The following is a 121,896-nucleotide window of genomic DNA, read 5'->3' as shown; positions in this document are numbered from 1 at the left end:
TAGACTGTTCTCTCTGCTACCGCATGGCAAGCGGTACCGGAACGCCAAGTGTAGGTCCAAGAGGCTTCTAAACAGCTACCCCCAAGCCATAAGACTCCTGAACGTCTAATAAAATGGCAACCCAGACTATTTGCATTCCCCCCTCTTTCACGCTGCTAGTACTCTCTGTTATTATCTATGCATAGTCACTTTAATAACTTTACCTACATGTACATATTACCTCAATTACTTCAACTAACCAATATTTTACTACTGCTTTTGAATTATTTGTTACTTTTCTTTCTTTTTTTGTGTTATTTTTTAAAACTCCATTAGCCTACGTTAGCTCAACTGTCCCGTGGATGGGACACTGATCCCGAAATGAAGGGATTGTAAGTAAGTATTTCACTGTAAGGTCTATCTATACTTGTTGTATTTGGCACATGTGACTAATATAATACTATTTGATTTGATTTGATACATGAGTAGGGACTATTGGACTGCTTGTCATTCCATTTTTGAGAGCGCTATCCACTAGATGGGGCTAATTTCACACACATAGCTCTGCATGACTCCACTTCCAAGGAATCCTCTGGAGCTAAAGAGGCTCATTTAAAATGCAAAGGATCACACCCATTATAATTGGTATCAGCTTTACAAGGGAGGAGTTCTTCCTTCCATCCCGCTATTTTCAAAGCGAATTTGATTATATCTAAGAAATTAAAAACCAATTATGATGTTAAAATGTTTGTTTTTTAAAACTAAAGTCTACTTAAAGTTTACAACAGTGCCCACAATAAATACCAATTAAACAGCACAGTAGTCGCATGACAGAAGCATCATCATTCATTCCAAGTGGCTAATGGTGGTCTGGTCTTATTTTGAGGGGTGCCATTTGCCTCGGAGAGTGGAGGGGTGAGCCCTGTTCTCATGAAGATGGATCGTTTGGACTGAAATCATTTTGGCATGATCCACTAGTAGTAATAGAGAGTGTGCACTGTAAGCAAATCCCTCACCCAGTCAATCCCATGACCTTGGACGGGACCACACAATTAGGAGGTAGGAGGCAGCGGTGCCATGCAATTCCTAACGGATGGTTACACTATGGAGCCATTAGTTAATGCCACCTCAATTCAAGTCATGACAGATTTGGACGCAGTCACAGGGAGAACTCTGTCCCAAAGCTGCCCATTCTTTTCTCTGCCATGATTTAACGCATTGCTTAGGCTTCAGAGGCTGCGTTTACACAGGCAGCCCAATTCTGATATTTGTTCACTAATTGGTCTTTTGACCAATCAGATCAGCACTGATAAAGAGCTGATGTGAAAAGATCTATGATTGGGCAAAAGACCAATTAGTGAAAAAAATTGCAGAATTTGGCTGCCTGTGGAAAGTGATGTGGAGCATGCAATCCATGTGTGACCTGTGACCTCATAACGTTTGAGGACTATAAAGATTATCGCATCGTAAAGTCATGTGTGTGCTACATTTTGGCATGGTAAATGCTGATATGGAATTAATTAAATTGTATAGTTTATTACACAATTAATTATGAAGGTGTTAACCCCCAAAATGTGTTTCAAAACTATTTCCACAGTCATATTTTGGGTTCTCTATAGCAGTGGTTCCCAAACTTTTTATATTCCCGTACCCCTTCAAACGTTCAACCTGCTGCGCACACCCTCTAGCACCAGGGTCAGCACACTCTCAAATGTTGTTTTGTTGCCATCATTATAAGCCTGCCACACACACTATGCATTTCTTAAACATAAGAATGAGTGTGGGTTTTTGTCCACAACCTGGCTCGTGGGAAGTGAGAAAGAGCTCTTATAGGACCAGGGCACAAATAATAATATAATTAGTAATCAATCATTTTGCTTTTTATTGAGCCATCTTTCATTTCCAACTTTATTTGCTCATCGAAAATTGTGAATAACTCACCACAGGTTAATGAGAAGGGTGTGCTTGAAATGATGCACATAACTCTGCAATGTTGGGTTGTGTTGGAGAGAGTCTCAGTCTTAAATCATTTTCCACACACAGTCTGTGCCTGTATTTAGTTTTCATGCTAGTGAAGGCCGAGAATCCACTCTCACATAGGTACAGTACATGGTTGCAAAGGGCATCAGTGTCTTAACAGTGCAATTTGCCAAGGCAGGATACTCTGAGCACAGCCTAATCCAGAAATATGGCAGTGGCTTCTGATTAAATAAAATTTTCATAGAAGCGCTTGTTGCAATTTCGATGAGACTCTCTTGTTCAGATGTTGGTAAGTAGACTGAAGGCAGGGCATGAAAGGGATAACGAATCCAGTTGTTTGTGTCATCTGTTTTGGGAAAGTACCTATGTAATTGCACACCCAACACACTCAGGTGCTTTGCTATATCACATTTGACATTGTCCGTAAACTTGAGTTCATTTGCACAATGCAGACAGAGAAGAGCTCCAACTTCTTAATCATAGCCTCAATTTTGCGGAGAGTCCCTGCAATCCTAGATTCAGATCATTCAGGCGAGAAAAAATATCACCCAGATAGGCCAGTCGTGTGAGAAACTCGTCATCATACAAGCGGTCAGACAAGTGAAAATGACGGTCAGTAAAGAAAACTTTAATCTCATCTCTCAATTAAAATAAACGTGTAAATACTCTGCCCCTTGATAACCAACGCAATTCTGTATGTTGTAAAAACGTTACATGGTCGCTGCCCATATCATTGCATAGTGCAGAAAATACATGAGAGTTCAGGGGCCTTGCTTTAACAAAGTTAACCATTTTCACTGTGGTGTCCAAAACATCTTTCAAGCTGTCAGGCATTCCTTTTTCAGAAAGAGCCTCTCGGTGGATGCTGTAGTATACCCAAGTGGCGTTGGGAGAAACTGCTTGCACGCACATTACCACTCAACTATGTCTCCCTGTCATGGCTTTTGTGCCATCAGATACCAACACATATTGACCACCAAAGTCCATTTGATGTCACAAAGCTGTCCAGTACTTAAAAGGATGTCTCCCTTAATTGACGCCCCTTAAAAGTAACTGGCATATACCTGGAGCTCTGCCAGGCCCGCCACGTCTGTTGACTCATCCAGCTGTAACGCATAGAATTCACTGGCTTGTATGCGAAACAGTAATTGTTTCAAAACATCTCCTGCCATGTCACAGATGTGTCGTGAAACAGTGTTGTTTGATGAAAGCATTGCCTGTATAGTTTTTTGGGCCTTTTCCGCCAGCATTGTCCCAGCCATATCCGCGGCAAAAGGAAGAATGAAGTCCTCCACAATAGTATGGGGCTTGCCTGTCCTTGCCACTCGGTAGCTCACCAAATAAAACGCTTCTAACCCCTTCTTATTAATGATATCTGTTGCTTTTATACATGTCTTACTACTCGAAAGTTGTCTTAATTTTTGATCCAAAAACTCCTGTGGCTTGCCAAGAGTGAAGGTTTCATCCAGTTGGTAAGTAGTACTTTTGAACATATAACACACTGTGGCTGAGGAAAGGCACTACTCTAATATAAGTGAACCCCAAATCAATGTAGTTCTCATCATATTTGCACCTCTTCGATGCGTTTGGCTACATACAGACCGTTAGAGGAATTCCCGCGAGAGAGTAACGGTTAAGGTGATTGGATGTTACTTGAATGAAATCTCCCCCAAATGTATAGCCCCGTTGGAAAATATAAATGGTTTGTTTGAAAGTGTGAAGAATGTCTTTATTTTGTAATAAAAAAAAAAAATGTGAATCACATTTTTATTTGGCGTACCCCCGACGGCATTCCGAACATATAGTTGCTGAAAATAAATACCTACGAATAAATCGCCTCATAAAAATCATAAGGCGAGGGTGAATAGGCAAGGCTACATTCCATATGATGAGGTGAGCTTTGCGAGACGCACGAGGAGGGAGTTCTGTACAGCGTAGCGCCAAGTATCTTAATTATAGTCCAGTCGAGATACCAGTGTGTGAAGTGTGGAGGTCTCTATTATTCTGCCGTCTGCTGATCTCGTGCAACAATGTAGCAGTGTTCTGTTTTGCTTCATGATACAATTGTATCCTCAGCAGCAACAATAATTTTGCCCGAACAGTATAGAAAATACGAGAATACTAATCGCACTTTTATTTGTATTATTTTGTTTTACGATCAATCTGCGCATCCTTCCCTCATCACTCCAGACAGTCCTTCTTGTGAGTCGGGGCAGGTGTATGGATGCGTCGTCCTGAGAAGCAAGTGATGCCGTGAACTGTCCTCTTCTCTTCAAATAGGCTACCTTACATTTTTTTAAACAGAACATGCTATTTACCTAAAAGCCCCGCGGCAAAGGTAGGTTATGATGGTGTCTGCTTGAATGCCTAGGCTACTTTCTATTCAGTGCATGCTTTCTATTTTGTCACTGGATTCTAAGCGGAATGCCACCCCCGTTTGCCTCTAAGTCAGCAATGCGATTTCTATGTACTTTAGCGTTCAAGTGGTTTTTAAATTTGTATTTAGATTCACTAGGGTGACCTTATCAAGGATACCAGAAAATGCATAAAAAAATCTAAATCTGATTTCTTTTTAACTTTGTTTATAGCTACCACTAGGATAACACGCAAATTAAAATAGTAAGTTTGCGTTACATTCCGTTATAATGGAGTGCAGTGTTTTTTGAGTGCCCATGCCACGCAGGCTGTGTCATACATAGGAATCATACATGCGACTTAACTTAAAGGGATAGTTCACCCAAATTACAAAATTACATATTGGTTTACTTACCCTGTCAGCAGTCTATGGACAAGGTATGACAGCAATCCATTATTTTGTTTTCCTGGCACTGTTAACACATGCTAACCTTTTAGCATTTGTGGCACAAATACCATTCAAATCATGGGACCGATATTAGCAATTTTGCACCCATGTCCAAATCATCTGAAGTATCTCAAATTGATTGTGAAGCTCAATAAAATCACTTGGACAATTTAAACATTATATCGGTGACTTGAATGGGCTTTGTGCCACAAATGCTAAAACATCGGGAAGTATTGTAGCATTAGCCACCCTAGCATGGTGTTGGAAAATTGTGTTTTATTAAACAGATTAAAGTTACATTTTCTGGAAGTAATTTAGCCAAATGTCTAATATATATTTATTGTATAGGTCTACAGTTTGGGGGACTTTATTGGAAAATTTGGAACAATACTTTTTTCCTGCCTTTAATTTATTACTATTATCTAGTGACTGCATTTGATTCTGGGGAGTGGACAGTGCATTTGGAAAAGTATTCAGACCCCTTGACTTGTTCTAAAATTGATGAAATATATATTTTTTCCTTTTCAATTTACACACAATACCCCACAATGACAAAGCAAAAACAGGTTTTTAGATAATAATATTTATAAAAAAGTTGAAATATCACACGTACATAAGTATTCAGACCCTTTACTCAGTACTTTCTCGAAGCAGCTTTGGCATCGCTTACAGCCTTCGTGTTCTTGGGTATGATGCTACAAGCTTGGCACACCTGTGTGTGTTTCTCCCATTCTTCCCTGCAGATTCTTTCAAGCTCTGTCAGGTTGGATGGGGAGCGTTGCTGCACAGCTATTTTCAGGTCTCTACAGAGATGTTCGATCGGGTTCAAGACTTGTCCCGAAGCCACTCCTGTGTTGTCTTTGCTGTGTGCTTAGGGTCATTGTCCTGTTGGATGGTGAATCTTTGTCCCAGTCTGAGGGCCTGAGCGCTCTGGAGCATGTTTTCATCAAGGACCTCAATGTACTTTTCTCCATTAATCTTTGCCTCGACCCTGACTAGTCTCCCAGTTGCTGCTGCTGAAAAACATCCTGTCAACATGATGCTACCAACACCATGCTTTACCGTATGAATGGTGTCAGGTTTCCTGCAGACATGACGCTTGGCATCCAGGCCAAAGAGTTCAATCTTGGTTTCATCAGACCAGAGAATCTTGTTTCTCATGGTCTGAGATTCTTTAGGTGCCTTTTGGCAAACTCCATACGGGCTGTCATGTGTATTTTACTGAGGAGTGGCTTCCGTCTGGCCACTCTACCATAAAGGCCTGATTGGTTTAGTGCTGCAGAAATGGTTGTCCTTCTGGAAGGTTTTCCCATCTCCACAGAGGAACTCTGAAGCTCTGTCAGAGTGACCATCGGGTTGTTGGTCACCTACCCTTCTACCCTTCTCCCCCTATTGCTCAGTTTGTCCGGGTGGCCAGCTCTAGGAAGAGTCTTCGTGGTTCCAAACATCTTCAATTTAAGAATGATAGAGGCCACTGTGTTCTTGTGGACCTTCAATGCTGCATAATTATTTAGGTACCCTTCCCCAGATCTGTGCCTTGACACAATCCTGCCTCTGGGCTCTACGGACAGTTCCTTTGACCTCATGGCTTGGTTTTTGCTCTGACATGCACTGTCAACTGTGGGACCTTATATAGACAAGTGTGTGCCTTTTCAAATCATGTCCAAACAATTGAATTTACCACAGGTGTACTCCAATCAACTTGTAGAAACATCTCAAGAATGATTAATGGAAAACAGTGCACCTGAGCTCAATTTACAGTCTCATATCGAAGGATCTGAATACTAAAACCTGTTTTTGCTATGTCGTTGTGGGGTATTGTGTGTAGATTTCTGTGGGGAAGAAATACATGTAATCCATTTTAGAATAAGGCTGTAACGTAAAAAAATGTGGAAAAAGTCAAGGGATCTGAATACTTTCCAAATGCACTGTATGTAACGGGGGTCAGTGTGCTGCTAACAGCTTTGCTTCCACCACTGTCCGACTGCCCCACACTGGGCTCACACCAGTGATCCTCTGCTTCGCAACACAGGTAACTGCCCTCCTTGACAACGTTCCAACGAGTTGAGCCACCAATTGGATGGCTCTACCATCGACATTTCAAGTTAGCGTGTGGAGTGAGTTTACGGCACGTTCTTATCTCCGTTGCACTCACCCCTTCGACACTCGCTACACAGCGAGCTACCCCGGCCGTTGAGTCCAACTGTCGATCTGGGTCACAGGCCCTCCTTGAAAACATTCCAATGGGTTGACCCACCTAAGAGCCATCCAATTAGTACCTTTATCTGCGACATTTTAAGATAGCTGTGGAGTGAGTTTATGGGCACGTTCTTTACGCCGTTACACCTATATGCAGATTACGCTGTTATGACTTAGAAAAGTATAATCATTTAGACATTTTGGAGTGAGTCAACAGTTTTCCAATAGTCACTCAAATAATCCTCACCAAATTACTGAGTAAACATGCAGGGCATGTGCTCAGGGGCCCTGACCATAATAGGGCCCCCATATTTTTTTTTTTGTCACTCTCACTCAGATAGTATATGAACATGGCAAAATGTGTAGAATTGCAGGATATTACCTTTGAGACTGCAAATGCTTCTCTCCGTCACATGGCAAAATTAGAAGAATTGCTTGAAATTATTTTCAACACTGAAAAAAAAAAAACCCTACTGAAACTATTCTATTTTATCCTCATACTCAAACAATAATCAGTGTACCACACCAATAATTAAGTATTTCAGAGAATGTATTTAGCTTGCCTGATTTGTCAGACAGTTTTCAGGTTATCAATTTCCTTAGGGTTAGTATGAAAGCAACCTAATGTAGCAGGTGTAAAATAAACTCCTGAAACTAGATTCCCTGCATACTAGTCTAGACAGGAAGAACAAAAACTGTTGGGAGAGGTTCTCTTCTGTACTGTTCAACTAATCCAGTAAAAATTGAGGAGGAGTTACGATGGATTGTCTGTCGCCTTGATTTGATTAATCTGGCCCGTGCTCCTGAGTAGGCGAAACACCAGGTGAACGTTGATTGCGTTCGTTTTAGAACTGGACTGCCTCCTGGCCATGAGCCAGCAGTTAAAAAGCTCACGGGATCAAGATTCTGTGTTTTCACATTCAAAAGTGATTACCTTTGATTACCTTTGATATAAATGCTGTATCTGCCTTCCAAATGAAAACTAGTTAGAAAATTCAAACATATATTTTATGGAAAAGAGATGTATGTTTCTGGATGATGCACCATGCTGCCTTATTGACAACATGACCGAGCGGTGCAGATTACTGTTCCTTTTGAGGAGGGTGCTCTTCCCTCACTGCTTCTGTCCATTCAAGTCACGCGCCATAGACCGGTGCCCCTCGGCTCAGCATAATCAAATCCACCCTGTTGTTGGGAACTCGGCAGAGGCTAGTATGAAAGTAGCCTGTCCAGCAAACCGGGAACATTCCCAGAACATTAGCTAAGATTCCTGTTAGGTTCTAGGGTTTTATCTAACATTGGGATGATAACATTCCAAAAACATTCAAAGAATGTGCAACAGAAGATGATGAGTACAGCCCAGTACATCACATGGGGCTGAGCTCCCTGCCGTCCAGGACCTCTATACCAGGCAGTATCAGGAAAAAAACAAAAAAATGTGTCAAAGAATTCAGCCACCCAAGCCATAGACGGTTCTCTCTGTTACCGCACGGCAAGCATTACCAGTGCACCAAGTCTGGAACCAACAGGACCCTGAACAGCTTCTACCCCCCAAGCCACGAGACTGCTCAACAAGACTGCTAAATAGCTCATCAAATGGTGACCCGGACTACCTGCATTGACCCTTTGTTGCACTAACTCTCTTGCGCTGAATCTATGCACACACACTCACACATACTTACACTGACACCCCAACACACATACACACATTACATACGCCCACACATAACATTAACACAAAACATGCGCACACATGCATACTGATGCCACACACACACTCACACACCTACACACACACTTTCACACTCACCATGTACGTCACATTACTCCTACTTACATGTTCATAGCGACCTCAATAACCTCGTACTCTTGCACAGTGACTCGGTACTGGTACTCCCTGTATGTTATAGCTATGCTATTTTTACTTCTTATTGTTACTCGTTATTGTCTGTGTATTTATTCCTCGTGTCACTATTTCATATTTTTCTTTTGTTTTTTTTCTTCATCTTTAACTCTGCATCGTTGGAAAAGGACCCACCCGTAAGTAAGCATTTCACTATCACATGTGACAAATAACATTTGATTTGATTTGTATGATTACATGCTGTTAAAATGTCCTATGACTGAAATAATGTGCAGATTGTCAACATAAGAAGTGTAAAAAAAATAGGGTTGTGTTTGTACTGTATGATTAAAGACTGTTAAAATGTCTTATGAATGAAAGTAAAATGCCATGTGTCTCTATATCACCTACTACTGTACAATATACACTAACATTCAAAGGTTTGGGGTCACTTAGAAATGTCCTTGTTTTTAAAAGAAAATCACATTTTTTGTCCATTAAAATAACATCAAATTGATCAGAAATATAGTGTAGAGTAAACATTGTTAATGTTGTAAATGACTATTGTAGCTGGAAACGGCAGATTTTTTTATGGATTATCTACATAGGCGTACAGAGGCCCATTACCAGCAACTATCACTCCTATGTTCCAATGGCATGTTGTGTTAGCTAATCCAAGTTTATACTTTTACATTTTTAAAAAGGCTAATTGATCATTAGAAAACCCTTTTGCAAATATGTTAGCACAGCTGAAAACTGTTGTCCTGATTAAAGAAGCAATTAAACTGGCCTTCTTTAGATTAGTTGAGTTTCTGGAGCATCAGTATTTGTGGGTTTGATTACAGGCTCAAAATGGCCAGAAACAAAGCACTTTCTTCTGAAACTCGTCAGTCTATTCTTGTTCTGAGAAATGAAGGCTATTCCTTGTGAGAAATTGCCAAGAAACTGAAGATCTCATACAACGCTGTGTACTACTCCCTTCACAGAACAGCGCAAACGGTCTCTAACAAGAATAGAAAGAAGAGTGGGAGGCCCCGGTGCACAACTAAGCAGGAGTACAAGTACATTAGATTGTCTAGTTTGAGAAACAGATGCCTCTGGGATGCTGGCCTTCTAGGCAAAGTTCCTCTGTCCAGTGTCTGTGTTCTTTTACCCATCTTAATCTTTTATGTTTATTGGCCAGTCAGTTCTTTGCAACTCTGCCTAAAAGGTCAGCATCCTGGAGTTAAAAGTTAATTTGTGGAATTTCTTTCCTTAATGTGTTTGAGCCAATCAGTTGTGTTGTGACATGGTAGGCGTGGTATACAGAAAATAACCCTATTTGGTATAAGACTATGGTAAGAACAGCTCAAATAAGCAAAGAGAAATGACAGTCCATCATTACTTTAAGACATAAAGGTCAGTCTATCCGGAAAATGTCAAGAACTTTGAAAGTTTCTTCAAGTGCAGTCGCAAGAACTTTCAAGCGCCATGATGAAACTGGCTCTAATGAGGACCGCCACATGAAAGGAAGACCCAGAAGTTCATTAAAGTTACCAGCCTCAGAAATTGCAGCTTAAATAAATGCTTCACACAGTTCAAGTAACAGACACATCTCAACATCAGCTGTTCAGAGGAGACTGTGTGAATCAAGCCTTCATGATCGAATTGCTGCAAACAAACCACTACTAAAGGACACCAATAATAAGAAGAGACATGCTTGGGCCAAGAAACATGAGCAATGGACATTAGACCGGTGGAAATTCTGTCCTTTTGGTCTGATGAGTCCAAATTTGAGATTTTGGTATCCAACCGCCATGTCTTTGTGATCTCAGCATGTGTGGTTCCCACCGTAAAGCATAATTCAAGGCACACTTAACCAGCATGGCTACCACAGCATTCTGTAGCAATACTCCATTCCATCTGGTTTGCGGTTATTGGGACTATCATTTGCTTTTCGACAGGACAATGACCCAACACACCTCCAGGCTGTGTAATGGCTATTTGACAAATAAGTAGTGTGATGGAGTGCTGCATCAGATGTCATGGCCTCCACAATCTCCCGACCTCAACCCAATTGAGATGGTTTGGGATGAGTTGGACCGCAGAGGGAATGAAAAGAAGCCAACAGGTGGTCAGCATATATGGGAACTCCTTCAAGGCTGTTGGAAAAGCTTTCCAGGTTAAGTTGGTTGAGAGAATGCCAAGAGTGTGCAAAGCTGTCATCTAGGCAAAGGGTGGCTACTTTGAAGAATCTAAAATATATTTTTATTTGTTTAACTCATTTTTGGTTACTACATGATTCTATATGTGTTATTTCATAGTTTTGATGTCATCACTATTATTTTCAATGTAGAAAATAGTAAAAATAAAGAAAAACTCTTGAAGGGGTAGGTGTGTTCAAACTTTTGACTGATACTGTACATTACAGAAGACTGAAATATAACAAAACTGTTTGACATAGAAACACCAGATTTTCAGCTGGTTTTTGAAGTTATGTTAATAATTTTTTAAATTATGAAAAATTGTAATAAGGCCACTAGGTAATTTGAGGCCACTGGGTAATTTGACTGCAGGAAAGGGCTTCTGAAATGTTTTGGGAACCAAAACTTGTGCCAACGTTCTTACAACATTATAGGAATGTCCTGTGCAACCTAACTTAAACATTGTATGAATGTCATCACAACTGAGTACATTTGTGGTTTTGGATCCTATCTCTTGTAATGTACCCACACTGTTCCCACAACCTAATTAAATGTTCTGGGATCCTTTAAAGATCTCAGAAAGGCTGTTCTGTCAACATTCTTGCAACATCAAAGGAATGGTTTGTGCACCCTGATACAAACATTATCTGAATGTCAGCACAGCTGGACAGTTTTTTTGTGTTTTGGGAACACACAAAATGTTTTCTGGGAATGTTTTTGTAACCTCAGGTAAATGTGTTTTGTGATATTTTTTTTTGCAGCCTAAAATAAACATTGTAGAATCATCTGCACAACTGGACATGTTTTTGTTGTTGTTGTGAATATATTTTGTTATGTCACCCCAATGTTCTCACCAGACTGTTCCCACAATATAATTAAACATTCTGGGGACTTTTAAAGAACAGATTAAATGTTTTCTAGGTACATTCTTGCAAAATCAGGCAAATGTTTTATACAAACATTCTATAATCATCATCACGACTGGACAGTTTTTGTGTTCGGAGAACATTTTTTGCAACCTAACGAATGTTCTGGGAACTTTCACAGAACCAATTTTGGTTTGCTGGGTTTAGTCCTTCGAAGAATTTGGCACGTTCACAATCGGAAAGAGCATCTCTCGACAATCTCCTACCAACACGAGTAGAGCATTACCGTGATGTGTTGGCTCAACCTCTCAGCCCCCTCCCTTCTTGATTTTGACACATTGTGTCATGTTTGTGTGTTCTTCTCTTATATAGTTTGGTTTCCTGTTAAGGGGGGTCAGAGATAGATCCACACCCCTGGGTGTGGAACCATAGAGTACAGAGAAGAGTACAGGCCAAGTTCCAATCAACCCAACTGGTGGATCTAGGGAGGTTGGTCCAGCCCAGGCTCCAGGCTATGTCTCCCTGGCTGTGGGACAGCTATTCCATACTGAGTTGAGAGGGACCTGCCTGGCTGGGGACTACAGGAACAGACATGGGGCTGGGACAATCCAACAAGGCTTCCGTCACCGATGACACAGAGGAGGGTGAGTAATGACCGAGCCTGTTATAAAGTGGGCAATGAGGACTATTAGACATTTCTCCTTTTGAATTTGTCTTCTCTGAGTGTACTCCAGTAGCCTCTGTATCAAAAATGAAGATGATAGATTGAACAAACAGATGAAGAAGATACAGTACATCGATAGAAATGTAAGCATCAGTAAAGCCACGGTTCCTAACAGATTTCTTAAAGTCTCATAAGATAGCTATGTGTTTCTGAAAAGTGTGATGGTAGTTATCATTCAGGTATGCAGACATTGTGTCATAGAGATCATATAATTCCTATGATATAGCGTTCTATATGTAATTATGCACTGTGCTGGGCTTACAGTATATACTAGCTAAGTGGAATTCAACATCTTTGAATGTGACAAATCCTCTAGGTTGAATTCACTCACTTTGGCAAAACGCCAACAAGTCGACAGAGTTAAGAGTACATCAGCAATTCAAGGGCTGTCACTTGGTTCCCTTTTAATTAAAGACACAATGTTTTTCTATATATTACATAATGAATCAGCTGTCATCTGAGGGTGTTTTACATTTTGGAAGCCAATAAGTGATGATCTAAGGTTTTCTACAGCTAACCTTCTTCACTCACTAGAATACAGTTACTGTAACAGCTTATAGAGCACATCAGTGGGAGTAGGCTAACGTGTTATGCAAATGTTTAGCTGTATCAAATTAATGAAGGTGACAAAGCATTTGCAAAGGATTATTTATTGGTAGGTCAGCTGTGACAGACAGAGTGAATGCTCTCCTTTTCAGAGAAAAACACACATGCATGAAAGCTGACATACCTGTACCTATGGATACATTTACAGTTTAAGCAGAAGTTTACATAACCTTAGGTTGGAGTCATTAAAACTTGTTTTTTAAACACTCCACACATTTTTTGTTAACAAACTATAGTTTTGGCAAGTCGGTTAGGACATCGACTTTGTGCATGACACAAGTAGTTTTTCCAACAATTGTTTACAGACTGATTATTTCACTTATAATTCACTGTATCACAATTCCAGTGGGTCAGAAGTTTACATACACTAAGTTGACTGTGCCTTTAAACAGCTTGGAAAATTCCAGAAAATGATGTCATGGCTTTAGAAGCTTCTGATACACCTGTGGATGTATTTCAAGGCCTACCTTCAAACTCAGTGCCTCTTTGCTTGACAACATGTGAAAATTAAAAGAAATCAGCCAAGACCTCAGAAAAAAAATTGTAGCCCTACACAAGTCTGGTTCATCCTTAGGAGCAATGTCCAAACACCTGAAGGTACCACGTTCATCTGTACAAACAATAGTACGCAAGTATAAACACCATGGGACCACGCAGCCGTCATACCGCTCAGGAAGGAGACCCGTTCTGTCTCCTAGAGATGAACGTACTTTGGTGCGAAAAGTGCAAATCAATCCCAGAACAATAGCAAAGGACCTTGTGAAGATGGTGGAGGAAACAGGTAAAAAAGTATCTATATTCACAGTAAAACGAGTCCTATATCGACATAACCTGAAAGGCCGCTCAGCAAAGAAGAAGCCACTGCTCTAAAACAGCCATAAAAAAGTCAGTCTACGGTTTTGAACTGCACATATGGACAAAGATCATACTTTTTAGAGAAATGTCCTCTGGTCTGATGAAACAAAAACAGAACTGTTTGGCCATGATTACCATCGTTATGTTTGGAGGAAAAAGGGGGAGGCTTGCAAGCCGAAGAACACCATCGCAACCGTGGAGCACGGGGGTGGCAGCATCATATTGTGGGGGTGCTTTGCTGCAGGAGGGACTGGTGCACTTCACAAAATAGATGGCATCATGAGGTAGGGAAATTATGTGGACATATTGAAACAACATCTCAAGACATCAGTCAGGAAGTTAAAGCTTGGTCGCAAATGGGTCTTCCAAATGGACATTGACCTCAAGCATACTTCCAAAGTTGTGGCAAAATGGCTTAAGGACAACAAAGTCAAGGTATTGGAGTGGCCATCACAAAGCCCTGACCTCAATCCTATAGAAAATTTGTGGGCAGAATTGAAAACGCGTGCGCGAACAAGAAGGTCTACAAACCTGACTCAGTTACACCAGCTCTGTCAAGAGGAATGGGCCAAAATTCACCCAACTTAGTGTGGAAAGCTTGTGGAAGTCTACCCGAAACGTTTGACTCAAGTTAAACAATTTAAAGGCAATGCCACCAAATACTAATTGAGTGAATGTAAACTCCTGACACACTGGGAATGTGATGACAGAAATAAAAGCTGAAATAAATCATTCTCACTACTATTATTCTGACATTTCACATTCTTAAAATAAAGTGGTGATCCTAATTGACCAAAAACAGGGAATTTTTACTAGGATTAAATGTCAGGAATTGTGAAAAACTGAGTTTAAATGTATTTGGCTAAGGTGTATGTAAACTTCTGACTTCAACTGTATATCTGTACAATTGTACAGTATCTTTTCTAGAGTGTACACTATGGACATTGTTTGCTGTGACTCCAGCCACGTGGTATTCTTATGCCGTTGCCAGAATAATCGTCATACATTTCTTTCAACATTTGTTATTTCCTTAAATTTTATACTTGGGAGTTCAAAATAACTGGAGTGCTCCTTGACATTGTTGTTGTGGCTTTGACATTGCAGCTGAGTATTCAATTTTCCAATGCCCTGAATTTACTGCCTGGGCACCTGGGATTAGTGTTGGCCAGAGAAATAACAGGACAAATGACAGATAGAGAACCATAGAGAGAGATTTAGTACATCAACAGGACTGAGTGCTTTATAAGTCTATTAAGAATGGGATTGGGAATTAAGTGTTATTTGTTCTATGACTTTGTTCTGTTGACAATCATGCCAAAGCTGTGACCTGTCCCCCTCCATGTCTGCCTGTCTGTCTGTCTGTCCCCTGGGGCTTTCACTTCTCTTAATGGGCACGCCTGTCTGGTGATCATGCTTTATTCACGCTCCGGCTGACTGGGACTTGTGGGTTCTGTTTCAGTCACCACAGCAACCGCATGACTTACTCAGTCATGGCTGCGTACTAGTGTATATGGGGCTCCGCTAGAGCTTCCTGCCTCTGTGATCATCACAGAGAGGGGGAGGGGAGACAGACAGAGACATAGAGAAAGAGTAACTAACCGGCACCCGCAGCCTCTGTCTCTGTGCACCCGCTGCTCTGCTCTCCTCGCAGTCAAACCACAGCTGTCCTTCCCTAAAACCCCATCAGAACCAGAGTTAGGCTCAGAGCCTGTAGTGAACAGTGAAACACAAGTAGCGGAGAGGGGAAGTGCCACTGATACAGGACTAACAGAGCATATCATTAACTGTCACATCCAATCCATCCACTCGGAGGGGATGTGAGGTGTCGCTGCTCGACGGGGGTACACCGGACAGGTCACATGACCGGGGCCAGAGCGAGAGAGAGAGTTGGTGGCAGCTGCACATCACCCTGGGAGATGGCAGATAGAAAGAGGGATAACCCTATGTTTCGATTGCCATGGCTGTGAAGACAGGCCACAACTGGTTCCAATTGAATTTAAATGTTTTTTGAGATTAGACTGATAACTGGTGCAGGTTCGGGTTAAATTGGGACTGGGAGCAGGGGCGTCCTGCACCCCAAAAATCATCAGTACATTTAGTTATTGCTTGCCAGCAGGCATGCCAGCTAAGATAGTTAGACAAGCTAGCTACTCTAACTTCATTAATAACCTTAAATGGCTTCATTGCAGATAGTTATGAGGTGTGAGATTGGGAACCTATCTGGGCCAACTTCATAAAATTGCTAGTTGACAAGCAGTATTACAGAAAAACAACAACACATTTAACAAAAAAATGCTCAATTAAAACTATATATATATACAGTATATTTTAAAACAGGATAAATCTGAGGGGGCACATGCCCCTGTGCCCCCAATGGGCATGACACTTTTGACTGGGAGTGTAGTCCCACTTACCCCGGCCAAAATGACTTCACATTTAGATCCTTTTCCATTTGAGATAATAACACTGCCTCACATAAGTTAAAAAGGACACTGAATGTCAATTGTTTCTAGTGCCATTTAGTGTTTTCTCGTGCATGCTCTATGTAATACAACAAGATTGTGATTGTATGAAATTGTATGCTGTTTGCCTGCGAATATGAAAATAAAGAGATGCTCCTCTTCTTTCCCCAGTCAATTTTGACCACTTCCAGATCCTAAGGGCTATCGGGAAAGGAAGTTTCGGGAAGGTAAGTCTGTTTTGGTAAATTGCTGAGTCCAACCTCCACTTGAAATAATCGGTTCTTAGTTGTCTTGACAATAGGAGCCACAGATGCAGTAGAACAGTACTTTCACATTCTATCAAAGAACTTTCTTACAGCTTGTGTTTACATCTAAGTAAAACCACAATGCAATGATCAGCAAGGAACCCATTCAGTAAACTCAGTTGATAGCAGGATGTATGCAGAGCTATTGTCTGTTTCTCTCTAGGTGTGCATTGTGCAGAAGAAGGACACAAAGAAAATGTACGCCATGAAGTATATGAACAAACTGAAGTGTGTGGAACGGAACGAGGTCCGCAATGTTTTCAAGGAGATGCAGATCATGCGGAACCTCGAGCATCCTTTCCTTGTCAACTTCTGGTAAGGCTCATTCTCTCTCTGTGTGTGTGTGTGTGTGTGTGTGTGTGTGTGTGTGTGTGGTGGGGGGGAGCATTCGTTAAAGAAAGAAAGGAACAAGAAAGAAAGAAACAACAGCAACTGTTAGGAACAATGGCTTTGAATACAGTGATAAAGCATCTGTAGCGAGAGGACTCTCACCTTGAAAGTGGCAGAAGCTTGAATGCCCTCTCCAATCTAACATTTATGTTTGCTCAGCCAAGGCTTTGACATATAGAATGGAGGAGGACAAACAACACAAAAAAAGTGGAACAAAACCTCAGACTTTTTGTCTTTGAAAATTCTGTGGGTAGTTACTTGTGAAGGATTATTGAAGTACAGTACCAGTCAAAAGTTTGGACACACCTACTCATTCAATGATTTTTCTTTATTTTTACAATTTTCTATATTGTAGAATAATAGTGATGACATCAAAACGATGAAATAACACATATGGAATCATGTAGCAACCAAAGAAGTGTTAAACAAATCAAAATAGGTTATACAGTGCCTTGCGAAAGTATTCGGCCCCCTTGAACTTTGCGACCTTTTGCCACATTTCAGGCTTCAAACATAAAGATATAAAACTGTATTTTTTTTGTGAAGAATCAACAACAAGTGGGACACAATCATGAAGTGGAACGACATTTATTGGATATTTCAAACTTTTTTAACAAATCAAAAACTGAAAAATTGGGCGTGCAAAATTATTCAGCCCCTTTACTTTCAGTGCAGCAAACTCTCTCCAGAAGTTCAGTGAGGATCTCTGAATGATCCAATGTTGACCTAAATGACTAATGATGATAAATACAATCCACCTGTGTGTAATCAAGTCTCCATATAAATGCACCTGCACTGTGATAGTCTCAGAGGTCCGTTAAAAGCGCAGAGAGCATCATGAAGAACAAGGAACACACCAGGCAGGTCCGAGATACTGTTGTGAAGAAGTTTAAAGCCGGATTTGGATACAAAAAGATTTCCCAAGCTTTAAACATCCCAAGGAGCACTGTGCAAGCGATAATATTGAAATGGAAGGAGTATCAGACCACTGCAAATCTACCAAGACCTGGCCTTCCCGCTAAACTTTCAGCTCATACAAGGAGAAGACTGATCAGAGATGCAGCCAAGAGGCCCATGATCACTCTGGATGAACTGCAGAGATCTACAGCTGAGGTGGGAGACTCTGTCCATAGGACAACAATCAGTCGTATATTGCACAAATCTGGCCTTTATGGAAGAGTGGCAAGAAGAAAGCCATTTCTTAAAGATATCCATAAAAAGTGTCGTTTAAAGTTTGCCACAAGCCACCTGGGAGACACACCAAACATGTGGAAGAAGGTGCTCTGGTCAGATGAAACCAAAATTGAACTTTTTGGCAACAATGCAAAACATTATGTTTGGCTTAAAGCAACACAGCTGAACACACCATCCCCACTGTCAAACATGGTGGTGGCAGCATCATGGTTTGGGCCTTCTTTTCTTCAGCAGGGACAGGGAAGATGGTTAAAATTGATGGGAAGATGGATGGAGCCAAATACAGGACCATTCTGGAAGAAAACCTGATGGAGTCTGCAAAAGACCTGAGACTGGGACGGAGATTTGTCTTCCAACAAGACAATGATCCAAAACATAAAGCAAAATCTACAATGGAATGGTTCAAAAATAAACATATCCAGGTGTTAGAATGGCCAAGTCAAAGTCCAGACCTGAATCCAATCGAGAATCTGTGGAAAGAACTGAAAACTGCTGTTCACAAATGCTCTCCATCCAACCTCACTGAGCTCGAGCTGTTTTGCAAGGAGGAATGGGAAAAAATTTCAGTCTCTCGATGTGCAAAACTGATAGAGACATACCCCAAGCGACATACAGCTGTAATCGCAGCAAAAGGTGGCGCTACAAAGTATTAACTTAAGGGGGCTGAATAATTTTGCACGCCCAATTTTTCAGTTTTTGATTTGTTAAAAAAGTTTGAAATATCCAATAAATGTCGTTCCACTTCATGATTGTGTCCCACTTGTTGTTGATTCTTCACAAAATAATACAGTTTTATATCTTTATGTTTGAAGCATGAAATGTGGCAAAAGGTCGCAAAGTTCAAGGGGGCCGAATACTTTCGCATGGCACTGTATATTTGAGATTCTTCAAAGTAGCCAACCTTTGCCTTGATGACAGCTTTGCACACTCTTGGCATTCTCTCAACCAGCTTCATGAGGTAGTATTTCAATTAACATGGGTGCCTTGTTAAAAGTTAATTTGTGGAATTTATTTTCTTCTTAATGCTTTTGAGCCAATCAGTTGTTACAAAGTAGTGGTGATAAACAGGAGATAGTCCTATTTGGCTAGTAAATATTATGGCATGAACAGAAAAACGACAGTCCATCATTACTTTAAAACATGAAGGTCATTCAATCCGGAAAATGTCAACTTTATAACAGAAAGTTTCTTCAAGTGCAGTCGCAAAAACCATCAAGCGCTATGACGAAACTGGCTCTCATGAGGACCACCAAAGGAAAGGAAGTCCCAGAGTTAACTGCTGCGGAGGATACGTTCATGACAGTTAACTGCACCTCAGATTGCAGCCCAAATAAATGCTTCACAGAGTTCAAGTAACAGACACATCTCAACATCAGCTGTTCAGAGGAGACTGCATGAATCAGGCCTTCATGGTCAAATTGCTGCAAAGAAACCACTACTAAAGGACACCAATATTAAGAAGAGACTTGCTTGGGCTCAGAACATGAGCAATGGACATTAGATTGGTGGAAATCTGTCCTTGGTCTGATGAGTCCAAATTTGAGATTTTTGGTTCCAACCGCCATGTCTTTGTGAGACGCAGAGTACGTGAATGGATGATCTCCGCATGTGTGGTTACCACTGTGAAGCATGGAGGAAGAGGTGTAATGGTGTGGGGGTGCTTTTCTGGTGACACTCAGTGATTTATTTAGAATTCAAAAACACATTTAACCAGCATGGCTAGCACAGCATCCTGCAGCGATAGCCATCCGATCTGGTTTGCACTTAGAGGGACTATCATTTGTTTTTCAACAGGACAATGACCCAAAACACACCTCAAGGCTGTGTAAGGGCTATTTGACCAAGAAGGAGAGGGATGGAGTGCTGCATCAGATGACCTGGCCTTCGCAATCACCCGACCCCAACCCAATTGAGATGGTTTGGGATGATTTGGACCACAGGGTGAATGAAAAGCAGCCAACAAGGGCTCAGCATATGTGGGAACTTCTTCAAGACGGTTGGAGAAGCATTCCTCAAGAATCTTTGTTGGGATTTGTTTAACACTTTTTTGGTTACTACGTGATGTCTTTTTTCATAGTTTTGATGTCTTCACTATTATTCTACAATGTAGAAAATAGTAAAATTAAGAAAAACCCTTGAATGAGTAGGTGTGTCCAAACTGTTGACTGGTACTGTAAGTACATTGTAAAGAGATACTGAACTTAGTCAGAGAGAGAGAGAGAGCGAGAGAGAGAGAGAGAGAGAGAGAGAGAGAGAGAGACACACACACACACACACTAGGCATCCGACCCAGAGCCCGACTCAGCTGCACATCACTCACTCTACCAAGGCAAGCATGTATTTTTACTATTGATGATGCAAAAGTGCCTACTCAGAGACAGACAGGGCCTTTATGGAAACTGGCTGGTGTGGGCGTCATCCTGAGCTGTTGCTGTCAGTGAAACTGGATGGAGCGGAGACAATGATGGAAGGGATTTTATTGAAGGTGAATTTTCTATCTCACTCCACATCCTGTGGCGAGCATCACAAGGCAGAAATAGCTTTACTGAATCGACAATGAAGAAGAACAAGGACTTGAAGTTAATGAAGTGCATGGACAAGAATGTTCATTGGCATCAGTGAGGTAGGGAAGTGTCTCATGTCTTTCATTCAACATGCTTATTTTGTAATGGTCTCAATGCGTCAAAAACAGTTCTTCACTATTTGTCCTTTATTTAACCAGGAAGGTTACCTGCATACAGTAAACACGCCTATTAGTCTTATTGCCATACAATCTGCAATACCTTGTGTACCGAACGACCCAGGGAGTGATCCACAATCCCCATAATGCACACGGGGGCCTCTCTACATAACGTCACTGTTCACTCAGTGTCTTGGTTTATTCAAACATCACGTTATGTTACAGGACACTAGTATGCCCTTCTTTTGGCAGGTTGTCAGGTCAGTTAGTGGAAGGTCACAGTGCTGGGATGGTCTCGCTGAGGGGGAGGCAGCTCAGTGGACTGCAGATCAAGCGCATTAAGGCAGAAGACAGTGGCGTGACCTTGATGCCTCATATTGTAGTTTGTGCCTCCTCAGCCGGGGCTGCTGGGATGGGGCGAAATTTCTCCCCACGGTCGACAGCAGCTGAAGGAGTATTAGCCTCTGGCTGATGGGAGCTGTCAGTCAACCGAGGGACCGGAATCAATGTAACACCGTCACATTGGGGGGACTCATCCAGGTCTGTTCTGCAGAGGCAGGCTTAAATCAGCTACTTCTGAGCTGGCCTCAGTTCTCTCTCTAAGTGAGTGTGTGTGTGTGTGTGTGTGTGTGTGTGTGTGTGTGTGTGTGTCAGTGATTGCTTTTTGTAGGCTACCTGATTGTGAAAGTTGTTACAGTATTTCTATCAGCACTGTGTTGACTTTGTCAATTAAATTGAGCTGAACTATAAGCTATTCATTAGACTTCTTGTTATTGATTCAAGGTGTGTTTGTTCTGTCTAAATATGCAAACTCCAACGTAAACCAGAGAGTAATGGCCTTGGAACATTTAATTGATTTGGAGGCAATTACAGATACAAAATGGGAGTCAATTAAACATACATTATAGTAAATGTGCTGTAAATGTGCTAGAATATACATTATGTTGTGCATTATAGGCCACTTTGCGAAACTAATATCTGGATTTACAGTGCCTTCAGAAAATATTCATACCCCTTGACTTATTCCACATTTAGTTGTTATAGCCTGAATTCAAAATTGTTTGTTTTTTCTCACCCATCTACGTCCAATACCCCGCAATGACAAAGTGAAAACCTGTTTCTAGATTTTATAGAAAATGAAATACAGAAATGTATTTTTTACATAAGTATTCACACCCCCAGGTCAATTCTTTGTGGAAGCACCTTTGGCAGCAATTACAGCTGTGAGTCTTTCTGGGTAAGTTTCTAAGAGCTTTCCACACCAGGATTGTGCAAATTGTTCCCATTACTCTTTTCAGAATTCTTCAAGCCCTGTCAAATTGGTTGTTGATCATTGCTAGACAACCATTTTCAGGTCTTGCCATAGATTTTCAAGTAGATTTAAGTCTAATCTGTAACTCGGCCACTCAGAAACATTCACTTTCTTCTTGGTAAGCAACTCATGCTGAAAGGTGATGTCATCTCCCAGTGTCTGGTGGAAAGCAGACTGAAACAGATTTTTATTGAGGAATTTGCCTGTGCTTAGCCCCATTCTGTTTCTTTTTTATCCTGAAAAACTCCCCAGTCCTTAATGATTACAAGCATACCCATAACATGATGCAGCCACCACTATGCTTGAAAATATGGAGAGTGGTACTCACTAATGTGTTGTATTGGATTTGCCTCAAACATAACGCTCCGTATTAAGGACAAAAATGTCATTTCTTTGCCTCAACTTTTGTTGTATTACTTTAGTGCCTTGTTGCAAACAGGATGCATGTTTTAGAATATTTGTATTCTGCACAGGCTTCGTTCTTTTCATTCCATCAATTAGGTTAGTATTGTGGAGTAACTACAATGTTGTTGATTCATCCTCAGTTTTCTCCTATCACAGCCATTAATTCAACTCTGTAACTGTTTTAAGGTCCCCATTGGCCTCATGGTGAAATCCCTGAAATTCATCATGCTCAAAGGGATATTCATGGTCTCAATTTTTTTTTACCCTTTTACTGTACCAGTAGGGGACCTTATTTGTGAAGCATTGGAAAACCTCCCTGGTCTTTGTGGTTAAATCTGTTTGAAATTCACTGCTCAACTGATGGACCTTACAGATAATTATATGCCTGTGGTACAGAGATGAGGTAGTTATTAAAAAAGAATGTTAAACAATATTACTGCACACAGAGGGAGTCCATGCAACTTATAATGTGACTTGTTACACATTTATTCTCCTGAACTTATTTAGGCTTGCCATAACAATTTGTTTAAAACAATTATGAAAAACAGAATTCCACTTAGACATTATGGGATATTGTGTTCAGGCCAGTGACAAACTATTTAAATTTAATGTATTTAAAATTCAGGCTGTAACACAATAAAATATGGAAAAGGTCAAGGGGTGTGAATATTTTTCAGGAAAAACATCCAAAAATCCATCCATCCCTTTGGTCCACAGTCCATTACTTTTCTTTGCACGGGATTCCACCTCTCAAGTAGCATACTGTGAGATATGCTGGTTCCTAATTGGCCTGAATGGTGTTTTCAAACTGCATGTGCGGTAGAACAAACTGACCTGGGTGGGAGACTCCATGCCAAGAAAACTAATCAGAATCCCAGGCTTGTTGAAAATAATGAACAGGTGGCAGTTTATGCCACCCTCACAACCTGCTGGGGATGCTCTTTCTCTCTCTCTTGCTCTCTACATAAGTTTGTACTGCCTCATATGTGGCTCATTAGGACAGTATAGTCTTAGTTCTACAGTAAGCTGTGGTGATTGCTTGTAATTTATCGAGGCCATTACGGCAGATGACCATTTCAGCTATGTATTCATACATATTCAAAGACACTTGAGTTCTGTAGCGTGCATGGTGTGAGTGTAGGGACAGAATTGCTGAAGGCCGCCATAGGTGGATGTGGTAGATTGAGATGCAGCCCATCTCTAGTTTAAACTGACAGATTTTGATGGGATTTTTTCATTATGTTACTTAGATTGTTGCACAGGTGCGTCAATTGACTCTAGTTTTTTTTTAAAGTATCTGTGACCAACAGATATGTGAAATCCATAGATTAGGGCCTAATTTATTTATTTAAATTGACACATTTCCTTATATGAACTGTAACTCAGTAAAATCTTTGAAGTTGTTGCATGTTTCATTTATATTTTTGTTCGGTGTAGGAATAAAGTGACGATGCAACATGATTGATAATAAACAGTAGCAGCAGCATACAGTATGTGATGAGTAAAAAAAAAGGATCATTTCAGATAGTCCGGGTAGCTTTTTGGTTAGCTATTTAACCAACTTTTTAGCAGTCTTACGGCTTCGAGGTTTAGTAAATATTTAGTTTTGTTTAGTAAAAGTATTTGGACTGTACGAACCAAGTCTTGGAACATTTTAAAGGCCCCTCTGTTTTGGCATCGGAGATACATTTTTGCCATTGTCAAGCTCCTGCATTCTCAAAATGTTGTCATTGGGCAGAGAGATTTCCTGTTGTTGCAGCTTTAAAGCTATTATCCTGCAATTCTACCATTTTGCCATAAGGCAGAGAGAAAGTTTAAAGCTTAAATTGCAGTGCATTTCTGTAAAAAAAAAAAAAAAACATTTTTGGGGAGCGCAATTGTATTGAATTGAACAATGTGTAATTGGTAGAAGAGTACTTTGGATACCAATATGAGCCTCCCAGGCCCATGTTGCCCAGGGTTAAGAACATAAATTATAGATTATTACATTTGGTGTTTCTCAAAATGCATACTACCGTGCTCCGAGCACACATATTGGAGCACTGGAGGGTCAGCCGCTGAGTCCAAATCCAAGTATGCGAAACGGAGCATGGAGGGCACTTCTCGATTGCGTACTCCATTTGTAAATATTTTGAAGCATGCATTGACGCAAGCTTCAATGGAAAGTATGCAAAGAAATATGACGCAACCAATTAAGAGCAATGCAAAAGTTCTTGAAATCAATGGCTGCCATTATTTGAGCTGAAGCGAGAGAAAATACACTCCGACTTCAGAATGAAATGTTGCCTATACATCTCATATGTTGCCTGACTAAAATATGTTATCTTGATACATTAATAAATACATGCTTTTTTAGTTTTTGGCATGTTTACTTGCCTACGTACCCTAGATTGCAAGCCCATAATATGTCAAAAGGGCTAACTGACTAGTTATCACTGTTAGCTAGCCAGATAGCCACGAAGAATTGACATCTATTTTGCATACAATTCGTTTTAGTTCACTTTGCCTGTTAAACTGTCTGGTTAACTAGATTATTACGATTCACATATCTAGCTGATAGTTATGAAATTAAACGTTTGCTTTGTGTATATTTTGTTTCGTCTATTGTTGCCGTTGACCTGGCTGGAAGAAAGTTCAGTGAATGGGAGGTGAAGCGTGAGGTAATATAGTAGGGGGAGTGCTTCTCAAATGTAATGTTTTATGCATTCTCAACACTCTCATCCTCACAAGAACGTACTCAAAAGAACATTGTCAGAGACTACACTCGGAACATGAGAGTGTGGAGCACGGTTGTTTGCATATTGAGAAACACCCATTGTATTGTATTACACCCTATAAATGTATTTCCCCCACCGCCGCATAAGATTCTATAATGGTTAGGTTTCACCAACTTCCCACTTTAGTAGAGTGTGCTGTGGGAACAAGAATAATAAACCACCAGTGAAACATAAGAATCTGATTTTCTACTAGATTAAGCTTTAGTAGGCTACGGACTCTTCGTGCACTATCGATTCCCGGTAGGAACTGCTATCCCCCCTTCTCCAGGCCACTCCAGCTAAACCAACACGTTCCTTCATGAATATTCCGACTGGCTTTAGGAGGGGAAGCTGGCTGGATCATGCCACTACATTACAGAAAAATAAATAACATTACTTTTCTCCCCCATAAGTGCCCACAATGTAAAGGAAAATAAACTGATATTTCTCCTGCAGGAAACAGGGCAATTCTTGTCCCTCTCCCTATGTAAGTGCTAGTGACAGCTCCCAGACGCTCTCACCTCGGCAGACTCCGCTGAGCCAGGAGTATTTTTCCAACATCAGAAGGAGCTCTGTAGAGAGAAATAGAGAGCACTGCCCTGCAGAGCACAGCACTACTGAGATGCTTAGATTCTCTTAGATCTGACTGGCAAGCCCTTCTAAACACATCTAACTCGCCAGACAAGGTTTTAGTCCTCAGAATGTGTGGCAATCACTTCTTTGGTTCCATTATAAACTAGGTTTCCATCCAATTGGTGACAGATTTTCATGCGAATATTCTAGAATCTGCACAAAGAAAATATGCACGTGTTCCCACCAGTGGTGTTTCCACCAAATTGACTTGTTGCGATAAAAATCAGTGTGACGACATAATGCACACAAAATGTACATTTTCGCTTAAGTTTTCGTGTACTGAATACAAATCTAAAGTTCAATGTGTTCCCAACGCATTTTCAACTCTACCGATAGTTTTGTCACAAAATCTGTTGCGTTAAATAGAAAATGTGCCTACTCTGGTCTTGGCACGTTCGCTCTAGCTAAGTAGCCAACAGCTCGAGGATACAGTGCCCGTAGGCTGTGCGGGTAGGATAGTCTACATGATGAGATATTATGGATAAGAGCAGAATTATTATTTTTTTCAATGCCACTCAAGCATCAATGATCATGTCACCGGAAAAGGACCCTCGATATTTATTGGAAAGGAGCGTCAAGATCACTGTGCACTTTCACCACCTTGTGAAGTTCATCATCATTTATTTGATCTGTATCCTAATAAACTCCATGCTTTCCCGAGTCATAGTGGGAGGACCACACACCATATAATCAATCGTATTACTCCAAGTTTACTTCAATATGATGGTTATTATATCAATATTTGCCCATAGAGGCTTTTCCAGTTTCCACTGCCATTTCTCACATACTTAATTAGTTGCAGACGCACAAATAGCATACCCCAAAGACACGCTGACCTCTCATAATTATTCACGATTTATTCAGTATTATTCGTAGTCATTGTAGCATCCACATTCATGTAGAAGTGTTTAGAAACATATTATATTCTTATTTACAATAAAAATGACTCAAATGACACAATACATTATTTACCATTCATTTCTATTTTGCACAAATAATCTGGAACACAAACAGCAAATGGATCCAACAAATTTGTAAAGTCACAAGCTTGATGTAATAATTGCATGCTATGCATATGGGACCAAATACTTCACTTTTTACTGCATTAACCTTTTACTGCATTGGGCTAATTTATGCTCGAACAGCGATATTCTTGGTAGTCTTTAACAAATCTACTCTGAAACGAAAGTATATACTGTATCTCACACACGTGGTAATGGGCTTAAAAAAAGAAGACACCTGTACCATGTCAGATATATACTGAACAAAAATATAGATGCAACATGTAAAGTGTTGGTCCCATGCTTCATGTGCTGAAATAAAAGATCTGATTAATTTTTACAAATATATTATTTTATCTCAAATATTGTGCACAAATGTGTTTACGACCCTGTTAGAGAGTGTTTCTCCTTTGCCAAGATAATCCATTCACCTGACAGGTGTGGCAACCGTAATTTTGTCGTAAAAAATGTATTATCTTTATTAATGATGAAATGATGACAAATTATTAACATTTCACCCATGAGTCTAAAGAGGGCACTTTTGGTCATTGACTGCAGGAAAGGGCTACTGCACACATACGTTCATTTGTGCCAGTACTTCTGGTCCCCTAAAAACGGGGGAACAATGTACAAAAAGTGCTGTAATTTCTAAACAGTTCAATTTCTTGTTTCTTTTTTCAGACTTTTGTCCAACACTTTAAACTAGTTCACTCTTACCTACAGTCACCCATGAGAAGACTGTCAGTGAGAGTATACAGTACAGCATCTGATGTTAATGTGATAGTTACATGTGTTTGATCTCAGGTGCTTTGACTTCCCTCCGTGGCTCTGTCAAACTATCCCCCAGCTCCCCAACATGTCAGACTGTCTCTTCAGAGGTACTTTAACATCTCACAACTGATTTCTTGACGTTTTAAAGGGGAAATCTGCAGTTCAAACAATAACACAGCGGACACTCCACCACTGTTTCGGTGAACAGCTGAGTAATGGGGCTAGAGAAATGTGACCGCTCTCAAATTCATAGACAGAGCTATGGTGCAAGGACTGACTATCCATAATCATAGATTTTATCATGTTTTGAGGCTATACAGGATTTGTTTACAATAACAAGTAAAACAAGCTTATTTTTAGGGTTCGCATGGAGTGTGACAGTTGAACTAAGCTCATGAGGCATTTATACTTTATATTCATCAAGAATCAACGGCTATATACCATGCATTTTAGCAATCGCAGATTGCTGCTTTAAAGACTGCAGAGCTGCAGAGGCTCCCAGGAGTGAGTTCCTCTCCTCCTTAACTTTGGGTTTACAATTTCCTTCAGCCCTTCTCGTGACGGAACACTGGGAAACTTTGGTGACATCATGACACCATCGTCTGTGGGCCTAAGTTATCATCCTCTGTCTGTCTGTGTGATTTATGGGGCGCAGGATGCTCCCGGCCATTCAGGAGCATCATACACTGGTTAGTGGGCGGCGCCATCTCTTCTCCACTTGTTTCTAAAAAATACTGTATGTTTATTAGAAAAGGCAGCCATTAATCTGCTCTGTTTTGCAGATGTCCCTCATACTCTTTGCCGAATTTACAACCCTGCGTTCCCCACGAGACACTGAGGCTTCGCAGGCTCACCACAGAGCCTTTTTTAAAATCTATGCATCTTAGAGGAGAAATACCCTACAGCAATGAACCTTTTAGGAGAAATACCCTATAGCAGTGAACCTTTTAGGAGAAATACCCTATAGCAGTGAACCTTTTAGGAGAAATACCCTATAGCAGTGAACCTTTTAGGAGAAATACCCTATAGCAGTGAACCTTAAGGCATTGTCCCCTGAGGGAATGATGTTAGACAGCCACTCTGCAGCTCTGTGACATCTATTCAGTAGGTAGTGTTCACTCTCTGTGTTATGCTTTCACTGTGTTGCACTTACAGTGAGATCTCACCAAACACCAGTTAAGCTCTATTCTGCAATGACTATGACAGACCATAGACCAACAAGCCATTCTACCTGAGCTGCTGAGAGGACAAAATGGTGAGTTTTCCCTGAAGGAAGCACGCCCCCCTCCATCCTACACTTAGGGTTGGCAAGCTCCCCTCCATCCTACACTTAGGGTTAGCAAGCTCCCCTCCATCCTACACTCTCTGGCCCTGAAGTCATTTACATGATGTCCTCCTAGTGCAACAAGCCCCCCTCCATCCTACACTTAGGGTTGGCAAGCCCCCCTCCATCCTTCACTCTCTGGCCCTGAAGTCATTGACATGATGTCCTCCTACTGCAGCAAGCTCCCCTCCATCCTACACTCTCTGGCCCTGAAGTCATTGACATGATGTCCTCCTACAGCAGCAAGCCCCCCTCCATCCTTAGTTGAATGCCAGCCAATGATTGGTATTATTTACGGAGGAAGTAAAGGCATGGAAGCACTAATAAACCTTTCACTTCCATTGACAGGTGACAAGATAGTGTATGGATGGATCGCTGACGTAAATGACTACACTGAACTTCGAACAAGTAGATAAGAAACTTCTGTGGAACCTAACAGAATGTTCAGAATGAAAGTGTAAAGTTGCCTTTGATCTGTGTTGATTATCTTGGAGATTCACTCTAGGCTAGTCAAGCAAGGAAGGTCTTGAGTGAAATACTTTTCGCACAAATTATTTTACAGTGCCATAGACTCATTATCCAGCCATTCAAAAGGAGAAAGTACAGATCACAGTGGGAATTCCGTCATGTGAAATCAATGGGGAGTAGTGGAACAGGCAAGGTCTGATCCGGCAGGCCTGCCGCTGCATGATTGCTAGATGGATGGAGCCCTTGATAGATGGATGTGCTCTGTCATACCACACCTGACATAAAGCTTCTTCTTTCGATGGAACAGTTCTATCAGTGTGTTGGAGTGGTGTTTCCATCACTAGCCACTAATGAATAGCCTTTTCTGGGAATTAGTTTGGGCTTAGAATACCTAGCGACATCTCTGGCTTGGCTTAGTCATTGTGAGAGCTCACCGACAACGCTGCTGGCTTTTGCATCATGTAGTCATGAAGATTGCAGCGCTGTCTTTTAGCCTTGATAATTTAACCCTCCACTTTCATTACATGCCTCACACTAAATTTGAATAGAACGTGTTCACATGTTGGATATTGGCAAACCAAGGTAATTGCTTTGAATAGATGTTGGTGTGTTGGTTTCTTCTATTTTGTGTTATTTATTTTAAAAAATGTACCTTTATTAACTAGGCAAGTCAGTTAAGAACAATTTCTTATTTTCAATGACAACCCAGAAATAGTGGGTTAACTGCCTTGTTCAGGGGCAGAACGACAGATTAGCTCGGGGATTCGATCTTTCAACCTTTCAGTTATAAGTCCTACGCTCTAACCACTAGGCTACCTGTCGCCCCAAGGCAAGTTGCATAAGAGTCACATTACAGCAATTTGGTTTCTGACTCCCAATACAATACAATAATATCAAACCTTGTAAGCTGTTAGGATATATAAGAAATGTAAGAAATATGGGACGTCATATTCTTCTTCTTCTCCTTCCTTTTTTCTCTTCCTCCTTTTCTTCTCCCTTCCCCTCCTCCTCATCTTCCTTCTCCATCTCCACAACCCCGTCCTCCACATCTTCCTCCTCCACCTCCTCTTTCACCTCTTCATCCTCCTCCTCCTCCACATCTTCCTCTTCTGCCTCCTCTTCCTCCACTTCTTTCACACCCTCCTCCTCCCTCTCCTCCTCCTCCTCCTCTTCCTTCTCCATTTCCACAAGCCCGTCCTCCACATCTTCCTCCTCTACCTCCTCTTTCACCTCTTCATCCTCCTCCTCCTCCACATCTTCCTCTTCCGCCTCCTCTTCCTCCATCTCTTCTTTCACACCCTCCTCCTCCTCCTCCTCCTCCCTCTCCTCCTCCTCCTCTCTCTCCTCCTCCTCCTCCTCCTCTCCTGTCCTGTAGGTACTCGTTCCAGGATGAGGAGGACATGTTTATGGTAGTGGATCTGTTGCTGGGAGGAGACCTGCGCTACCACCTCCAGCAGAACGTTCACTTCTCAGAGAGCACTGTCAAGCTGTACGTCTGTGAGAACGCCCTGGCGCTGGGCTACCTCCGCAGCAAACGCATCATCCACAGGTGAGTGGGAGAGACACCTTCATCATCCACATCGTCATCCACAGAGAAGTAATTTTTTTACACCCAAATCTTTTTTCTTTTTTTTTTACAACCAAACCTCTATTGTAAATGGCATGTTATAGAAGGGTCCAGACAATTTTTTTAAAGAAACATCCCAAAGAGCAAATCACTTCCTCATCCTCATTGTGTAGTATGGGGGCCCCAAAAAAACATGAACAAAGGCTCCAAAAACACACATATACGATCTTTTAGAAACGGCAAAGCTCTCAGAATAGTGATGCAGGTCTTCAGATGTTATACACATGAAATTGTGTTATTCCAAACTTTATCCACAATGTTATACATTCCCTTTTGCTCAACACGAGACGTTTCCCCTATCCAGCTATTGGATTTTCTGTGTAGCCTGCTGCTACAGGTAGCTGCTGTCGTAGCGCATGTGGAATCAGATTACATCAAAAAGGGTCAATCAGAGCTAATGAAACAGGATTTTATTGAGCTCATCAACACCCTGCTCTGGCCCCGTGCCGTCGCTGGGTCGCAGCTGCGAAAAGTTCAGCAGGCTCATAGCAGTTCATATCTGGTTTATAGACAGCTGCCACTCATAACTTCTTTTGACTATTCGGACACTTTTTGTAAACGAAGATGCTCTAAAGAGATGATGGACTCCACCCAAGCCATCTAGGATCCTGGACCCTCTTGTCACATTTCAAGGCTGCGTTAAGATTTTTACAGTCCAAGACAGTCCAAGCACCGCTCAGGTAATACCTCCCATCCTTTCTAAGCATTACTGTCGTACTGTTGTCGATACTGCCAGGGGTCAGTTGTAATATTGTACTCATTCAATTGAACTCCACTCTTAGATCTGCTATTTTTAGCTCAAAAGAGAAGCCCGCTGTGGTCTGCTCACCCAGTGTTATTAGTTTAAATGTACAATGTAATACCCACTCGGTTTTCAAATCACATAGAGGACTTGAGTTGATGCACGATAGCAACCAAAGCCCATGCAAGTCAGTTAATAACATTCCATCATTGGTTACTCTGGGAGTTCCTAATATTGACATTGGTTGCAGTCTTTCCTCTATAGAGTAGAGTAGACCAAATGGGGGAGTTCTATGCAACCTTATAGCCATATCAACTATATCAATATCAGCCATCAGAAAGAGCCTGCAACTTCCTATTGAACGTAGTTATGTGATTTTAAAATCCATAAAGGACTTGGATTGATCCATCTGAACATTAAGAGCTTACTTCCTAAACTGGATTACATCGAGATATGGGCTATGCAGACAAATCTGGACATTCTGGGACTCTGTTATTAATATTTAGGGTTATAATGTGTTTAGAACCGATAGGCAGGGTAGAGGTGGTGGCCATTCTTATTAAAAATCCTTTCGCTGTCTCTTTAACGAAATCCATTTCCCTTATCAAAACCTTTGAGCTATCTTTCAACCTTTGTTTGGGGAAAAATGTATCCATAACTGTCATAGGGGTCGAGGAGTTAACTAGTTTGTTGTTTTGTTATACTCAATCAGAAGTTATTATCCTGGGTGACCTAAATTATGATTGGGAAATGCAGGCTTCAGACAATCTAAAAGACATGTGTAATGATTTAAACTTAACCCAGCTGGTGACTAAGCCTACACGGCCCAACTCTAAAGAGCCTTAAAAGTCAACTCTGATTGATCTTATTTCAACGAATACACCAGAGGAAAATACTGGTGTCTTCACCCAAGATATTCATGAACATTGCCCAGTTCTTTGTGTTAGAGATGTAGGAATACCAAAAATCTAAGTCTAGTGACGTCACAAGGAGGAACTTTAAAAACTTCAGTGAACAGGCTTTTTTACATGATCTTTATTTTAGTGACCTTGATTATATTTCAGCTGTCCCTGAACCTGATGTAGCTTTCAGCCTTTTTACAGATGTCTTCAATACTATTGTGGATAATCATGCTCCCTTCAAAAAATGAAGGGTTAAAGGTAGATCGAATGCCTGGTACACTCTGGAATTATTATGCAACCGCTCTTTTGGATTGTAATTGAAACCTGGCTAAATTCTGGAAAAATGTAAAATCCCTGAAGGGTTCTACTTCCTTCTTTCTGCCACAACAAATTAATTCAGACATGGGCCTCGTTCCGGGAAAAAAAATGGCATCATTGATGCATTTAATCACCATTTTATTTCAGCGGGCTACCTCTTTGAAATAACTTCTAAGCCTATTCACAATGATATTGTGTCACGTTCTGACCGTAGATCTTTTATGTCGTTGTTTTAGTATGGTCAGGGCATGAGTTGGGTGGGTTGTCTATGTTCCTTTTTCTATGTGGTGTTTTTGTGTTTGGCCTGGTATGGTTCTCAATCAGAGGCAGGTGTCGCTAGTTGTCTCTGATTGAGAATCATACTTAGGTAACCTTTTCCCACCTGTGGTGATTATTTTATGTTCAGTGTTTTTCCAGCACCATACAGGACTGTTCGTTGGAGGTTTATTTGTTTTGTTCAGTGTTCATTACATTATTACAAATATGAACACTTACCACGTTGCGCATTGGTCCTCCTCTTCTTCCATCACAGACGAGCGTTATATATTGTGCTTCATGCTGATAGGGGAAACTTGCTGAATGATCAAATAAATGATAGTCCAAGATTTTCTTTAAGGTTACTAACATAAAAATAAGTCCTGGATTCATTGCTAGCAATAGACAACAAGAAATCCACAGCGGCCGACCAAGTGTGCAGCACCCCATCATTGTTGGCTCAATAACCCACATTTTTTATTTAACATTGTTATCAGGGAATATTCCAAAAGTATTGAAATTAGCTCTTGTGTTGCCACTCCATAAGGGTGGAGATAGTAGTGATCTTAAAGGAAATGTTAAAAAAAATGGGTTATATGATATTGTTTTTGTGCATCTCTGATTGATGTTCTATCGATTCCATGGGTCATTTCATGTTTTCATGTGTTTCTGAGTTATTGGCATTCAAGCAGGCAGAAATCCATCCGGTATGACGTAGCACTGTGATAAAGTGATAACTCGGGGGAATGTCTTCTCTCGAATGAGCCATTGATCATATTTTTGCGATATTCCTACCTTGAAAAGTGTGTTATTTAACGGAGGGTCTGGCACATTTTTCCTGTCTGCCTCTTTAGTCCAGGGTACATTGCATGGTGCCGTTGCCAGAGATATTATAGAAAGGAGAAACCTGTAAAATCACCTAAACAAACTACACTAGCTAGCTACTTTACATGCTGATATTGTCTTTGGTATTATTGTGTATAGCTACGTTTGCTTGCTACCTTGCTATCTAGCTAGCCAGCTGGCCCATAGAGACAGCATTGCATTGTGGATTTTGTAGTCGACTTGACCTGCAACATATTTCCACAACAAATGTCCATGTTGCTACAAGACTTATTATAACGCCAAAATGAAACATTTGTTCACACAAAATATTGTTCTCACATCTTAATGTTATTTAACACTGTAACATAAAGGAATGAGTGAGTTTGGCTGGGTTTTTCCTCTAATAATTATCAACCCATTTCCTTCGTAAATGTACAACTTTGATATTTTTTATCTGAGAAATGTATTTTGAATGTAAACCGGTCAGGGTTTAGGCCTGGGCATAGCACTATTACAGCAACCACTTTAGTTGTTAATGATCTTGTCAATGCTTTAGACACTAAAATGAAATGTGCTGCTTTGTTTGAGAACCTGTCAAAAGCTTTTGATACTGTTGATCATACTATTTTATTGAATAAGTTGTCCTCGATAGGCCTGAGCTCTGATGCCTGTTCGTGGTTTCATGATTATCTTAGTGACAGAACTCAGGTCATCGTGATTGATGAGGTTAAGTCCGAATTTCTTGAAGTACAGTGCCTTCAGACAGTATTCAGACCTCTTGACTTTTTCCACATTTTGTTACATTACAACCTTCTACTAAAATTGATTAAATTGTTTTCCCCCCCTCACCAGTCTACATACACAACCCCATAATGACAAAGCAAAAAACTGCTAATGTATTTTAAAACCCCAGAAATATCACATTTAGATAAGTATTCAGATCCTTTACTCAGTACTTTGTTGAAGCACCTTTGGCAGCGACTACAGCATCGAGTCTTCTTGGATATGACGCTACAAGCTTGGCACATTTGTATTTGGGGAGTTTCTCCCATTCTTCTCTGCAGATCCTCTCAAGCTCTGTCAGGTTGGATGGGGAGCATTGCTGCACAGCTATTTTCAGGTCTCTCCAGAGATGTTTGATCGGGTTCAAGTCTGGGCTCTGGCTGGGCCACTCAAGGACATTCAGAGACTTGTCCTGAATCCACTCCTGCATTGTCTTGGCTGTGTGCTTAGGGTCGTTGTCCTGTTGGAAGGTGAGCCCTACCCCAGTCTGAGGTCCTGAGCGCTCTGGAGCAGGTTTTCATCAAAGATCTCTCTGTACTTTGCTCCGATCATCTTTGCCTCGATCCTGACTAGTCTCTTAGATTGAGGATGAGGAAGTGATTTGCTGTTTGGGGTATATTTATCAAAAACATGTAAAAAAAAGTGTCTGGACACTTCTTTAATGTCATTTACAACATAAATTGAGATTTGGTTGTAAAAAATAAAACTTCTCCTTTAAGAGAGACCGATCAGAGCTGGGCTTAATTCATAATTTTCAAATTGATTTTCAAAACTCATGAGTTGAAATTTGAATTGATTTGACCACATCATTTTTATTTTTATTTTTATTTCACCTTTATTTAACCAGGTAGGCAAGTTGAGAACAAGTTCTCATTTACAATTGCGACCTGGCCAAGATAAAGCAAAGCAGTTCGACACATACAACGACACAGAGTTACACATGGAGTAAAACAAACATACAGTCAATAACACAGTATAAACAAGTCTATATACGATGTGAGCAAATGAGGTGAGATAAGGGAGGTAAAGGCAAAAAAGCCATGGTGGCAAAGTAAATACAATATAGCAAGTAAAACACTGGAATGGTAGATTTGCAATGGGAGAATGTGCAAAGTAGAAATAAAAATAATGGGGTGCAAGGAGCAAAATAAATAAATAAATGTAGAAATGTAGGATGTAGAAATAGAATTTGAGTTTGAGTGACAGTAGAATTTAATTTGGTGCAATTCAATGAAATTCCACAAAGTCATAGGCCTTTTCCCAATTGGATTTGCTCAACTTCTGCGTCCTCTCTCCTCCGTCCTCTCTGGCCTCCTTTTGAAAAAGGTCAAAGGTTATCGAGGAGAGGAGGCAAGGAGAAGGAAAGGGGACGAAAATGTGCTTGAAATGAGAAGCACCTTCTCAGTGGGGATTTTTGCATGTAAATCTTGCTAGGGCAAAAAAGAGGTGGGATGCATTCCCTGCAAAACCACTACACAACACAACACTAAACAATACATGAATTGCATTGCCTACATAAAGCTGTCCCAACAGCAGAGTCCCAAAAGCAGTCCCTACACCTTACCACTGCTATACCTGGCTGTCAGAGGATTCTAGTCTGGCAGCGAAACAGTTCATTCAGCCTCAATTACTGCCTTTCACATTTACTGCCTTTCAAAAAAGATAGCTGATAAAGCTGACTTGCTTAAAACTTCTTAAGGTATAGGGGGCAGCATTTTCACTTTTGGATAAATAGCGTGCCCAATTTCAACTTCCTGCTACTCATGCCAAGAATATGTGATATGCGTATTATTAGTAGATTTGGATAGAACACACACTGAAGTTTCTAAAACTGTTTGAATCATGTCTGTGAGTATAACAGAACTTATGTAGCAGGCAAAACCCCGAGGACTAACCGTTCAGATTTCTTTTTTTTAGGTCTCCGTCTGTTCAGTATTTCTCATTGGGAAACAATATTTCTTAGGAACTTGTTTTCAGTTCCTCCTTCTTCCACTGGATGTCACCAGTCTTTGGAATTTGGTTGAGGTTATTCCTTTGTGCAATGAAGAAGTACGGCCATCTAGGAACTGCGTAACACTGTTGAGAGTTGAAGACGCAAGACTTGAAAAGTAGCTTGGTTTGTTGTCTTCCTGTATTGAACACTCATTGAACACTCATTGAACACTCATAGACTCATCTTCAATTTGATCGATTACTAACGTTTAAAAATACCTACGGTTGTATTCTAAAAGTAGTTTGAAATGTTTTGGCAAAGTTTACAGGCAACTTTTGAAATACGTGACGTTGCGTGATTTGGTTTTTTTCTGGATCAAACGCGCCAAATAAATGGACATTTTGGATATATATGGACGGAATTAATCGAACAGAGGGACCAATTGTGATGTTTATGGGACATATTGGAGTGCCAACAAAAGAAGCTCGTCAAAGGTAAGACATGTTTTATATTTTATTTCTTCGTTTTGTGTAGTGCCTGCAGGGTTGAAATATGCTACCCTCTTTGTTTACTGTTGTGCTATCATCAGATAATAGCTTCTTATGCTTTCGCCGAAAAGCCTTTTTAAAGTCTGACATGTTGGCTGGATTCACAACGAGTGTAGCTTTAATTTAGTATCTTACATGTGTGATTTAATGAAAGTTTGATTTTTAAATCATTTTATTTGAATTTGCTGCGCTGCATTTTCCCTGGCTTTTGGCCAAGTGGGACGCAAGCGTCCCCTATACCATAACAAATTTGGTTTCTACAGACAATTGAGATGTACAAACTATGGCATAAGTGGATGACAAGTACATGAGGCAATCCGTAATTCCGATTAAGACATTAACGAGCGAGCAAGGATGGACATCGTCAATATAACTATTTGTTCAGCACTTTTGAAATGTACAGCAACAGAATTCAGAACATGGGCCGTTCTTACAGTGTTCTCCCTGTACACCAAGTCAGAATCATAGGGTAAATAAAGGGGACATATAAGCAGACAAAGAAAGCTCTTACACTATTCAATGACTACATTTCTCGAAAACACCACCAAGTCAGAACATTAGGTGAAATTAAGAGGTGAAAATAGACCAAATTATTAGGGTGAGGCAAATGGGCTACTAACAGCTTACTACACAACAAACAATTAGTATGACTTTCTTAGCTACAGTATACATATCTTCCTGGCATATTATATCATTTATGCAGCAGCATGCAAGACATTTTTGGACTCACCTTGTTGTGCTGTGCTCACTTGAACAGGAAGGTAGCGTGGCGGTCCTACTTGGGCAAATTTCGTCATCAAACTTTGTCATCAAAGTCTTGCGTTCTCTGGATTTATGGTGCTTTCAAGACAACTGGGAACAAAAAAAAAAGGTTGAATCTTGATGACGTCAGTGATCTTCAGGTCGTAGCTCTAGTAAGAGGCCGGAGTTCCCAATTTACAATTCCGAGTTGGATGATATTTCTAAACGTATTTTCCCAGTTGTAGCTCATTTTTTCCCAAGGTCCCAGTTGTCTTAAACTCACAGTTAGCCACTGATTCCTTCTAAACCACTCATTGTTGAATTTGAGATTTCCAACTTGTTGTGCAATGTTTATATCCAATGGCCAATGAGCACCGAAATGTTTTATCTATAATTTCTCTTCATTATTTATCTTCATATGACAAGGATTAAAAAGGATTTGCCAGTAGATTGTCAATTTTATTCATGATGATAACTGCTAGCTAAGATTTTGAAAGTATGATGTTGACAGTCCAATCAAAGCTACTGTAGATATACGTGATTTGTCATCATTTTCTCTGTGGCCAATGACCTTGAGCCTTGGATGGGCAAATATTTTCAAAGTCTACCCTTAGGTGACGTAGTGTCCCCATGAGTGACAGATCACTGAGCCAATCATGGCTCAACGCTCCGTGTTTTCTGCCCGCTTGCCCCACCACCACAGAAAGCACTGAGCTAGGCTGAAACACCTGCATTTTGGAGCTCCCTCACTCAGGGAAAAACAAAAAAAGAAAAGAAAGAATATATACATTTTCCCTGGAAATAATGTTCATATACTCTTTAACCCTTAGTACTTAGAATAGCCAATTATACAGAAAGTATTCGGCCCCCTTGAACTTTGCGACCTTTTGCCACATTTCAGGCTTCAAACATAAAGATATAAAACTGCATTTTTTTGTGAAGAATCAACAACAAGTGGGACACAATCATGAAGTGGAACGATATTTATTGGATATTTCAAACTTTTTTAACAAATCAAAAACTCAAAAATTGGGCGTGCAAAATTATTCAGCCCCCTTAAGTTAATACTTTGTAGCGCCACCTTTTGCTGCGATTACAGCTGTAAGTCGCTTGGGGAATGTCTCTATCAGTTTTGCACATCGAGAGACTGAATTTTTTTCCCATTCCTCCTTGCAAAACAGCTCGAGCTCAGTGAGGTTGGATGGAGAGCATTTGTGAACAGCAGTTTTCAGTTCTTTCCACAGATTCTTGATTGGATTCAGGTCTGGACTTTGACTTGGCCATTCTAACACCTGGATATGTTTATTTTTGAACCATTCCATTGTAGATTTTGCTTTATGTTTTGGATCATTGTCTTGTTGGAAGACAAATCTCCGTCCCAGTCTCAGGTCTTTTGCAGACTCCATCAGGTTTTCTTCCAGAATGGTCCTGTATTTGGCTCCATCCATCTTCCCATCAATTTTAACCATCTTCCCTGTCCCTGCTGAAGAAAAGCAGGCCCAAACCATGATGCTGCCACCACCATGTTTGACAGTGGGTATGGTGTGTTCAGTGTGATGAGCTGTGTTGCTTTTACGCCAAACATAACGTTTTGCATTGTTGCCAAAAAGTTCAATTTTGGTTTCATCTGACCAGAGCACCTTCTTCCACATGTTTGGTGTGTCTCCCAGGTGGCTTGTGGCAAACTTTAAACGGCACTTTTTATGGATATCTTTAAGAAATGGCTTTCTTCTTGCCACTCTTCCATAAAGGCCAGATTTGTGCAAAATACGACTGATTGTTGTCCTATGGACAGAGTCTCCCACCTCAGCTGTAGACCTCTGCAGTTCATCCAGAGTGATCATGGGCCTCTTGGCTGCATCTCTGATCAGTCTTCTCCTTGTATGAGCTGAAAGTTTAGAGGGACGGCCAGGTCTTGGTAGATTTGCAGTGGTCTGATACTCCTTCCATTTCAATATTATCGCTTGCACAGTGCTCCTTGGGATGTTTAAAGCTTGGGAAATATTTTTGTATCCAAATCCGGCTTTAAACTTCTTCACAACAGTATCTCGGACCTGCCTGGTGTGTTCCTTGTTCTTCATGATGCTCTCTGCGCTTTTAACGGACCTCTGAGACTATCACAGTGCAGGTGCATTTATACGGAGACTTGATTACACACAGGTGGATTGTATTTATCATCATTAGTCATTTAGGTCAACATTGGATCATTCAGAGATCCTCACTGAACATCTGGAGAGAGTTTGCTGCACTGAAAGTAAAGGGGCTGAATAATTTTGCACGGCCAATTTTTCAGTTTTTGATTTGTTAAAAAAGTTTGAAATATCCAATAAATGTCGTTCCACTTCATGATTGTGTCCCACTTGTTGTTGATTCTTCACAAAAAAATACAGTTTTATATCTTTATGTTTGAAGCCTGAAATGTGGCAAAAGGTCGCAAAGTTCAAGGGGGCCGAATACTTTCGCAAGGCACTGTACATATAATACATTTTTAAGTCCAAAAATTGATGTAGCTACTGTAGATTGTCCCTTTAAGGCCTACCACTAAATGGTGTAATTTGTTATCCTGCATGTGATTAATTAGCACTCTGGAACCCTGAAGCCTCCCATTTGTCCAGGTCTGATAAGGCCATTCGCCATCATTATTATCCCGTTCCCCTGCACACAGGTAGAGGGCTATCATACAACCTGAGGAAGGTCTATAGGGCCACCTCTGCCTGGAGTGTGTGTTGGCGTGTTCGTGTGTCTTGACTTATCATCAAGTCAACCCCTCACTTTCTCCAGGCTGACCTGACCTTCACAATTGAAGGTCTTTCAGGTCAATCCAATTTGTCACGATGAATGACAGGACAGTCAATTCATTCGTCAGTTACTTGAAGGAGCTTGAGGGATGCTGTTGGGTGGTAGCCATCTATGTATTTTGGCGGTCGGCCGTGGACGTCGGGGGCTTTGGCATGGCAGCATATACTTGTGCCTAAAAAGCACTTATGTGCATTCCAAGATTGAATAAGGAGTCTATGTTTTTGGGCCTAGACAGAGTTTGGACATATCATAAAGAAAATAGTCAGCCGTTCACTGTCAACTGTTGTGTCAGGTGTAACTACTTTCACGTCCCATTGCCCTTGATCAACACAGTATTCGGAGGTGCACTATCTGATGCAGCAGGAATCCAGGACTGGCAGCTCACAGTGTTGGGCTCAATTCATAATTGAATTGAGGGTGCCTCGTAAACGCCAATTCAATTCTTGACTTTCAATTAAGTTTGAATTTTATATAGTGAACAGCATACAGAATTGTAAGGAAATAGAATTCAGTGAAATTCTAAATGATGTGTAGTCTACAATTGATTATCAGGAAAAACTACAAAAAATGTATGATCAAGGAAAACTAAATCCTGTATGTGAATATTCTAAGTTATTATATTTCATTAATCACTTACGTGTTGTTCAATATGGGGACATTACTACATTTCTCAGAATGCATTAGTTCAACTCTCAAGTTAACCATGAGGGCTTGATAAATAAGGCAAACAAATTAAATGGTTGGTGGAAATACAGTGCCTTGCGAAAGTATTCGGCCCCCTTGAACTTTGCGACCTTTTGCCACATTTCAGGCTTCAAACATAAAGATATAAAACTGTATTTTTTTGTGAAGAATCAACAACAAGTGGGACACAATCATGAAGTGGAACGACATTTATTGGATATTTCAAACTTTTTTAACAAATCAAAAACTGAAAAATTGGCCGTGCAAAATTATTCAGCCCCTTTACTTTCAGTGCAGCAAACTCTCTCCAGATGTTCAGTGAGGATCTCTGAATGATCCAATGTTGACCTAAATGACTAATGATGATAAATACAATCCACCTGTGTGTAATCAAGTCTCCGTATAAATGCACCTGCACTGTGATAGTCTCAGAGGTCCGTTAAAAGCGCAGAGAGCATCATGAAGAACAAGGAACACACCAGGCAGGTCCGAGATACTGTTGTGAAGAAGTTTAAAGCCGGATTTGGATACAAAAATATTTCCCAAGCTTTAAACATCCCAAGGAGCACTGTGCAAGCGATAATATTGAAATGGAAGGAGTATCAGACCACTGCAAATCTACCAAGACCTGGCCGTCCCTCTAAACTTTCAGCTCATACAAGGAGAAGACTGATCAGAGATGCAGCCAAGAGGCCCATGATCACTCTGGATGAACTGCAGAGGTCTACAGCTGAGGTGGGAGACTCTGTCCATAGGACAACAATCAGTCGTATTTTGCACAAATCTGGCCTTTATGGAAGAGTGGCAAGAAGAAAGCCATTTCTTAAAGATATCCATAAAAAGTGCCGTTTAAAGTTTGCCACAAGCCACCTGGGAGACACACCAAACATGTGGAAGAAGGTGCTCTGGTCAGATGAAACCAAAATTGAACTTTTTGGCAACAATGCAAAACGTTATGTTTGGCGTAAAAGCAACACAGCTCATCACACTGAACACACCATACCCACTGTCAAACATGGTGGTGGCAGCATCATGGTTTGGGCCTGCTTTTCTTCAGCAGGGACAGGGAAGATGGTTAAAATTGATGGGAAGATGGATGGAGCCAAATACAGGACCATTCTGGAAGAAAACCTGATGGAGTCTGCAAAAGACCTGAGACTGGGACGGAGATTTGTCTTCCAACAAGACAATGATCCAAAACATAAAGCAAAATCTACAATGGAATGGTTCAAAAATAAACATATCCAGGTGTTAGAATGGCCAAGTCAAAGTCCAGACCTGAATCCAATCAAGAATCTGTGGAAAGAACTGAAAACTGCTGTTCACAAATGCTCTCCATCCAACCTCACTGAGCTCGAGCTGTTTTGCAAGGAGGAATGGGAAAAAAATTCAGTCTCTCGATGTGCAAAACTGATAGAGACATACCCCAAGCGACTTACAGCTGTAATCGCAGCAAAAGGTGGCGCTACAAAGTATTAACTTAAGGGGGCTGAATAATTTTGCACGCCCAATTTTTGAGTTTTTGATTTGTTAAAAAAGTTTGAAATATCCAATAAATATCGTTCCACTTCATGATTGTGTCCCACTTGTTGTTGATTCTTCACAAAAAAATGCAGTTTTATATCTTTATGTTTGAAGCCTGAAATGTGGCAAAAGGTCGCAAAGTTCAAGGGGGCCGAATACTTTCGCAAGGCACTGTAACCATTGATTCTTGAAGACTATAACTTAGAAATGCCTCATGAGCGCTGAAACCACTGCAGGGAAATAGACTGGGTTATCATTTCTCAATACATGACTCATGAATCGATTCAGTGGGATAGTTTCTGTTTCTGTCATTCCATTCCAACAAAGGATCCTAATAGCAGGTGTTTGGGAGATGCGTGTTTAGATCAAATCAACCGCATTCAATCTGCATTTATTTGTGAAGAAGGAAAAGATGGGTATTCAATTTTAATCTAATCTGTATAGAAATTGAATATTTTGAGAGGGCGGATGTGCACACTGTGAGTAGTTTTGTGTATTCAGTGTGTGTGTGTGTGTGTGTGTGTGTGTGTGTTTGTGTGTGTGTGTGTGTGTGTGTGTGTCTGCTGGTGATACCCTGGCCTTGAGCAGAATTTCTATCTAGTATACAGTATCCTATGACTCATGACGGATGATTCATGAGGATAATGTTGATAACGACATTGCATCAGTTCTGATGATCGATTTCTTTAAAAGAAAAATCATATATTCGTAAGTGCACTTCTCCATATTTACTCCAGCTTTAATTTTTCACAATAGATCTATGACCATCAGGGTAACAAATCATCAAGGCCTGTTTTGTCAGAACCTTCTCATAGGGTTTTCAATTATTAACACTAAGATGCATCTCAATTAGTGGTATCTTCAGAGACGATTCTCTCATACAAGACAAAGGGAAAGGAGGTGGTGGAGTTATTGACTCACTCCCCACAGCAGCTTGATTAGACAGTTGGAGGGGGAGACAGGCAAGTGGGAATGAGAATGGTGGAAGTGGGGAGCAGTATCCATGTAACTCAAGCCGGGAGCATTACCACTAGTCCACAGGTTAGGACTTGTCGAAAAGGAAGTGGTGGAGCTGTGGTGTTATTGACTCACTAGCTCGCCACAGTAGCTTCTGCACTTTGACCAAAGTGACCAAGTGATTTGAAATCCTCAACAGGTTTTAATATTTCATGCTGAAGGTACTTCCCGTTGGGCTGTTAGGTAAGGGTCAACAGCACATGATGACTGATGAAACCACATGATGACTGATGAAACCTCATGATGTCTAGATGCTTGGTCTGCACAGAGATTGTAGATGATGTCCTTAAGCGAGATAAGATTGCATTTGACAGATGATTTTAGAATATGAAACCTGTTTTCCATTGCTCCAGACCAAGACAGTGGTTCGTCTTATGGAGCTAAGTAAAATGATCTGTTTTGACATTGAGGCCCAAGGTTGTAAACTAAAAACAGAAGTGCCACAGAGACTGTAGCCCTCTCTACTGTTTTTATGGTCTCAGTTTGAATTATTGAATTAATTACAGGCTACAGCACTGTGAAAGTACAGCATGGCTCTGAACAACGCTGTGCAATGAGCTCTGAGAGAGAGAGAGAGCCGCCGCCTGCTTTACACCGAGGCAGACAAGAGCTTTAGACAAGAGCTTTAGACAAGAGCTTCAGACAAGAGCTTCAGACAAGAGCTTCAGGCAAGAGCTTCAGACAAGAGCTTTAGACAAGAGCTTTAGAAGCTACAGACACGCCCAGGCTTTTTTTAGAGGAAAGATACAGTCAGAGTGTCAAATGTGATTGCAAAGCCTCAATGCTGCACCCCCCAAATGGCAACAGCACTGAATGCATAATCACATTTGAGACTTTCTACCGCCTCAACTGAAACTCATTCCATGTTGAAAGTCTTTCAAGGTTGGCTCTGTCTTTGTTCAGATTGCTATCGAATGGAACATAGTAACCCACAGCTGTTCTCTCATGCTTATTTCCAACACCGCTGGGCTGGTTTCACCAGGGAGGTGTTCATATAGGGGAGTGTGCTTCTGTTCTCTAAATCTCTCCCAGACATTTTGTTGCATATCCTAATAAAAACATTTCTAAGCCTGTTGCATCATGGATGTCTGTTGTTTGATGCTCATGGAGAGCTCTCTCGTTTTCTCTCACCCTGGTTTGTTTTGTGTGTGTTTTCTTTTTACTCTCTGACGAGAGCTAGATTTTTGCAGCTGCTCAAGTCAGCCAAACTCAGCTCTGCTCAGCGCAGCACAGCCTCAAACTGGCACTGTGTATCCTTCTGGTTCCCTGTGCAAATGAATGTGGCACTGACCAGACATTGTTTCTCCAAATGTACTGTTTCATCATCTTTCTCCCCACAGCTCTGTCACGGCCCACTGTGTCCCTGACTTGGCTTGGCTTCAGCAACACCTAGTGCACAGACACATTATCTCGCTCAGCAAGTCTCTCTACCGCGGAAACTCATTTGTTAAAGGAAGAAAAATGGCACACATTTGTCAACACTTTCTCATCCCACAGTATTATGGCACCTGAGAGGGATGGTTCTGTGAGTAAAGGAAGCTTCCGTCTTCCCAATGAAAAGTTTTATGTTCTGTATCTATAGTCTGCATAATTATTTAATGACAGGAGGAGACATATGTGTTCATATTTCAGACTGTAAGTCAGGTAAAACAGAAGAAGGTCAATTAAACAACCTTTAAACTCACAACAGTGGATTTGTGAACGTTGGTTTACTGGGAGCATGACAACATATTTACCTTTTTAGTCTACCCTAAAATAATAGTTAACTACTTGTATATTACAGTCACGTACCTTACAAGACCTTCCACTTTTTGTGAACTTTCAGTGTTCTCCCTGAGTTTGAGTTAGTAAATAATTCATCTGTAATAATTGTGATTCAGTGAGCCGTGCCTCAGAATGCCTTGTTCAAACAGGCGCTCTCTAAAGACCAACCGACTCAAACCGGCCCAAATTAGATGGGAGCCAGATGAACGCTCGTCAGGCAGTGAAATACAAGCGCTGTGTCTACGAGTAAGAAATAGCATAACCATCCTCCACTCTGCCACTCCTTCTGTGAGAGCTGTTATTATTACTGTTATTATTTAACTGATCAAACTCAAGTGAATGGAAGCTCTGCTTTGGCTAACCCCTTAGCTCTTAATGGGGTTGAGGCTGTTCGTTTTAGATGTAAGTTGCCTGCTGTGGTTAGTTGAGGTTTCCCTCCACGTTCAAAGCGTGCTGCTCTCTGCTGATTCCTCTCATGGCTGGTGGGCGTGGGCGGCTGGCTTCTGCTGATGGATGACTGGCGCTCCCTCGCTGTGCTGCTCCAGCCTGCTTTGCTCTACTCTGGGACATCATGGGGCAGAACCTGCCCTAAGGCCTGGCGGCTGTATGCGCTGTCTGTGGTGCTATCTCTAACCACCCACAGTACTGAGGGAGTCATCAAAGCAGTCCTCGTTAGGAGTTGACTGCAGAGTGGGTCATGTACAAAGACGATGATACAGCCCAAATCCCCTCTTTCCGGTCTTCTGACCTGTGTGTGGCGGAGCACATTGAAGGACTTTTGGGTCTGTCCCAGACTGTCCTCTGTCTCCCTGTATCAGAGGGGTGTCAGGTGACCAGGTGCAGGTTTTGGTTACTCCTCTCATCCTGATAGCTGGTGTAATGAGATCATTAGATCCAGGTAATAGGTTGTTGGACTAGTCAAGCGAGAGAAAAGCCAGGCGGATCGGTTGCACTGCCCTTCAACCCCGCCCTTCCATTGCTGCCTCGGCAGAATCACCAATGAGCCTCACTCCGGACGGGGGATCCCAACAAGGACGCGTCCCTATATAGCCTAACACACTACGTTGGACCAGGGCCTATATGATTCTGGTCAAAACTAGTGCACTATATAGGGAATCAGATGGCCTATGCTGGAGATGAGTTTGTTTAATCTAACATCATAGAAGGGCATTGATCTTGAAGGACAAATATGCTCCTTTACTCAATATAGTGTTCATCAATGGGAATATACACCGTACAGCAATTTTTCTATTCACAACTCAGCCTTTGCAAACGCTGCTTGTGCAAGCTCTAGAAAAGATGAAAGAGAGCGGGAGAGAGTGATGAGAGAGAGAAATGGAGAGAAAGAGCAAGAGAGAGCAAGAGAGGAATTGAGAGAGGGAGACCAAAAACATGTTGATTCCACAAGTGTTTTTTTCTGTAAGGGGAGAAAAAGAGCAAGAGAGAGATGAAGAGCGAGTGAGAGAGATAATTTTTGGGGACCGATGAAGCCCTTGGTAGCACCTCCAAATATCCTTCTATTAAAAGTGGCAAAAAAAAAGTAGGCCTGTTGACGTGACACCTTTAATAGTCCCCCAGCCAGCTGGCTGTGGGCACATCAGGCCCGAGTCCATCTGTTGGCCATCTCTTATTGCTGGAATATAACGATTCCATTTCCTAATGAGTTTGTAGCGCGAGACGAGGGCCTAGCGCGGTGCTGTACCACTGAAAGGATGGAAAATGATAACGTGGGGCCCATGCTAATACTACGCCCAGGGAAGGTGGAGGTGATTTGGCCTCTAGCTACACCAGGAGTGACAGTCGGCCAGGAGGTAGAATGACTGGGAAATCTAGAGGTGAAAGAAACACTTGAAAAAGAAAAGGACACTCTAGGAGCTCAGATGCAATCATTTAATAATCTAATAACCAACGTTTCCACGGACAAGCTGTCTTCATCAGGGGGGACAGATTGTTTGTCGAAACGTTGGCTATTATTAATTGCATGTGAGCTCCTAGTGTGTGTGGCTCTCCTTTTCTTTTTCCAGAGCGACTGGGCAGACACAGGACAACAACAGTAAAGGAGAGGGAGACAACATGAGTCTGAACTTCTCTGGTCCCAAGATCTGTATGTGCTTTATTCATGGCAACTTATCTGGGACCAGGCTAAGTCTGAACACCAGCACATTCTATCAACACAAATAAGCTTTCCACCCCTTTGTCTTCTACTAATAAAAGTCCATGAACGAGGAGCGGGGCCAAGGTAATTGCCTGGGTAATTCTTATCAGACAGCGGTCGGGGCTCTCATCCTAGAATTACGCAGGCAGAGTGCATGTGATTCAGCTGAATAGAAAATGCCAAACAATAAACTGTGTTTTTTTTAGAGAACGGGTGATAAAGCCCCAATGTTTCCATATCTCAGCCAAGGTCATTGTCTGGGTGACAGCAGGGGTGGGTTGTGGATGGCTCCGGCTGGCTCCGGCTCTCACAGTCGCACCCATAACCATCGGCAGGCAGTTGAGTGGCGCAGCAGCTCCTGTCTGGTGTTCCACAATGGCTGCCATGGGTTTTAAATATAAAACACCTCTCCGTGCAACCGTTGAGGGAAATGTCAACTAATTAAGTGCAACACATTTGACCTTTTTAACCCGGGCCCTGGGCTAGGTACACTGACGCCTCAGGATACACAGACACCCCCGCCCCACCTGCTGCAGCAGGCACCCTTTTAATATGCTAATCAACCCTGTCCGCTGATGTGGCTGTCAGGACTAATGAGGCTGGGAAGCCGTGCTCCAAAGGCTCATGGTTAGTGGACATGATCTCCCGACAAGTGCTGCTGCTACTAGCCCGCTGAGTGATTGATCCAGTGTTATGATCCAGAACTCTACAGTATGTTGTCAGCTATCTCCAAAGCCCTGATCGACACATAGCCAGATGTGGTGATGTGTCATGTACTATATCTTACACAAGATCTTTTTATTCTGTCACTGAGGTGATTATCCAACGTTGTCCTCCATCATAGTCCTTTAAGGGACATTTAGAAAATGAAGTAGTGTCTGATCATTACAGAGAAGGACCATTTTGGGCAACTTTATGAAAATGAGAACGAATGCAAAGATAGGGTTTTCTGGGGAAATTAGGTTTTCTTCATCACATGTCATTTTCATACAATGGACAACAAAGACAGTAGGGTTGTTCTTTGGAGTGTCTCTCTCTGTTTCATCATTGATCTTTGATGCTCATGGTAAAGTCTGTGTGATCTGTCCCCTGTGCGGTTCTCACACAAAAAGGATGGTCTGGTCCACACATGTCCCTCTCCTCAGGTTGCTCTGGTTTTTCCATGGCCCTACCTGCTGGTTGAAACACACGCATCACAACTACACACACTAGGCTTGTGCGGTAAACCGTTGAAACTATTTCTTTGAAGTTTTTCAAAAAATGTGAACATTTATAGCTACTTTTTAAGTAAATACCTTCAGACAACTTGTACAATACATTAGGAGATAAAGCAGATCACATTCTTCATTTCACCTGTCACATTATTTTACATTATGAAGCTTACCGTAGTTCCCCAGAACAGTTGACAGAGTCACGTGTTTGTTTTTAACCAGCACAACAGAAAGAGTCCAGCTGTGTACTTGCTAGTTAGCTACAGTGGCAAGAAAAAGTGTCCACACCCTGACCTTAGTATTCTTTCTTTTCCTTGTTATTTTGGTTAGGTCAGGGTGTGACATGGGTGATGTATGTGTTTTTGTCTTGTCTAGGGGTTTTGTTTGTTTATGGGGCTGTTTCCTTTCTAGGTAAATTGTATGTCTATAGTTGCCTAGATTGGGTCTCAATTAGAGGCAGCTGTCTATCGTTGTCTCTGATTGGGAACCATATTTAGGCAGCCATATTCTGTGGGTACTTTGTGGGTGATTATCGATGTCTATGTTAGTTGTGTGTGTCAGCACAGTTATTATAGTTTCACTGTCGTTATTTGTCTATTGTTTTGGTTCAGATTACTTCATGTTCTTTCTTCAATAAAGAAGAATGTATACTAACCACGATGCGTTTTGGTCCTCACCTTCTACTCCATACGACGATCGTGACAAAAAGTATGTGAACCCTTTGGAAATACCTGGGTTTCTGCATAAATTTGTCATAAAATTTGATCTGATCTTTGTCTAGGTCACAACAATAGACAAACACAGTCTGCTTAAAATAATAACACACAAACAATTACAGGTTTTCATGTCTTTGAACACACTGTGTAAACATTCACAGTGCAGGCTGGAAAAAGTATGTGAACCCTTGGATTTAATAACTGGTTGACCCTCCTTTGGCAGCAATAACCTCTAACGCTTTCTGTAGTTGCGGATCAGACCTGCACAACGTTTTGGACCATCCCTCTTTACAAAACTGTTTTAGTTTAGCAATATTCTTGGGATGTCTGGTGTGAACTGCTCTCGAGGTCATGCCACAGCATCTCAATCGGGTTGAGGTCAGAACTCTGACTTGGCCACTCCAGAAGGCGTGTTTTCTTCTGTTGAAGCCATTCTGTTGATTTATTTCTGTGTTTTGGGTCGTTGTCCTGTTGCATCACCCAACTTCTGTTGAGTTTCAATTGGAGGACAGATAGTTAGGCTATCTCCTGCAAAATGTCTTGATAAACTTGGGAATTCATTTTTCCGTCGATGATAGCAAGCTATCCAGGCCCTGAGGCAGCAAAGCAGCCCCAAACCATGATGCTCCCTCCACCATACTTTACAGTTGAGTTGAGGTTTTGATGTTGGTGTGCTGTGCCTTTTTTCTCCGCACATGTTGTGTGTTCCTTCCAAACAACTCAACTGTAATTTCTTCTGTCCACAGAATATTTTGCCAGTAGCGCTGTGGAAGATGCAGGTGCACTTTTGCAAACTTCAGACATGAAGCAATGTTTCCTTCTGTGGTGTCCTCCCATTAACACCATTCTTGTTTAGTGTTTTAGGTATTGTAGACTTGTCAACAGAGATGTTCGCATGTTCCAGAGATTTCTATGTATTTAGCTGACACTCTAGGATTCTTCTTAACCTCATTAAGTATTCTGCACTGTGCTCTTGCAGTCATCTTTGCAGGACGGCCACTCCTAGGGAGAGTAGCAACAGTGCTGAACTTTCTCCATTTATAGACAATTTGTCTTCCCGTGGACTGATGAATATCAAGGCTTTTAGAGATACTTTTGTAACCCTTTACAGCTTTATGCAAGTCAACAATTCTTAATCTTCTGAGATCTCTTTTGTTTGAGGCATGGTTCATATCAGGCAATGCTTTGTGTGGATAGCAAGGCAACTAACCAACATCTCCAATCTCGTCTCATTGATTGGACTCCAGGTTAGCTGACTCCTGACATCAAATATCTTTTGGAGAAGTCATTAGCCTAGGGGTTCACATACTTTTTCCAACCTACACCTACAATGTTCAAATTATGTATTCAATATAGACAAGAAATATACAATAATTTGTGTGTTATTAGTTTAAGCACACTATGTTTGTCTATTGTTGTGACTTAGATGAAGATCAGATCAAAGTTTGTGACCAATTTATCCAGAAATCCAGGTAATTCCAAAGGGTTTACATACTTTTTCTTGCCGTAGGAAGTAAGTGGCTGAATTAATAAGGAGACGGGGCATCATATAGTGTAGCTTACCGCTGTGTTTGAGAAGTCAAAGCACATTGGATGAGTTATCTGTACAGCTGCCACTGCTATCTTGAGTTCCTTGCACTTTTCTCGGCCCCTCAGTCTGCTCCTCCCACTACTTATAATAGCAGAGCATACTAGCTAACGCTCAATCGCTGGAAAATAAATGGGACGAATTGAAAGCACGTATACCTTACCAATAGTACATTAAAAACTGTAATGTCATATGTTTCACCGAGTCGTGGCTGAACGACGACATTAAGAGTATACAGCTGGCGGGTTATACACTCTATCGGCAGGACAGAACAGCAGCCTCTGGTAAGAAATGGAGCAGGGGCCTATACATATTTGTACACAATAGCTGGTGCACGATATCTAAGGAAGTCTCAAGGTTTTGCTCGGCTGAGGTAGAGTATCTCATGATAAGCTGTAGACCACACAATCTACTTAGAGAGTTTTCATCTGTATTTTTTTGTAGCTTTCTACATACCAACACAGACCGAGGCTGGCACTAAAACCACACAGCTGTATTCCACCACACGCAAACAGGAAAACGTTCATCCAGAGGCGGCGCTCCTAGTGGCCGGGGACTTTAATGCAGGGAAACTTAAATCAGTTTTACCTCATTTCTATCAGCATGTTAAATCTGCAACCAGAGGGAAAACAATTCTAGACCACCTTTACTCCACACACAGAGACGCGTACAAAGCTCTCCCTCGCCTTCCATTTGGAAAATCTGACTATAACTCTATCCTCCTGATTTCTGCTTACAAGCAAACATTAAAGCAGGAAGCACCAGTGACTCATTCTATAAAAAAAGTGGCGGGATGAAGCAGATGCTAAACTACAGGACTGTTTTGCTAGCACAGACTGGAATATGTTCTGGGATTCTTCCGATGGCGTGAAGGAGTACATCACATCAGTCACTGGCTTTATCAGTAAGTGCATCGAGGACGTCATCCCCGCAGTGACTGTACGTACATACCCCAACCAGAAGCCATGGATTACAGGCAACATTCGCACTGAGCTAAAGGGTAGAGCTGCCGCTTTCAAGGAGCGGGACTCTAACCCAGAAGCTTATAAGAAATCCCTCTCTGCCCTCCAACAAACCATCAAACAGGCAAAGCATCAATGCAGGACTAAGGTCGAATTGTACTACACCGGCTCCGGGACTTGTTGGAAGTGGCAGAAATTCTAACTCTTAAACTTAACCTTAACCTTAACCCTAACCCCTAGCCTAGCTAACATTAGCGAGCTAGCTAATGTTAGCCACCTAGCAACAATATGTAACATATCATACGTTTTTTGCAAGTAATAACATATTGTATATTTTTTCAAATTTGTAACATATTGTACTTTTGCAAATTTGTAACATATTGTATGTTATGTAAATTTGTAACATATAATACAAATTGTAATTCATAACATTTACCAAATGGGTGATGGACATCCACAAATTAACACAGATTTTCCAACAGAGTAATGCAACATTTTCTGAGACCAGGTTGTCCTGACTAGGCTGGAGAATCAGGCCCTCGGAATTAGGATGTGTTCTAAATGGCACCCTATCTATCCAAATAGACTGCACTACTTTTGACGACAAGGCTCTGTGTGCAGTCTATTTGGATAGATAGGGTGCCATTTAGAACACAACCTGATTCCGAGGGCCTGATTCTCCAGCCCATTTGGGATGCATTGAGTGTTTGGCTGGAAAGCACAGTTCCTGTCAGTCCAATTTAAAGACATTGGGACATTATTGCTAGTGATATAACTGTGTTTGACATATTGTGCGTTTCTGTGTGTGTTGTTTTTGTTTATTTGTTCTAGGCCGATATTGTTTTAAGGATGTAACGTGACATGACACATTTTTTGTTGTTGATGTTTTGTTCTCTGTCCAACAACGATACAGTATTGTCATGGTGATGTTGATGGAGATGGTCAGTGACCTAATGCTGCTCTGTTTCTCTCTCTCTCTCTGTGTGTGTGTGTGTGTGTGTGTGTGTGTGTGTGTGTGTGTGTGTGTGTGCTTTTCCAGAGACATCAAACCTGACAACATTCTGTTGGACGAACACGGTAAGACGGCTCAGCCAATCATATCTGATTTATGTCGTAAATTATGTCTGTACACAAATTATGTGGTGTGGTTTTCCATCCATGCTGTGTAATGAACGACCTCCATTGAATGAATGATAGATAAGTTTAGATTTTATCAATGGCACTGACATCATGCAGCCACATACAGTCTGTGCATACACACACACAAACACACTTGCACACACAAACACATGCACACACATACATAAAAAGATTCTCACACACACACACACACGCACACACACATGAAGGCGTACACACATGTACACACACACTCAAGCACACACAGACACACCATTCCATACACATACTTGCTCGCACACACACACACATGCACAAACTCTCATTCGCCCACTCTCTGGTTTAACCTCCTATATATATATATATATATATATATATATATAGAGAGAGAGAGAGAGAGAGAGAGAGAGAGAGAGAGAGCCTGTCTCTTTTGCCCCCAGGCCTTGAGATGCTATTAACTTCAACGTTATTTCTTTCTCATGCTGTGCCTGTGCTCTTTATCCAGACATTACCTGCCTCATGTACACGTCCCCTGATCATAGCCTGTCAACCACAGTAGATGTCTGAATGCAGTAGCCTCGGGACTGAGCTGCTCTCCTGGAACACCATTTGTCATTACACAGGAGCCGAGTCCAGCTCAGCCTGGGTTTCTCTACCTTTTACCACTGAACTTTGAAAAACAACACGGGTCAAAAGTGCATCCCCATGAAGTGTTTTCAAAGAGCACAGAGTCCTGGAAGAGTTTACCTATCTTTACCTCGTGTGCCCTTTCTGATGAGAATAGCATTTGGTATCTCAGCAAAACAATTAAGTCATGTCCGGGTACAGGAGACGCACTAAATGTGATGTCCTCGGGGTGTGTCAGGGAGCTGAGGGATATAGTTTCCTTGGCTACTCAGCCGGAACTGTCCTCCCAGGTTAGTGTGATTGTGTGTGTCTTTCTCTCTCAGACAAAAACAGACAAAACACAGAAAGCGTGTGCGCCACGTGCGGTAGCATACACAAAGCACGTGTAGGCACACGCATTCAAAGCACACACACATATATACACACACACACACACACTATATATATGCGGACGATTCCACACTTTTACATGTCAGCGCCCAAAGCCAGTGAGCTCACTCAAATTTGAAATAAGGAGTTACAGTCAGTACCAGAATGTGTGATTACTAATAAACTGGTCTTATAATACATCTACAACTAAAATCACTGTATTTGGTTCAAAACATTCTCCAAGACCTAAACCTCAACTAGAGTTGTGCATAAAAGGTGTGTCTATTGAGCAAGTTGACGAAGCTAAACTCCGAGGTATAACATTGGATGGTCAATTATCATGGTCAAGTCATATTGAAACGTTGTTGTGAAAATAGGGAGGGGTATGTCTGTTATTAAAATATGTTTGACACAAAAATCAACTCTACTAGTTGATCAGGCTCCGGTCTTGTCCCATCTTGATTACTGTCCGGTAATATGGTCAAGTGCAGCAAAGAAAGGCCTGGCAAAACTGCAGCTGGCTCAAAACAGAGCATTATGCCTTGCCCTTAACTGCACATATAGATCTAACATGAACAACATGGATGCCAGTCTTTCCTGGTTAAGGGATGGCAAGAGATGAACTGCTTCTCTTCTAGTTTTCATGAGAAATATTACTGTGATGAAAATGCCCAGTTTGTCAGCACAATCAAATAGCCTTCAGCTCAGACACCCATACAGTACATACCCCACAAGACATGCCGCCAGGTCTCTTCACAGTCCCCAAGTCTAAAATGAAATTATGGCAACGCACAGTATTATACAGAGCCATGATAACATGAAACTCGCTTCCGTCTCCAATTACTCAAGCAAACAGCAAAATGACGTAAAAAAATGGATTAAACAACATCTCATGGAACGGCAGGGACTGTGGACACACACACACACATACACATGATTTTTTTTTTACTTGTGTTGTTTGTATACTTTTTTTGTTCGATTTTTTGTTGTTGTAGATCGTTGTTTTTTAAATGTGCGTGACTGTCCTTGTCTGTCAGAGTTTAGTTACTTGTCATGTTTTGTATTTTCTGTGGACCCCAGGAAGAGTAGCTGATGCTTCTGCGAAAGCCAATGGGGATCCAAGTCAACAAATAATAAACAAACGAACCCAGTGTCTATAGGGTGACAGAAGGCGTTAGGTCCTGCACTGCCCTCTGCAGGTTAGGTCCAGTGACACGGGTGTAGTTCATGGACTCAGCAGCACCATCAAATATATGGTTACCTCTTTCATGCCTAATGTTGCATAGGGTTCACAGCAGAGAGATAACGTGAGAGAGCCTGGTGAAACGCATTCTCATCACTGCCATACTTGGTCAATCTCCTGTGATTTTACAGACACACACATGAACACAAATGTGTGTGCACACACTAACCCTAACCCACAATCGAACCTTAACCTCTAACCCTATCCCTGATCCTAACCCCTAAGCCTAAAATAGAGGGGACCGTTGGGGACCGATGGGGACTGGCGAAATGTCCCCACAAGGATAGTAAACCAAAATGTTTTGTCTTGTCTTGAAATGTCCTTTGTATTTTTTTCACAGACTTTTATTTTACTGTGTCAGTATGTATTTGTTGCCGATGTTCTGGTATCAAACTGGTGGCCATTGTGAACACAGTCAATAGCTGAAATAGTTTCATGAGTTAATTGAAAATAAGGCCAATATTGATTCATGCTTTTTTCATTAATTAGGCGCTTTTCTCCTGAACCATGTGGCCTATCTACTAGAAAGTAATGGACATTATGGAAACAGACATAAACAATGTATACTTTGTCTGAGTCATTTTTTCAAGTTACTCAAGTATACGTTACCAAATGTACGATAGATTTCCAAAGATTTTCTGTTAATTACCAAAATTACTGAAGTTTCTGGTAGCTTTGCGATCCTAGATCTGTGGCATAAAACACACACACACACACACACACACACCGTCTTGTACAGCTAACCTTCTGAGGACACTCAATTCAGTCCCATTCAAAGTCCTATTTTCCATAACTCTAAACCTAAACCTAACCCTAACCGTAATCTTACCCTAACCCTAACCTTAACCCAAAAACCTAACCTTAACCCTAACAGTAAACATAACCGTAAACCTAACCCTAGCTCCTAACCCTAAAGCCAACCCTCGCTCCTAACCCTAACCCTAACCCTAACACTAATTCTAACCTTAAGCCTAAACCCCCTAGAAATAGCATTTGACCTTGTTGGGACCAACAAAATGTCCCCAGTTGGTCAAATTTGTGTTTGTTTCTACTGTTGTGGGGACTTCTGTTTAAACACACACACACATACACATACACACACACACACACACACACACACACACACACACACACACACACACACACACACACACACACACACACACACACACACACACACACACACACACACACATCAGCTTATAAACAAGGGTGTTCAGTGTGCATGGCTAAGGCTTCAGTCCACCCCACACACAGAAAGGTTAGCTGGTGACTTTGGCAGCAGGCACTGAGGCTGCTATTCCCTCTGTGACCTGCTCTAGGACGCTACACCATTTAACCCCCAACCAAATCATTCACTCACGGTGACCACATTTTGAATGCAGCCAGAGTGAACTGTGGGTTCAAACACAAAGAATGCCCTATTACTAACGACTGCATAAACTCATGCACACCACCCAGCACAGCACTGTGTAGGGCAAAGACAGTTTTATCTGCTTGATGCCTGAATGCTGCCTTAAGTAGACTGCCTATAAACCTTGTTTCAAATCAATTGTAACCAAGAATTTCAAATACGACTTTCTTTCCTGTTTCCGTTCTACAGGACATTGTCACCTGACAGACTTCAACATCGCTGCCATCGTCAAAGACGATCTAAGAGCCACGTCTCTCGCAGGGACCAAACCTTACATGGGTCAGTAACTACACAACACTTATACCACTGAGCTAATGTAAAGACGACACAGCGCAACGCTACAATACTGTGTCCTTCGAGTTTCAGAGTAAACATATCTCCCTTTCAATGTGGATGCTTATGCTCCTTACATTTCCCTTTCATAACGTATCATACAGTATCAGATCAATGTTGTTCCTTCTGCTCTGGGGGATCTGATGTAAATTAATAGAATTACAGACTGGTTCGAATGTGGAGTTCATTGACCCCGGGTCCTGGCCGACCGGTGTGTCTCGTCCAGCCTGATTAAGAGGCATGACGAATGGATCGGTTTAGTGGGACTGACACCGAGGAAGCAGCAGGGAACAGAAGAGGAGATGGAGGGGGTGGAGAGGATGGAGGGAGGGAGGAGGAGAGGATGGATTTAGATCCAGAATTAAGACTGCCGTAAAGGATAATGTATAATTTAATAGAAAAATGTACATTCATATTCCAAGTGTTCAGAGGGTGGGGATCTCCAGGAACATTCAGTTATTTATAAAAAGGACCAGAGTCCTTTTTGGTGAAGGGTTTTGAAGGGCTTGGTTCTAGCGTTTCTTTGTGAGTTTTCAGTAGCAGTTTTGATGGGTTCCTTTTTTGGTTCCATTTAAAAGTGTTGGTTTTCAGTACTAACTAGTACTACTGTCCAGTCTGGATGAGCAATGACAGCTGATTGTGTCCGTGCCTCCCTCCCCCCAGCCCCCGAGCTGTTCCAGCCACACGAGGGAATACACCCTGGCTACTCCTTCTCTGTGGACTGGTGGTCTCTGGGAGTCACTGCCTACGAGCTTCTGCGAGGACAGGTACAGAAACAAAGCCCATCCCCAGCCTGTAAATAATGCATGCTAAAACCTACAATACATGCTGTTACTGCTCCTAGAATAGCCATTTAAGATAGAGAAGAAGAGACAGTGACAACACCTTTCTCTCCAAGCCTGCCCTTGAGATGATCCCTTAATATAACCATGAAAATACCCCTTAATATTATCATGAAAATACCCATCTCAGCCAGCCTCACCATTCAGATGAACGTGTAATTACCCTAGCTTGGTCCTGTTTGTGCTGTTTTACCAACAGATCTGGGACCAGCCTGTGACTACCCTCATGGCATATCTTTAGTTAGGAGAGGAAAAGACAGGGAGGGCAGGGGCAGGACTCCCACTAAGCCCCTGCTGAGTACCTACTGTAGTATGACAGGGTCAAGCTGTACAGCAGCCCTCTGAGCCCCCTCTCCCCAGGCCCTAAACCCCCTCTCCCCAGGCCCTAAACCCCCTCACCCCAGGCCCGGCTGGATTGGACTATCAGTGGCAGCCAGCCCTGGCATCCTTAAAGCACCACACATCAATCACTGTCACAGCCCCAGCCATAATCTATCCCAAACACAGGAAAACTGTCTCTCCCCTGAGAGAGGTAACACAGCATAAGAATGATCTGGTCTAGTTTAAACCCAGAGTTAGACAATTCTCTTCAGGCAGTTTTAGGGACTATTGTGTGTATCTCTGTGTGAGGACCTGGTAACCCTGACGACCTGATAATAATGTTCTGTCCTGGCCCTCCAGAGGCCGTACGTCATGCGCTCCAGCACGCCGGCCAATGAGATCCTCCAGATGTTCCACAAGGTCAACCCCAGCTACCCCATAGCCTGGTCTGTGGAGATGAAGACCATGCTCAGAAAGGTATAGAAAGATCTGCATACTGTATACTGTAGACACTTGGTCACCTTGTATTTCATCCCTAAATTCCCTGAATTAATAATAAATAGTGCATTGTTTTTATACTGTATGCTATTGACAACCGGTGACCTTTGAGCCTTTGATCTTGTTTACTTAAACTATAGTTGTATTTGACCCCTACATTCCTTGAAAGACTAAATTGTTACTACATGCTAGGATGATCGGTTTTGTAAGCCATGTATGCCGTATCCTTTGTCATCATGAGGTTATAACTGGAAGCCTATAAGGCTGAGTGATCAGATTCTATGTTGGTAATTCTCCACTGCAGACAAGCTGTGGCTCAGTGCTGAAGTAGCCTATGTAGATGAGTGGTGTGGGGGACACCACTCATCTACATTCCTGTGGTGTGTGTGTGTGGTGTGTGCGGTGTGTGTGGTGTGTGTGTGTTTCTGCTCTTCCTCCTCTTTGCCTCCCCTCTCCTCCTGTTCTCTTCACCTCCCCTCTCCTCTTGTTCTCTTCACCTCCCCTCTCCTCTTGTTCTCTTCACCTCTCCTCTCCTCCTGTTCTCTTCACCTCCCCTCTCCTCTTGTTCTCTTCACCTCCCCTCTCCTCTTGTTCTCTTCACCTCCCGCTACTCCTCCTCCTCTTCCCTTCTCCTCCTCTAGTTGCTGTGTATTGACGTGCACCAGCGTGTGTCCTGCCTGGCTGAGCTGCAGGATTTAGACCTGCTGTCTGATGTCAACTGGGACGCTGTGCTCAGCAAACAGCTGCCCCCCGGCTTCATCCCCAACGTGAGTCAGACCACAACATTACGCCAACGTTGCCACGACGTTGCCACAGCCCAAACAGAGAGGGGCGTCACCACGGCCCTCCTGCTGGTCTGAGAAGGCCGTTACGGGTCATTAGAGCTCATGCCCCTTGCGCACACACACACACACACACACACACACACACGCACACACACACACACACACACACACACACACACACACACACACACACACACACACACACACACACACACACACACACACACACACACACACACACACACACAGCCTCTGCATCTCCTCAGGTGTTAGGAAGCAGGTGTGTGACAGGCAGGTAAAATCACAGTAAGCTAAGCTTGTACCTACCTCCCATCCTTGCACAAACTTACCAAACAAAGCCAAGCTTGTCCCAACCTCCAACGCCTGGTCGTTTGGTGCCAGGGAGCGGAGCTTTGACTTGTGAACCCTCGCTTCATACCTGACAGCTCATGGAGGAGTTGAACGATGAATGGACACTGATTTAAGGGGACTATCAGCTGTAGACTGATAACAGCAACACTACAGGCTGTCATTGGTTACCAAGCTAACAGGAAATTACAGTATCGGATTCCCTGTAGTGTGTGATTATAGAGTGAATTCCCTGTGGTCACCTCAGCCGGCCAGGTAGGAGAGATAGGGAAGGTTGATCGATTGAATCGACATCATCTCTCTATAGAATAAAAGCTTCATCCTGTATTGTCTTTCTTCCTCAGCTCCTTACCAACAACTGTGGCAGGGTGGCCGCTATGATCTATTTCAAATCCCAGATTGCCCCTTTAAATGTTCCTCCTGTGTTGTGGCCTTCTGTTCCTCTTCCAGAGGCGGAGGCTCAACTGCGACCCCACCTTTGAGCTGGAGGAGATGATCCTGGAGTCCAAACCGCTGCACAAGAAAAAGAAAAGACTAGCCAGGAAGACCAGAGAACAGGGCTCCAATGGGTCCCCCCAGGTAAAGCCTCACCCTAACAGCAAACCCCTGCCTCTCAATGGTTCCACTTCCTTCCAGAGCTCACCATCAGTCACAAGAACCGACTGTGTGTGCATGTGTGCCCATTTAGCTTGGCGGCAGCTTTTAGTTTGCCCCTTAAATATGTCCCGAGTGATGTAATGGATGGAAGAAGCACATTTCTTATCTGAATAAATGAACGATGTGGACTTTCCATGCGTGAGGGAGAAGGAGAATGTGAAGAATGCAATCACTCTCTCTCTCTTTTTCTTTTTTGTTCTCTCCTTCACACCTTCTCTACGTCCACATAAATCAGCCACGTCCTCTCGGTGTTTACTCCGACCGTGAGGATAACACCCAAAGGTTAATTTGATCCCCCAGTAAGAGAGGCGATGGGGGGGGGGGGTAAAACACACACACATACAGACACACGAACACAAGAAAAAGAGCTGGAAAGATTGGCATCAGTGATTTCATTAAAGGTGCTTTTTCCGTGCTGGTGGGCATTCATCAAGCGCCTTCCTCCGTTTACGGGCAGAGAGTGCCGCTCTGTACTGGACTGGCTGCTGTGACTGCTGCTGGGGGCCATGTTGTTAAGGATGCCACTTGTTCAAATCAAATGGTATTTGTCACATGTGGCCGAATACAACAGGTGTAGAGTTTACAGTGAAGTGTTTACTTACGAGCCCTTTCCCAACAATGCAGTTAAAAAGCGAGAACATTCACAAATAAATCAAATAAAATAGTAACACAATAAAATAACAATAACAAGGAAATATACAGGCTACATACCAGTACCAAGTCAGTGTACTGGGGTACGGGGGTAGTTGGGGTGATTGATTGAGGTAATATGTACATGTACTGTAGATGGGGGAGAAAAGCAGAAAGCCCGGGTAACCATTTAATTAACTGTTCAGCAGTCTTATGACAGACAGTCCCACAACCAGTCAGCACCCCCTCCTACTCCTGTCCCCTCCCTTCTCCTCGCCTCCCCTCGTCTTCTCTCCCCTCCCTCCTCGTGAAGCTTCCCTACTTTCTATTTCTCCTTCAGTACAGCAGACTGCTTCTGTTTGCCATCCCAGTGTGAGTGATTGAGTTACAGACTTTTAAATGTTGTTTACCCAACACGAGGCGGTGCACACATGATCGGAGGGACTTTATCGGCTAATCAGGAACCATCGACTAAAACGCCTCATGTCAAAGGGCCGTTATAAAGTATATCAGTTTCTCAGTTTAGTTTCTCTCCGTTGTCAGCTACATGAAATAGATTTTATGTGACTCTTTTCCAATAGAGGTAATACATTTGGGTGGCATGGGTACAAATCTTGTTCGTCAGTAGCAATAATAAGTCAGAGCTGGCCCCAAATTGAGTCATGTTTTATGGAAGCTGACAACTCTTGTGGGAACTCGCCCAAGTGGTGCTCTGTGAATCTTGCAGTGCTTTAGAAAGACATGGTGCAGATTGTTCTTCCCTGGGTTAATGTAGAAGGTTTATTCGCACAAACTGAAATTCTCTATAGTAATGAGGTAAGTGTATTAACCCACTGGGCACACCACCTCATTTCAATGTGGTGAATTGAGTCATATTTGGAATCACTTTCTGTGATTACATAAGGCATTTATTGTTACATTAACCTCGACATGTGGCCATGGATGTGTTACTCATTTTTAATAAGTAGTGTTACATTAGTTTGTAAGATGGCCTTAACATTCGGTTATGTGCTGTCTTACGAAAGTCATCTTGAATTGTTTTTGGCTGAAAACGCAACCAAATATCAACATTCATCAGAGATGTATCTACCGCTTAGATAGTTCCATCTGAGCCACTGGCTTAATCCTATTCTTTAACTTTTATTTTTGGTTGAAATGGAAGACTTGAATCCAACATGTCATTTGTTAACTTGCATTGCAAAATTGATATTGAATTGTGTTTGGTTGTCAACGCAACCAAATATCAACGTTTGAAAGATATGTATTTTCTGCTTGGATAGTTTCATCTGTGCCACTGAGTCTGGCTTTAATTCCAGTCTGTCTACAAGTTAATAATTGACGTGTCGGATTCACGTCTACATTCCAACCAAAAATCTAAGTTGAAGTATAGGACCAAATCAAATCAAATCCAAATTGAAATGCACTTCAAATACAGTTTGATTTGATTGAATCCTGTTCTTTAACTTTTATGTTTTGTTGAGATGGAGACGTGAGTCCAACATATTTATTGTAACTTGTAGATTCCATTTTGAATCAACTGAAGATTGAAACCTGAAGCCTATATGCAATGTTCCCTCTAAGCTGCATGCGGCACAATCACGCAAAAAGAAATCTCCCCATGCAGAGAAGCACGAGATTGAAATTCACTCAACTTTCTAGAGTTTTCCCCATTAGTTAACTCGATCAATGTTTCTCCTTGCTGTGGGAATTGTGATTGAATCAACGCAACATTAGCCACTTTCAAGGCAATATAAATAACAAACTATGCAAGATTTAGTATGCAAAACGAACGATGCAAGAGATGTTGTTTTAGGCTGAATGCATCGGAGTAGGATTCTATTGCATTACAGGCATGACTCAGGTCCGTACTCTACACAGACTGGTGAGCCATAACCAATCAGCGCTTTAGTAAGCCTATATGCAAATAGACCATTGCCATATATGGATCTGTGCCATTCACTTTGAACTGGACTGTTTTTACAGCATGAGCGGTCATGAGTAGATGCGCTTGTTTTGAGATCAAAGCGAGAACTACAAATACGTGTGTACATTTGTTCATATCCTTTGCTAGTTAGTGAATTTTTAGCTCAGTTATATATAATTTGTAGTCTGCGATGGGGTAGTGATTGCTTCCTACAAGAGCATAAAATATGTGCATTTCTAGACAGGTAAAGAGCTTTTTTTTTACTTAAAGGGGCTGTGTTTTCCATGTTAAAATGTTATGGGATGCATTTTCTCCATTGTTTTTGATGGTAAGCCACTTTGGTAGGCCTACATTATCATCAAATAGCTACAGTAGCCTACTTGGCCACTGTTAAAACTAACTTAAAGCGGGTACAGCCTCAGTGTTCACAGTAAACGCGCACCGGACGTTGCACAGCATTTTCACAAAGTTCAAGTTTGCGCTCAGCAGACCTGAAATTTGCTCACTGACGAAAAACATTAGAACGAACATTGCCTATGTGTATTGTTTCATCCTGGGCTGAATTTAAACAATAGCTGTTGATTACTTCCCAAATGCTACTGTATATAGACCTAAATAGCATCATTGATGATATGTGATTGCTGAAGTATGGTTACATTTCATTTGCTCTGTTGAACATACCCTTTGGAAAGACGTTGATAGCAACACTGAATCTATTAAGTGGAGATTTTTCAACAATCATTCTCACGATAGCACATTGGTAATAGTAAGTGACCAATATCAAAGCTAAGCAGTGCTGGGTTTGGATTAAACCCTGAGCGGGAGACGGAAGGGATAGCTGTAGATAGCTCTGCCGGCTAGCAGAGGCGTCATGCCTATAGGCCCTGTGCCCCCTCAGATTTGTCCTGTAAAATGATTATATACTGTATATTTTGAGGGGTTTCCCTGTAGTACAACTAGACACCTAGCAATTTTATGAAGTTGGTTTTAGCTAGCCCTGGGCCTCGTTTCCCAGTTGCGATGCAACTTAAGCACTTTGACGATAGTACCAGATGCATCATTATTCATGAGGCAGCTTTTTAAGTGTTTCCCAAACATGCACGTAGAGAGAATGTTCACTAAGTGCGTTGTTACACCATGTGTCGATACTGATAGGATCGAAAGAAAAGCTCCATTCATCCATTTCTCCATTCAAATCTTACCTTAACATTAGAATCATTCCACAAGAGCGATATTACCACCTAGGGCTGAAAATAGGATATTGAGGCAACTTATTATGCTTACCAAATAATAATGCAGTAAATCACAGATTGGGCACAGCATTGCGCAAATGTTGTCACACATCATGAAACACATTGTGGCAAAAATGACAGACAGTAGCCTAGGCACAAAATAAAATTCAATTGATTGAACAAGAAATAGATTAAATTAGGCTACATGGTCCTATATAGGCTATGTATCATCTTGGTTTTCATTTGAAGCATCATTCTATCCTTCACTTGTTTGTAACAATTGCAATTACTTAGGCAATTTTGTATTTGTAGTAAACTTCGTTCTGAAGTTATCGGCAGTCACAGTCAGATGAAACGTATTGATCCTATGTTTAGCCACCCTCCAGCCATCCTCACGTACTTTGTGCCTCCTCAAATTGCGGGGGTGCATGTCACCCCTGCTGCTTAGCCAATAGTTTTTTTCTTATAGTGGATATTACGTTAAGATCTGACGTTGTTTTCAAGGTAAAAATGCAACATATTTTGTCTATGTTGAAAATTGGTTGCCGTGACGACATAATCCTGTTGTTGAAATTGTATCGTCAAAACAACAGTTTACGTTGATGACTTTTTTCAAATCCAATGTATTTTCCAAGGAGATTCCATTTCACAACACGGTGACAAATTACGTTGGATTAGCATAAAGAATACTGTTCAACGTCTTGGAGTTAGGAACCTCAAAGCATTGGGCCTCCCAGTTCCATTTTGTGAACCACACTAAGAATGCTTCATACATGCCTTCTAGCTGGAAGTGCACTTAACTACATGTATTTTTAAACAAAACCAGTGAGCCAAGCATAGACAACTATCTAAAATGGGAAAACAGCATTGTGCGCATGCTTGTGTTTCTTTGTGCATGCATGAATGTGTGTTTGTGTGTTTACGCAGGGACCTCTGGGACCACTTGTGGAGAGGAAGGAGGACACATAATTATCTTGCCTGTAGTGCAGAGAGAGAGAGAGACAGAGAGAGCCATTACGTGTAACCATTTCTAAAGCAGTGCAGATCAATATTGTATGAATGGCAGGCGAGGCGCTGCCCAAATATCTCACACTGCTGTTGGCTCATTACCCCAGGCTTCCTCCTTTCTCCCTGTCTCCGCCTTCCTCCCCCTCTCTATTTCTTCCTCCCCACATTATGTTCTCCTTTTTTGACTCTGCAACCCTCTCTCTCTTTCTCTCTCTTTCTCTCTTCTTCTCAGCCTCTACAATGTTCTCTATCTCCCAACATCTCTCTCCTCCCCCCCTCTCTCTCCCTCTGCTGTTGAACCTATAATGGACAGTAGAATTTGCTCAATTAAATCACAGGTAATGCAGTGGGAAATTGGACTTGTTTTGTCGTGAACAGCATAAATAGGCCCATCCTTCTGAATGAAATTGTATTGGTCGGGCACACATATTTTGCAGATTTTATCGTAGTTGCCGCTTTTGTTTCTAGCTCCAATAGTGCAGTGCAGTAATACCTAATGATGCAAAACAATACACACAAATCCTCACCAAATTAAGAAATCAGAACGAGCAATGTCAGAGTCCTGAATATAAACACATATACACTGAGTGTACAAAACATTTTCATGACAGACTGACCAGGTGAATCCAGGTGAAAGCTATAGTATGATCCCTTATTGATGTCATCTGTTAAATCTATTTCAATCAGTGTAGAGGAAGGAAGGGGGGGGTTAAAGAAGGATTTTTAAGCCTTGAGACAATTGAGACATGGATTGTGTGCCATTCAGAGTGTGAACGGGCAAGATAAGAGGTTTAAGTTCCTTTGAATGGGGTATGGTATATGTGTGTATCAAATCAAATCAAATGTATTTATATAGCCCTTCTTACATCAGCTGATATCTCAAAGTGCTGTACAGAAACCCAGCCTAAAACCCCAAACAGCAAGCAATGCAGGTGTAGAAGCATGGTGGCTAGGAAAAACTATCTCTGAGGGGTGGCCAGTCCTCTTCTGGCTGTGCCGGATGTAGATTATAACAGAACATGTCCAAGATGTTCAAATGTTCATAAATGACCAGCATGGTAAAATAGTAATAATCACAGTAGTTGTGCAGCAAATCAGAACCTCAGTAGTAAATGGCTTTTCATAGCCAATCATTAAGAGTATCTCTACCGCTCCTGCTGTCTCTAGAAAGTTGAAAACAGCAGGGCTGGGACAGGTAGCACGTCCGGTGAACAGGTCAGGGTTCCATAGCCGCAGGCAGAATAGTTAAAACTGGAGCAGCAGCACGGCCAGGTGGATTGGGGACAGCAAGGAGTCATCATGCCAGGTAGTCCTGAAGCATGGGCCTAGGGCTCAGGTCCTCCGAGAGAGAGAAAGAAAGAGAGAAAGAGAGAATTAGAGAGAGCATACTTAAATTCACACAGGACACCGGATAAGACAGGAGAAGTACTCCAGCTATAATAAACTGACCCTAGTCCCCCGACACATAAACTACTGCAGCATAAATACTGTAGGCTGAGACAGGAGGGGTCAGGAGACACTGTGGCACCATCCGATGATACCCCCGGACAGGGCCAAACAGGAAGGATATAACCCCACCCACTTTGCCAAAGCACAGCCCCCACACCACTAGAGGGATACCTTCAACCACCAACTTACCATCCTGAGACAAGGCCGAGTATAGCCCACAAAGATCTCCGCCACGGCACAACCCAAGGGGGGGGGGCCAACCCAGAAGAATGGTCCACCACCCAAAGGACATCCAGCCAACTTGACTCAACATGGGCCAGCATCTCTGTGGAACGCTTTCGACACCTTGTAGAGTCTATACCCCGATGCAAAAGGAGGTACAACTCAATATTAGGAAGGTGTTATTAATGTTTTGTACACTCAGTGTATATGTATATAATGGTGTGTATAGACAGTGTAGACAGTATATGAAAAGAAAAGGTGTGTACAGCAGTAGTAATATAGGATAAGCCTTGACTGAATACGGTATATACATATGAGGTGGGTTAAGCAGTATGTAAATATAATTAAAGTGACCAGTGTTCAATGACTATGTTCATAGGGAAGCAGTTTCTAAAGGTGCACGGTAGAATACTGGGTGGTAACCGGCTGGTAACAATGACTAAGTTCAGGGCAGGATGCTGGGCGGCCGGCTAGTGGTGACTATTTAAAAGTCTGATGGCCTGGAGATAGAAGCTGTTTTTCAGCCTCTCAGGCTCCGCTTTGATGCACCTGTACTGTCTCTGCCTTCTAGATGGTTGCGTGGTGAACAGACCATGGCTCAGGTGGCTGAGGTCCTTGATGATCGTCTTGGCCTTCCTGTGAAACCGGGTGCTGCCTGGGTTGGGCTGACCACACCACCCTCTGGAGAGCCCTGTGGTTGAGGACAGTGCAGTTGCCATACCAGGCGGTGACACAGCCCAACATGATGCTCTCAATGGTGCATCTGTAGAAGTTCGTGAGGGTCAGGGGCCAAGCCAAATTTCTTCAGCCTCCTGTTTGTGTGGATGGACTATTTCAGGCTGTCAGTGATGTGCACGCCAAGGAACTTGAAGCTTTTCCCACTCTCCACTGTGTATGGGGACCTGCTCTCTCTGTTGTCTCCTGTAGTCCACAATCAGCTGCTTCATTTTGTTGATGTTGAGGGAGAGGTTATTTTCCTGTCACCACTCCGCCAGGGCCCTCACCTCCTCCTCCCTGTCTTGTCATTGTTGGTAATTAGGTCTACCACTATTGTGTCATCAGCAAACTTGATAATTGAGTTGCAGAAGTGCGGGACCACGCGGTCATCGGTGAACAGGGAGTGCAGGAGGGGGCTGAGCACGCACCTTTGTGGGGCCCCTGTGTTGAGGATCACTGTTGCAGAGGTGTTGTTATCTACCTTCAACAATTGGGGTTGGCCCGTCAGGAAGTCCAGGACCCATTTTCCCAGGGTAATGAGCTTGTAAGTTTTCCTCTTGTCCAGATGGGATAGGGCAGTGTTCAGTGCGATGGCGATTGCGTCATCCGAGGATCCATTGGGGCAGTATGCAAATTCCATCCTCCATTCACCCGACTCACTTCTATGACTAAGATGGAGGCGGAATCTGAAACAGTCAGAACCAACGGTATGGCGGTCAGATAGTTATTATACACAATGATGTTACCGAATTGACGTCTTGAGGCTATATCTGTAAAATTGAAATAGACAATGACGTCAACTGTATCTTTACCATCCTGGAAAACTGCTAACAGAACGATTGCTCTAGGTTAATTTTGTAAAATGAAATGTTTAATTAAACAGCTGGGCAAAATTTACTTCTGAACTTCCACTACGCTGCTCAGCCTGGCTACCTTGTCGGCTCCACATGGGGTTCTCGTTCTACAGGTGGAGAGATCATCCCATACCACCCCTGTCTGTCTGTCTGTCCGTCCGTCTGCAATAATTCTGCAACTCTTCCAACTATTTACTTTTTTCTCAACTGCCACCAGTTTGAAGCCAAAACACTAATGGCAAATATATATTGACATAGTCAAATAAATTAAAGTCCAAACCTCATATTAAACACTAATGGTGTTCACTATGTTGATGGTTTGCCATTCTATATTTTTTAAATAATCTTATTCAATTTCTTCATATATTTTACATGTGGTAAGGCCACACAGAGGTCCAGAGAAAGTTACAGACAACTAGGCTACTAGATGTCTTGTGATAGATTACTTCAAATTAAATAAGACTTTATTTATTTCACCTTTACTTCTATGAATGGTGGGTGGAGGAGTCAAGCGCAGAGAGCAGGTAGTTCCGTACGTGGATCTTTTATTCCAATGACAGTGGAAAAACGGACATGCAAAACACAAGGGCGCATGAAACAACCCGTCCAAATAAACAGGACAAAACTGTCCAGAAAAATAGAGATCACAATAATCAACCAACACCATAAAACAGAGAACAAGCCCGCACAAAAACCAGCGGGCCTAGTGCCCTTAAATAGCCTACAAACAAAACTAAACTCAAAACATGTGTAACCAATTAGACCCAACTAACAGAAACAAAAGGAAAGGGAATCGATGGCAGCTAGTAGGCCGGCGACAACGACCGCGAGCGACGACTGCCGAGCGCCGCCCGAACAGGTCGCCCGCACTATCTTCGGCGGGATTCGGGACACAAATCCTTGAGAGATGCCAAAATTCTGCTGGTTTACTGGTAAACTTCAAAAGTTGGCAGAAAATATACCCTCCGTTTGCAACCCCTAATCAGTATGCTGGCAATGAGGTGGGAGGGGTGGCAACATTTGAGTTGTGTTCTTGAAAACGAGTGCAAAAATGTCAATTTCTTCCAGCGCATTTCAATGAAAAGCAGGTCTTAGCAGTAACGCCTTGATTTTGTGAGCGGAAGCACAACCTATCCAGCGGTGATGCACAGTGCCCTTATGCTCATGGAACAAGAGTGATGTTATTTTTGGGCCAGTAACCATCGTATTAATAAACATAAAAACACGTTTTTTTTCCTGTTTGGTTTCATTTGTCTTGCTGGATGCGTTCGCCAAGTAGCCAAGCCTATCAATAAAGGGTTTGGCTTGTGAGACTGCTTTGAATAAATCTGAATCACCAAAACTTGATTAAAAGATGGAGTTTGGGAGCAGCAAGGGACATCCCCTTTTTGTCTAGCCTACATGTATTGTAGGACTACATTATTTTAGCCAACTCCCGTTTTGGATGTGTGTAAAACCCATTCCATGTAGGCTACATGTGTCAATATGCCCATCATGAAACGAGAGGTGAGATGATGCTGGTCCCCCTCCTATTTAGAACTTATTTTCATGTAACAATTGCTTGTTTTCTGTATCATATGATGAAAAACCAAGCCCTCCATAAGCTACCCTTACCCCCTGGGCCTCTGTCTCGCTGTCTCTCTCTCTCTCTCTCTCTCCTTCTGTGCTCTACTTCTCTTGTCTGCCAGGGTCTGGCGACCCACTCTGAGAGCACCTGTACTAGCTCTCCCGGCAGGCCTGTAAAGGGGGTCAACAAGGCGTCTGAGTCCCAATCTGGCCCCATCGGTCTGCCTTAACACTAACCCACCGCCCAGAGAGAGCGAGGACACGCCTGTCATAACTCTATATAGCTACCAGGACAGGTCGTCACGGAGGTGTTTTTGTTCTAACATTATTAGCATATGTAAATGTGTGGCACTGTCAGTGTAGGGCAAGTGGAGCTGTGAGAGAGGTCATGTATTTCCTTTTAAAGTTTGCGAAACTTCCTCCATCTACCTACTTCTTCATTTCTTCGAGTCCCAACAAGCGTTATCTGGGTCACATAACTGCAGGATCTTTATTGTCTTAAAAAGATGACTGTGTGTGTGCGTGCGTGCGTCTTCTCAAACCTCTGTTGATTCCCTAGAATGGTCAGCTCCAGCAGCGCCTGAACAATGTGGAGAGGGACTTCATCATCTTCAACAGAGAAAGGTAGGAGACTCAGTATATGTCCTAAAGGAGATACAATATATGTTGGCCTACAATAACACCAAAATGTGGTGCCTGCTGTCATCCTGAGTTTTGTCTAAAATCGCCCAGATTTGATGTCCAGATTCAATGTGAGTTGCTAGAGAACTGTTCCATCCCTCCAATCAAGCTCAGCTGAACAGTTAGGCATATTTTAGATGGCCTACGGCAAATGTATTGGGCCACAGGCAACAGGACGTATTTACAGAAAAAGTTGCAATAATGAATCTTGAATGTGTCCCCTAATACTGAGTAACATATCATGATAGAATCTCATGAGCAAAAACACATTTATTTACATATCATATTACCAGAAAGCAAGAAATCAAGCTTTTGTCCGTCTCCTGATAGGTCAAAGAAGGCTGTGGCAGACACAGAGGTAGCAGACCTCACCGCGACAGAGAAGAACAAGGCTATCGAAGACGGACGGAACAACAACGTGGACCCGGCAGCCTACATATCAGGATAGCGGACTATGGCTTGAGCCGTAAGTCGCCACGCTAACCTGGCCACAGCTTGTAGATCACTACTAACCAATCGTCCACTTCCCCTCTCCCCTGGCCGGCGCAGGGCACTCAGATTGAACTTTAACCCTGACACATTCCCCCAACAGCCAGCTATTATGCCCAGACCCCAGACTTCAGGAGCTCACATAGACTACTACTTTACAGAGTAGTTGACCTAGACAGACAGACAGACCCTGGCTTTTTTCACTTTTCCTATGATGGGGGACGTGCCTCTCAGGGGGCAGCCCTCCTCACACTCTACCCTGACCTGACCTGCCTGATGCGCTATGGTCCCCCAGAGCTCTCCTCCCTCCACCAAGTTAGCCAGGCCCAGGAAATTACTTAACTACAAACCCAGCAGGGAGCAGAGCCAGACAGGTTACAGCCACTATGCCTGTTATGCTGAGGCTAGACTCAGGCCAGGCAGGAAATGAAGCATAATGTTGACAAGTAGGAGACTACGTCTTTGAAAACAGTGCTGACTTGCTTTTGGAAGAGAGAGGGGTCATGAGTAGCGTCATACAAAATGAATTAGAATTAGAGTATGCGACATGAGGCCTTTGTTTTCAAGACTCCAACCACAGATTCCTCTTCGAAGACAAAGAGAACCACTGTAGGCTTGAGCGCTAACTGCTGAAAGTAATATGTCTCTGTGACATTATTAGGTATCAATGTGGCTCTCAAGCAAACCAAAATGACTGGTGCTCGACATGGGATATTTTGTACATAAATCTTCGTTGATGAATAGATAGGTATTGTCTGTTCCGGGCACAAACATGATTTGCGTACGCTTCTCCATTAGTTGTAGCATTTATGCACAGAGGTCAAAGAGGAGTAGATGAATCCTCATTCTCTTCTGGTTTTTAGAGGGGTACCAGTAGAGAAGAGTGGGGGAACTTGACCCATTTGTTACATTCAGCGTCAAGTCTGCCAAGGGAAACATAGTGTTCTTTCCAATAAAAATATCTACATATATGTCAGGATGTTGTGAATCGCTGCAAATAATCCGAATTCATGTCAAACGTTATACTTTTGAAAACATATATTGTTATAAAAAAAAAGTGTTCTCTTGGCACAACTTACCCCGGGGACTGGGGTCAGTGGATCCCCGGGACAGGTTCAGCAAGTTAAGCCGCCTGCACATTTCTGTGCTGAATGAAATAATACATAATAATTATGCCTTGGGAAAAAAAACACTTCAATTTGATCGACTTACCCGATGGCCATTGGCTCAACTTACCCCAAGGCAAACATTTGGACTATTTTATCCCACACAGCTTCAAGAATGCACTTTCATGCTAGGTTTAGGACATCATTATTGAAGCATATACAGACCCCAACCCCAAAATCTTTATTTGGACATAACTTGCTTACCACTTTTTTTCCCATGTGGTTTCTTCCTCCACAGACTCCATGAAACGATGACTTCTTCCTAAATATTTGGCCAAATGAAACATTTTGTGTATGGTTTCCCTAGAAACAAGGGTGGCTCAACTTACCCCACTCTCCCCTATGTGCCTTCTAACTTGTATATAGCACATACTGGGTTTCCCCGTGTAGAGAATGATCATCACACAGTCAGTTTGTTACACTGTAAATCACCGTCCTCTAGTCTAATACGTGTCTTGGAAAGTAGCTTTGCCATTATTTTGACCCGATCTGAAATACAACTCAAAACTTATCCAAGGCTTTTCCTGTCCTTAGTTATCAGATCTACTACTGGGACCTTTCTGACAACCCTTATTGGTACAGACATTCAAACTAGCATTAGGTTTTCCAGACATGTATGTAATTCAATTGCACAATGAAAGCAGAGTTGTACAAGGAGTGCTGCATTTTGTTTGTCATTTGTTGTTTTGTTGTCAAGCAGCTGGTGCCTTACTTTCGTACGTTTCTTTGGGACACCGACCTTTACCGCTGCTTTGTGCTTTTTATTACCGCGCTGCTTCTAAACAGGCGGAAACACTGTTGAACGTTTCCTTTTACATTCACAGGTGTTGCCTAACTAACTGCTCATTGTGCGTATTTAATACATCGCCAGATAAATGTGGCCTTTCGTGGATTTGGCAACAAGTTGGAGGCATTGGTTAAAAAGACCGATAAAACATAGTTGTGGAAGAGAAAATAGTTGTATTAGGCTCCTCCTGTGCAAACTGCCTTGGCGTATACCGCATAGGCACTTAGGGTAGAGCCTGTATATCTTTCAGTCCTATTACCTGGAGCTGTGCCTCTCTATATGGTTTCTTAAAGGTCCAGTGCAGTCAAAAACACGATTTCCCTGTGTATATATTTCCACACTACGAGGTTGGAATAATACTGTGAAATTGTGACAATTATGATACGTCCCTTTTAGTGTAAGAGCGGTTTGAGAAGACCGCCTGAAATGTCATCCTTTTTTGGTGGGATGGAGTTTTGGCCTTCCATGGTGACATCACCATGAAGTAAATTAGTTGATAGACCAGTAAGAAAGATTGTTCCCGAACCTCTCTGCCAATAATAGGTCATTTTCAGTTTTCCCCCTCTCCATTCAGAACACTCCAAGACCGTCCTAGCTATAATTCTTGCATGAGAAATTGAACTCCGCTAAGAAGCTATTTTTGTTTCTTTTTGACTATTTGAAATGAAAACAATCCCAGTAAGATACTTAATTGTTACCCCAAAATTGAAAGGCTGCATTGTACCTTTAAGGCTGGGGGCTGTAGTGGTTATGGTGGGGATTAATCCTGTAGTTGTAGGCCTGTCTGGCTCTTCCTAGGGGGGAAGTCAAAAGCATATCAATCACACTACTGACTCTGAGTGGGAATCACCATCTCCTGGAACACCCTCCTGACATCAGAGAGAGAGAGAGAGAAGTTTGACACCTGCGTGCCCTCCAGAGAGAGATGATAGAAGGAGACTTTCTGGGTTAGAGAAGCGGGTTCGAATCCCATTGCCGACGGGGGAGAATCTGGCAGGCGTGAGCTGGTAACCGGAGGGTTGCTGTCGTCAATATTACAGGTGCCATATACTGCCGGCTCAACCCCCTAAGTCTGCTCATTGGATGCTGCCCTCTGCTCCAGCCTCTCCAACCTAATGTGTGTTTGTGTGTATCTGTGTGTATATATTGAAGGGGTTGGGTTAATGCAGAAGACACATTTCCGTTAACTAATAAACTATATCTTAAAACAATGTGATGAGTTAGCCAGAGAAATACCTCAGAGGGTTAAATGCTAGACCTGTTTTTGATAATGTGTGGTGTTGGTTTTCTGATTAGCAGCAACAGGAGACTAGAGGGAATACTATATAATTAATGATGGCAGATAAATAGACAAATCCATTACAAATTGGTTTCAAACAAGCCTTTTCCTCCATGCTTCGTGTGTGGTTGATTTTCTATGATAAACTACAATGGAACACTGCCACCTAGTGTGTGTTAGTGGTAGTGCTCCTGTGTACTTAAAGGCCCAGTGCAGTCAAAATGGGATTAATCTGTGTTTTATAACACTTTGAGATTGGAATAATAATGTGAAATTGTGAAAATTATGATAATGCACTTTTAGTGTAAGCACTGTTTGAAAAGACTGCCTGAAATTTCAGTCTGTTTTTGTGGGATGGAGTCTTGGCCTTCCATGGTGACATCACCATGCGGTAAAATTAGTTAATAGACCAATAAGAAAGAGAGTTACAAACCTCTCTACCAATAACAGCAAATGTTCAGTTTCCCCTCCCCAAACAGACCAAATACAATGTCTACAAATATCCTTTCACATTTATTTATTTATGTCTGTGCTAATCCAAGTAATGTATTTAAAATAAAGTTGAGGATTAAAACGGGGTCATGCCTCTGTTGTGTACATTCACTGTTTGTATTTCTGTAGGAGTGTCATGCCTACGGTTGGATGAGTCTGTGTCAATATCACTGATATGTTGGAACCAAGGTAAACACCACTGATACTGTATACATTTTTTGAGTATTGATTTTGCCCTTTGCAGAGATGGGCTTGTGCCTGAATAGGCATGGGAAACCACAAGACACTCACAATAAGAATATACTAGAGAGAGCGAGAGCTGTGTGCTCTCTGTTTCTCTTAAACAACCTTATGTTGTAAGTTCCTCAGTAGCCTTAGCAGGTGGCTATGGATGAGTGGCAGGGCTGTAACGCATTAGGGGCCTTATCACTAAGAGCCAAAAGGGCAAACCTATGAAAACAGTCCTAAATCAGACCGACACACAGCTCTGGGTGGGACAGCGACACAGTGGAGAATGGCACCAAAGAGAATAAGCTAAGTATAGCATCCCCCAGACTATCAATTGTAGTCCCGCAGAAACAGGAAGCATAGTTTAGGCTTGATTTGTTTGTCTGATGTGTTATTTATGAGAAGGCTTTGTTGCTCATCCTTCTTCTCCAGATTTGGCTCCAGTATTTGTTGTTACACACCAGAATGGTGAGCTCACCAAGTAATTTGGGGCGAACACACCAATTTAGCCACTGTTTCCTTGGTGAATCACACTGTATTCTTCAAAGCTGTGCATGAGCTAATATGTCATTTGGTACTTTCAGGGCTTTATGAAGCCTATGCTGAGTTTATGTCACACTTCATTACTGCTGAGCTCCTCCACCCCTTAGAAAAACAGAGGTTATGTTCAGAGCCGCTGAGGTCATAGTGGACAACAGCCAAAGTCATGCTGCCTGTAACTAATTATCATATGTCCTATACTCACAAAAATGTAGAATGTTTATATCTTCCCCGATACTACAGGCTCTCTTTTTTTTTTGATCTTGCCAGAGATCAAGTCAAGACTGGAGTCCTTGTGGAGTCCTCTCTCTTTCTCCCTCTCTGACCGCCCACCCGCTCCTGTCTTAATCAGCTGGAGACATTACCTCTTTAACACATCATCAGCAAGTTACCATGCATCATGTGGTTTTTCCATTCACTGCTAGTCTGTCTGTGGCCAACTTCTCCCCAGATCCCCTTTTAAGACGAGCCCCCCATTACTCTTCCTCGGTGGGCTCTGAGATCAAAGTTGATCCAGCGCTTTCCCACATCCACAGGGTAACCTGTGAGTCTCCGTGAATGATATACGCTCCTCATAAAGCCAAGTTGAAGTCAAGCTGGAGGATCACATAAGATAAGAATAACAGGGGTCTTTATTGGATTTCTCCTCAAAGAGCCTCTCTCCCCCCACACAAGCTCATCTGTTGTAAATGGACATACTGTATAAACTAACTGGCCAGTGACAACTATATTATCTTGGGGAGGGTTTATATATACAATGCCAATAAGTCCTTGTGAAAATAATGCTGACTATCTCCCACTCCAGACTGAGATGGCATTTTATAGAAGCAATCTTCTCAGTTTGTCATAATGACAGCCTTTAAAAGTGATGTCATGATACTTTAACTGGCTATAAAATAGAAAAATGATAACAGAGTGGTGACAAGTTTACTGCCAGGTTAAACAATGGGTCAGAAAATGGGAAATTCCCTAAACAATGGAAGTATAAATCCACAATTGTGCAGATAGAAATGTAATATTCTGGAACAGCAATAATACTGTCAGTATTATTAGTACTACTATTAACTGTCAGGTCTACACATCCAATTTCTATGAGAGATGTTCTCAACAATGTGCTCTAGTACAGTCCTGGTCAGAGTACATAAAAAGGATCGGACCCTTTTTTTCAATTTTTGCCTAAAATGACATACCCAAATATAACTTCCTGTAGCTCAGGCATTTATGCAAGGATATGCATATTCCTGATACCATTTGAAAAGAAACACTTTGAAGATTGTGTAAATTTGAAATGAATGTAGGAATGTAGGAGAATATAACACATTAGATCTGGGCAGAAAATACAAAGGACAAATTATTTTTTTTATTTTCTTTGTATTTGTTTTTGTACCATCATCTTTGAAATGCAAGAGGAAGGCCATAATGTATTATTCAAGCCCAGGTGCAATTTAGATTTTGGCCACTAGATGGCAGCAGTGTACCTTAAACAGTTTTAGACTGATCCAATGAACCATTGCATTTCTGTTCAACATTTTGTATCACGACTGCCCAAATGTGCCTAATTGGTTTATTAATAACTTTTAAAGTTCATAACAGTGCACTGTCAGACAATAGCATGGTATTATTTATCAGTAATAGCTCCTGAAAATTGGACAGTGCAGTTAGATTAACAAGAATTTAAGCTTCCTGACAATATCAGAGATGTCTATGTCCTGGGAAATGTTCTTGTTACTTACAACCTCATGCTAATCGCATTAGCCTACGTTAGCTCAACCGTCCCGTGGGGGACCCACCTATCCTGAAGAAGTTTTAAAAGGTATATCTTTTTTATTTCTACTATACTGTAGATTGAAAGATAAAAGAGTGACAGCCAGTCAGTTGCAACTCATGTTTATTCAGGAACAGTTCATAACACCACATCACACCTCAATGTTTTTTTTTACCTGCCTTCTCTGGGTTTTGATACAACAGTAAAAAAAAAAGAACATAAAAAAACAATAACAAAGATCAAGTCAAACTAACATAAATATAATCACCACTTGGATTGCTTGAAGTTAAAACACAACGACTTCCTCACAACCTCTTCCTCCGCTAATTGGGATAGCAAAAATAAAGCTCTCCTCATCCTCCTCGCCTCTTTCTGAAAACATATTACAATCAACTGCCTTGTCTAGGACAGGTAGACCAAACAGACGCATAGAAAATAATTGTGAAAGAGAGTGACCCAGGGTTAAGCCTGTCTGTCTTCCCCTTGGTGTTAGTCACCAAGCTAAGGGCTGTCGGTCAGGTATAGTGTACAGAAATGTGAAGACTCTCAGAGTGTTGAGATTTAAAACAGCACAACATTATGTTTCAATGTTATGTTCTTGAATGCAGGTTATGATGGTCTGCTGCTTCAAAACGAGATCCCACATTGCCATGAAAATAACAAATAAAGACAGAGGTGAATAACTGTTATTTCAAATCAGGTTTGTTACCTTTATCATTTCATTTTCTTTATCCATTAATGTTCACAAAGCTCAGAATTACAATTTCACGACCCAGGCCATGGAAGTTGAGCTTGGTATTTCTTGCGCAAGGGTTTCCATTTACCTTTTACTACCCCCCCCACCCCCCCAGATGACTTGCTAAACGGTATGTATAGGAACAGGCATTAAGCTTGAAGCGATTGCAAAGGACAGTTTCTCAATGGAATCTACAGCCAGGATGGAGCAGAGCGCAAGGGAAAATAAACATGACAACCATTTCTACCAACATGCTATTACATGTTTACAAAATATCTGTATTACCAGATGTGTTTTTTTATTTAAATCTTGTTTCCTGTTTTTTTATTTATTTTTTATTTTTTTATCGTTAATGACTATCACTTCTGGTTCAACAACCCAGGGAGCCAGCGACAACATCTTTCACAAAGCTACGTTACATCTACCATACATACTCACAATGCCACCTATCAGTAATGGACGTCACTGCATGTTATTATTACATCGCTATAGCGAACTACCGTATATCTGCAGACTAGTACTCAAAAAAAGGGTGACATTGAAAGCCGAACGTGACGGAAGGGGGAAAAAAAACTAAGAATTGCTTTGAGAAAAGCAGTGTTACTTTTCCTAGGGGAACAGGCATCGGAACACTGTGGGTCATTGGTCATGGACAGTTATCATGAGGTTCATTGAACTATTTTATGGACTCAGAGTAGAACCTAAACTGTCAATGCACAGTTAAAACAATGACTAATGTTGACAGTGAGGGACAGTAATACACATTGATTACCTATATTCTGGTTATGACCATGCTCATGTAATTCCACGGCATACAAATTCAATCTTTGTGTAAAGGTTTTGCCAAATATCCTTCAAATTAACCCGTTGTTCTAGCGACTGACCTGCAATTCCCTAGGAGGAGGAAAACTGTGCTTTAGAAGCTTAAGCAGGTAGCATTGTGGCTGGTAAGGCATGAGGATTCAGTGTTTTGCTCAACTCTTAACTTGTAACTAATCATGTCTCCGTCTTCTCCCAGTGGATGTTGTCATCTTCTGACTGGTCTCTATCCTGGTTCAACCTCTTAGCTAAGGGATGTGATGTTGGAGCGACCACCGGGGGGAACTACGATGCGGCGTCCCGCTGGCCGGATGGGGAGATCCTCTGTGGTGGGGGGACCTGACACAGACAAAACATGATTTAGCGCTCTTTCTTACAGATTCCCCTCAACAAAGCAAGTTCCTCCGCTGGCAACTAGCGTTCGTCATGAGACAAACCGACCAGGCGACGTGACCTTGGCACTCCGTGGCGACCTCTGGAATAAATCCCTTTTCGACCGCCAACGGGATTGGGATTAGCCCTTGATTAAATTGGCATAATGGACGAGGAGAGATTTACGCCTACTGTTTTAAGTCTTACACTCTCTCCGGGCCAGGATCTAGTGTTTTACACTGTAGAACGCTACCACATCCTCTCTGCACGAAACACGACCAAGGTTACTTCACATCTGGAGACAGAGCAGTATATCAACCCTGTGGCTGGTGAGATGAAGCCCTATTCTGCAGAGTCCTGTGAGTGTGCGCGTGTTTGCGCCTGTGTGTGCGCGCACATGTGTGTGTTACGTTTGTGTGTGTGTGTACGCGGGTATATGTGTATGTGCTCTTGCATGTACTGGATGTGGATGAGAGGGGTATTTATTCCCAGAGTGAGTGGCTAGTATTCGAACAGGGGATTATCTTGGAAGCCAGAAGGAGAGAATAGGCCAGGTCTGGTTTATAAACACACAGCCTAGGAAAGGAAAGCAGGCTCTCTGGCTTTCTGGGAACGATGGGGATGAATGGAATAAAACCCCACTAGACTACAGCCACGGGGAAATACTTTCCAATGCAGGTCACCCTCCCTCCTCCTGCATCAGTGCATCACACATAAACTATTCCTGTTGAACTATTGTTTATTTGGCTCCTCCCTCAACGGTTGTACTTTGAAAAGAGGTTGCAGATGTATGTAATCGCACTGTCACTCAACACTCAACTAAGCTCTGCTATTGGTTACGTGAATGAACTTCAGATACATAAATTATCATCAGTCTCATTCTACCCGCTCATTAGATGAGCTTCATTAAACAGACAACAACTACGAAAGTGAGACGCCAGATGTCTGGACTGAAATCTTAGAACACACTGTAGTTGAATTAAGATGCACACAGAGAGAGAAAGAGAGAATCAAGACAAAGCTGCATCAAGCTGAAATGAATGAAATCAATCAATGTAAAAAAAATAAATACAAAAAAGATAACAAAAAGACTTGAGGAAACATATAGAGCACTGTCTGGAAGTACCAAGATGGCTGGAGGACAAATGTATTGTGCTGTGTGCATTTGTTACCTCAAACAAATCATGAAGGCAGAACATGTGATTATGGTAAAATGTCAGATTTCACCTGAAGGCTATTTAATATTCCGCAGACAAATGGCAAAGTCGACCATGGCCGACAGATCAAGCGCGAATTGCATTGTAATGTGTCAATGTGGACTGTTGTTGAGTGTGCGTGTCGGGTTCCTGGTACTTCCTATGACGGTAAGGTATCGGAAGACAGATGGGTAAATCAAAAGGTTGCTGAAGCTCACCGCGTTGTGCAGGGTTACCTGCTAAGCTAAAGGCCGAGTGGTGGAGGTTCCTCACGGGCTGCTTGGTTGGGGAGGTGCGGGCAGACGCTGAGGGGGTACCGCCACGGGACATGGGCGAGAAGTCAGACACGGGGCCATCATACATGCCCCTGGGCACTGCCCGCAGGACTGCCAGCTGAGAGAGAGGGGGGAGGGGGGGGTGGAGAGGAAGAGAAAGAGAGAGGAAGAAGGAGGGATCGAGATAAAGAAGGAGAGAAAGAGAGATGAATAGGGTATCATTTCTGTTGGTAACTTTACAACAGTTATCCAAGACAACGCCTGTTTATAATTTGATTCATGGGTTTGTTTGTAGAACGCGTTGTGCCTGAATAAAAATGCATATTTCACCCGGTGTTTTCCGAAGGAAAGCACTTCCAGATTTACTGACAGACAGACGCACTGCAGACTGAGACACTGTGTTCTTATTTGACATGCAAGCTTCTGTCCTCTGTCCTAGGATTATGTGACTAAGGAATTCCTAGAAGCTGAGCTACACTCTTAGAAAAAATAGTTCCAAAAAGGTTCTTCGGCTGTCCCCATAGGAGAACCCTTTTTGGTTCCAGAGAGAACCCTTTTAGGTTCAATGTAGAACCCTCTGTGGAGAGGGTTCTACATGAAACTCAAAAAGGATAAACTTGGAACCAAAAAAGGTTCTGTAAAGGGTTGGGAACAGCCAAAGAACCCTGTCAGGTTCTAGATGGAACCTTTTTTTCCCCTGAAGAATGTAGCAGCATCAGAAAACACTAACTGCCACCAAGATCAACATTGAATTAAAACAAGAGGTCTCACCAAAGAAACATCTCTATATTCTGGTCAAAAAGTTGAGTATCCACCAACACCAGTAACAAGAGTACTCCTATGGAACCATCGTATCCCTGCTACAACAGGCAGTCAGTCGTTACAGTATAAAACCCACAGCCAACAGCCAACAGCCAACGCCCCTGAGATGAACCCTCAAGTCTGACGTAATACTTCTCTCTCAAACATCCCCATCCCCTCGTTCCATCCCCCCATTCTCCAGCACCTACATCAAAAGGATATGTGAGATCACCCAGAGAGGTAGTTAAGACACCATTACTGCATTTTCTGGCAATTCCCATCTGCGTTACACACTCTGAACGCTATTTTTATCTTGTGTCTTTCAATTGGGGAGACAGACCTCCTATTATGCCCCCGAAGCCTAGACACAGACAGACAGACATGCATCCAGCCCATAATGTATTGCTGTTATAGCTGACACCAGTGCGACTGCTCGAGAGGACAGACATCCTTTCTGTACACAATCAAATCAAATGTTATTTGTCACATGCGCCGAATACAACAGGTGTATTCGTGAAATACTTACTTACAAGCCCTTAACCAACAATGCAGTTCAAGAAATAGAGTTAACAAAATATTTACCAAATAAACTTAAGTAAAAAGTAAAATAAAAGTAACACAATAAAATAACAATAACAAGGGAATATATACAGGGAATGACAGTGCCGAGTCAGTGTGCGGGGGTACAGGTTAGTTGGGGTAATTTGTACATGTAGGTAGTGGTAAAGTGACTAAGCATAGATAATAAACAGCGAGTAGCAGCAGTGTAAAAACAAAGGGGGGGGGGGGGGGGGTTCAATGTAAATAGCCTGGGTGGCAATTTGATTAATTGTTCAGCAGTCTTATGGCTTGGGGGAAGAAGCTGTTAAGGAGCCTTTCGGAACTAGACTTGACGCTCCGGTTCCGCTTGCCGTGTGGCAACAAACTTTTCAGTCTCCTGAGGGGTAAAAGGTGTTGTCGTGCTGTCTTCATGACTGTCTTGGTGTGTTTTGACCATGATAGTTTGTTGGTGATGTGGACATCAAGGAACTTGAAACTCTAGACCCGCTCTAGTACAGCCCCATCGACGTGAATGGGGGCCTGTTCGGCCTTCCTTTTCCTATAGTCCACGATCAGCTCCTTTGTCTTGCTCACATTGAGGGAGAGGTTGTTGTCCTGGCACCACACTGCCAGGTCTCTGACCTCCTCCCTATCGGCTGTCTCATCATTATCGGTGATCAGGCCTACCATCATTGTGTCGTCAGCAAACTTAACGATGGTGTTGGAGTTGTGCTTGGCCACGCAGACGTGGGTGAACAGGGAGTACAGAAGGGGACTAAGCACGCACCCCTGAGGGGCCCCCATGTTGAGGACCAGCGTGGCAGATGTGTTGTTACCTACCCTTATCACCTGAGGGCGGCCCGTCAGGAAGTCCAGGATCCAGTTGCAGAGGGAGGTGTTTTGTCCCAGGGTCCTTAGCTTAGTGATGAGCTTTGTGGGCACTATGGTGTTGAACGCTGAGCTGTAGTCAATGAACAGCATTCTCACATAGGTTCCTTTTGTCCAGGAGGGAGTGTAGAGTGCTATAGAGATTGCGGTACGGGTTGGTGTGAAAACAGCTGAGATATACATTGCCTTGCGAAAGTATTCGGCCCCCTTGAACTTTGCGACCTTTTGCCACATTTCAGGCTTCAAACATAAAGATATAAAACTGTATTTTTTTGTGAAGAATCAACAACAAGTGGGACACAATCATGAAGTGGAACGACACTTATTGGATATTTCAAACTTTTTTAACAAATCAAAAACTGAAAAATTGGGCGTGCAAAATTATTCAGCCCCCTTAAGTTAATACTTTGTAGCGCCACCTTTTGCTGCGATTACAGCTGTAAGTCGCTTGGGGTATGTCTCTATCAGTTTTGCACATCGAGAGACTGACATTTTTTCCCATTCCTCCTTGCAAAACAGCTCGAGCTCAGTGAGGTTGGATGGAGAGCATTTGTGAACAGCAGTTTTCAGTTCTTTCCACAGATTCTCGATTGGATTCAGGTCTGGACTTTGACTTGGCCATTCTAACACCTGGATATGTTTATTTTTGAACCATTCCATTGTAGATTTTGCTTTATGTTTTGGATCATTGTCTTGTTGGAAGACAAATCTCCGTCCCAGTCTCAGGTCTTTTGCAGTATTCTTCCAGAATGGTCCTGTATTTGGCTCCATCCATCTTCCCATCAATTTTAACCATCTTCCCTGTCCCTGCTGAAGAAAAGCAGGCCCAAACCATGATGCTGCCACCACCATGTTTGACAGTGGGGATAGGGTGTGTTCAGCTGTGTTGCTTTTACGCCAAACATAACGTTTTGCATTGTTGCCAAAAAGTTCAATTTTGGTTTCATCTGACCAGAGCACCTTCTTCCACATGTTTGGTGTGTCTCCCAGGTGGCTTGGGGCAAACTTTAAACGACACTTTTTAGGGATATCTTTAAGAAATGGCTTTCTTCTTGCCACTCTTCCATAAAGGCCAGATTTGTGCAATATACGACTGATTGTTGTCCTATGGACAGAGTCTCCCACCTCAGCTGTAGATCTCTGCAGTTCATCTAGAGTGATCATGGGCCTCTTGGCTGCATCTCTGATCAGTCTTCTCCTTGTATGAGCTGAAAGTTTAGAGGGACGGCCAGGTCTTGGTAGATTTGCAGTGGTCTGATACTCCTTCCATTTCAATATTATCGCTTGCACAGTGCTCCTTGGGATGTTTAAAGCTTGGGAAATCTTTTTGTATCCAAATCCGGCTTTAAACTTCTTCACAACAGTATCTCGGACCTGCCTGGTGTGTTCCTTGTTCTTCATGATGCTCTCTGCGCTTTTAACGGACCTCTGAGACTATCACAGTGCAGGTGCATTTATACGGAGACTTGATTACACACAGGTGGATTGTATTTATCATCATTAGTCATTTAGGTCAACATTGGATCATTCAGAGATCCTCACTGAACTTCTGGAGAGAGTTTGCTGCACTGAAAGTAAAGGGGCTGAATAATTTTGCACACCCAATTTTTCAGTTTTTGATTTGTTAAAAAAGTTTGAAATATCCAATAAATGTCGTTCCACTTCATGATTGTGTCCCACTTGTTGTTGATTCTTCACAAAAAAATACAGTTTTATATCTTTATGTTTGAAGCCTGAAATGTGGCAAAAGGTCGCAAAGTTCAAGGGGGCCGAATACTTTCGCAAGGCACTGTATAAGTGCAGTATGTCTCCATTGAACACACTGCTTTGGGATTACCATTTCAGTATGTACATTGAGATTGATGGCATGTCTGATGATGTGTGGCATAGGCTGAGCCACAGCAGCAGTATGCATTCGCGTAAAGCTAAACCGCCTTGAAAGTAAAGCCGCACTGACATCTTCCATGTTTGTGGGTTCTGGATGGCTCATCTCAGCTCTACATCAGATTAGACCTGATTAATCCCTAACCACTGAGAAAACACTTCCAGATGTCCGCAACTCGCGGACCTCACAGACCTTGCAGTCTTCAAATACTGTACTTCGCGCACCTCGTATCAGTGGAGGCTGCTGAGGGGAGGAACGGCTCACGATAATGTCCCGGAATGGAGTTAATGGTACGGTATCAAGGACATGCATCTTTTTTTCATGTGTTGATACCATTCCTTTCACTCAATTCCAGCCATTATTATGAGACGTCCTCCCCTCAGCAGCCTCCACTGCCTCACATACCTCACAGTCCTCACAGTCCTTTACCTTGGCTCAGTGTCACAGAGCAACACTCTGGCATGTAACAAACAATCCGCATAAAACATAGTCTAAGACAGAACTGAAGAGTTGGGAATATGTTTATTGGAAATACTTGTATATTGTTTAATACTTTTATAAAGGGGAGACAGACTTAGGCTGTGTCTACACAGGCAGCCCAATTCTGATATTTTGCCACTAATTTGTATTTTGAATCAGATCAGATCTTTTTCCCATAATTGGTCAAAAGATCAGAATTGGGATGCCTGTGTCAACACAGCCTTGGAGTACAGTAGATTCTGACTAGACAGGAGTAAGGAGAGAGAGGCTAGCATCTTTTACCTGCTTCCTGGCCTTGATGCGCTTGTAGGCAAAGTCTGGGAAGGGGGTGCATGGGATGAAGCGACCGACCCCGGGGATGGCGTGCAGGTTCCCATCCTCCAGCACCAGCTTCCCCTGGCAAATCACCACCGAGGGGGCACCACGCAGCTCCATGCCCTCAAACACGTTGAACTCAGCAGCCTGGAAAACACACAAACAGACACAAACACACGCACGCACGTGCGCGCACACACACACACACACACACACACACACACACATACAGACATACACACACAGACAGACACACACACATTATACTTCAACTTGATATTGTATGTCTATGATCAGTGGTGTTGGGCCAACAAAAGAGGACAAAATCACCCCCCCCCCCCCGTTGCACCCCAGTTAGTACAGTCCGTTATGCTGCCTTACTGTAGAGATTACCTAACTTTACCATTCACAACACAACCCAGTAATACGAGTGATGATCAGCTGCAGGACGTCTCTCTCGGGAGTTACCAAACTCCCGAGAGAATTGACAGCACAGCGGTGCAGAAGCAACGTAAATGCAACTATTCCCAGTTTTCTGCAGTCTGACACTAGTCACTCGTCTGAAACAAATGGAGCCGGAGAGTTCACATGAGTTTACGTCAGTGTGTCTTTGTGGACTGAGATGGTCAAGTACGGCAAAATAAACAGGGACTCTGAAACGCATGACCTCATGGCTACGCACCACGTTATGAGCCGACGTGCTAATTCCGATAGAGATGGCAAATTCCACTAACGCTAATCAGACTTGGATGTTTTGCTCATTAAACTGGTCTGATGAGAGGCCATTCAATTTCAATTCAATTCAATTTAAGCCTCTTATTGGCATGGGAAACATATGTTAACATTTCCAAAGGAAGTGAATTAGACAATAAACAAAAGTGAAATAAACAATAAAAGATGAACATGAAACATTACAATCACAAAAGTTCCAAAAGAATAAAGACATTTCAAATGTCATATTATGTGCAAATAGTTAAAGTACAAAAGGGAAAATAAATAAACATAAATATGGGTTGTATTTACAATGGTGTTTGTTCTTCACTGGTTGCCCTTTTCTTGTGTCAACAGTCCACAAATCTTGCTGCTGTAATGGCACACTGTGGTATTTCACCCAGTAGATATGGGAGTTTATCAAAATGGGGTTTGTTTTCAAATTCTTTGTGGATCTGTGTAATGTGTGTCTCTAATATGGTCATACACTGAGCAAGAGGTTAGGAAGTGCAGCTCAGTTCCCACCTCATTTTGTGGGCAGTGTGCACATAGCTGGTCTTCTCTTGAGAGCCAGGTCTGCCTACGGCGGCCTTTCTCAATAGCAAGGGTATGCTCACTGAGTCTGTACATAGTCAAAGCTTTCCTTAAGTTTGGGTCAGTCACAGTGGTCAGGTATTCTGCCACTGTGTACTCTCTGTTTAGAGCCAAATAGCATTCTAGTTCACTCTTTTTTGTTAATTCTTTCCAATGTGTCAAGTAATAATATTTTTGTTTTCTTATGATTTGGTTGAGTCTAATTGTGTTGCTATCCTGGGATTCTGTGGGGTCTGTTTGTGTTTGTGAACAGAGCCCCAGGACTAGCTTGCTTAGGGGACTCTTCTCCAGGTTCATCTCTTTGTAGGTGATGGCTTTGTTATGGAAGGTTTGGGAATCGCTTCCTTTTATGTGGTTGTAGAATTTAACGTCTCTTCTCTGGATTTTGATAATTAGCAGGTATCGGCCTAATTCTGCTCTGCGTGCATCATTTGGTGTTTTACATTGTACACGGATGATATTTTTGCAGAATTCTGCATGCAGAGTCTCAATTTGGTGTTTGTCCCATTTTGTGAATTCTTGGCTGTTGAGCAGACCCCAGACCTCACAACCACAAAGGGCAATGGGTTGTATAACTAATTCAAGTATTTTTAACCAGATCCTAATTGGTATGTCAAATGTTATCTTTTTGATAGCATAGAAGGCCGTTATTGCCTTGTCTCTAAGCTCGTTCATAGCTTTGTCAGACTCAGGTCTGACAGAATCTTTGCAAAAGAGCTAGGTGCTGCTGTAAGCCCTCATTGGTTTGGGACAGAAGCACCAGATCATCAGCAAATAGTAGATATTTGATTCTAGTAGGATGAGGCCGGGTGCTGCAGACTGTTCTAGTGCCCTCGCCAATTCGTTGATATATACAGTGGGGCAAAAAAGTATTTAGTCAGCCACCAATTGTGCAAGTTCTCCCACTTAAAAATATGAGAGAGGCCTGTAATTTTCATCATAGGTACACTTCAACTATGACAGACAAAATGAGAAAAAAAATCCAGAAAATCACATTGTAGGATTTTTTATGAATTTATTTTCAAATTATGGTGGTAAATAAGTATTTGGTCACCTACAAACAAGCAAGATTTCTGGCTCTCACAGACCTGTAATTTCTTCTTTAATTAAGAGGCTCCTCTGTCCTCCACTCGTTACCTGTATTAATGGCACCTGTTTGAACTTGTTATCAGTATAAAAGACACCTGTCCACAACCTCAAACAGTCACACTCCAAACTCCACTATGGCCAAGACCAAAGAGCTGTCAAAGGACACCAGAAACAAAATTGTAGACCTGCACCAGGCTGGGAAGACTGAATCTGTGATAGGTAAGCAGCTTGGTTTGAAGAAATCAACTGTGGGAGCAATTATTAGGAAATGGAAGACATACAAGACCACTGATAATCTCCCTCGATCTGGGGCTCCACGCAAGATCTCACACCGTGGGGTCAAAATGATCACAAGAACGGTGAGCAAAAATCCCAGAACCACACGGCGGGACCTAGTGAATGTAAAAACTCAACTCGTCGTGTTTGGAGGACAAAGAATGCTGAGTTGCATCCAAAGAACACCATACCTACTGTGAAGCATGGGGGTGGAAACATCATGCTTTGGGGATGTTTTTCTGCAAAGGGACCAGGACGACTGATCCATGTAAAGGAAAGAATGAATGGGGCCATGTATTGTGAGATTTTGAGTGAAAACCTCCGTCCATCAGCAAGGGCATTGAAGATGAAACGTGGCTGGGTCTTTCAGCATGACAATGATCCCAAACACACCGCCCGGGCAATGAAGGAGTGGCTTCGTAAGAAGCATTTCAAGGTCCTGGAGTGGCCTAGCCAGTCTCCAGATCTCAACCCCATAGAAAATCTTTGGAGGGAGTTGAAAGTCCGTGTTGCCCAGCAACAGCCCCAAAACATCACTGCTCTAGAGGAGATCTGCATGGAGGAATGGGCCAAAATACCAGCAACAGTGTGTGAAAACCTTGTGAAGACTTACAGAAAACGTTTGACCTCTGTCGTTGCCAACAAAGGGTATATAACAAAGTATTGAGATAAACTTTTGTTATTGACCAAATACTTATTTTCCACCATAATTTGCAAATAAATAAATAAAAAATCCTACAATGTGATTTTCTGCCAAAAATAATCTCATTTTGTCTGTCATAGTTGAAGTGTACCTATGATGAAAATTACTGGCCTCTCTCATCTTTTTAAGTGGGAGAACTTGCACAATTGGTGGCTGACTAAATACTTTTTTTGCCCCACTGTATATTGAAGATGGTGGGGCTTAAGCTGCATCCCTGTCTCACCCCACAGCCATGTGGAAAGAAATGTGTGCGTTTTTTGCCAATTTTAACTGCACACTTCTTGTTTGTGTACATGGATTTTATAACGTTGTATGTTTTTCCTCCAACACAACCTTCCATCAGTTTGTATAGCAGACCTTCATGCCAAATTAAGTCAAAAGCTTTTTTTAAATCAACAAAACATGAGAAGACTTTGCCGTTGTTTTGGTTTGTTTGTTTGTCAGTTTGTTTTGAGACAGAGAGCCTATTGAGGCAGAGATGAGTGGAGTCATGGACACACAGGCCCAGTTTGGCTGGGAGGACAGAGGAAAAGAGGAGGCGGGTTGGCAGGCGGCTGGGCAGGCCGTCTCTGTAGAGATGAGACCATGGTTCTGCCGTAATTAACAACATCTGTGTGAGAAGAGAGAGAAATAACCCTCGTGCTCCTCCTCCTCTTCATTCCTCATCATCCAGTCGGCCTGTTTCTCATACTCCTCTTTTTGGCATGCAAAGACAAACAGCTGCCATCGCACAGCTGGGGCTAATGAATCCAAGCATCACTCTCTCTACCCATTCTCTCTCTTTCTAGCACTTTCTCTCTTTCCTTCTCTCTGTCTCACTTCTCCTCTCCCACTTTTTTCCTACTCTCTTTCACTCTGGCTTGTTCTCCCTGATCCATTTCCCTCCCTGTATTCTCCTGCCACTAAATTCTCTTCCTCCATCTATCGTTCTGTCTCTCCCTGTACATAGTGGTTTGCGATCTGTTGCCCCCCCCCCCCCCCCCCCATTGTCAGTTTGTTCCTGTGCACACGGCCCTGGTGTTTTAGCGTGTTCCAGATTCAGCCCAGGACAGGACATAAGGCCTGCCAAGTATGATGTCATGGCCTGGCTCTCTGTGCAACAACATAAACAAAGCTAACCAGATCAAAACATTTCAGATAACTGAGGATACTTGTATTTACTAAGGAGGGAGGGATACACAGATATAATGGTATAAAGCACTGAACTACTGTGTACAATAGATCACTATTATAAACATGGACAGGAGCCACTGTTCTTATGTTATGTGTTCTTGTGTGCTGTTCTGTTGTCTGGAGGGGCTACACACAGGAAATGAGAAGGTGACATCATTCTGTAAGAACCTTTGGTCTCGTTGTATCTTTTCTACAAATGGAAAAGTCACTGAAAACATGTCCAATCTTTTTCCCAGCTCTTTCTTTCTTTCTCTCCCTCTCTTTTTTCGTTCTCTCTCTCTCTCTCTCTCTCTCTCTCTCTCTCTCTCTCTATTTTTCTTTCTTTCCATACCTCTTCATCGGACTCCGCTGCTTTTCTCTTAGGTCTGTCTCTCGTTCCCTCACTCTCTGTGCCTGCAGGAAGTGCAGAAGGCTTGATTTCCTGAGTGGACGCATCCTCTGTTTAACCCTGTACTGCTCTGTGTTCTCTGGACTCCTGTGTGATCCACACATCACTTCATGTTCTTGTGATTAGGGACGAGGGACAAGAGAGACAAGCTCTTTTCTCGCTGAACAACACACAGTGGTGGCTGCTCACAGCAATGGATAACATGGTTAGCTAACATAAAAACGACCTCAAAGCCAATTATTTGAAAAATGAATATGATTTTTTCCCCCAAAAAATAGTGAAGTATTGCCTTTGAGAGGAGTATGGCTAAGAAAAAGGGCAAAACATTGTTTTGTTTTCCTACAACAGTAACATCTCTCTCTCCTCAGCCGCATTCATCAACCCCTGCATTGTAAGAGATCTCTCTCCGGCAGCAGTAAAGGCAGATAGTGAGGGCCAATGGTGTGTGCTTTAGTAGCCGTGGACGTCTACAGGGAGTTATTTTAGGAGGAACTGAACTGTCACTGGAAGCAGGCCAGCGCTTTTCTCTCTCGTTCTCTCGCTGTCTCACACTCCTCTGGAAAACTATGTTACCTTTGCAGCTACGCAGATCTCAGACCACGAACTGAATGTCCACAATGACCACCAGCCAGAGCTCAGCAGGCCTGCTATAATGTTTGTCAGAACATCTGTGGTAGTAGAAGTCAAAGACATCTCCTCCATGTCCTCTTAAACCACATGTCCTGTTTAACCACATGTCCTGTTAAACCACAGTGACCTGAATGTCCTTGATGAGTGCTGACTGCTACAATGAAAAGTGAAATGGACTTTAAGCTCATTGAACATTGTGGCTGAAATGTTGCCTATATGAGGGACTATTGGACTTTGGTGTGTTCAGTCCCTTTCATTCAGTGTACCCCCTTTATGTATTTGCCTATGTAGTCCATGTCAATTGTCATTGTACGTTTTTATGTATTTGACAGATGTTGCAAAAACACTTTCCCTCTGGGGACCGTGAGACCTTTGACCTCTTACCGAGTTGTGCGTCTTGGCGGTGATGGTGCGGACAGCGTCCGAGTCCCAGATGACCAGGTCGGCGTCGGAGCCCACGGAAACCCGGCCTTTACGGGGGTACAGGTTCAGGATCTTGGCTGCGTTGGTGCTCGTCACGGCAACAAACATGTTCTCGTCCATCTTGCCGGTGGTCTGAGTGAGCCAGAAGAAATGCTAACGGTGAAATGCTAGCTAAACAAAGATGCTTTTGCAGCTGACTGGTGGGGGGTGGCACTCTTGTAGTCTCACACGAGAACACACGCGTGCGCGCACACACACACACACACACACACACATACACACACACACACACACACACACACACACTCCTGTCAATGCTAGTGCCGAGACCATGTGTTTTTGCCTGAAGGGAGACTTAAGTGTGAATAATTCATCTGAGTTTCAGAGGCAAAGCTGCACCACAACTTTTGATTCATAACACAGCTGTCCATAAATACAAACCAAAGTCTGTTTGCACATGAAAGAGCAAGAACGAGAATGAGAAAAAGAAGAGATCTATACTGTTCTAAGCAGGGTGAACGGCTGGGGGGACAGATCCCGAGATAACGAGAGAAAACCAGAGCACTCATAGAAACACAAAACCACACTACCAGATGGATTAGGGAAGAGGAGAGAGGGGAAACTGTGGACACGGTGCAGCATGCATTTTAAGGAGTGGGGTACTTAGAGAATAGCTAAGAGGGTTAGAGGGAGGAAGGTAAAGAAAGGGTCGGTGAGAGGTAGTGAAGCTAACGGCACTCTATTCCCTGTATAGTGCACTACTCTTGATGACAGCTATATGGGCCTGATAAAGGGAATAGAGTGCCATTTGAGACACAGCCAAAGAAAGAGAGATAAGACACGTGCCACGCAGATAGCTGTCCAGCCATCCTCTCATCCTCACCACAGCCTTGTCCCAGATGAGGGACATCCTCTCCTCCACTCCGTTCACGCCCTCAGGGATCTGAGTGAAGTCATCCTTCCCTATGGCCTTCTGGGCCACGCTGAAGGTGCAGTGGGCACTGCCAGTCACGTTCAGGTCACCACTGGGAGGAGGGGAGAGAGAGAGAGAGAGAGAGAGAGAGAGAGAGAGAGAGAGAGAGAGAGAGAGGATTAAAAAGAGTAAACTGAGACAGGTACTGCTTCAGACCTGTTAGATTTGCTTTAGCTGTGATTTGTGATCCCTTCAGTTTATTCGGTATAGAAAAGCTGGAAAAGTTCATAATTAGCTGGAGTAGCACAGACAAAGTAGATAAATTACTCTGAGTCAAGCGCCAAGGTCTCCTCCTATCAGTTATCCATGTCTTCCCTTTCTTACAGAGCACTCAAACTTTCCTAGCAGACAAACAGTCCCACTTGTGCAACCATCAGACTATCTATCATGAGGTTGGAAGTGCCTCCAGAACCCTTTCAGCTTGCGATGGATGAAGTCATAGAGCCAGTGGCGGTTCTAGCTTTTATGGCTCCCAGGGCAACACCCCCCCCCCCCCCCCCCCCCCCCCCAACTATATATTCACAGTATTATGGATTAATTGTGGTTTATTTGGTAGCATTTCGTAATGTGACTGATTTTATTAATTGCATTTGTACTGTACAAAGTCAAAGATGCGCCAGTGGGGAGACCTGAGGTCAACCTACCCCCGCCCCCCTCCCCAGAGACCTTCCCAGGCAGTAGCCTGCCTAACAAACTAGAATCAGGGCGCCCACTCCGACAAGGTTAATTGACCCGAACGCGCACATTTTTTGCCCCCGGTAAGTTGCCTGGGCGGCTGCACGTCACCTATACCTATGTCCGCCACTGCATAGAGCACATACAGGACGGATGCAGTGTGGACAGGTGAGGTTAGTGTGGTGTTATTCAGTCAATAGGGGGCGCTCTTTACCTGGCCAGTAACGTGTTCAGGTAGTCCGGGGTGGTGGGGTCCGGGCTGAGGGGGGGTGATGTCACAAAGGAGGCGGCCTTGGCCCAGTTCTTGCTCCAATAGTGTGTCCCGTCAGTCCCGAGGCTGGCCGTGATTGGCTCGCCGAACACAACGTTACCTGGGGAAAAGTTTGTCACCCAGGGGTGAGGATACATCAAATCAACTCACCTTATTCTCCTGAAAATGTACTCACTCGTTAACTAAATCTCCTACTTACCAGGTTGATCCCACATTAATAAACACATTTGAACTAAAGGAATAATCTAATCTAACTAAAAGGTCTGGCGAAACAGCTGAAATAGCTTGTAGGAAAGATCTGATGTTCTCCAAGTGAGTCTCTCTCTCTCTCTCTCTCTCTCTGGCCTCTGACATGACAAATCGGATGTCAGCACTGAGGAACAGGGCCAGCCAGTGACGAAAGCAAGGCCTCCAGGGAGCACATCTCCATGCCAGGCGACCCTCACATGCTTCCGACATGAGGACATGCAAACAGCATTTTTCCCTCTCTGCCTCTTCCTCAAAGAAAGTGTCCATCTTTCTCTCCATCACGCACAAAAGGCTCTCTCTCCCTGCTCCTCTGTGATGAATGGTGGAGACTTGGAGGTTTTACCTGACTCTTTGCTACGGTGAACCTCAGGAAACAAGGTAGGGATTCTTCTCAAAACGGTCCTTCTTCTATCCGGTCTGTCTACTAGACCAGAACGGACCTATGGTGTAAAATCTAGAGCATGAACCAAAACACCACAATCAGCACATAAGGGCACAGGTGCATTCCTGTCCTCCAACCGAATAGAAGACTGACAGAGGCAGCAGTGAAGTTGCACGACCTTCGAGGCCCATGCAGGTCCAATGACGTACTGAAGCTCTTGTGTTCTGATATGATGGATATTGTTTCCAGGCATCCACTGTGACTTTCAAATTTATAATTCAGCTGCCTGATTGACAGTGCCAGTCAGCCACACTGGGAACCCATGTACCTTTTTTCCTGGCCTGTGAGATGATGTCGGCAGCACTCTTGCTCATGACCCTGGTCACGTACAGAGGGCAGTTGGTCTGGCTGGCAATGGTGATGGCACGGAACACAGCCTCCGCCTCCAGCTAGATGGGGGGGGGGGATCGACAGATACAGTGACCCACACGCATGCATGCAGGCAGACAGGGACAGACAGGCAGACGGACAGGCAGACAGGCAGGCAGTCGGACACATATAGAACAATCAATTAGTCTACGAACAGATTCAACTAAACCTGGACTGGCAACCTCACCTATTGCCAGTGCACTTGTGTTCTGCTGTAACCCAGTCTGGAAGTGGTCACTGATGCAATGCCAGCTTTGATATGGGACCAAGCTCCACTCTGTTAGTGGTGCTGCGGTATCACATTGTTTTGTTTGTTCCAATAATTACAATTGGAAGAATTACCAGAGTGCATTTAAAAAATATATATATATCATTTATTTTACATTTGGTCCGTATTTGTCAGCGAACAGATGTGTGCAAACGTGCATTTATACCTTACTGATTCCACTCAATTCAGCTGACACACACCCACACACACGGACACACGGACACACACACACACACACACACACACACACACACACACACACACACACACACACACATACACAGACACACAGACATACAGACACACACATACACAGATACATGGACACACACTCACATACACACACACACACACACACACACACACACACACACACACACACTCAGTATAGTATAGTTTCCCACCTCCTCTGGCCTGCTCAGCACGTGTCCCTCTGGTCCAGTGATTCCCATCTCCAGCATGCGTGCCTGCTCCTGTGGAACAGACAGACAGCAGAACCGTGTTCGTCCGAATTCACCCCAGCCTCTGGCACACACACACACATGCGTACACACCCTCATGCCCGCCCACCTTCACGCACACACACACACACACACACACACACACACACACACACACACACACACACACACACACACACACACACACACACACACACACACACACACACACACACACACACACACACCAGCACCACAAACAGACATGTGGCAGTATCTAACCCTGCATCAATAACACATTGCATGGAGAGATGCCTTGGCTGGGAGAAAGTGGTGAGTGGTTAACTGTTGTATGAAGGTTTTCACCCTAATATTCACCCTTGACAGCTTTGGGGTAACTTTGGGACATGATACTGGGGCTCAGACTGCGAGGAAGCAGGCTTTATAGTCTCTCCAGACAGATTTCAGACACTCTAAATCTCGGAAGGAATCAGAACCAGCTATTAAGGATCACCCAGCTCCCTCCTAGGACCCTACAGTCAGTCCTAACACAGAGTAACATAAACCGCAACCACACATTATTTGTCAGTGTCCTGCACTAACCCCTCTCAACCTCACCGTTTCCCTTTCCTTTTGACACAGTATCTATGGGAGTCCTTTTAGTCTGGGGGAACAGGACAATGTATGACTGGATGGTGATGCACTGTGATAAAGGTCAAAGGTTGAGCCAGGGAGGAGAGGAGGGGGGTGGTTGTTGTGACAGGTGGGTTACCTCGGCGATGATCTCTCCATTCTCAGCATGGACCTGCACAATGCCACCCATCTCTCCCAGGAAGGTAAAGATCTCATACAGCTGTAGAGACACATTCATAGAACAGAGTAGAAACATTAAACATTACACAGTAAGGTGAAAGGTCGCAGTCCACCCACATCAGATCACACATAGGAAGCCACACAATGTCTGCTATAATAAACTACCAATTACTGGGTGGTCACCATACATGACTAAACTAGCCTTGCGTGGGCTGCTCTAGTTTAAAATAGTCCAGCATTACCACAGTGCCTCCATATAGGCCTCATAATTTGCAGACATGGTCATTTTTTCCATTGATTATAGTCTGGTGGGACTGTCATCCACGTGCTTGCCAAGCAGAGCCGAGCAGGGCTCACCAACATGGTATGTTGCTGTAGGCTATTTAGCATACTGTACCTCACTGTTGCTCATCTGGTAGAAGTCCTTATAGGCCATGTAGACCTGGAAAGAGTTCACACCTGAGAGAGAGAGAGAGAGAGAGAGAGAGAGAGAGAGAGAGAGAGAGAGAGAGAGAGAGAGAGAGAGAGAGAGAGAAACAACACAAAGTGAGAACAGTCCTGTGATAATGACAGTTTATTCATGGAGCCCAACAAATGATTCCTCATCAGGCCTTTATGCCTTCAGCCAAAGTGACTGGAGTTCAGGGCCTGACTGTCATTACCAGAAAATTATCACAGTGAATTATTGGAATATTTTTTATGGGTCAATTCATCCGGTAAGCGATGGGTTGCCAACTGGTGATATGACACGAAAATAAAATGTAATTCATTAATTCACCAAGATGCCTGTCCTCTGCTCTCTGGACACTGTGGCTGTGTTGGGGCGGCCTAACGGGTCTGTCCACCCTGTCCTGTGGCTAAGTTATCTAGCTGGGCGTGAAACCACAGAGGGTCCCCTCAGCCCTCAAGAGGACCACACCCTCCTGCAGATGGACAGTGGTGTTTGGGTTTGGACAGGTATGGACCACAGATCCTGGGAGCGGACTGGACGCCTGTGGCTGGGAGACGGACTGAGATTATGGGCCAGAGACAAGGAGGAGGAAGAGGAGGAGGAAACCACCACTGCTGATCGATTTTCATGGCTTCTGCCAGTAGTAACCCTGCTCATCTTGATTAGGTATAGTAGTGCTGTCTGTCTGTCTGCCTTTCTGTCTGTCCATCCATCCGACGGAACGTCCGTCTGTCTGCTCGATTCAGGGCTAGGACTGTAAACCCTTACACTGCAGCAGCACTAAGGGACTTTCTCTAAGGAGGCTTAACTCTTTGTCTGGATCCAAAGAGGATTCCCAGTTGATCCTCACCTCTAAACTCAAAAGCATGATCCTCTCCATCCAGTTTATATTCAGACTGACAGATATTTGTGATAAACAGCACCCTGCCTAACCATTTGGTAGTGGATGAGTTTCCTCCCAAGCATACTGAAATCAAATCCACTTTAATTTCCATATACTGGCTGACTGTCCCCTTGTTGGTGTGTGGCTGGTCATTACCTTTCTCCTTGAGCAGTGTGTCTACTTCCTGCTTGACGCTGTCATTCCAATGGGTGATGTCCACATGGAGGGAGTAGTCACAGCAGGTCTTTTCATCGGCCCAGCTTCTCCACTGCTCAAAGGCCTCAATCAGACTGTTGCCCGGCTCTGGGATCACATGGTCCACTGCAGGCAGGGAGGAAAGGAGAAATAGAGAGATATGGATTAGGGAGCGTAGGAGAGAGAGAGAGAGAGAGAGAGAGAGAGAGAGAGAGAGAGAGAGAGACACAGACAGACAGACAGACAGGCAGACAGGCAGACAGACAGGCAGGCAGGCAGACAGACAGACAGACAGACAGACAGACAGACAGACAGACAGACAGACAGACAGACAGAGTGAGTGACAAAGGGAGAGACAGGATGTTACTAGTGCTGCTTGTCCTGTTTGTGTTATATAACTCACAATGACAGTGTCTCCTCTGCCAGTGGCTTTCAACACAATGTCAGACGTCAATGGAAATGTCTGTATGTCTGAGTGTGTGCTTGGGTTACATCGACTTCACCGTTCATTTTAGTCTGAGGCTCAGATCAGCTCAAGAGATGAAGAGAAATGCCCCCTAGTCACTGCTGCCCTGACCACTTCCTGATCCAATTAAAGACCGCCCAATCTCCCCAGATCCCTCTGAGTGTGATAATGCGATCTCGAGTCAGCAGCAACCAAGAAAAGATATGTTGTTTACTATGTTGACTCTCTGACCGAGGCTTTATGGCTTGTAACTCTGTGTCACAGACGTGAATGGAGGGGTGAATAGGCTAATGGAGTACATGAGTGAGCTGGAGGCAGTTCTTCCTTCACAGGGCCACAGACACCAGACAGTTCAGTCATTCCTATCTACCAGCTGTTCTATCTCTGTGTTCGGCTCATTTTTGGGGGCTTGGGCTGGGATGCCTCACACACAGCTCGCCTATTTCCACGGGACTTGTGTTTCACTACGTACGCACCCCCCCCCCCCCCCCAGCCCCTCCTCGTTCCCCCCCTCTCCCGACGGCCTTTGTGTGGTCCCCTGGACTGCTGCCCACACTAGCTGATGTAGGAGAGCTCAGAGACCCTCTACCACCCCCTTTATCTCGTGCTCTGGTTTTCTCTCTCTCTCTTTCTCTCTCTCTCTCTCTCTCTTCCTCCTCCTCCTCCTCAATGGATAAAGCTGCCACATGGCTGCCCCCTCACAATCTACACTGTGTTTTGTCTACAATCTCACACTGCCACAGGCGAGTAGCGTGGATTATAATCTTGCCTCAATTCTCAACTGAAATCAGATAATAACCACAGACATACAGTAAACAGTACGATTCAGGCTTTCTGTATGTAATTGGATGTAATTGATACAGGAGTCTTTCCATGTCATGAGGGTCGTTAACTACAACAATCCCTGCTGTCTGTTACTGTGATACCCTCAGACCTCCCACCCACCTCCCCCAGTGAGAAACACATGATCCATGGCTCCCTTCCCTCCCGCTCACCGATCATGGTGGTTCCCCCCGCCAGGGCCGCCTTGGATCCCTGGGAGAAGTCATCTACGGTGGTGGTGCCCCGGTAGGGCATCTGGAAGTGTGTGTGGATGTCAATGCCACCGGGGATCACCATCTTGCCGTTGGCCTCGACGGTCTTGATCCCTCCTGGGACGATCAGGTTGTCTCCAATCTGCCTGGACGTTTAGAAGGGGAGAAAAGCCATGTCAGGGCAGGGGTATCATCGAGTTGACACAATGCTATGCATTCATGATATGAACAGCTAAATAGCTAATGAATGAACTGAAATGAATATATTATCATGTCATAAGAAATGTAGTTTTGCTCACTGCTGACTGGTGTACAGTAAAGGTCATCCAATGGAAAGCTAACGGTGACCCAGCAACATTAGTAAACTATCAATCCAGATTGGATGAAAGTCATTAGAGCGTGTCAAACAGCAGCTTGGAGGGCTGCCGTGCAGACAGACAGACAGACAGACAGACGTGCAGACAGACAGACAGACAGACAGAGGGCAGTGTCGGTCTGTCTGTCCGTCTGCGCCAGTAGCAGCAGCCAGGTCAACGCTAGCCTGGTCAACGCTAGCCCGGTCAACGCTAGCCTGGTCAACGCTAGCCAGGTCAACGCTAGCCTGGTCAACGCTAGCCAGGTCAATGCTAGCCTGGTCAACGCTAGCCGGGTCAACACTAGCCCGGTCAACGCTAGCCTGGTCAACGCTAGCCCGGTCAACGCTAGCCCGGTCAACGCTAGCCCGGTCAACGCTAGCCCGGTCAACGCTAGCCTGGCCTGCTTAATTGGTATGCAGCTCTAACCTTCCTGCGGGTGATTTAACTATCAGAGCTCCTCTTTGGGAGCACACAGGACAAAGGGTCTAATAGGCTGATCGAGTGGGAACAGGAAAGGGGGGGAAAGAGTGCCCTTCCAAGAGCAGGGAGGAATGTATTCCCTTTGCCTTTCTTCTGGCCCGGCGCGCTGTGCACCACTATGCACTGTCTGGATCTGTATGGCACTTGAAATGACTGTCATTTGTGGTTGTGTTACCTACCTTAGTTAAATGCACTGATTGTAATTCACTCTGGATAAGAGCATCTGTAAAACGTAGATGTAAATGCATGGGAGGACGTGACGGTCAAGCATTGTGTCTTACTTAATGACGCCATCCTCCATGTAGATGTCAGCATAAAAGGACTGGTCATCATTGACAATCCTCCCGCCTTTGACCAGAAGCCTGTCGCTCTGGAGAGAGAGAAAGAAAGAAAGAAAGAAAGAAAGAAAGAAAGAAAGAAAGAAAGAAAGAAAGAAAGAAAGAAAGAAAGAAAGAAAGAAAGAAAGAGAGAGAGAGAGGGAGAAAGAAAGAGAGGAGAGAGAGAAAGAAAGGGGTGGGGTTGGGAGGGAGGGAGGGAGGGAGGGAGGGAGGGAGGGAGGGAGGGAGGGAGGGAGGGAGGGAGGGAGGGAGGGTTAGAAAGCCCAAAGCAATGGCATCAGTATTCTGTCAATTCCAGCAGACACTTCTTTTTTTGTGTTTTTGGGGGGGGGTTCTTGTTGTTGTGCAATCTCCCATCAGCAGCTGGGGTGAAACAAGAGCCATTTGTTTGGAATGTCTGACTCCCCTATCCACACAAGACAGGGCTACTGAGAATTGCCTGCCACTCACACAGATTACATAGTAACTACACAGTAACCTACATTTTACACATTGCTGGATGGGTGGATGGCCCAGTAGTCACATAGATGAGGTTGGACTAGATAGACAAGACTAGATAACATAGGCTGTGAGAAAGGGCGTTGTCGTCTAGCCCCTCAGCTGCTGCGACAGAGACAGCCACTAGACCACTGGCGAACCATCTCCATGGTAACCCTTTGCTACAGTAGGGTCACTCAGACAGGCTTGAGCGGCGGGCTGGCATGTCTGTTAGGGACACGCCTCACAGGGAACAGGGCATAAGGCTGAGCGACAGCGAATGGCCCACGACTGCTCCCTGGCAGAGAGAGAGACAGAGAGAGACGCAGAGAGAGAGAGACAGACAGAGAGAGACGCAGAGAGAGAGAGACAGACAGAGAGAGACGCAGAGAGAGAGAGACAGAGAGAGACAGAGAGAGAGAGAGAGAGAGAGACGCAGAGAGAGAGACAGAGAGAGACAGAGACACAGAGAGAGAGAAAGAGAGAGAGAGAGAGACAGAGAGAGAGAGAGAGAGAGAGAGACGCAGAGAGAGAGACAGAGAGAGACAGAGAGAGAGAGAGAGAGAGAGAGAGAGAGAGATGCTGTAATGTTGACATTAGCGTTGAGGCCTCTCCTCTGGTCAGACCATTAGATTCTAGACCTAGACCAGGACATAGATTGACCTCAACCAAAGTCAAATGGCTTTTTTAACAGTATGAATAATGTATGTACGGTACCCATTATCCTTTCACACTGTGTAAAATACCTAGGTTCAGTTCACTGCCCAGTAAGGAAACAGAATCTGAGCGTTCCAATTGGAACGTGGTGTGATTTGTGATTCACCATCTTGGCTGTGGAGCCAAGATAGTAAACACACCCCTCCCTACGGCTTTAATTGAAGCCATACTGTATTGTATACACGTAGCCTTAGTGATATATCCCCGACACCTGCACAGTCTTCCAGACAGTGTGGTAGGGACAGGAGGGAGGGTCTTCTGAGCCACACAGGTCGCCCCAGTCTGCCTGGAACCGGCGACACACTGTGTACAGCACAGAGGCAGACAGAAAGAGAGCACGTATACTGTATACAGGGTCACTTACAGAATGGGCCCCCCACCACCTACACAATGCACAGCCCCTCCTAATCTATACCATACCACTACCTTCAGGGGTTTTGGAACTGAGTATGTTTCAGATTGCTAGTATATAAGCAGATGTTACTGCGTAATAATATTCCACATTTCTCACACAATGCAGCTGGCTAGCCCCTGCGAGGGGGGAAGGCTGGATATCGTGGCTAGCTAAGGGGTGATGGTTTAGTGACCTTAGGGAAGTGAATGTATCTAACACCAGCCCTAAGATCATGAGGACGTCATCTCCCTTCAATGATCCCTATATGGTGTTTGATGCATGGTCCAGACCAGGCCTGGGCAACTCCTGATTGGTGTCACACTTTCCCCCCATCCCTAACCAACACAGCTGATTTCAACTAATTGCATTCTAAACTGAAGATCGTGATTAGTTGATTATTGGAGTCAGGTGTGTTAGCTGGGGCTGGGGCAAAAGTGTGACACCCTACTGTGCTGCATAGGTCCCTGGGCTATACTGTGTTGCAGTAAAGACATACCCACATGCCCCGGGCCTGACTGCATGTTGTGTGCCTGAACACCCGCCCCCGTCTGTCACTGTCCTACCTCAGGCCTCAGTCCTGACATCACCAATCGGAGCCAGGATCAAAACTGAATGCTCACTTTCATCATATCTGACTAACTGTCACCATACTCTACTGCTGTACTTATACCACCATCTACCACCATCTATGACCCCACTGCCAAAATATTATACAGATATATTACTTCATTTATTGCTTCTTCAATCATACATCATAATTTGAGATCCTGTGGCAAAACCTCTTAACGGTCTCACTTAGCTACGTCTAAGCTCAGCCCTTCCACTCACAGGCCCAGAAACAGGCCCAGAAACAGGCCCCAATAGGGCTTCATGTCAGGTACCACAAGCAACAGATGTAGGATCTTCATTTGATCACCCTGTTGTAGGAGAAGTTGCACGAAATGTAAAATATGTAGTGTATTTGAGGTTGCAAAAAGGCTTCTGAAGATTGTAACTTCTACTTAGAAATGTTAGACTTGATTTCTCCTTAAAAAAAATGTAAACCTGAAAACGCAGTCTCAAATAGCTGCCTGTCCCTTTTAATAGCCAGGCAACAACACACATTTCAGCAAATAAATGCCTGTTTCAAATAAATGCCGGGTGTAAATTAATTGTTTACGAGGTTACCATGAATTACCATGGATTGTTTAAGGTTTAATGTTTGATTTGTTAGTTTAAATAATTCAGTAATGACTCAAAAAAATTATGGCAATCATCCGTTTTTTTATTGCCAGTAAGAAACTGCTAGCCATTGGCTGCCTACATCTGAGAACTACTAGCTAACTGGCAAGCACCAAAATAGTCAATAACTTCGGGAGTACTGACCCAGGAAATCTGCAGACACCCCTCTAGTGGCGAAAGTAAGAACTGCCGAAATGCACAGTCAAAGAGGAGAATAATTATTGTCAAGGAAAAGTAAAAAAAAAAAAAATGAAATAGAGGCATACTAAGAAAAAAAAAGAAACATAACACAGTGTGTAAATGATAACACACTACAGGAAATTATTAACTGATTAAAATTCTGGAAGTGAATGCTGGAATAAAACAATTAACTATGCAAATGAGCAAAAGCTGTGCATTAAGGAAATAGACACCCGACTCAAACAGAAGCCTGTCTCAAATAAGCGCCTGTTGTGTTAAGTTATTTAAGCAAATAGGCTATTAATTGAAGTTTTATGGTAAACCCTTACAAAAATGTCCATCATACTTCACATAATAATTCACATTTTCCGTTGCTGCAGGATAATTTTCCTGCTGTAGCAAACTGGGTCAAATTAAGATCCTACATATATAGGCCTTTGTCCACCATCTCAATGCTTCATTGAGATTGTATTAATGGAGCAGAATAAGTTCCTATATAAAAGAATAATAATCATATAAATAAATGAGAGAAAGTCAAATGTTTTTGGAGGTCATTTTCATCAAGGTTGCGATTTTGTGAACATTTTATGTGGTGGAACCTTGCTGTGGCTGGAAATGACTGAATGCACTGAAATGTTCCTAGGCCAGTGGTCTCCGCTGTGTAAACAAGGGTATCTCCCAAGTGATTATAATGATCAGAGAATCCAGTGATTTCCCTGGGCTCAGTATGAAACCCCAAACCCTCAAATGCATAACTCTGTAGAAATCCCACTGAAAAGAACGACGGAAAAGAAAGATAGTCTTTGTTTTTGCAAGACATTCCTCACCCTTTGTTTACAACATAAATATGACATCAATTAAAAGAGCAAAACGATGCAGACAAACGCTAAAACACTTTGACAGAATCCCGTAGTTGCAGTAGTGTTCATATGAGACCAGCCAAAATCCTTGAGGTGTGACTGCACACCATTGGTCTACAGTGGTGGATTTGCAGATGGGTCATGACAGGAGCTGTAAAATGTTGTTCACTGTTAAACTTACTCGTAAACAAGTCAAACCGCCACCTGTGGAGAGTCCCATCAGTGCAACCACAAGCCATGCAGAGCTTGAGGAAAGGGATGGAACCAACTGATATGAAAATCACACACACCTGTGTCGTCGCCGTATCATTACAGTACTACTAAAATCCCATTCTATGAAAAAAAGTTCCAAGGAAATCAGAGGGAAAACTATATCCATACTATGTCTAAGGACATTTCTGGCATAACAGTATCTTCCTCACTGACTCTTTGTGCGTTCACGTTTCTCCCCGTTACAATGTTACCTTTAACGTAGGCTACACATCATCTCAAATGTATCACTTTGCCTTCGACGGGTAACTGGGAGGAGTGTGTGTCGTGTACTTGGTCTAGTGCTGTCCACTTTGGTCAACGTCAAAGCCCCGCCTAATCACTTAGGCTGACCTTGACTAGGTCATGTGCCATTGGGCCCACCCCCCGCCTGTCAATCAACCAGGCTGCAGCCAGTCACAGTAAAGGAGAACAAAAAGACCTTAATGGGTAGTGTGTCTATGTTTGCGTCCCAAATGGCACTGGATAAATGGCCTCGGTCAGTGCTTATAAGGAAAAGGGTGAGGTTTTTGGACACATACAGCCTCTATGTAGAGCCCATCCACAGCACTGGCCTGGCTCACAGACATATACTGTGTGTGTGTGTGTGTGTGTGTGTGTGTGTGTGTGTGTGTGTGTGTGTGTGTGTGTGTGTGTGTGTGTGTGTGTGTGTGTGTGTGTGTGTGTGTGTAGGGGGGGGGATTTCATTAATAGTCTAAGCTTACACAATGTGGAACAATCGGAGGATTAGGATCGTGAGACTTGCTCGTGATAAAATCTCCTCGTGAGGTCAAAAAGGCCCAAGTGGACAGTGGTTTGCTGCAATTTGACATTGGGAACAGCCAATAATAAGTCCTTGTACACGAGGTTGAGTTTAAATGGAATTTCAGAAATGATGATGAGGTCAAAAGGGATGAAGTTGTATGAGTCATCCTCTTGACCAGTGTTTCCCAATCCTGGCCCTGGAGACCTAACGAGGTGCACATTTTTGTTTTTGCACTAGCACTAACTAACACACCTGATTACACTAATCAAAGGCTTGCTAATGAGTTGATTAGTTGAATCAGTTGTGTGCTGGGGGAGGGGGGGAATAAAGTGCATTCCTTCGGGTCGCCAGGGTCTGGAATGGGAAATACTGCTCTTGACTGTGTTCCAAGCTGTATCTTATCGTGGCAAGGTCCGTTTTTCCAAATGTCAGTCGACTATAGGCAAAGAGGAAGCCAATATTCGGGTGAAAGCTTTCTGAACACGACTCTTTGATGACATTCATGTCATTGTCATGCTAGTACCCAGAACACGGATACAACTATGGAGCTTCCTAAAGGAAACTCTCCCTTTCACTAATACACAAGCCAGAAAATACTAAAGATAGTCTCAAGGAAGTATGCTGCATTGTGAAGGTTTGTGAAGGTTTTTCCACACTGACCAAATTGAGACGAGCACACATTGCCGTCAGAGAAGCATTTTGGAACAGGCCAGTTCTTGTGGACATCTGCAGAGTTTGACTGGGAACAATGCTGCCATGTGTTGTTGCTAACAGGGAAAACACAGCAGCCAAAACACACAGAGCCAAGAGGATATTACAGAGGCGTCCATTAACTGTGAGACCCTTATCTGTGAGGCGGGCAGGCAGGCGGGCGGGCAGGCGGGCGGGCAGGCCGAGACCAATGGAAGGGGAAAGCCTTCCTGCTGCATGCGAGCCAGTGCCTCTGCTTCCCTCAGCCGTGTTGCTTAGTGACAAAAATATTGACTTTTCGCTCAAAAGCACATGATTAATTTCTTTCTGCAGAAAAGTCAAAACAATAGGACATTTCAATCGAAATAAATTGCCTAGCCACCACATCACAGAGGCAGGTCTCCAGCAGTGTGATCTTGTGATAGGCCAAAGTACACTCAAATCTGGTTCCGATTGGGCCTGCCCACCATCTCCTTCCAGAATGGGAAAATGGCCTCATGTCAAGAGGCTAGAGCTAGGGAAACAAGGTTAACCGAGGTGCTATGTCTCTATGCAGGTTACCATGGAGAGTGGATGGCAATAGCTGGGTGGTTACAGCAGGATGTTTTGATTGCAGTCAGGCCCACTTTGCAGACAGTGTGGGGATGGAGGCGCCCTGTTTTGAGGTGCCGGTTGGGGGGAATCGTGTTTTTTTCTGGGTAAGGCCTGTCAGTCCTGCCCACATATACAGGTTCCAGCTGGAGGGGATTATTGATGACATGCACGGCACTACAGTGGGCTACTGTGAGGACATGGAAAAACCATAACCACACCTAGAAATCTGACATGGCCTCCGCTGTTCCCAGACATAGGGAAACAGCTGGAATGTAGGGGGTAGAAATAAACGAGAAAAATCATTCCCCATACAATATCTTTCTCAGATTGTCAGGCTATAGCCTACATGTCATTACACTGTAAAGAACTGTCTATTAATAATTGTTTAAAGGATATTAGATACTCCATTACGTCAAGTTGGTGCTAACACACATTATTTTGGAGTCAGATAAATATTGTACATATTATACAGTAGGGTAAAGTCATAGGTCTACAAGAAGGTAGATATGTAGAATTGATGATGAAGCATAAAATAATGCCCCCAGGGGCCTGTACAGCCTGAGGTCCTAGATTTAGCAGCAGGTGTATTACCTTTACAGGCCACACAAATATGTTCAAAGCCCCCACAAAATAAAATATGTAAAAATATACACATAGAAAACATGCACAAACGGTTCCTAAAACATTTTCGTGAGTGCTGATGCTTTACATATGAGAGGACCGCTGCAAGCCAGCCGGCATCCACCCCCAATCAGTCAGTGATATCAGACGAGACAAAGGGCGTCTCTCCTGGAATAAAACATCACCCTTAGCCGCAACAATGAACACGCAGCCATTTCAGACATACCCAGAGCTGTGCAGCAGCATCAATCCCGTCCACCACGTTGCTTGCACCGATTTAAACTCCCAACCCCTTTGAGCACCGCACCGGCGAATTCTGTTACATTATGTTCTAGTGATGCAGAATTCGAAATGACCCATTTTACAGGCGGGTTATCGCATCTGATCACACATGGGCGTGGGAGATTCTTTTTTCTCTCCCTGCACCAGTCCAGACGCTCAGATTGCCTACAGCTGGACAAATACATATGTATTTAACAGAATTGGTGTGTACAACGTGGTTTATTATGATACATAATTAAAGTTGTTCAATAATGAAAACGAATAGGCCATATATTTCCTCGATTCACACAGTTATAACTTATTTATTCCTTTGTATTCGTTTTTTCTTATCATAAGAGGCCGAGTTTAACATATTTGGCCCTGTAGGCTACAAAAAAAAAGAATCCAAAACGCGATGTTATGTATTATTTATTTGAAAAATAATATGATTTCCTACAGCATTTTCTCTCTTTCCCCAATCGTTCCAGTTGCCACAATTTAGTAATAAAAACAACGAAAGTTCTAACAATTACAGTCCAGTGTAAAGATGTAGGTTATTTGATTTATTTCATTATATATCTTGCACATGAGCCACATGCACTGCGCACGGGTACCATGCCATCCTCAACAAAGAAGATGCAAGTTACCTTTAAGAAAACGCCTTGTTCTGTCTCTCCGGCTGTCACTATTGTGGCCAATCATGCCACCTCATTCCGCACTACTTAGCACTGTATTTCATTTTCCAGCGGCTATGTTCAATAGACTATCATAATGGTTAGGAAAATATTCCAAACGGATGAGAAAAGCCTGTATGCATCTGCCCATTAATTGCTATTGCCACAGCTCTGAATAGCGGTTACATAAAAAAAAAAAAGGAAAGACAAAACCAATGCACTGATTTGCATCAATCAAGCATGCAAGTTTCAAGAATAATTGAGGCAGATATTACTTTCTACTTACTGTGATCTTTGGAATATTCTTTTTGCCTTGATAAGAATGCCCAGACATGATTGCGACTGAAAACTGATTCCACCTCTGAACAAAGCCTTGAAATATTCCCCTCTGGATGCTTCTGCGGCTACAGCCTGGATGGGAAAACTAGGGAATGGTCGCCTCTCTCTGCAATGTAAAGTGCGCTTCGTAGTGAGCTAGAAAGTCTACTCTGATCATCCGGTGGACTCCTCCCTCAATACAGTCTAATTTGTAAAGCTGCAATGCTCAAATTATTCCACAAGAGGACGCTAAACAGCAGGTGTTGGCGACCACTATGAGCCCGCTACTTTATAGCTTTGTTGTGTAAACTCAATGGTGTGTTCAACATGCTATGCATGCAGCGCTGATAGATCCCAGCAGGCCAACAATGCACTAGTTAATTCACGGCTGAATTGATCATAAGAACTGGTGCGGCCGTGGATAGCCAATGGGCAGAGCATGTAGGTACCACGCAGTAGACTAGGCCTACATACTGTATTCTCTGTGGAGCTGAGACAAGAGGGGCGTGGGCCTGACAGGTTAGACTACTGTACCAAATGAGCTAGAGGAGGGTGCAACTGAAGCTACGGATGGGGCAGGCTGTCCTATCTGCTTCAGCTGTGTAGTCCTATTTCTAAGCTCAGCAAGTGACAAATCCACTTTTTTTTTAAATTGGAGGTCGGTGTTTTCACTGTAAAGCAACTTATGTCAAGTGATCTTTTTTTCCAGCCAAAATAAAGTAGAACGGCTCTCAAATAGGCCTACCATTTATATTATTTTACTGGGAGTGGTCTAGCCTTCAGACACCATACAAACGGTAACCCATACACAATAGAATAGACGACTTCCTGAGTATCCACAATCCACCAATCATGTATGATTTCATGTAAAGGCAATGCATGAGTTTCTTCAGTGTCATGTGATAACTAGGAAACATGACAGGGTTGTACAGTACAAATGCACAACAACTCTAGAATTTCCCCCTTTTTCAATTTTTTTATGGGCTACAAAAAATTGAGATGCAGTATTTCAGGGAGAGCTGATATCTGTGTCCATGATCTCGGTAATTATTGGGCTAGACTGGTCGACCTGTTATTATGAACAAAGAGGGTGGAGCTTGCTGGCGAGTAACAGCTGTCGAACCCACAGAGCCTGTCACTGTCCCCACCCTGCCATGTGTCTCTATTGTCTGGGCCTCAGTAGAGCAGACCCCCTTCCCTAATGCACCGATAATGAGGTTCTGTGAATCAAAAACAACACTGTGTGTGTGTGCGTGAATCTGTATGGTGTATGTATCTCAAAGTACCAATGGATTATCATGAGTTTAAAAGGGGCTATGAGAGATGCTGTGTACATTAGTCCAGTAAATATCTGTACAATATAAACAAGAAAACCGAGTCATTTAGTGAGGAATGATAAGGTGCTTCCTAATAGCACACTGTTGACATGTCCTTTCATGGATGTGGACAGACCAGTTATTACTTCAGCATTTACTATCCCTGGAGAATGCATCAACAAAGCACTTCAACTTGGCTGGATATTTCCTCTGCAAGCGCAGAAGGCACACTGAATGATACAGATGGAAATGCATCATATTCCCATTAAAATCCAAATACAGTAATAGACAGCAATTCTTGTCTTTGATGTTCTAAAAGTAATGCACTAGAGCATACTCATAGGTACAGACAGGAAGCTGGGTATCATGTACAGGCCAGTCACAGAGGGGTGTGACAGACAGGAAGCTGGGTATCATGTACAGGACAGTCACAGAGGGGTGTGGCAGACAGGAAGCTGGGTATCATGTACAGGCCAGTCACAGAGGGGTGTGACAGGAAGCTGGGTATCATGTACAGGACAGTCACAGAGGGGTGTGGCAGACAGGAAGCTGGGTATCATGTACAGGCCAGCCACAGAGGGGTGTGGCAGACAGGAAGCTGGGTATCATGTACAGGCCAGCCACAGAGGGGTGTGACAGACAGGAAGCTGGTATCATGTACAAGCCAGCCACAGAGGGGTGTGACACACACCTTCCACCCTGTGGGCCAAAGGGGATTAAGCCCCCTAACCCCTATCCCCCTATAGCCCCAACCCCCTGGGCCGAGCCCCTAACCCATTACCACCATGACAGGAATTTCACGGATGCTGGGGGAGTGTGGAGAGAAAGGCCATCCCTGGAGCATTACCCTGACGGGCAGAGGACAAAGAGAGGGCCCTCCCATGGTTTGGCCACCTCCCTGAATCGAAGACAAGGCAGGGCACGGAGATTCTCCATCCCTGGTTGTTTGTATGAAGAGGTACCTACCGTTCCACTGAAACACAAGCCTTAGTGGTGTTGCTGCACAAATGAAGACTTTCAATGGAGGAGAGAAAGGGGATTAATTCCCAGTGTGCTCATGTAAAGTTCAGACGTGTCACAGCAGACTTAAGAGCTGCCGAAAAAAATACAATTTTATGAAGATGGTTATAAATTCTTAAATATGCATTCTTAATAAATATTGTATTGTGAGGCTTCATACTCTGGCCTCATGTGGTAGGGCATGATTTTAACTTCATAATGAAACATTGATTATATAGGGTACTGGTAGGAGTGCACATTCATGTGAAACAGAACTTGCATTCGCTAGACGTTTCAGCTGAAGTTCCGTTTGGCATTCGCTTGCATGAGAGGGCAGAACAGGAAGAAGCTCCCAGGTTTAATTAGGCTGACATTAGTTGTCAGACTGATATGTCACCACCACAAGATGGGAGCAACACAGGACACAGCAGACTCAGATCAGACGGTCAGATCAGGGCTGCAGCATTGCAGTTCCACATCGGTCCACATGGGGACCCCAGCAGCCACAAGAGGTATGTCAGAGTCATGGCTAGATGCAGCTGATTTATTATAAAAAAATATACATTTTAGCTAACCCCGACTCTTTTCCTAACCTTAAACTAATTATCCTAACCTGCTACCTTTAATCTCCTGACTTGCTACGAAAAGTCCATTCTGACCGTAGCTGTATACCATCTAGTCAAAACCGCATATCAGTCTATGATGACACACCACTAGTACTCCTCCCTGTGATGCCTGGATAGAAATGTCGCCTTGATTTATTATGCAACAGGAGACAATCTGCCATCACAGCACAAACTGGCAGAGAGTGAGAAGACACTTCACTGCGCTGAATCAGCGCCACACGGAGTGCAGTTAGTGACCTTGGTTTTGCTTGGTCTGTCTCTTTACTTATTCCGTGCTAAGTTTGGGTGTGTGTCTAGGACTGACTGGCACAGCTATGACTATATAGTAATCATCCTCACTCAACCTAATGGATGTTCTCATCTCTGAGCCAAAGGGATTACGGTATAGCAGGGCAGGATACAGTGTCTCAGCCCCAAATGGCACCCTATTCCCTAGTGCACTATAAAAGGGAACAGGGTGCCATTTGGGAAACACACCGTGAATCATCACTTTGTGTGGCCCACAAGCTCAACTGAAGTCATTTCCAAATTGAAATATTCATTAAACCAACTTTATGATGGTTTAATGGACAAGTGATGTTTATACTGTCATTTCCCACCAATTGCATTATAATAGGAATAAAAATGCCTTCAGACACAGGATGGATTCATAACTCACATCACCTAGTCTATATTAACCACCTGAACTTCCTCGCTCAGCACGAGACAAAAGAGAGACTGTTGTTGCTTGCTAGTATACCAGAAAGTGTCCATCCTGGTACACCTCCAACATCCATTCTAAGAATTAGTGCACAGATTCCAAAAATAACCGTGAGAAATATTCGAAACGCTTCAATGCTTTAATAAGTTGTATTCATTGCTCAAACCTCAAATAAACTCCATACCGATAAGTTCTGAAAGAGATGTAAGTGGAACATATGACATTAAAAAAAAAACTCACAGAATAATTCCTCAAACATATCCTACTGGATTCCTTTTATATGCTCCTTATAACCTGCGAGGTCGATGTATGATTATTCAAATGCATTTGTTTTTATTTGAGACTAACAATCATAACATATGTATGTGGCTGATATACGATTGATCGGACTTGGCAAAATGTGTTCATTTGTGTTTTGATTGGCGTGAGTTGGCCACAAATCATAAGGCTGAGAAGTAAAGGGAGAAAGTACAAGTTGTTTGTTTATTCCATGAGACTAAAGACTAACGCCAGGCTCAACGTGCATTGGCAACATGTAAGTGGTCAATTGAGTAAAGCATTTCACATGACCAACTGCTCTGTGTCCCTTTGTGTGTGGCCAGAGTGAAGCAACCAAAGGATGAAAGGGTTCCTATGTCTCCCGCAGGTGATCCAGAACCACAGACCAATCTAATCAAATGCAACCAGATTTATAATGCAGCCTTCATCAAATTCCAGTATTTATAGCATTTCATTATCTTTCAGATACCTCTGCATCCCAAACCTGTCCCATTGATACTGGTTGTTCCAAGTTCCCTTTTACAACTTTGTTAACTTTCCACAAGCCTGTTGAGAGGCAGAATCACACTTGCACGTACACACACACACACACACACTTGTTCTTCCCACACACATATAAAATACTTTATTTGAATCCACAAATCACATTACAGTCGAGAAGGATTAAAACATTTCCTAGGTCATAGATATATGGGCACTTATGGATCCAGAAAGCACCTTTCTCCATACAGCAAGGCTGCCCATGACCGCTGACATAGCTACCTCACTAGCTGCGTTGCGTATGTCCTACGCAGGCCTGCAATCTGAAGGCCACTTACTGTCAGCCTACAGTATGTATGTACCTGGCCGAGACTCCCAAATATCAGCACAAGTTTGCGCTCATAACCAAGGCTGTTCAGGCTTGACACACATGCAAATATTGTAACAGTACAACATTACCATCATGCAATTTATGTAAATGTATGACACGTGGAAGTTTGTTTACACCGTGTGATGTACAGTTTAAGCAGTTTAAACTGGATAACAAAAAAATAATTTGAGGAAAGCTAAGTAGATAGGCAATTAATAGTCAATCGCTAAAAAGAGGGAAGGAAACGTGATTGAATATTTCGCATAAACCTGTAATTCGTTGGATTCCGTATTGTGCTGTATTGATACCTTTAGAGTGTCAAACTGACTCTTTCTTACATCATTCAATATCCGGATGCATTTACAATGTAGTTGGCATAAACCCAACCAACCATTTTAGGAAGACAAGTTTCTCAAGGAGCCCTTTGATATGAAGAAGAACAATTTGTCAAATGTCTGTTGCCATGACACAACATGAATTCATCTGTATGCTCCTCTGAATTTAGAGTTGAGTGTCAGCTGCTGTGCGTCTCTTGTGTTGTACTGTATTTAGATCACTATTTTTTAAACTGACGGGTACATTGATTACTGCAGACATCTGTGGCACGCAAGAGTAGAACTTACCTTTTCATCACCCAGGTTCTGTAGGACTTCCTTGCCTCTGGTACATTTTCTCTCTGTGCCAGAGTCTCTCATATCGTGCCAAATTACACTTTCTTTACATGGAGACCTCTCACTTGTAGGGCTCCTCGCCTCCTGCGCGGTCTCCGGTTTAGCAGTCCTAGGGGTTCTGTTCCCACGCTGACCGACGCTCAGCGCATCAAAATCAATGGTTTTGCTCTCGTATGCTCCCTCAACGTTGCAAAACATACCTCCGTATTTTTGCCGGGGTACCTGGTCGGCCGTTCCGGGACGGGCGAGATACACCGGTAAGTCATCATTCTCCTCCTTGTTCCAATTCTGCTTACGCTCGGCCATAGTGCGCTGTAGTGAAAGGAAAGGAGGCGAAAGTAGTTCTGAAACTGTTCTAGTGTGTAGCTGCACAGGGCAGGAGGAGGCAGGGGGAGTAGGCGCGAGTCTCCAAACCAGAGGTGGCAGTGCTGCCCTGGGTCTCATGAAAACAAAGTGATACCTGCAGCAGGAGCTTTTTTTTCACCCCCTCGTGCTGTTCAGTCACACATTTTAGATGTTAGCTTACCACAGACGCACCAAACATCTTCAATGCATCATCAAGGAAAATAACTGCACCTGATATGGTTTTTGTCTAGGCAACTGTCATCTCCTCTAAATAGGCCTATATTGAATATCTTAAGACAAAATATATTACTTGTTATATAAAAACCGTGACTGATTACTGGGTATTATTTTGTACGGGAGTAGCCTAAGATAAGCCATTTATTCAGGGACACTTATTCAGGCAAGGTTTGTTTCTAATATTCATGTGTTTTTTCCACACCCATCTTTGGCGCTGTCATTTCAGCACCATGCATGCTACCAGGCCAATAGCGCCTGTGGTTGTCGGGGCCTCATTGCTTTTACCTAGATCTACACGACACGGCGGTTCAACTTTCAAACACACAATTTACCTCCATCACCCAGAAGAAAGGCACTATATCTTTAAGCTTCTCCTGAGCCTGCAGATGACAGCGTCACTGTTCTCAGACACTGGCCTGATTACTTAGCAGAAATTAGACAGACAGGGGCCTGCAGGAAGACAGATTCTAGCACGTCTCAAAGTGACAAAGTGCTGAGTGCTGAGACAAGCGCAGGCAACAACTGAAGGATCAGCTTCAAACCTCATTCAACTGGCTAAGTAGAAACACACAACCGTTGGTAATAGTCCCTGACACTCTCCCCAGCCGGGAGCCACACAGCAGTTTCTCACAAGGTCTGTTTTTGGTGCTTTCAATTGGATTTGACCTACTTAGAAATACATTTACTGAGCCAACACAAAAATACTCTCTGCTGGATACAGTGATGCCAAGCCACGCTGTATAGCTGCATCCTCAAGTCCAACCTGGTCAGTCATTCCGTCTGTAAATCGAAAGCACTCCATATGTTACGTTTAGTATGTCATGTATTCGTTTTGTGGAAGTCCACCAACCATTTCGCACGATATGTTATGAGTTACAATCTATATTACGTGTATACGATTTACGATTTTGCTAAATGTACAATAGGTTCATCATTTGTACAAATTCTAGCTAACATCTCAGTCATTTGGCAGACGCTCTTATCCAGATTGATTTACAGGAGAAATTAGGATTAATGCCTTGCTCAGACAGATTTTTCACCTAGTCTGCTGAGGGATTTGAACAAGTGACCTTTAAGTTGCTGGCCCAGCAATCTTAACCACTAGGCTACCAGCAGCCTTAACTGTAGCTAGGCTAGGGGTTAGGTTAGGATACCAAGCAAGTTGTCCAACTGAATGGATTCACCAGAAAAGTGTCTTCTGAATTTAACCCAAACCCCTCTGAATGAGAGAGGTGCAGAGGGCTGCCTTAATCAACAACTACATCTTAGGCACCCAGGGAATAGTGGGTTAATTGCCTTGCTCAGGGGAAGAATGACAGATTTTTGAATTGTCAGCTCAGGGATTTGATCCAGCAACCTTTACAGTTACTGGTCCAATGCTCTAACCACTAGTCAAACAGCTGCCCCAGCAGAGATGGTTGTCCTTCTGGAAGATTCTCCCATCTCCACAGAGGAACTCGAGAGCTCTATTAGAGTGACCATCGGATTCTTGGTCACCTCCCTGACCAAGGCCCTTCTCTGCCGATTGCTCAGTTTAGCCGGGTCGGCCAGCTCTAGGAAGAGTCTTGGTGGTTCCAAACATCTTCCATTTAAGAATGATGGAGGCCACTGTGTTCTTGGGGACCTTCAATGCTGCATACATTTTTTGGTACGCTTCCCCAGATGTGCGCCTCGACACAATCCTGTCTCGGAGCTCTACGGACAAGTCCTTCGACCTCATGGCTTGGTTCTTGTTCTGACATGCACTGTCAACTGTGGGACCTTATATATTAAATAGACAGGTATGTGCCTTTCCAAATCATGTCCAATCAATTGAATATAACCCAGGTGGACTCCAGTCAAGTTGTAGAAACATCTCAAGGATGGTCAATGGAAACAGGATGCACCTAAGCCCAATTTCCAGTCTCATAGCAAAGGGTCTGAAAACTTACAGTAGCAGTCAAAGGTTTGGACACACCTACTCTTTCAAGGTTTTTTAAATGTATTTGTTTATATACAGTATATTTTCTACATTGTAGAATAATAGTGAAGACATCCAAACCATTAAATAACATATGTAGTCAGTTGCATACCACCCTGCATCCCACTGCTGGCTTGTTACTGAAGCTGGGTTGGTCCTGGTCAGTCTCTGGATGGGAGAACTGGTGGTGTTGGAGGGCTAGTAAGAGGCACCCTTTCTTTGGATCTAAAATATCCCAATGCCCCAGGGCAGTGATTGGGGACATTGTTCGATGTACTGTAGGGTGCCGTCTTTCAGGTGGGATGTTAAACAGGTGTCCTGACTCTCTGTGGTCACTAAAGATCCCATGGCACTAATCGTAAGATTAACACTGGTGTCCTGGCTAAATTCCCAATCTGGCCTTCATACCATCATGGCCACCTAATCATCCCCAGCTTGCAATTGGCTCATTCATCTGCTTTCACCTGTGACTATTCCCCCAGGTCGTTGCTGTAAATGAGAATGTGTTCTCAGTCAACTTACCTGGTAAAATAAGGATTAAATAAATGTAGTAACCAAAAAAGTGTTAAACAAATCAAAATATATGTTATATTTGAGATTCTTCAAAGTAACCACTCTTTGCCTTGATGACAGCTTTGCACACTCTTGACATTCTCTCAACCAGTTTCACGAGGTAGCCACCTGGAATGCATTTCAATTAACAGGTGTGCCTTGTTAAAAGTACATTTGTGGAGTTTCTTTACTTTTTAATGCGTTTGAGCCAATCAGCTGCCGTGTCTTTGTGAGACGCATTCTGCAGCAATACACCATCCCATCTGGTTTGCACTTAGTGGGACTATCGTTTGTTTTTCAACAGGACAATGACCCAACACACCCCGAGCCTGTGTAAAGGTTATTTGACCAAGAAGGGGCGTGATGGAGTGCTGCATCAGATGACCTGGTCTCCACAATCATCCGACCTCAACCCAATTGAGATGGTTTTGGATGAGTTGGACTGCAGAGGGAAGAAAAAGCAGCCAACAAGTGCTCAGCATATGTGGGAACTCCTTCAACACTGTTGGAAAAGCATTCCAGGTGAAGCTGGTTGAGAGAAGAGTGTGTAACGCTGTAAAGGCAAAGTGGCTACTTTGAAGGATCTAAAATCTAAAATATATTTTTGATTTGTTTAACACTTTTCTGGTAATGATTCCATATGTGTTTTTTCATAGTTTTGCTGTCTTCACTATCATTCTACAATGTAGAAAATAGTAAAAAATAAAGGAAAAGCCTTGAATGAGTAGGCGTGTCCACACTTTTGCCTGGGACTGTATGTAAATAAGGTATTCATGTAAGGTATTAATTTGCAAACATTTCTTAATAACCTGCTTTCACTTTGCCATTATCGGTGATTCTGTGTAAATTGCTGAGGATTTTTATTTATTTAATCCATTTTAGAATAAGGCTGCAACATAACAAAATGTGGAAAAAATCAAGGGGTCTGAATACTTTCTGGAGGTACTGTACATCAGAGTGTTGCTAAACCTACACTTGGCAACCAACTATAGGGTATAGTTGATTAACTTTGCTTTGGTTACAACTCAATGCACATGATACTGTACCTAAATGTAATAGTCAGTAGAGGTTTTTCTCAGTCCCATTAGAAATGACACATGTGGCTGTGCGGCGGGAGTCACATTACAGTGCCAAAACAAGGATGTGTGAGTAGAGAGACAACTCTGGGTCACCCTGGTTCTAGCCAAGTGAGATCAAACAGACTGTGAAATGACACCCTATTCCCTATGTAGTGCACTACTTTTGACCAGAGCCCTATATAGGAAATATGGTGTCATTTTGTGTTGCGTAGACATACTGTGTACAGTCACCAATCTCATGACATGAGAATGCTGAACAGGGAGCACATGACAACAGAGATAAGATGCTTCAAAGCCTTAGATCATTTCCACCGTTTAAACTCAATCCGACATGTTTTTTCTTATTCAACTTCTAAATGCACAACAGTTTTCCTCAGCTCAGTTGCAAATTTGCCCACAATTCTTGGCAGTCTATTGTCAAACATTCTTAGAAATACAATTATCCCCTGTACCAGTAAGTTTAGCGAAAAGATTACATTTAGCCCACCGACATGTACGAGTAACAGTGTTTTTCTGTCATATGCATGTAATTAAGGAATGAAGATTCTAGAAAAAAAAAGGAAAAATTTTTTTTTTTTTTTTTTTTAAATAAACTTATCCTCCTGTTCTGACCGCCAACTGTTTCCTCTCTCACTTAGCGTTATGTCATTCTGTTTCTGGGAGTTATAGTATAGTTGGTGTGATGTCATGGCTGCAGAGCTAACAGATCTAAATAAATGGTGCTGGATATTACGGGCACGTCAGAATGAATGACAAGAATGGTTCTGTCGGGATTATGTGGAGTACACATAGCCCTGAAGCATATACAGTAGGTTGCTGAAGTCCCATTACAATGTGTAAGTCTAATAATAAATATTCCCGTCTGATGATTTTAATCAGATGATTTATCAGACTTTTCCACATGAATCATGAGATCACTTTTTGTCATTTCGACTTCTTCATGGATGAAGTATTTGAACGTCATACCTTTAAGCCAACACAGCCCTAAAACATGCAGAATTCCATTTGGCACATATTCAAGGACACAGCGATGAATACAAGATGCTATTGTATACTCAGTGAGGCTTTTAAGCATGAACACGTGCCCACATGGTAGCATATGTTATCAGCCATCATACTATTTAAAATGGATGAGGGGTCTTTGACATGAATGCCCCTAAAAAGGTAACAGGTCACATGTCTCCAGGGCCCTATGTGCATATTCGGTTAGGCATGGTACATCGATCCCTGATAATGCTTAGACACAATGCACAGTCAATCCTCTTCATGCCTCTTGGCACCTACATTTACATATGTCATTCAGAAGACGCTCTTTTCCGGAGTGACTTACAGTAGTAGGTGCGTTCAAGTTAATGCTAGTAGTAAAAGCCATTTAAAAAAACAAAATATGCTCTTTGAAGAGGTAGGGTTTCTGACGTTTTCGGAAAGATGGGCTGGGACTCTGCTGTCATATCTTCAGGGAGAAGCTGGTTCTACCATTGGGTGCCAGGACAGAAGAGCTTTGACTGGGCTGAGCGGGAGCTGACCCCCCGTAGGGGTGGGATTTCCAAGAGATCAGAGGTGGCAGAACAGAGTGCTCAGGTTAGGATGTAGGGTTTGAGCAGAGCCTGAAGGTAGGGAGGGGCAGTTCCCCTTGTTGCTCCGTAGGCAACCACCATGGTCTTGTCGTGGATGCGAGCTTCGACTGGAAGCCAATGGAGTTCGCGGAGGAGAAATCAAATCCAATTCAATTGTATTGGTCACGTACACATATTTAGTAGATGTTATTGCAGGTGTAGCGAAATGCTTGTGTTCCTAGCGCTAACAGTATCTAACAATTCACAACAATACACAAAAATATAAAGTAAAAGAATGGAGTTAAGAAATATAAATAATAGGATGAGCAATGTTGGAGTGGCATTGACAAAAATATAGTAGAATTGAATACAGTATATACTGTACATATGAAATGAGTAAAGTAGTATGTTAACATTATTAAAAGTGACTAGTGTCCAATTATTAAAGTGACCAGTGATTCCATGTGTCACGCCCTGACCTGAGAGAGCCTTTTTATGTCTCTAGTTTGGTTTGGACAGGGTGTGATTTGGGTGGGCATTCTATGTTTTGTTTTCTAGGTTTCTTTGTTTCTATGTTCTGGCCGGGTATGGTTCTCAATCAGGGACAGCTGTCTATCGTTATCTCTGATTGGGAATCATACTTAGGTAGCCCTTTTTCCCTCCTTTGATTGTGGGTAGCTAACTTTGTTTGTGGCACTAATGCCCTGTAAGCGTCGCAGTTGTTGCGTTTGGTTGTTGTTTTGTTGGCAACATTTTAAATAAAAAGGGAAATGTACGCTCACCATGCGGCACCTTGGTCTTCTTCCAGCATCGGCCGTGACACCATGTCTATGTACAAAAATCTAATCTAATCAAATCAAATGTTATTTTGTCACATACACATGGTTAGCAGATGTTAATGCGAGTGTAGCGAAATGCTTGTGCTTCTAGTTCCGACAGTGCAGTAATATCTAACAAGCAATCTAACAATTCCCCAACAACTACCTAATACACACGAATCTAAAGGGGTGAATGAGAATATGTACATGTAAATATATGGATGAGCGATGGCCGAGCGGCATAGGCAAGGTGCGATAGATGGTATAAAATGCAGTATATACACATGTGATATGAGTAATGTAAGATATGTAAACATTATTAAAGTGGCATTATTTAGAGTGCATTATATAAAGTAACTAGGACAGCATCCTCTAAGGTACAGGGTTGAGTAACCGGGTGGTAGCCGGCTAGTAATGGCTTTTTAACAGTCTGATGGCCTTGTGATAGAA

At 42.9% G+C, this 121,896-nt stretch overlaps 2 protein-coding genes across 5 annotated transcripts; one reads left to right on the top strand and one right to left on the bottom strand.

Annotated features, from left to right (window-relative positions):
- Positions 1–8,957: 8,957 nt before the first annotated feature.
- On the top strand, positions 8,958–75,992 carry LOC110537745 (serine/threonine-protein kinase 32A-like). The gene is made up of 13 exons (XM_036937763.1): positions 8,958–9,001; positions 12,226–12,497; positions 16,672–16,727; positions 16,969–17,120; positions 31,115–31,288; positions 53,873–53,910; positions 57,795–57,884; positions 58,602–58,705; positions 59,462–59,578; positions 60,241–60,366; positions 61,204–61,332; positions 71,572–71,636; positions 72,024–75,992. The coding sequence occupies exons 2-13, from the start codon at positions 12,446–12,448 to the stop codon at positions 72,139–72,141; spliced, it is 1,221 nt and encodes a 406-aa protein (XP_036793658.1). The 5' UTR covers positions 8,958–9,001; positions 12,226–12,445; the 3' UTR covers positions 72,142–75,992.
- Positions 75,993–78,545: 2,553 nt separating this feature from the next.
- Positions 78,546–115,258, bottom strand: LOC110537744 (dihydropyrimidinase-related protein 3). Of its 4 annotated transcripts, none has more exons than XM_036937759.1 (14): positions 114,852–115,258; positions 101,380–101,468; positions 100,224–100,408; positions 98,724–98,888; positions 97,631–97,692; positions 97,193–97,273; positions 96,385–96,453; positions 95,612–95,732; positions 94,596–94,752; positions 93,617–93,758; positions 92,695–92,865; positions 86,714–86,893; positions 81,799–81,955; positions 78,546–80,333 (listed from the first exon to the last, which is right to left on the bottom strand). In XM_036937759.1, exons 1-14 carry the CDS (start codon positions 115,203–115,205, stop codon positions 80,239–80,241), a joined length of 2,028 nt encoding a protein of 675 aa, XP_036793654.1. In that variant the 5' UTR covers positions 115,206–115,258; the 3' UTR covers positions 78,546–80,238. The 4 variants fall into 4 exon arrangements, with proteins under 4 accessions (XP_036793654.1, XP_036793653.1, XP_036793655.1 ...); XM_036937758.1 differs by having other exon boundaries at positions 81,781–81,955; positions 114,852–115,252; XM_036937760.1 differs by lacking the exon at positions 114,852–115,258 and adding an exon at positions 109,427–109,620 and having other exon boundaries at positions 81,781–81,955.
- Between the last annotated feature and the right edge of the window lie 6,638 nt (positions 115,259–121,896).

Source organism: Oncorhynchus mykiss, chromosome 12, assembly GCF_013265735.2.
Source record: "Oncorhynchus mykiss isolate Arlee chromosome 12, USDA_OmykA_1.1, whole genome shotgun sequence".
Classification (NCBI taxonomy): Eukaryota; Metazoa; Chordata; class Actinopteri; order Salmoniformes; family Salmonidae; genus Oncorhynchus; species Oncorhynchus mykiss.
Note: the sequence above shows the minus strand (reverse complement) of the source record. Positions and strands in the feature narration are given on the sequence as shown.

What these genes read in the sequence shown, in the direction of transcription:
- LOC110537745 (XM_036937763.1), top strand. Translation starts at nt 12,446, where the DNA reads ATGGGGCTGGGACAATCCAACAAGGCTTCCGTCACCGATGACACAGAG. An exon ending in GGAAAGGAAGTTTCGGGAAG is followed by an intron (nt 16,728 to 16,968) that starts GTAAGTCTGTTT and finishes GTTTCTCTCTAG; the next exon opens with GTGTGCATTGTGCAGAAGAA. An exon ending in TGAAGACCATGCTCAGAAAG is followed by an intron (nt 59,579 to 60,240) that starts GTATAGAAAGAT and finishes CTCCTCCTCTAG; the next exon opens with TTGCTGTGTATTGACGTGCA.
- LOC110537744 (XM_036937758.1), bottom strand. Translation starts at nt 115,205, where the DNA reads ATGGCCGAGCGTAAGCAGAATTGGAACAAGGAGGAGAATGATGACTTA. An exon ending in CACACTGCTCAAGGAGAAAG is followed by an intron (nt 97,693 to 98,723) that starts GTAATGACCAGC and finishes TCTCTCTCTCAG; the next exon opens with GTGTGAACTCTTTCCAGGTC. An exon ending in CTCACAGGCCAGGAAAAAAG is followed by an intron (nt 94,753 to 95,611) that starts GTACATGGGTTC and finishes ACTTTTCCCCAG; the next exon opens with GTAACGTTGTGTTCGGCGAG.